The sequence below is a fragment of the Mesoplodon mirus genome (assembly GCF_964341445.2).
Source record: "Mesoplodon mirus genome assembly, chromosome: 6".
NCBI classification, from domain to species: Eukaryota; Metazoa; Chordata; class Mammalia; order Artiodactyla; family Ziphiidae; genus Mesoplodon; species Mesoplodon mirus.
Window position 1 is genome coordinate 147,446,199 of NC_138982.1, and position 144,179 is coordinate 147,590,377.

A 144,179-nucleotide genomic window follows, 5' to 3' on the forward strand; every position below is an offset into this window, starting at 1 on the left:
AGTAATTTAAAATGTACAGAAGAGTTGCAATAATGTCAAAAAGTACTCACATTTGCCACTTGACACAAAATGCTCAGTGTGTTTTGCCCAAGGCACCAGCACATAACCCCTAAATGAAGAAATCCTGATGTCCACATTATAATTTAATACTCAGCCCCACTTCAACCTTCACCTACTGTCCGAACGGTATGAAAATGTCTTTTTCCATCCTGATCCAGTTTTCTTTTTCTGGAACCATGACCGAGTTTCTCCCTCATTTGGACAACCTTGATGGATTTGAAGCAGACAAGATAAGATGAGCATGGGATCTAGAGGGCCTTTTCTGTATGGCTTTTTTCACTAAGAATGTTTTTAACGTTCATTTTTGTAACAAATATCAGCGCTACACTTTTTTTTTCATTGTCATTAAAAATACAAAACACGACTTTAGCATTTAATTCACTTTATGTATACAGTTTTGTGGTATTAACTACCTTCATTTAGTTGCACAAACAAGTTAACTAACGTGTACCTCCTGTGTGCATGGCAGATACCCAGGAAATTGAGTAACACCCTGAAACGGCCCAAGACATCACCTTAAATACCGTATTCATCTGAAAGGGAAAAAAAGGAAGGCTATAGTTGTTTCTGTCTACATTTATTTGATCGTATATGGTTTCCAATTGATGTTGTATAACTAGTTGTGGAGAAGTCATGGGATAGGTGGCTTTATTTCAGTTTGAATTTCCAAATTTAGTGGATTCTGCAGGCTTGTTACAAGGTTTACAAACTTCATATTGGATCAGGACATCCCCTGGTGTAACTGGTATTCACGGTTTGTTCAACAGTTAAAGGTCTGTGTGATATGAGTTCATCCGGGAGTAATCCAGGTTAGTTTCTGTTATACATTTGTCCCAGGATGAAAGGACAAGAGAACTAAGACCTAATTTATAAAAGTGCCTTTAAACTAATTGATACTGAAGTATAGTTAACCTACAATGTTGTGTTAATTTCTGCTGCACAGCAAAGTGATTCATACATACGTACATACATATATACATATTTTTCATATTCTTTTCCATTATGGTTCATTACAGGGTATTGAATACAGTTCCCTGTGCTGTACAGGAAGACCTTATGTATCCATCCTATATCTAATAATTTGCATCTAGTAATACCTAACTCCCAATCCATCCCTCTCCCCTGTCTTCCCCTTGACAACCACAAGTCTGTTTTCTATATTTGTGAGTCTGTTTTTGTTCTGTAGATAGGTTCATTTGGGTCTCATTTTATAATCCACATATAAGTGATATCATATGGTATTTGTTGTTCTCTGTCTGACTTACTTCACTTTGTATGATAATCTCTAGGTCCATCCATGTAGCTGCAAATGGCATTATTTCATTCTGTTTTATGGCTGAGTAATATTCCGTTGTATATATGTACCACATCTTCTATATCCATTCCTCTGCTGAGGGACATTCAGGTTGCTTCCATGTCTTGGCTATTGTGAATAGTGCTGCTGTGAATGCTGGGGTGCATGTATCTTTTCGAATTATAGTTCTGTCTGGATATGTGCCCAGGAGTGGGATTGCTGGGTCATATGGTAATTCTAGTTTTAGTTTTTGAGGACCCTGCATACTGTTTTCCACAGTGGCTGCATCAATTTACATTCCCACCAGTAGTGTAGTAGGGTTCCCTTTTCTCCACACCCCTTCCAGCATTTCTTTCTAGACATTCTAATGATGGCCATTCTGACCACTATGAGGTGATAACTCACTGTAGTTTTGATTTGCGTTCTCTAATTAGCGATGTGGAGCATCTTTTCATGTGCCTGTTGGCTATCTGTATGTCTTTGGAGAAATGTCTGTTTAGACCTTCTGCTTATTTTTTGATTTTTTTTTCTTTTTTGAGCTGTATGAGCCGTTTGTATATTTTAGAATTAAGACCTTGTTGGTCGCATCATTTGCAGGTATTTTCTCCCAAACGGTTAGCACAGGTAGTGGAACAACTGGATACCCACATGCAGAAGAGTAAAGTTGGACCCTACCTCCCCCCACCCCACATACAAAATCAACACAAGATGGACCAAAGGCCTAGGCGCAAGAGGCAAAATTATAAAACTCGTAGAAGAAAACATGAGAGTAGATCTTCATGACCTTGGATTTGGTCATGATATCTTAGATCTACCGAAAGCACAAGCAACAAAAGACAAAATAGATGAATTAGACTTCCTCAAAATGAAAAGGAGTTGTGTATGAAAGGAGCAAGGAATAAGATAATCCACCATCCAAAATGGCGCAGGATGTTTGCAAACCGTGTATCTGATAAAGGACTGTATGTAGCCCACCGGCCAAGCCCCCGGTGGTCCAGTGGAGTGTCTGTGCGGCCCCTCCCGTCCTCGGTGATCAGGGAATTTCAGGCCCCACGGCGCCCGAGGGGTGGTCACTGGTCATCCTCGGCACCCTCAAGGAGTGAGTGAGTGCTGGATGGTTTTGAGCCCCGATGCACTCCCATTACTGCCCTCAAAGGCTGAAGCCTTCAGCATGCCTCCAGAAGGACACAGAGTATTTGCAAGTCTTTGAGAGCCAAGAGAACAGTCTTCACTTTTCTGAAAAGGGCATCTTACTATCTCACAGCATGACCATTTTCAATCTGGCTCTCGGGGTGCCCTCCCACCTTCTTTATTTCTCTGAGAGTGGCCATGGTGGTTTGGCTGTCCCCAGTCCCCACACCAGGTGACAAGGCCAGTGGGGCCAGATCCTGGTGGTCCTTAGCTTCGTTGGAGATTAACCCAGACCCTCGGCCTGCGATTGAACGGGGATGCCCCTGCTTCTCCCCATCACCAATTCTCATCTCCTCCTCTATCTCTTTTCCTCTTGCTTTTCAGTCTCAGATTTACCTGATGGTCACCACTCACAGCTCCCGCAGAGCCCAGAGATTTCTCCTTGAAGGAAAGGTTCTGGAAAATCAGAGGGATAAATAAAGGATGCAGCTGATTCCCGCCTTGTGCTGACGCCCAAGAGGGTGAGGAGTGTGAGTGTTTTCTCATTAGAATTTTAAATCCTGCAAGTAATAGATCATTGGGGGTGGGGGGCACCCAGTGTTTTCCTGCTCATTCTAATAATGTCATTCCTGAATTTTTATGTGGTAAATAATTTATATTATTTATCAGTAATTTGATTATTGATATAATCAAATTATTATCAAATTATCCTGAGGGGGATATCCATTTAAAAAATGTTAGAGGTAACTCCAAGGGATTTACAACAAACAAGGACACAGAACCCGTTCTCCAGACACTGGCTGAGAGGTTCCTACCCTGAGCCGCAGTCCCCTGGAGGGCGGAGTGGCCATGACTCTCCTCCCACAGGTGAGCCTACACAGGCCCATCCCACGTGGGACCACTGCATCGCAGAATCTTAGAGTGGCCAATGGCAGGCAGCTGGCCAGAGATGCGGACAAGAGAAAACTGCCCAGCAGCCTGGGACAACCCCGGGGTGAGGCCTTAGGAAGGGCCAGTGTCAGAGCCTCAGAGATAACTTGAAGAGAGTTCAGGCTGTTAAGGACATCGTCAGAGATGCACTTAGGGACATATTCAGGGCCTTAGTTATGGACAGGATCAGGGCATTATTTAGTGACAGCTTAGACAATAAGGGACAGCATCAGGGCCTGTACTGTCCCTAACAAAGTCCCTAACACTATGCCTGACTCAGGCCCTGACAGTGTACCTAACAGAAGGCCCTAACGCCAGTTCTAACCAAGACCCTGACACTGTGCCTAACAAAGCCTCTGATGGTCGTCCTAACAAAGGCTGTGACACTGTCCCTAAGTAGGGAAACTACGGCTAACTCAGTCTGTGACACGATACCTAACCAAGGCTCTGATGCTAGTCCTAACTAAGGCCCTGACACTGTCCCAAATTATGCCCTGACACTGCACTTAACACAGACCCTGACACTGTTCTAAGAGAGGCACTGATTCCACTCCTAACTCAGGCCCTGAGACTGTCCCTAACTAAGGCCCTGACAGTGTACCTATGTAAGGGCCTGAATCTCCTCCTAACTCTGGCCCTGCCATTATACATAAAAAAGGCTCTGGCGCTCATCCTAACCAAGGCCCTGACACTACTTCTAACTCAGGCCCTGATATTATAGCTAACTAAGGCTGTGATGGTAACCCTAATTAAGGCCCTGACACTGACACTAACTAAGTCCTTGACACTATTCCTAAGGGCCTAGTCCTAGCCCTAGTCCTCGCCCTAGCCCCAGCCCCAGCCCCAGCCTCAGCCCCTACACCAAACCCAGACCCAGACCCAGCCACAGCCACAGCCCCTGATGCTGATCCTACAGAGGCCCTTATGCTCCTCCTAGGCCTTGCCCTGACACTGTTCTTAACTAAGGCCTTGACACGACTAATAACTCAGGCCATAATATTGTCCCTAACTAAGGCCCTGACAGTGTTCCTAACTAAGGGCCTGACTCTCCTCCGAACTCTGGCTCTGCAATTTTACATAAAAAAGGCTCTGATGCTCATCCTAACAAGGCCCTCACACTGTCCCTCACCAAGGCCCTGACACTACTTCTAACTCAGGCCCTGTCATTATACCTAACGAAGGCTCCGATACTAACGCTAATTAACGCCCTGAAAGTGACCCTAACTAAGGCCTTGACACTTTTCCTAACTAAGGGCCTAGTCCTAGCCCTATTCCTAGCCCCAGCACTAGCCCCAGCCCCAGCCGCAGCCTCAGCCCCAGCCTCAGCCCCAATCCCAGCCCCAGCCCCAGCCCCAGCCCCAGCCCCTGATGCTGATCCTACAGAGGCCCTTTGGCTCCTCCTAGGCCTTGCTCTGACAGTGTCTTTAACTAAGGCCTTGACACTACTACTAACTGAGGCCGTGACATTATACCTAACGAAGGCCGTGATGCTAACCCTAATTTAGGCCCTGATACTGACACTAACTAAGGCCTTGAAACTATCCCTAAGGGCCTAGTCCTAGCCCTCGTCCTAGCCCTAGCCCCAGGCCCAGCCACAGCCAGAGGCCCAGCATTAGCCGCAGATCCAGACCCAGTCCCAGCCCTAGCCCTAGCACAAGCCACAGCCCCAGCCCCAGCCCCAGCCCCTGATGCTGATCCTACAGAGGCCCTTATGCTCCTCCTAGGCCTTGCCCTGTCACTGTCCATAACTAAGGCCTTGACACTACTATTAACTCAGGCTGTAATATTGTACCTAACTAAGGCCTTGACAGTGTCCCTAACTAAGGGTCTGACTCTCCTCCTAACTCTGGCTCTGCCATTTCACATAAAAGAGGCTCTGACGCTCGTCCTAACCAAGGCCCTCACAGTGTCTTACACTAAGGCCCTGACACTACTTCTAACTCAGGCCCTGACATTATACCTAACGAAGGCTCTGATGCTAACCCTAAATAAGGCCCTGACAGTGACCCTAAGTAAGGCCTTGAGACTATTCCAAACTAAAGGCCTAGCCCCAGCCCCAGCCTTAGCCCTAGCCCCAACCCGAGCACCAGCCCCAACCCGAGCCCCAGTCCTAGCCCCAACCCGAGTCCCAGCCCAAGCCACAGCCACAGCCCCAGCCCCAGCCCCTGATGCTGATCCTACAGAGGCCCTTATGCTCCTCGTAGGCCTTGCCCTGACACTGTCATTAACTAAGGCCTTGACAGTACTACTAACTCAGGCTGTGATACTGTACCTAAATAAGGCCCTCACACTGTCCCTCACTAAGGCCCTGACACTACTTCTAACTCAGGCCCTGACATTATACCTAACGAAGGCTGTGATGCTAACCCTAATTAAGGCCCTCACACTGACACAAACTACGGCCTTGACACTATTCCTAAGGGCCTAGTCCTAGCCCTAGCCCTAGCCCTAGCCCCAGCCCCAGCCCCAGCCCCAGCCCTAGCCCCTGATGCTGATCCTATAGAGGCCCTTATGATCCTCCTAGGCCTTCCCCTGACAATGTGGTAACTAAGGCCTTGACACTATTTCTAACTAAGGCCCCAGGTCCAGCCCCAGCCGCAAACCCAGCCCCTGATGCTGATCCTATAGAGGCCTTTATGCTCCTCCTAGGCCTTGCCCTGACACTGTCCTTAAGTAAGGCCTTGACCCTATTCCTAACTAAGGGCCTAGCCCTAAACCTAGCCCCAGCCCCAGCCCCAGCCCCAGCCCTAGCCCCAGTCCCAGCCCCAACCCCAGCCCCAGCCCTAGCACCAGCCCCAGGCCCAACCCCAGCCCCTGATGCTGATCCTACAGAGGCCCTTATGCTCCTCCTAGGCCTTGCCCTGACAATGTCCTTAAGTAAGGCCTTGACAATACTACTAACTCAGGCCGTGATACTGTCCCTAACTAAGGCCCTGGCAGTGTCCCTGTCTAAGGGACTGAATGTCCTCCTAACTCTGGCCCTGCCATAATACATAAAAAAAGCTCTGACGCTTGTGCTAACCGAGGCCCTGTGTCTGTCCCTCACTAAGGCCCTGACACTACTTCTAACTGAGGCCCTGTCATTATACCTAATGAAAGCTCTGATGCTAACCCTTACTAAGGCCCTGACAGTAACACTAACTAAGGCCTTGACACTATTCCTAACTAAGGGCCTAGCCCTAGCCCTAGCCCCAGCCCCAGCCCTAGCCCCAGCCGCAGCCCCAGCCCCAGCCCCAGCGGCAGCCGCAGTCCCAGCCCTAGCCCCAACCGCAGCCCCAGCCCTAGCCCCAACCGCAGCCCCAGCCCTAGCCCCAACCGCAAACCCAGCCTCAGTCCCATCCCTAGCCCCTGATCCTGATCTTATAGAGGCCCTTATGATCCTCCTAGGCCTTCCCCTGACAATGTGGTAACTAAGGCCTTGACACTATTTCTAACTAAGGCCCCAGGTCAAGCCCCAGCCGCAGCCCCAGCCCCTGATGCTGATCGTATAGAGGCCTTTATGCTCCTCCTAGGCCTTGCCCTGACACTGTCCTTAAGTAAGGACTTGACCCTATTCCTAAATAAGGGCCTAGCCCTAAACCTAGCCCCAGCCCCAGCCCTAGCCCCAGCCCTAGCCCCAGTCCCAGCCCCAGCCCCAGCCCCAGCCCCAGCCCTAGCCCTAGCCCTAGCCCCAGACCCAGCCCTAGCCTTACCCTCAACCCTAGCTCCAGTCCCAGCCCCAGCCCTAGCCCCAGCCCCAGCCCCAACCCCACCCCCAGCCCCAGCCTCTGATGCTTATCCTACAAAGGCCCTTATGCTACTCCTAGGTCTTGCCCTGACACTGTCCTTAAGTAAGGCCTTGACAATACTACTAACTCAGGCTGTGATACTGTCCCTAACTAAGGCCCTGGCAGTGTCCCTGTGTGAGGGACTGAATGTCCTCCTAAGTCTGGCCCTGCCATTATACATAAACAAGGCTCTGACGCTCGTCCTAATCGAGGGCCTGACACTGTCCCTCACTAAGGCCTTGACACGACTTCTAACTCAGGGCCACATTATACCTAACGAAGGCTCTGATGCTAACCCTAACTATGGCCCTGACAGTGACCCTAACTAAGGCCTTGACACTATTCCTAACTAAGGGCCTAGCCCTAGCCCAGCCCCAGCCCAGCCCCAGCCCTAGCCCCAGCCCCAGCCCCAGCCTCTGATGCTTATCCTACAAAGGCCCTTATGCTACTCCTAGGCCTTGCCCTGACACTGTCCTTAACTGAGACCTTGACACTACTACTAACTCAGGCCGTCATACTGTCCCTAACTAAGGCCCTAACAGTGTCCCTGTCTAAGGGACTAAATGTCCTCCTAACTCTGGCCCTGCCATTCTACATAAAAACAGCTCTGAAGCTCGTCCTAACCGAGGCCCCGACACTGTCCCTCACTAAGGCCCTGACACTTCTTCTAACTCAGGCCCTGTCATTATACCTAACGAAAGCTCTGATGCTAACCCTAACTAAGGCCCTGACAGTGACACTAACTAAGGCCTTTACACTATTCCTAACTAAGGGCCTAGCCCTAGCCCTAGCCCCAGCCCCAGCCCCAGCCCCTACCCCAGCCTGAGCCGCAGCCTCTGATGCTTATCCTACAAAGGCCCTTATGCTACTCCTAGGCCTTGCCCTGACACTGTCCTTAAGTAAGGCCTTGACAATACTGCTAACTCAGTCCGTGGTAGTGTCCCTAACTAAGGCCCTGACAGTGTCCCTAAGGGTCTGACTCTCCTCCTAACTCTTTCCCTGCCATTATACATAAACAAGCCTCTGACGCTCATCCTAATCGAGGGCCTGACACTGTCCCTCACTAAGGCCCTGACACTATTTCTAACTCAGTGCCACATTATACCTAACGAACGCTCTGATGCTAACCCTAACTATGGCCCTGACAGTGACCCTAACTAAGGCCTTGACACTATTCCTAACTAAGGGCCTAGCCCTAGCCCTAGCCCCAGCGCAGCCCCAGCCCCAGGCCCAGCCCCAGCCCTAGCCCCAGCCCTAGCTCCAGTCCCAGCCCCAGCCCTAGCCCCAGCCCCAGCCCCAACCCCACCCCCAGCCCCAGCCTCTGATGCTTATCCTACAAAGGCCCTTATGCTCCTCCTAGGCCTTGCCCTGACACTGTCCTTAACTCAGGCCTTGACACTACTACTAACTCAGGCCGTGATACTGTCCCTAACTAAGGCCCTGACAGTGTCCCTGTCTAAGGGCCTGACTATCCTCCCAACTCTGGCCCTGCCATTATAAATAAAAAAGGCTCTGACGCTCGTCCTATCCATGGCCCTGACACTGTCCCTCACTAAGGCCCTGACATTGTACCTAACGTAGGCTCTGATGCTAAGCCTAACTAAGGCCCTGACAGTGACCCTATCTAAGTCCTTGACACTATTCCTAACTAAGGGCCTAGTCCTAGCCCCAGCCCCAGCCCCAGCCCCAGCCCCATCCACATCCCCAGACCCAACCCCAGCCCCAGCTTCTGATGCTGATCCTACAGAGGCCCTTATGGTCCTCCTAGGCCTTGCCCTGACACTGTCCTTAACTAGAGCCTTGACACTACTACTAACTCAGGCTGTAATTTTTTCCCTAACTAAGGCCCTGACAGTGTCCCTTACTAAGGGCCTGACTCTCCTCTTATCGCTGGCTCTGCCATTTTACATAAAAAAGGCTCGGACGCTGCTCCTAACAAAGCCCTCACACTGTCCGTCACTAAGGCCCTGGCACTACTTCTAACTCAGGCCCTGACATTATACCTAACGAAGGCTCTGATGCTAACCCTAATTAAGGCCCTGACTCTGACACTAAGGCGTTGACACTATTCCTAACTTAAGGCCTAGTCATAGTCCTAGCCCTAGCCGCAGCTGCAGCCCCAGCCCCAGCCGCAGCCCCAGCATCAGCCCCAGCCCCAGCCCCAGCCGCAGCCCCAGTTCCAGCCCCTGCTCCAGCCCCAGCCCAAGCCCTAGCCCCAGCCCCTGCCGCAGCCCCAGCCCCAGCCCTAGCCCCCGCCCCAGGCCCAGCCCCAGCCCTAGCCCTAGCCCTAACCCCAGCCCTAGCCTCATCACTACCCCCAGCCCCAGCCCCAGCCCTAGCCCTAGCCACATCACTATCACCAGCCCCAGCCCTAGCCACAACCCCAGCCTTAGCCCCAGAGCCAGCCCATGCCCCTACCCTGGATGCTGGTCCTACCGAGGCCCTTATGCTCCTCCTAGGTATTGCCGTGACACTGTTCTTAACTCAGGCCTTGACACTACTACTAACTTAGGCCGTGATACTGTCCGTAACTAAGGCCCTGACAGTATCCCTAAGTAAGGGCCTGACTATCCTCCTAACTCTGGATCTGCCATTATACCTAACAAAGGCTCTGATGCTCCTCCTAAGCAAGGCCCTGACACTGTCCCTCACTAAGGCCCTGACACTACTTCTAACTCAGACCCTGACATTATACCTAACGAAGGCTCTGATACCAACCCTAACTAAGGCCCTGACAGTGACGCTAACTAAGGCCTTGACACTATTCCTAACTATGGCCCTAGCCCTAGCCCCACTCCCAGCCCCATCCCCAGCCCCAGCCCTAGCTGCAGCCCCTTCCCGAGCCCCAGCCCCAGCTACTTCCCCAGCCCCAGTTCAAGCCCTAGCCCCAGCCACAACCCCAGCCCCAGCCCCAGCCCCAGCCCCAGCCCCTGATGCTGTTCCTCCAGAGGCCCTTATGCTCCTCCTATGCCTTGCCCTGACAGTGTCTTTAACTAAGGCCTTGACAGTACTACTAACTTAGGCCATGATACTGTCCCTAACTAAGACCCTGAAAGTGTCCCTAACTAAGGGCCTGGCTCTCCTCCTAACACTTTCCCTGCCATTATACATAAAAAAGGCTCTGACGCTCATCCTGACCAAGGCCCTGACAGTGTCCCTCACTAAGGCCCTGACATTATACCTAAGGAAGGCTCTGATACCTTGACACTATTCCTAAATATGGCCCTAGACCTATACCTAGCCCTAGCCCCAGCCCCAGCCCTAGCCCAGCCCCAGCCCCAGCCCCAGTCCCAGCTCTAGCCCCAGCCCCAGCCTCAGTCCCAGCCCCAGCCCTAGCCCCATCACTTTCCCTAGCCCCAGCCCTAGCCCCAGCCCCATCCGTAGCCCCAGAGCCAGCCACTACCCCTGCCCCGGATGCTGATGCTACGGAGGCCCTTATGCTCCTCCTAGGTATTGCCGTGATACTGTTCTTAACTAACACCTTGACACTACTACTAACTCAGGCCTTGATACTGTCCGTAACTAAGGCCCTGACAGTGTCCCTAACTAAGGGCCTGCCTCTCCTCCCAACTCTGGCCCTGCCATTATACATAAAATAGGCTCTGACGCTCGTCCTAACCAAGGCCCTGAGACTGTTCCTCACTAAGGCCCTGACACTATTTCTAACTCAGGCACTGACATTGTACCTAACGTAGGCTCTGAAGCGAACCCTAATTAAGGCCCTGACAGTGACCCTAACTAAGGCCTTGAGACTATTCCTAACTAAGGCCCTAGACCCAGCCCCAGCCTTAGCCCTAGCCCCAACCGGAGCCCCAGCCCCAGCCCCAACCCGAGCACCGGCCTCAGCCCCAGCCCCAGCCCCAGCCCCAGCCCCAGGCCCAGCCCCAGCCCCAGCCGTAGCCCCAGAGCCAGCCCCTGCCCCTGCCCCGGATGCTGATCCTACAGAGGCCCTTATGCTTCTCCTAGGTATTGCCGTGACACTGTCCTTAACTAAGGCCTTGACACTACTACTAACTCAGGCCGTGATACTGTCCCTAACTAAGGCCCTGACAGTGTCCCTAACTAAGGTCCTGACTCTCCTAACTCTGGCCCTGCCATTATACATAAAGAAGGCTATGACGCTCGTCCTAACCAAGGCCCAGACACTGTCCCTCACTATGGCCCTGACACTACTTCTAACTCAGGCCGTGACATTATACCTAACGAAGGCTCTGATGCTAACTCTAACTAAGGCCCTGACAGTGACCCATACTAAGGCCTTTACACTATACCTAACTATTGCCCTAGCGCTAGCCCTAACCCCAGCCCTAACCCCAGCCTCAGCCCCAGCCCCAGCCCCAGCCCCAGCTCCGGCCCCAGCTCCTACAGAGGCCCTTATGCTCCTCCTAGGCCTGCCCTGACACTGTCCTTAGCTAAGGCCTTTACACCACTACTAACTCAGGCCGTGATACTGTCCCTAACTAAGTCCCTGACAGTGTCCCTAACTAAGGGCCTGACTCTCCTCCTAACTCTGGCCCTGACATTATATGTAACAAACGCTCTGATGCTAGTCCTATCCAAGGCCCTGAGACTGTCCCTCACTAAGGCCCTGACACTGCTCATAACTCAGGCCCTGACATTACACCCAACGAAGGCTCTGATGCTAACCCTAACTAAGGCCGTGACAGTAACCCTAACTAAGGCCGTGACAGTGACCCTGACTAAGATCTTGACACTATTCCTAACTAGGCCCTGAAGCTACACTTAACTCAGGCCCTGACACTGTCCCTAAATAAGGCCCTGATACTACACCTACTACAGGCCCTGACACTGTTCCTAACAGAGGCACTGATGCTAGTCCTAACTGAGGCCCTGAGAGTGTCCGTAACAAACGCCCTGCTGCTGTCAATATCTAAAGTTTTGACAGTATCCTTAGCATATATCCTGTCCCATCTCTTACTAAGGTCCTGAAACTGTCCCTAAGTGAGCCTTGACGCTGTCCCTAAGTGAGACCCTGAGCCTGTCCTTAAGTGAGGCCCTGAGAATGTCTTTAACCAAGACCCTGATGCTGATCCTACAGAGGCCCTCATACTCCTCCTAGGCCTTGCCCTGACACTGTCCCTACCGAAGGCTGTGACGCTGGTCCTAAAGAAGGCCCAGGTGCTCTCAGTAACTAAGGCCTTCAAACTGTCCCTCGCTACGTTCCTGACTTTATCCCTAGCCCGTAACGTGACTCAGTCCGTAGTTAATGTCCTGCCTCTTACCCTACCTGAAGCCCTAATGCTGTCCCTAACTAAGTTCCTGACTAGTCGTCAGTAAGGCCCTGACACTGTTTGTAAGTAAGGCCTGGAAGCTGTCTCTAATGCAGGCCCTGCTGCTGGCAATAACTAAAGGCCTGACACTATCCTGAGCTAATATACTGACCCATCTCTAACCGAGGTCCTGACACTATCCCTAAGTCAGCCCTGATGCTGGCCCTAAATCCCTGAGGCTGTCCCTAAGACAGGCCGTGAAGCTATCCCTAACTGAGGCCTTGACGCTCCGCCTAACTCAGGCCCTGACCATGTCTTTTTTTTTTTTTTTTTTTTTGCGGTACACCGACCTCTCACTGTTGTGGCCTCTCCCATTGTGGAGCACAGGCTCCGGACGCGCAGGCTCAGCGGCTATGGCTCACGGGCCCAGCCGCTCCACGGCATGTGGGATCTTCCCGGACTGGGGCACGAACCCGTGTCCCCTGCATCAGCAGGCGGACTCTCAACCACTGCACCACCAGGGAAGCCCCCATGTCTTTAACTAAGACCGTAATGCTGATCCTACAGAGGCCCTGATGCTTCTCCTGAGTCATGACCTGACAGTGTCCCCAGCTAAGGGACTGATGCTAGGCCTCACTCAGGCCCTGTCGCTCTCCCTACGTCAGGCTCTGACGCTTTCCCTACCTGAAGCCCTGACACTGGTTCTAAACAAGGCCCTGATATTCTCAGTAACTAAGGTGTTGACACTATACCTGGGTCATTTCCTGACACTATACCTAGATCATAATTTAACCCTGTCTTTAGGTAAAGTCAGGCCTCTTATGGCAACTAAAGCACTGATGCTGTCCCTAACTCAGACCCTGAATTCAGCCCGAAGGCTGTGACACTGTCCCTAACTAAGGCCTTGATGCTCTAAGTCAGCTCCTGATACTGTCCTTAACTAAGGCCGTAATACTATTCCTAATTCAAGCCCTGACAGTGTACCTAACAGAAGGCTCTGACACTAGTCCCAACCAAGGTCCTGACAGTGTCCGTAACAAAGGCTCTGTTGCTCCTAACCAATGCCCGGACACTGTCCCTAAGTAGAGCCTGAGACTATGGCTAACTCAGGCCGTGACACGATACCGAACAGAGGTTCTGATGCTGGTCCTAACTCAGGCCCTCACACTATTCCTAAGAAAGGCTCTGGTGCTTCTCCTAACTAAGGCCCTGAGACTACTCCTAACTCACGCCCTGACACTCTCCCTAAATAACGCCCTGACATTACTCCTAGCTCAACCCGTGAATGTGTCCCCAACTAAGGCCCTTGTTGTACTCCTAATATAGGCCTTGCCACGATACCTAACAAAGGCTCTGATGCTAGTCCTAACTAAGGTCCTGACACTGTCCGAACTTAGGCCCTGACACTGTCCATAACTAAGGCCCTGACACTATTCCTAACTTAGGCCCAGACACGATACCTAACGAAGGCTCTGATGCTAATCCTAACTAAGGCCCTGACACTGACCCTAGCTCAGTCCCTGACACTGTCCCTAACTCAGGCCCTGACACTGTCCCTAACAAAGGCCCTGCTGCCATCAATATCTGAAGTTTTGACACTATCCTGAGCATATATCCTGTCACATCTCTTACTAAGGTCGTGAAACTGTCCCTACCTGAGCCTTGACGCTGTCCCTAAGTGAGGCCCTGAGAATGTCTTTAACCAAGACCCTGATGCTGATTCTACAGAGGCCCTTATGCTCCTCCTAGGCCTTGCCCTGGCACTGTCCCTACCGAAGGCCATGACGCTGGTCGTAAAGAAGGCCCAGGTTCTCTCAGTAACTAAGGCCTTCAAACTGTCCCTCGGTCCTTTCCTGACCTTATTCCTAGCCCCTAACCTGACTCAGTCCATAGTTAATATCCTGCCTCTCATCCTACGTAAAGCCCTAATGCTGTCCCTAACTAAGGCCCTGAATAGTCCTGTTAAGGCCCTGACGCTGTCTGTAAGTAAGGTCCGGAAGCTGTCCCTAATGTAGGCCCTGCTGATAGTAATAACTAAAGGCCTGACACTATACTTAGCTAATATACTGACCCATGTCTAACCAAGGTCCTGACACTATTCCTAAGTCAGCCCTGACGCTGTCCCCAAATAAAGCCGTGAGGTTGTCGCTAACATAGGCCCTGAAGCTACCCGTAACTGAGGCCCTGACGCTCTCCCTAACTCAGTCTCTGATCATGTCTTAAGACCGTAATGCTGATTCTACAGAGGCCCTGATGCTGCTCCTGAGTCCTGACAGTGTCCCTAGCTAAGGGCCTGACACTAGGCCTCAGTCATGCTCTGACCGTCTCTCTGTCAGGCTCTGATGCTGTCCCTACCTGAAGCCCTGACACTCATTCTGAACAAGGCTCTGATCCTCTCAGTAACTAAAATTTGACACTATCCATAGGTTATTTCCTGATACTATACCTAGACTTTAACCTAATAGTTTCTTTAGCTAAAGTTGAGCTTCTTATGCCAACTAAAGCCCTGATGCTGTGCCTAACTGAGGCCCTGACTTCAGTCCCAAGGCCGTGACACTGTCCCTAGCTAAGGCCTAGATACTCATCCTAAGTCAGGGCCTCATACTGTCCCTACCTAGGGCCCTGACACTATTCCTAACTGAGGCCCTGACACGATCCCTAACAGAGTCCTTGACACTACTGCTAACTTAGGCCCTGACAGTGTCCCTAAATAATGCCCTGATACTACTCCTAACTCAGGCCATGACATTGTTCCTAACTAAGGCTCTGATACTACTCTTAACTCAGGTCCTGATATGATACCTAACAAAGACTCTAGTCCTAACCAAGGCCCTGACACACACTGTCCCTATCTAAGGCCTTGACATTGCTCCTAACTCAGGCCCTCACACGATTACTAACAAAGGCTCTGTTGCTACTCCTAACTAAGGACCTGACACTGTCCCCAACTAAGGCCCTGACACTACTCCTAACTCAGGCCTTGACATGATACCTAACAAAGGCTGTGATGCTAGTCCGAACTAAGGCCCAACACTGTCCCTAACTAAAGCCTTGACACTACTCCTAAGTCAAGAGCCTTAGTTAGGTCCTGTTTCAGCACCTTAGTTAGGAATAGCATCAGAACCTTTGTTAGGTGTCGTGTCAGGGACTAAGTTAGGAGTACTGTCAGGGCCTTAGTTAGGTACAGTGTCAGGGGCTGAGTTAGGAGTACGGTGAAGGCCTTGGTGAGGACAGTGTCAGGGCCTTAGTTAGGACTATTCAGGTCCTTAGTGAGGGACAGAGTTAGGGCTTCAGGTAGGCTAATTATTACTTACTTAATAAGTAAGCTTTGTTAGGTATCGGGTCAGGGCCTAAGTTAGGAGTACTGTCAGGTTCTTAGGGACAGTGTGAGGGCCTTGGTTAGGACTAGCATCTGAGCCTTTGTTAGGGACAGTGTCAGGGTCTTAGTTAGGACTAACGTCAGGACCTTCTGTTAGGTACACTATCAGGGCCTGAGTTAGGATTAGTGTTAGGGCCTTTGTTAGGGACAGTATCAGGCCCTGATGTTGGACCAGCATCTAGGCCTTAGTTAGGGACAGTGTCAAGGCCTTGGGACTAAGTCAGGGCCTGAGTTACGCACAGCATCAGGCCTTTAGTTGGCATAAGAGGCTCGACTTTAGCTAAAGACAGGGTTACGTTAAGGTATAGGTATAGTGTCAGGAAATGACCTGGGGATAGTGTGAATACCACAGTTACTGAGAGTATCAGGTCCTTGTTTAGAATCAGAGTCAGGGGTTCAGGTAGGGATCGCCTGAGAGCCTGTCTTAGTGAGAGTGACAGGGCCTGAGTGAGGCCTAGCATCAGGCCCTTAGCTAGGGACACTCTCAGGGCATGACTTAGGAGCAACATCGGGGCCTTTGTAGGATGAGCAGTAGGGTCTTAGTTAAAGACATGATCAGGGCCTGAGTTAGGAGTACCTTCAGGGCCTTAGGTAGGGAGAGTGTCAGGGCCTTAGTTAAGACTAGCATCAGAGCCTTTGTTAGGTATTGTATCAGGGCCTGAGTTATGAGTAGTGTCAGGGCCTTAGTTAGGGACAGTGTCAGGACCTGAGATTGGAGTAGTGTGAAGGCTTTAGTTAGGGCCAGTGTCAGGGCCTGATTTAGCAGTAGTCAGGGCCTTAGTTAGGGACAGCATTAGGACTTCAGGTAGGGTAAGTGGCAGGACATTAGCTACGGACTGAGTCAGGTTACAGGCTAGGCATGATGTCAGGAAAGAGCGAGGGATAGTTTGAAGGCCTTAGTTATTCAGATCATCAGGACCTTATTTAGGACCTGTGTCAGGGCCTTATCTAGGGACAGTGTCCACACAAGGCTGAGGAGTAGCACCAGTACTTCTGTAAGATCAGCATCAGGGTCTTTGTTAAAGACATTGTCAGGACCTCTGTTAGGGACAGCCTCGGGGCCTCTCTTAGTGACAGTATCAAGGCCTCACTTAGGGACAGTTTCAGGAACTCAGTAAGAGATTGGTCAGGATATAAGCTTAGGATAGTGTCAGAACTTTAGATATTGACAGCAGCAGGGCCTTTATTAGGGACAGTGTCAGGGCCTGATTTAGAACTAGCATCAGTGCCTCTGTTAGGAACAGTGTCAGGGCCTGTTTTAGGTGTAGTATCAGGGCCTTATTTAGGGACAGTGTCAGGGCCTGAGTTAGGAATAGTGTCAAGGCCTTAGGGTTACCATCAGTGCCTTCGTTAGGTATCATGTCAGGGCCTCAGTTAGGGACAGTGTCAGGGCCTGAGTCATTAGTAGTGTCAAGGCCTTCATTAAGGACAGTGTCAGGGCCTGAGTTATGTGTAGCATCAGGACCTGAGTTAGGAGTAGTGTCAAGCGCTTAGTTAGGGTTAGTGTCAGGGCCTTAGTTAGGATTAGCATCAGAGCCTTTGTTAGGTACCGTGTCAGGGCCTGAGTTAGGAGTAGTGTCAGCGCCTTTGTTTCGGACAGTGTCAGGGCCTTGGTTAGAACTAGCGTCAGAGCCTTTGTTAGTTATAATGTCAGGGCAGAGTTAGGAGTAGTGTCAGGGCCTTAGTTAGGGACACTGTCATGGCCTGAGGTAGGTGTAGTGTCAGGGCCTTAGGTAGAGACAGTATCAGGGCCTGAGTTAGTGGTAGTGTCCAGGCCTTAGTTAAGGACAGTGTCAGAGCCTTAGGTACGATTAGCATCAGAGCCTTTGTTAGGTATCGTGTTAGGGCCTGAATTAGGAGTCGCACAAGGCCCTTCATTGTGGACAGTGTTAGGGCCTGAGTTAGGAGTGGCATCAGTGCCTTTATTAGGAACAGTGTCAGGGCCTTAGTTAGGACTAGCATCAGAGCCTTTTTTAGGAATCGTTTGAGGGCCTGAGTTAGGAGTAGTGTCAGGGCCTTAGTTAGGGACAGTGTCAGTGCCTTATTTAGGAACAGCATCAGAGCCTTTTTTAGGTATCATGTCATGGCCTGAGTTATTAGTAATCTCAAGCCTTACTTAGGGACAGTGTCATTGCCTTGGTTAGGACTAGCATCAGAACCTTTGTTAGGGACAGTGTCAGGGTCTTACTTAGGACTGGGGTCAGGGCCTTCTGTTAGGTAGTGTCAGGGACTGAGTTAGCCATAGTGCTAGGTCCTTAGATAGGGACAGTATCAGGTCCTGACTTTGGACCAGCATCTAGGCCTTAGTTTGGGACAGTGTCAGGGCCTTGGTTAGGAGTAGCATCAGAGCCTTCTGTTAGGTACAGTGTCAGGGCCTGAGTTAGGAATAGTGTTAGGGCCTTTGTTAGGGACAGTATCAGGCCCTGACGTTGGACCAGCATCTAGGCCTTAGTTAGGGACAGTGTCATGGCCTTGGGGCTAAATTCACGGCCTGATTCAGGCACAGCATCAGGGCTTTAGTCGGCATAAGAGGCTCGACTTTAGCTAAAGATAGAGTTAGGTTAATATCTAGGTATAGTGTCAGGAAATGACCTGGAGATAGTGTCAATACCATAGTTACTGAGAGTACCAGGGGCCTTGTTTAGAACCAGTGTTAGGGCTTCAGGTAGGGACAGCGTCAGAGCCTGACGTAAGGAGAGCGACGGCCTGAGTGAGGCCTAGCATCAGGCCCTTAGCTAGGGACATTCTCAGGGCATGACTTAGGAGCAGCATTAGGGCCTTTGTAGGATGAGCATTAGGGTCTTTGTTAAAGACATGATCAGGGCCTGAGTTAGGAGTAGGTTCAGGGCCTTAGGTAGGGAGAGTGTCCGGGCCTTAGTTAAGACTAGCATCAGAGCCTTTGTTAGGCATCATGTCAGGGCCTGTGTTATGAGTAGTGTCAGGGTATTTGTTAGGGACAGTGTCTGACCTGAGTTAGGAGTAGTTTGAAGGCTTTAGTTAGGGCCAGTGTCAGGGCCTGAGTTAGGAGTAGTCAGTGACTTAGTTAGGGACAGCATTAGGGCTTCAGGTAGGATAAGAGGCAGGACATTATCTACAGATCGAGTCAGGTTATGGGCTACGGAAAATGTTAGGAAATGAGCGAGGGATAGTTTGAAGGCCTTAGTTATTCAGAGCGTCAGAGCCTGAGTTAGGAGTAGTGTCAGGGCCTTATCTAGGGCCAGTGTCCGGGAAAGGCTTAGTCGCACCACAATTGCCTCTGAAGGATCAGCATCAGGGTGTTGGTTAAAGATATTGTCGGGGTGTCTGTTACGGACAGCCTCGGGGCCTCACTTAGAGACAGCGTCAAGGTTCACTTAGGGAGAGTTTCAGGACTTCAGTAAGAGATGGGTCAGGATATAAGCTCAGGACTGTGTCAGGATATAGATATTGACAGCAGCAAGTCTTTATATAGGGACAGTGTCAGGGCCTGAGATAGGAGTAGCATCGGTGCTTTTGTTAGGTTAGGGTTAGGGTTAGGGTTAGGGTTAGGGTTAGGGTTATGGATAGAGGTTTTGGGTTAGAGGTTTAGGGTTAGGGTTAGGTGTTAGGGTTAGGGTTAGCGTTAGTGTTAGTTATGGGTAGGGTTAGTTAGGGTTAGGGTGGGGTAGGGTTAGGTTTAGGGTTAGGGATTAAGGTTTAGGGTTTAGGGTTAGGTTTAGTGTTTTAGGGTTTTAGGGTTTTAGGCTCTCAGGGTTAGGGTTTAGGGTTAGGGTCAGGGTCAGGGTCCACACTAGGGTTTTGGGGTTAGGGTTTAAGGGTTAGGGTAAGAGGGTAGGCCTAGGGTTAGCATATGGGTTTCGGTACAGGTTAGGGTATGGCTACGGCTTAGGCTTAGTGTATGTGTTAGGGTACAGTTTAAGGTTAGGGCACAGGTTAGTTTTGGGGTATGGGTTAGGGTCTGGGTCAGGGTCGGGTTAGGGTTAGGTTTAGGGTTAGGGGTAGGGTCAGGGTCAGCTTCAGGTTTAGGGTTAGGTTAGGGTTAGGGTATGGGTTAGGTTATGGTTTAGTTTTAGCGTTCGGTTTAGTGTTAGGGTATGGTTTAGGGTATGGTAAGCCTTAGTTTTAGGATTCGGGTATGGGTTAGGGTACGGCTATGGGTTAGTTGTAGGGTATGGGTTAGGGTACAGGTTAGGGTATGGGTTAGGGTATGGGCTAGGGTTAGGGTACAGTTTAGGGTGTGGAGCAAGGGTGTCCTGAAGGGAGTGGCTTGGGGTCAGGAGGCGGTGGAGACTGTTTCGTGGGAGAGTCTTGCACACCTGTGACATTTCATTCTCGGGGTCACCACGGCAGCGCGGATCCACCATCTGCCCATTTTTCTGTTCCTTCATCGCTCACTCATTCCCTTGCTCATTCGTTCATTGACCCTCTCGATCCGTGACTTGAGCAGTTACTAAGGGTATACTGTCTGCAGCAAAACACAGGACGCAGAGTGCCCGAGAGATCTGGCCATTGGTAAGACTAAGGCCTGCTCAGCGCGTCACTCACGGTGAGCCTGGGAGTGAACTTTGCACCAGGGCAGGGTCTCCAGGGGGACGAGAAGACCATGCAACTGGGGTGCTGCCGCTTCCCGCCTCCTCTCCCTCAGGCTCCCTGGCCTGCCCGCGTCCCTGTGGCACAGCTCTGTGTTTGGTCACCCTTTGTGTGGTAGAGGCCTGGAGGAGATGGTCAGTGTCCTCATGGGAGGATCCTGCTGCCCACAGAGCACCTGGGACTCTGAATCCAAGTTCAGCAAGGGGAATACTCTGGAACTTTCTGACCCTCCAGGCACCAGAAGCCTGGGAGCTTGGCTGGGCTCCCATACCCACTTCTTATGCAGTCTCCCTAGATCCCCCATCCCACCACAGTGAGGATCCAGTAGGTGCTTTGTGAGGCCCTTTCCAGTCTGGGTAGCACCAGGGCCCTGGGGCTCTTCCAGGCCCAGAGCATCTCTGAGTATGTTCCAGTGTAGTGAAAAATTGACAGTTTTCACACAGTGTAGAACAAGCCTGGCGGTTATTTATGGTTTGTGTTGTGTGTGATTTTTTATGGTCTTGGAGAGTCCTATCATTTTTTTAATGCATCAGCACATTTTCCCACAGCACGTGCTTGAGTCCACAGGCTCAGGGGGTATTCCTGGGTTCTCTGGTCAGGAAGGCCCAGTCAGACTGGAGGGGAGACTGACCACACCCATGGCCTGGTCCTTGTCAGGCAGAGGGCAGGAGACAGTCCAGTTGAGGTAGGATTGAGGCTCATTCCAGGAGGGTCATCCTGACTGGTCTAAAGAGATGCTGCTGCTTCTGGGAATATTTTTTTCTAGAGGAGAAAAACAGAGATGTTGTATAGAGCATGACTTGGACTAACAGGCAAAGGCAAGTCCGTGCAGGCCTGCGAGAGGGGGATCATGTCTCCCAGATCTTCACGGACTGTAGACCCAGCACCTCCGCAATCAGCCCCAGGTGGAGCAGCATTAAGACATAGAAGAAGTGGACTTGGGTCAGACTGCAGCTTTGTGATTGTGCACAGAGACGGCTGACTGTTTCCCAACTCCAGGGTTCTAGAACTGGGGCCTCTGGAGGGCATAGGCATTCAGGAATATGGTGAAGTGCTTATGGAAGAGTAGATAGCAAAATGTAAGCCTCAGCCCAGAGCAAGATACCATGCAAGATAACACAAGACCTCCAGTCCGGAAGTAGCACAGACATGACCTGCAAGTGACACTCAGACTTGCTTCTCCCACGAGCGGCTGGGACAGCGGAAGGCTCGGCTGAGGCAGCTGAGCAGGCTGGGTCTGTACCCCACGACTGGGCAGGGCAGAGCATGCTTGAGCCTTCAACTAGCCTCAGTGACAGATGCAGGGCCGTGACCATCTTTATTTCCCAGGGACCATCTGCTGTCTCCTCGTTCTTGGGGAGGCTGAAACACAAACAAACTTTGTGAAATTTCCTGAGCTTTTGTGTATGTGTGTGTATTACGTGAGTGTGCGCAAGCATGTGCATGTGTGTGCTGTCTGTGCACAGGTCTGTGTACACCCGAGTGCATGTGAGTGTGTTTATGTGCAGGCAGGCACATGTGTGTATGCACGTGTTTTTGCATGCGCAGCACGTGTGGTTGTGTGCCTGTGTGTGACTGCAGTCCATCTTTTCATGTGTGTGTGTACATGTGTGTGAATGCCGGTATGCTTGGGCATGTACGTGCACATGTGTGTGTACACATGCGTGCTGTGGGGGGATGAGGAAGGCACGGGGTTGTTGCTTTCTGGTGCCGCCTTCCCCCACCCTCCCTTTTGCTGTTGCCTCAGCGCTTTGTGGTGAAGTGTAGAGACTCAGAAGGAGGACCACTACCCGCTACCGTGAGTGATATGCCTGCTCATCCTCATTCATGGTCATCCATCTGTCCAGTAAACACCCCTGAGCCTGTGCCATGTGCTGGGGCCTGGGGTCCACAGTGAAGCAGGCGCATGCTCTCAGCTCTGCTCAGCCCAGCCGGGCGCGGGGCAGAGAAGCTGCAGGCCAGGTGTGTCTGCGGAGGGAGAGGTTACCTCTGGCTGGTGGGTCAGCGGAGGTGGCAGCTGAGCTGAACTGAAGGAGCGGGATGGACGGAGCTCGCTCTAGAGGAGGGTGGGGGCAGGGGGCAGGGGAAGGGGCTGGGTGCCTGGCTCACGGGGAGGACGCATCGTAGAGGGGCTGCAAGGGTGTGCAGACAGCTAGCTTTGACTTCATTTTATAGACAGAGAGAACAGTTTTGGAACCAGAGTGACAGGATTAGGCCCAGATTTTTCCTCTGGTGGCAGCTGAGGGGTTTGATGGTAGAAGAGAGAAGCTGGGCCGAGGAACGGGTGACGGTAGGGTCTGTGCCTCTGCCAGGCTTCCAGCCTCTTTGTGGTGGTCCCTTGGGTCCACAAGGTTAGCACACACCTTGTGTGAGGCCGGAATGGGGCTTCCTCTTCATTCCCTCTTTCCCAGAAGTAAACACAACACAGTTTGGAGTTGGTGAGACTGAGGGGGCCATCTTGCAGGAAAGGCAAGTGTCAGCGTTGGCTGGGGTGCCTACCCGGGGTCAAGGGGGAACCCTTAGCCAGACCCGCAGACCCCAGGGAAGGACACGGTGTGCTCAGAGAGGCAGGGATAGTCAGGAGAGCCAGGTGTGCAGAGAAGGCTCGGCCAAGGGGACCCTGGGGGCTCAGGGAGTGAGGGGAGGGGTGGCCAGACAGCCGTGAATGAGGCCCAGGGGTCGACGGGGTCGTGCTGTGTGCAGGGTGGACACACAGGGCCCCAGGCTGTTCTGTAGGGAACGTCTCCCGGCTGCAGTGGGCTCTGGAAATTGTCTGCGGGTTGCCATGCCTCCTGGGGCTCTCCGGCCCAGTCCCTAGCCGGGAGCTGCCTGTCCAGCCTACCCCGGCTCCACCTCCAGACTGCGCAAGGCTGGGCGGGTGGGACGGGCTCCTCGTGCCTCGGTTGCCATGACCTGTGACGTTTCCTTTCCAGTTGCCAGGTTCATTATAAGGATACATGTACAGTTTGTTGCGTTGTTTTGCGCCACCCGTCGGCTTAGGGAAGAACTGCCCTGGTAGGTCGGCCTGCAAGGTGTGCTGCTTCAGAGCCTCCATCTGACATACTCTTCCCTGCCCGAAATGCAAACAGCACACACTCCCTGCCTGGTTTGGGAATGATGACACCTCACCTCTCGCCCCTCCTACCCTGTCCTGCCCACACTCCAACCTCAAGGACACTTCGGTTCCCCATCTGACTCCCGACCCCTCCAGCTGGCTGGGGACAGGCAGCCTCATGACACAGTGTGCACAAAGGTTTCTGGCCGGGCTGTGAGGATGGGGACCAGGTCCCACCTGTGCCGATGAAGCAGGCGTCTCACCTGGATTTGTCTCCGGGCTCTTGAAGGTGGACTGAAGGTCAGACAGTCCAGAGGCCAAGGGCCCCAGAGGAGGGGGGTGTGGGCGCAGGTAGACCAGGAGCAGCTGCCCATCTGGTCAGGAGAGTCCAACAACCCAGGGCTTTCTGGTTCCTGGGGGGAGGAGAGGGCAGAGGCAATGGTGGCCCAAAGACAGGTCCTGCTTCACCTCTGGATGGAGCCACTCAGCTGAGCCCAGGTTTTGAGGAATTACAGTTAAAGGATGCAGGCTAGAGGGTCAGGTTAGATGGTCTGAGTCATAGGGTAAGGGTTAGGAGTTTACAGGTCAAGGTCAAGTATCTAGGGGCTAGGGGTTAGGAGCCTTAGGGTTTAGGATTAGAGATTAGGAGGTTAGGGTTAGGGAGTGAACAGTAGAGATTTGGGCGTTAGGGTTAGTGGGTTAGTGTTAAGCACAACTGGCCCACGGCCCCCCTAACCCCACACCTCTGAGTCCTGTAGGATGGACAGGACTTGCCCGGGGTCACTCACGAGTGGGGGTTCACCTGGGCCGCTGGTTATCTACTCCCGTCCTGGAACCTGAGAGCAGAAGAACAAAATGTCTGCTCGGGTCACTGACTGTTTCAAATCTACCTCAACCTCAGTCAACGGCTGTTAGGACCTCAGAAGCCCACAGGGTTTCCTCCTACCATCTGAACTGGAGAGAGTAGTGCTGGCCCCACTTGGCCTGGGCAGCCCAGGTCCAGCAGAGGCCTGACTGAGCTCACTCCATGGTCATGTTATGAATTTACAGAGAACTTGGTGCAGCGACCTACCAGCCCCCAGGTGCTGCCTCCTGAGGGCTGCTGGGGCCCTCCTGGGACTGCAGGCATCCTTTGTCCCATCTGAGTGGGCATCAATAGACATCAAGTCTCAGGACAGCCCTTGACCTCTGACCATCCAGGCAGTCATCTGTGGTCCTCCAGCTCAAGCCAGTCTGGTCCCTGTCAAGCCCCTGTGGCCAATTACTGAGCTGACCTTGCTGCTGGGCAATTGAACAGCTACCTGGGTAGCACAGACAGCCCTTTGGGATGTTTCAGTTACTAACATGCATGTGGTTGAGAGAAGGGCCTCCCCCTCACAGGCTCATAGCCTGCCAAGCGAGGTGATAACCGTCTAAACATTTGAGTGTGTCCCTGACACAACAACCATACGGCAGACCATGGCCTTGCAATCCTTTGGGCTTCCCAGCTGTAACAAACTTTTGATATTCATACTCATTAAGAGTCAGAGATACGGGAGCAACTGGGCCACCCAGTAGACAGTTTCACACTGAGGCTGCATGGTCTTGGAGAGCCACGTGCACCCATGTGGTCTCTGAAAGCTGCCAATGATGGATTCCATGATACGGCATAATCCTTGAGCCTCCCACTGCTTCATTGAGCAAGAATTTCCTAACCACCATAGCATTTAGTCTCTGCTCTTTGTAAAGGAGGGAGGAGACTGGATAAATGAGCAGTATTGTTCTTGGGGGATGGGTGAGTCACGTGACCAGGGGGCAGGTGTGACTCCTGGGCTCCCGCCACCAGAGACATCAAGGAGGGCTGTGCCTTTTGCAAGATGAAGAGGTTCTTGCTGTTGTGGACGGACAGCAAGAGCACTGGATGGGTGGCTGCAGCCCCTGACCCTAAATCAGCCCCTTCCTTCCTTGGCCTTCAGATCCCACAGCTGTGCAGTGGGCCGTCAGTGGTGTGGAATCTGCCGCTTTCCCCAATCCAGCATCTGTTCTCATGCCAAAGTCCAGAACCTCAGCTTTCCTTTGGGAACTTCTTACCTGTTTCCAGTCCAAACAGTTCCAGAGGGCTGATGCTACATTCCACCCACCTTGAAGATGGGCATATGATCCACATTTAGCCAATCCCATGTTCCATCCTGTGGGTGCTCTGATGGGTTCAAGGATGATGCTATGATCCAAACCAGGCCAATGACGTTTATTTTATTTTATTTTTTGGCCATACTGTGCACGCGGGATTTTAGTTCCCTGACCAAGGATCGAACCTGTGCCCCTTACATTGGGAGCTCAGAGTCTTAACCACTGGACCACCAGGGAAGTCCCATCCCCTCATTTTCAAAACTGCTATGGATTTAAAGCACATAAGATGGTTGTGATATGAGTGGCCTTTTCAGTATGACTTCTTTGACTTAGAATGTTTTCAATGTTTATCCATGTTGTAACATGTATTATCAGTGTTTCATTCATTTTTTTAATTGTGGTTAAAAATACATAACATGGGGATGGGGGGCAAGTGGAGGGAACGGCCCAGATGCACACCATTCACGGACCCTCTGGACTGGAAGGACTCGTGAGAGCCGGAGCCCAGAAATCCGGGGATGGATAAGATGCAGCATCCCCTCCAATTCCCGTGAGCGCCCCTTGCTCCATCCTGCACCCAAATACCTCAGCTAGGCCCTCTCCCCACTCTTGACACTCCAGACTCAGCCGGGACAGACCTCCGCAGCCGCTGCTCCCCACCCTGCAGGAGAAGCTCAGAGGTCCTGTCCCCCTTTCCTCTGAGGGACTCTTTTTGGTGACCACAAAAGGATTTGGTCGCTCAGGACAAAGCTGGTAGAGGATAGCGGGATGGCTGCGCCCGGCGCGCCACGCTTCCTCCTGACCTTCGACTTGGACGAGACTATCGTGGACGAAAACAGCGACGACTCCGTCGTGCGCGTGCCGCGGCGGGCCAGCGGCTGCCTGAGAGCCTGTGTGCCACCTAGCGCGAGGGCTTCTACAACGAGTACATGCAGCACGTCTTCCAGTACCTGGGCGAGCAGGGCGTGCGGCCGCGGGACTTGCGCGCCATCTACGAGGCCATCCCCCTGTCGCCCGGCACGGGCGAGCTGCTGCAGTTTGTGGCCAAGCAGGGCGCCTGCTTTGAGGTTATTCTCCTCTCAGACGCCAACACCTTTGGCGTGGAGAGTGCGCTGTGCGCCGTCGGCCACCACGGCCTGTTCTGCCGCATCTTCAGCAACCCGTCGGGGCCCGACCCTTGGGGGCTGCTGGCGCTGCGGCCCTTCCACGCGCACAGCTGCGCTCGCTGCCCTGCCAACATGTGCCAGCACAAGGTGCTCAGCGACTATCTGCGCGAGCAGGCCGACGACGGCGTGGCCTTCGAGCACCTTTTCTACGTGAGCGACGGCGCCAACGACTTCTGCCCCATGGGGCTGCTGGCAGGCGGCGACGTGGCCTTCCCGCGCCACCACTACCCCATGCACCGCCTTATGCAGGAGGCGCAGAAGGCCGAGTCCAGCTCCTTCCGCGCCAGGGTGGTGCCCTGGGAAACCTCCACCGAAGTGCGCCTACACCTGCATCAGGTGCTGAGGACGTGGCCTGCAGGGGCCACCCGGGCGGGGAGGGGGTGGGGCGGTGGGGGTCGGGAAAGAGAAAGCTAGTTTCATTACTCCCTTTCCCTTTCGTTTCGGTATATCCCTCCAGGATTTCCCGGAATCCCCGGTTGGTCCATTTGGGGACTGGAGGAGGGAGTTGGGAGCTGTCCCCATCTGTGCAGTTAACCGAGCTTAGCTGCCTCCCCCAGTTCCACTGCAAGCGAATTCTGGAGTCTGGCCGCAGCAGCGTGGCACGCATATCTGAGCAGGCAGCAGTGTTTCCACAAACCTTGTCCTCTCCGTTGGGAGGACGGGGTTCCCTGTCAGGGTCGAGAAGGAACATGTCCCGCCGCGTTGTGGTTAACTGTTGCCTTGGGCTGCGTGGCCTCCCTCCTCCAGTCTTCTGTCCAGGGGACCCAGGCCCCGAAATGTACCCCCCCCACCTCCCCCGCACTTGACTCCCCACAGAGAGAGGTGGTGCTCCCTGCCGAAGGTCCCAGGCCTAGATCTTGCTTTACCTACTGTGACTCTACACTACACTCCTTGCCCCCCGCCCCCCCCACCCTGTTAGCATCCCCACAGGATAAAAAGCTCGAGGGAACAGTCACCTCCTGTTGGTGGAAAGAGGTAGCACACTGTTCCGGGGCTCGGGTCTGGCCAGCCAGGGACCTCACAGAGCCCGAAGATGTCTCCTTGCATCACAGCCTCGTCTATGCAGCAAGAAAGCAGGGACTTAACCAAAGTCGCCCCACTGACTGGGCCCTTTTGAGCCCCCCTCCTCCCGTATGGAAGAGAAAGCCATGATGCTTGAAAGCAGAGCCAGTGGAAACCCAAGGCCCACCTCCCTCTTCTGGGGTTTCAGAGCTGTGAAGGAGGTGAAGGGGCGGAGGTGAGCGAGGTGTCTCACGCTGCTGTCTGGGGGATGAGGGCGAGGTGAGCTCTGCTCTCAGCCCCACCTAAGTGAGGGAGCTGGTCCCCACTCTTGGAGGAGTGCCCAGCCTGGGGAACCAAGACTGAATACACAACAAAGCAGGCAACAGGCAAAAGAGCAGGGTGCGGCCCACCTTTGCAGAGGGGCACAGGGGTCTAGTGTGGAGGGCTCAGTGAGCACCGAGGAGATGGGAGATACTGCTTAGGGCAGGCAGAGGAGGCTCAATGAGCAGGAGCCTTACAGGTGGGTTGCCTTTCAGTCCCTCGGCCCGCTAGCCCTGCAGGGCAATCATCAGGAGGTCATCAGAATTTTATTCAAAGTTGGCACTTGCAGCTGGAGACCCTGTCTTGCATGGCGTAAGGGTCCCCTGTGGATAAGGTCACCAAGCTCCTTGGCTTCCAGTTCTTTCCTGTCTCCAGCAGGCCTCTGGGTGCCTCCTCTGTCTTTACCCGGACGCCTTCCCACTGCAGTGGGGGAAAGGAAGAGACACAGCTCACAGCCCAGGAGGCGTGCCGGTCTGGTCCATTCTTGACTGGAGCAGGCTTTGGTGTGGGACTCAAGAGGCTCACTCAAGGCGGTGCTTGGGTCAGCATCCCAAAGATCCCAGGTTGTCAGCAGCTGGGCTGCACATAGTTCCCGGGGAAGAATCCAGACCCCTCTGAGCCGATGCCCTCACAGCAGCCATCGGAGTAGTGGCGGGTGATGCAGATAATGGTGCCCTCAGAGAAGGAGAGTTCATTGTCCTTCTGGCGGGTGTATGGGTACAGTGTCATTACTGCAGGGTGGGAGGAGAGGGGTGCCATGAGACGTGCCTCCTGCCCCGCCACAGGGATGCTTGTGCCCACATACTGGACTCTAGGGGGCAATGTGGGGAGTGGGGCAGGAGATGCCTTCTTCAAAGCCCCAGGACTCCTCCCCAGCTGAGCTAATATTCAGTATCAGGCCAGCTGCTTCCCTCCTCTGTGGGGGTGCAGTGGGGTGGAATAAAAGGCTCCACAAGGGTGACACAAGCCATCCCCTCCACTCCAAGAAACTTCAGTGTTTGAGAGCAGGGCCCCAGGATCTACCCATGTTTTGTAATCTGCTTTCAGCCCCCGTTCATCCTGGTCTTTCCACAATGTCTCTGGCAGGTGCTGGAGGTATTGCTCAGTAGGTGCTCTAGTAGGTGCTCAGTAAATACAGCAACATTGAACAGTGTAGACTTGGCCGAGTGAGCCTTGGGCAAGTCACTTAGTTTAACCTCTCAGGCTCAGCTTCGTCTGCTAAATTGGAGTGTGAAGATCCTAGGAGGTTAAGTAAAAGTGAGAAAATGGATGAGAAGCTTCGACTCTGGGGTCTGGTATAAAGCAGGGGCTAAATTATGTTAAAACCCCCCACATAACATTTACCATTTAAATCATTTTAAGCATACAGTTCTATGGCATTAATTACATTCACGTTGTTGTACAAATATTCTCAGCATCCACCTCCGGAAGTTATTCATTTTCCCTATGGAAAATTCTGTATCAGTTTCTCTAAATTTTTGCCAACATTTGTTATTTTTAGCTTTCTTGATTGTAGGCCTTCTAGTGTGTGGAGGGGTCGGCGTTGTGGTGTTAACTTGCATTTCATCACGACTAATGACGATTAACATCTCTTCATGTGCTTGCTGACCATTTGTATGTCTTATCTGGAGAAGGGTCTTTTGAAGCCCTTTTTCCATTTAAAACATTGGGTTGTTTGCCGAGTCCCGCCAAGCGCTCCTCCTGGCGGCGTTAGTGTCGGTGAGTCCAGCCTGGAGCGGTCTCCGCGCCGCAGGGGCCCGCGCCCCGGGGCATCGCTAGCTGCCTCTCAGGAGAGGAGACCCCCGCCCTCCGGCTCCCGTGCCTGGAGCGCCGAGATCGTGCGGCGCCGCGCGGACGCGGCGCCGGCGGGGCGGGTCTTGCTAGGCATTGGGTGCGGGTCACCTGAGCGCGGCGGCGGTCTGCGCGCCTCTCCCGGAGGAGAATGTCCTGCAAGTGGGCGTTCCGGCGCCCGTGCCTGGAGCGCCGTGATTGTGCTGCGCCGCGCGGACGCGGCGCCGGCGGGGCGGGTCTTGCTCGGCATTGGCTGTGGGTCACCTGAGCGCGGCGGCGGTCTGCGCGCCTCTCCCGGAGGAGCGTGTCCCGGAAGTGGGCGTCCCGGCCAGAGCGCATCTGGCGCGGGGCGTCCTTGGGGCTTAGCTGTTAGTGCCACACGAGCTTGCGGGGGTCTAGGAAGCCAGCGCTCGGCGGCTGGGAATGACCCGTCCCGTGGGTCCCAGGCACCCTAGCGGCATCCGAGCGCGGAGAGGAGGGAGTCTAGGGAGCCAGCGCTCGGCGGCTGGGAACGACCCGTCCCGTGGGTCCCTGGCACCCCAGCGGCATCCGAGCGCGGAGCGGAGGGAGTCTAGGGAGCCAGCGCCCGGCGGCTGGGAACGACCCGTCCCTTGGGTCCCTGGCACCCCAGCGGCATCCGAGCGTGGAGCGGAGGGCTGCGGACCGCAGGTAAGGGGACGGGGGTTGGTGGGGGTGGGTGGAGGAAGGAACGAGGAATTACACCAGAGCTGTTTGGTACAGGGGCAGAAACAGAAAACTCAGACGTAGCACTGCAGAGGCCATGGGAGTTAAGTTGTGAATGCTGCTGGCTTTCAGTAGCCTGCAGCCATTCTCTTCTGTAGCTGATGGGATACAAAAGCTCTACTGGGTTGTTCTTTGCATGGGATAGTCTTGTTTTGCAGAAATTCAGCTCAGAGCCATCCTTGATGTGTAAGTGTAAGGTCGGATCTTAACAAACGGCATCGCGAAACAGAGGAACGCTTCAAGTGAGCTTTATTAGGGGGCGCTCCCGGCCGAGGTTCACTGGTCCGAGAGAAAGGGACCAGAGAAGTCGCCCCCGGGCGAGGGCTGGGCAAGATTTTATAGGGGAAGAAGGGAAAGGGGTGTGGTGAATCTGGGAGGGCGCAGGGAATTCCTTATCTGGTGGTCTCTTCGGGTGTCGTGGCACTATCTGGTGCCGGTTACGTCAGTCTTGGGACCGCTAGTCCCGTCCCTCGAAAGGCGGGAAGGCTGGGCCGGGTGGAAAGCCCCCAGGTCAGTTCCTGGAACTGGGTGGTCCGGAATGTCTCCAGGTCAGTTTCTGGAACTGGGTGGTCCGGAGAGTTTCGGTCTGATGCAACCTGTGAATCTGATTGCGTTCCCCTGCCTCGGGCCAGTTGGCCTTACATCCCGACATCTTTGGTGTAATGGGGCGGCGTTCCGATCTCTGGCTACTTCATGCTGAATGGGGGCGTCGAAAGGGGAGTCGGGCGACCAGAGGTCCGAGGCTTAGGGGAGACCAGTGGGGGTTTCTGTAGGAAGCAAGGTGTAAGGACTGAGGAACACTTGGTTTGTGGCCACCCGAGAGACTTCCTCCATGCGCCGGCGAAGGAACCTAAGAAAACGGGGGGCAAACATGAGCAAGATACAGATGAGAATTAAGGGGCCTCAGATTGGTGTTAGCCAGGTATAGAGGGTGGATCGCCCCCAATCGGGAATTGGGGAGGCGGACTGTTGGTGTTTGCGTTGGAGTTCTTCTCTTAAGCGATGGAGGGCGTTTACAGCAGCATTCCTCCTGTAGGAAGAGGCAGGTACCTCCTTTGTCGGCCGTCAGGAGGTCCAGGGCTCATCGATTCTGGAGAGCGACTCGGGCTATGGAGGTGATTTGGCACTGGAGAGAGGAGATGGAGGCGGCGGAGCCTTCAATGGCTAGCTGGAGTTTATGTTCTAAGTCGCGGGATGTTGAAACACTATGTGTTAGAGCTCCCCCCCGCCCCCCGAGGCCTGCAGCGACCAGGGAGGAGGCGAGAGAGATGCCTGCGACCAGAGGAAGAAAGATAGCTCTTTTCCATCGGGTAAAGGGCGGCGTGATTAGCGAGGAAAATGCGTCTTGGCTATACAGTGTGAGTTGTGGGACGAGAGTAACGGGGATACATGGGAAGGGGGAGGAAGAATTGATCTCTTTTGTGAGGGAACCATTGCACCACAAAAACATGCCTGGTGGTGCTTCAATTGATGTGTTTACCGTGAGGGATGTGTTGCAAAGAAACCCAGTATCAGGTAGATTTGGGCGGCTGCCGTAACAGATGGTGAGATTTTTTTGAATCAAGGAATATGGGGACTTTTAACGGGGAAAAAGGTGGGTTTTGGGTTGTGTAGGAAGTAGAATTGAAGGGCTGGTCGAGTGGGACAGCAGCCAAGGGTGGCCGGCCAAGCGAGGCACATAGAAAGCAGTCGGAGATGTTACCTATTCCTGTGTGGTTGAGTATCTGTAGTGTTTGTTGGTCAGTTCGGCTGCTGCTGCTAGGGCCCGAAGGCATGGTTGCCATCCCCGAATGGTTGGGTCTAGCTGTTTGGAGAGGTAAGCCACGGGGCGGTAGGAAGGCTCTACAGGCTGGGCAAGGAGTCCAGTGGCTATTCCGGCCTGTTCATCCACAAAAAGGTGAAAAGGTCGGTTTGGGTTGGGCAGAGAAAGGGGAGGAGAAGATATCAGAGCGTTACGGAGGGTGAGAAAGGCCTGTTGAACGGCGGAAGGAGAGGTGAGGGGTCCTTGAGGGGTTTCCTTAGCGGCTAGATATAAGGGTTTAGCGAGAAGAGCAAAGTTAGGGATCCAGTGTAGGAAAAATCCTATAAGGCCCCAAAAGGAGAGAATTTGTTCCGCTGTTTCCGGAGGCTGGAGTTCACGGATAATCCGGGTGCGATCGGCTGTTAGATCTTTTGTGGTAGGGGTAAGATGGAGCCCCAGGTAGGTTACAGAAGATACAGATAACTGAGCCTTGGCTGGGGAGACCCGATAACCGCGAGAGCCAAGGTAATTGAGGAGATCTGCAGTATGTTGACTTGAGAGGCTGAGAGATGGGCTACAAAGGAGGAGGTCATCTACATATTGAAGGAGTGTGCTGGGGGTACGGGAGCAGGAAGTGAGGTCCTGTGCCAGCGCCTGACCGAAGAGGTGAGGAGTGTCGCGGAAGCCCTGGGGAAGAACTGTCCAGGTGAGCTGACCGGAAGTATGAGTATCCGGATCCGTCCAGGTAAAGGTGAAGAGGAAATAGGAGTCGGGATGTAGGGGGATAGTGAAAAAGGCATCTTTGAGATCCAGAACCGTAATGTGGGTTGTGGATGGGGGGATATGGGAGAGCAAGGTGTATGGGTTTGGTACTACTGGGTGGAGAGGGATTATGGCTTCATTGATTAGTAGGAGGTCCTGGACCAGGCGATAATCCCCAGAGGCCTTGCGGACAGGCAGGATGGGGGTGTTTCAGGGAGAGTCAGTGGGGATAAGGAGTCCCTGGTTTAGGAGTCCTGTGATAATAGGTTGTAGGCCCCTAAGGTGAGTCTCAGAGATGGGAAACTGGGGCCTTGATGGAAATTTGGAGGGGTCCTTTAGGCGGATGAGAACGGGGGAATGGTGTGTTGCTATTATGGGCTTAGAAGCATCCCAGACATGGGGATTGATTGGGTTCCGTGTGATTGGAAGAGGGGGATAGGAGGGGGAGGGTTCTAGAGACAGGCCGAGAAGAGGAAGCAGGAGTTGGGAGGAGGGGACCTTAGGGTCAAGTCTATCCAGCTGGAGGGAGGCCCCTAAGTGGAAAAGGACATCTCGGCCTAGCAAGGGAACTGGGCAGGATGGTATGACTAAGAAGGAATGAGTAAAAGGGAGTCCTTTGTTATGACATGGGAGTCGACCGGTCTGGAGTGGGAAGGATGGTTTGCCATCAATACCCATGACCGAGATCTGGGAAGGAGAAACTGGCTCGGAATAAGTAGGCAGGACCGAAGAGGCAGCCCCCGTGTCCACCAGAAATGAAATGGACTTATCCGCTACCTGTAGCATTACCCTGGGCTCGGTGAGGGTGATGGGGGTCTTCGAGTCCGGGTGCCGTCAGTCGTCAGCCAATCCCAGCAGTTCGAGTGGTAATGCCATTGGGTCGGCCCGCCCCCCACGTGGAGACGCTGAGGGAGGGCCAGTCGTAGGGCAGTCACTCTTCCAGTGGCCCGTTAACCCGCAGCTGGGACAGGGCTTAGAAGGAGGTCGGGGATTGGGACATTGGCGAGCCCAGTGGCCTTCTTTTCTGCATTTGAAGCAGGCCCCTGGCGGGGTTGCCTTTTGCGGACCCCATGGATGCTGTGATACATGGGAGATGGCCGGCCTTAGGGCGGCTACAAGAGGTTGGGTTTGGAGGGCCACCTTCTGGTGCATCCGAGCCTGTCAGCTGGATCCTGCTAAATCCTCAGGGCCATTGTAGACTTTAAAGGCCATCTTTACCAGATCTCGAATAGGGGTTTGAGGGCCGTCTTCTGCCCGTTTTAATTTCTTTCGGACGTCTGGGGCTGATTGGGTGATAAAATGGGTGGCTAGGACCGCTGCCCCTGCCAGGGTGTCGGGATCCAGTTGGGTGTAGAAAGTTAAGGCCGCTGTAAGGCGATTGAGAAAGATAGCTGGATTTTCGTTAGGTTCTTGGATTATCTCTTTTAGTTTTTCAAAATGGACTACCTTATGAGCAGCAGCCTGCATGCCAGCCAGGAGGCACTGGATCATGAGGTCGTGTTTATGACGGCTATCTTGGCCATCCTGATAAGTCCAGCCTGGATTGGTACCAGGTACAGCAGTCACTCCGACAGGCATGGAGTTGTCGGTAAGGTGAACCTGATCTGCATGGTTTCGGGCAGCAGTTTGAATTCTTTCCCTCTCGTCAGGGGTCAGAGTAGAAGATAGAATCACAGAGATATCATACCAGGTTAGATCGTAAGCTTGAGAGAGGTAGCGAAATTATTTGATGTACCGGGAAGAGTCCGCCGAAAAGGAGCCTAATCGCGTTTCTATTTGAGAGAGAACTTGGAGGGAAAAGGGAACATGAACTCTAACTAATCCTTCCGCTCCTTCTACCTCCCTCAGAGGGCAGAGGAGATTTGGATCTTGGGAGTCGTGAGAGAGTGTATGTGCACTAATTTGCAAAGCAAGGGGCGAGGGAGGAGAAACCGTTGAGGGAGGCGGGAGAGCGGTTGGATGGGCCGGGGCGGCTGCGGGATGAGGAGGGACCGCTTCAGGGTTGGGTGGAGGCTGGAGAGGAGCTCTGGAAGGGGGAGAGGCGAGAGATTCGGGTGGGTCTCCTAGTGGAGAGGAGTCATCATCAAAGGAAATTAGGGGCTTGGATGTAGGAGATGTCTGTTTGGCAAGAAAGATCTGGGAAGTGGAACAATCGACGTAGAGGGAGGGGCGGGAGCGTAAATACCAGAAGTCCTGAACATAGGGGACCTCGGATCATTTGCCCATCCTGCGGCAGTAATTATCTAGATCACAGAGGATGTTAAAATTGAAAGTCCCTTCAGGAGGCCATTTGGATTGATTGTCTAGAGGATATTGTGGCCTGGCCACAGTGGAATAGAAATTAAGCCGTCGGCAACGGAGAACTTGGGAGAAACCGAGGGCTGGAAAATTGGCTAGGAGACACCCCAGGGGTGTCTTAGAATCTGGTTTCGATTCTGAGGTTCCCATGACCCCCAGTCTGTCCCTGAGTGAATGGAGAAGGAGAGAGGCGTGCCTGGTCTCAGTCTCCAATTCACGGCAGGTCGGAGGGCAGTCAGGTGATTGGGACGTCTCCACAGTTCCATAGACCTCACTTGCTATATGGTCGGTCTTTTGATATATGTATTTAATAGGTATTTGTCCACGTATGGTAACCCTAATCTTAATTTTTCCATTCACCCCACCTATCCTTTTAGATAAGCATACTTCTAAGTCTGTGAGTGTCTTTCTCTGTGGAAATATGTTCATTTGTGTTAGTTATTAGTTAACACCTATAAGTGATACCATAGGATATAGGTTTTTGCTTTCTGACTTACCTCATGTTCTGTGATTATCTCCAAGCTCATCTATGGTGCCTCAAATAGCAGTGTTTCATTGTTTTCCATGGCTAATATTCTGTTGTATAAATAGACCACTTCTTCTTTATCTGTTCATCTGTTGATGGACCTTTGGTTGCTTCACTGTCTTGGCTATTGTGAATAAGGCTGCAGTGCAGATTTTGCAGCCCGGGTCTTCTCGATTCAGGTCTCAGGTGAGAGGCCCAGTGGTGTGACTGCTGGATTGAATGGTACCTCAATTTTTATTTTAATTGTAGCTCCCTTCTGTTCTCATTATTGGCTGTTACCACTTTACATCTCACCAGAAGCTAGAGGGTACAGTGTTCTCTAAAACCCCTTTAATATTTATTGTTTGTAGTCTTTTTGCTGATGGCCAGTTGACTGGTGTGAGTTGAAACCTTTTTGTAGAGTAGATTTGCACGAGTCTAATAATTACCGAGGTTGAGCTTTTATCCATTTTCCTTTTTTTAAAAGAGAGTGAGCCAAATTAACCTCTTCATATTATTTTCTTGAAAAATTTGCAGTTTTGAATTTTTTTGGCCATTCCCTGCCTCCGCACAGTTGTTTAGGGCAGGTGTCCTTTACAGCCCTGAGTCCTTGTGAATGTTAAGTGACCATTAGCTGTGGGTTTAAAGCCGCTCTTGTGGGAAACGGCCACAAGGTGGCAGCATTTCTACATTTCCAACTCTGGGTTTTTGGGTAACAGAGCTTTCCTGGAAATTGTGTTAGTAAGCAGCAAATTAGAGTGGAATGTGCCAGCGCAAAGCCCCAAGAGCATATATATCCTAAATTGTTTGCTTTTTAAATTTAATTTTTTTTAATTATCAGAGCAAATTTGATAAAAATGTAGATTCTCCTAGGTGTACAGTCTCTGGTTCATCCTATCAATGTATCTGTCTATTCCTCTTTGGATCCTTTCCCGTGTATGTTATTATAGAGTGTTGAGTAGACCTCTCTTCGTATCCCATAGGTACTTGGTGATTATATATTTCATATGTATTAGTACATGTCTGTTAACCCCCATATCCTAATTCATACATTCCTTACACCTTTCCATTTGGTTAAACATAATTTGGTTTTCTGAATCTATGTGTGTTCTCTTGGAAATTATTTCATGGGTATCAATTTTTAGGTAACACCTATAAGTGATGTCATAGGATGTCTGTCTTTCGGTTTCTATCTTACTTCATGTTGGGTGATTATCTGTAGATCCTTCTATAGTGGTGCCAACGGCACTGTTCCATGCTTTTTCATGGCTAATATTCCATTGTGTACATGGACGACTTCTTCTTGGTGCATTTTTCTGTTGATAGACATTTTGGTTTCTTCCAGGTCTTGGCTCTGGTACATGTTGCTGCAGTGCAGGATTGTCAGCCTGCGTCTTTTTGATTCTGGTCTACTCATGTGATAGGCCCATTAGTGGGCCTACCAGATCACATGGTAGCTCCATTTTTACCCCTAAACGCACCTCCAATCTGTTCTCACTACTGGCTGTTACCAGGTTTCATCCCACCAGCAGCTAAAGGGTACACAGTTCTCTAAAACCCCTTCAGCATTTATTCTTTTAGACTTTTTTTTGCTGATAATCATTCTGACGGCTGTGAGGTGAACGTTTTCGTACAGTGGACTTGCATGGCTTTATTAATTCCTGATGTTCAGCCTTTTTCCATTCCCATTTTTTTAACAAAAAAAGAAAGGAAAAGAAACAGAAGCCAAATATGCATAAATTATGCCTCTTGAAACTGTCGTTTTGAAATATGGACGTCTTTTGAATTTTTTGGTCGATATATGACCCCAGGATTTGTTTTCAGGGCAGGTGTCATTTACAGGCCTGCAATTATTTGGAATATCAACTGACCATTAGCGCTGGGATTAAAGCTGCTGTTGTGTGAAACGGCCACAAGGTGGCAGCAGTTCTCCCTTACCAAATCTGGTTACTAGGGCAACAGAGCCTCAATGGAAGTCGCGTTCTATATTGGAATTTAGAATGGAATGTGCCAGGAGAAAGCCCCTCAAGTTTGTCTCACTATTTCCTGTTCTTTTTTTAATTTAATTTTTTATTTTTTATTACTGCAAGTTTGATTACAACGTTTGGCTTGTTCTAGGTGTGCAAGATGTGGTTCTTTTACACATATACATATGTCTGTTCTTCCTGGGATCATTTTCCCATGTATGTTATGACAGAATGTTGAATAGTCTTCTCTTGGTATTCCGTAGGTCTTTGGTGATTATATATTTCACCTGTGTTTGTATACGTCTGTTAACCCCAATATCCTAATGTATCCAATCCTCACACCTTTCCATTGGTGAACCATAAATTTGTTTAATGAATCTCTGATAGCCCTTCTCTGTGGGAATATCTTCACTGGTATCAATTTTTAAGTAACACCTATAAGTGATATTATACGATATGTGTCTTTCTCTTTCTGACTTACTCCAGGTTGTGTGATTACATCTAGAATCATCTACGGTGCTGCACAGGGCAATGTGTCCTTTTTTTCCTTGGCTAATATTTTGTCTGTACTGGTACCAGTTCTTCTTTGTCCACTCATCTGTTGCTGGACTTTTTGGTTACTTCCACGGAAACAGACCTTCCTGCCAGTGGTGTTCCTCGGTTATAAATTAGAGAGGAATGTGCCCAGATAAACCCCCAAATGCTTACGTCTCCTTACTTATGTTTGTTTTTAAATTTAATTTAAACTTTTTATTGGAGTAATATTCCATTGTGTACATGGACCACTGCTTCTTGGTGCACTCCTCTGTTGATGGACATTTTCGTTGCTTCCAAGTGTTGGCTATGGTAAGTATTGCTGGAGTGCAGAATTGCCAGTCTGTGAGGTTTTGATTCTCATTTTCTCAGGTGACAGGTCCAGCAGTGGGTATGACTGATTGCCTGGTAGCGCAATGTTTCCCTTTTCAAAGCACCTCCATTGTGTTTTCATTAGTGGCCCTTACCACATCCCCCTTAGAACGGAGGGTACGCACTTCTCCACAATCGCTTCAGCATTTATTGCTTGCAGCATTTTTGCTAATGGCCATTCTGACTGCTGTGAGCTGATAGGTTTTTGTAATTTGGGTTTGCATGTCTTTACAAATACCCAAAATTCATCATTTTTCCAAGCCGTTTTTGTTTCTGTTTAAAAAAAAGGAGAACAAAGTGTGCATACAATATACCTCTTGAAATTGTCTTCTTGGAAGGTTGCCCTCTTTTGAATTTCTTATTCGGTTTTCGATCCCAGGAATTTTTTGGTGGACAGGTGCCATTACAGAACTGCACGTTTGGTGAATAGTTAGTGACCATTAGCAGTGGGTTTAAAGCTGCTGTTGTGTGAAACGGTCACAAGGAGGCAGCATTTCTCCATTCCCCAATCTGGGTAGTAGGGCAGGAGAGCCTTTCTGGAAGTCGTGTTCCTAGGTTGTAAATTAGAATGGAATGTGCCAGGAGAAACCCCCATACGTTTATGTCTCATTACTTCTTGTTGGTTGTCTTAATTTTTGTAATCGGGGTAATGATTACAATATTGTTTGCCCTAGCTGTACACAATCTGGCTCATTTCTACATTATATATATCTATTCATATACAGATCCTCTTCCCATGCAAAATATTACACAGTGTTCTGTAGACCTCCCTTGCTATATGGTCGGTCTTTGTGACACATGTATATAATATGTATTGGTATATGTAACACTGACCTTAATTTATCCATTACTCCCACCTTTCCTTTTAGATAAGTATAGTTTTTTCCTACATCTGTGAGTGTCTTTCTCTGTGGAAATATTTTCCTGTGGGTCAGTTATTAGATAACACCTATAAGTAATATCATAGGATATAGGGCTTTTGATTTCCAACTTACCTCATGTTCCATGATTATCTCTAGGCTCATCTGTGGTGCCTCAAAGAGCAGTAATTCATTGTTCTCCATGGTGAATATTCCATTGTGTACATGGACCTCCTCTTCTTTATCCATTCACCTGTTGATGGACATTTGGGTTGCTTCACCATCTTGGCTATTGTGAATAAGGCCACAGTGCAACTGATACAGCCTGTGTCTTCCCGATTCTGGACTTCTCAGGTGAGAGGCCTAGCGGTGGGCCTGCTGCATCGAATGGAAAACGTAGGGAGTAACCAGGCAAGGTCAGTTACCATGGCAGCCCTGGGAAAAACATTACCAAGTGACACGAACACTCCCAGGAGCCTACATTTGTTTCCACAATAAGTAAACATTTCTCATTTCTAAAGTACTATACTGTGAAATATGCATCTTAGTCACAACTAGAGGTTACTCAGTGTCTGCTGTGAGTGGGAGGAAAACAGAAGGGCCTTACACAGTACCTAAAGCAATGACAAGAAGAAACTAGGGTCCATGGGCAGAGACAGACAGGCTCAGTCAGGCTCCTATCACTATGACATGCTGAGGAGATCACGTTGTAAGGGCTCGAGCACGAGAAAGCAGCCACTAACCAGCTACCCTGTCTCAAATATGTAGAGAAAGTCAATGTAAATGCTTACCTATGTATTATTCTTTTCTGATCATTCTTTCAATGTAGACCTTCTGGCTTTGTGCAAAGCGATTCTTCGTTTTGTACCTGAAAAATGAGTGGCACATGTAAATGGATGAAACATGTCACAGCAGACATCCAACGAGCACTTCAGCTAACGAACGAGGAGCTCCGAGTTCTGGGAAAGAATCGTAAAAGTAGTGTAGAATCACAATATCTTAGAGCATCCTTTATATCAACTCCCCTCTATCATATCACCAATCAGTGGTCATCAGCCTATACATGAACTTTGCAGTGACAGAAAACCCAGCACTCTCTAGACAGATCTAGGCATTTCTAGTTGCTACAGCAGTCTATATCAAATTCAGAATCTGACTCCCTGTCACGCATCAGTCCCAGTCTGCCTTCTGCAATGGTACACCCCATGGCACACCTCATCTCTTTTCCACCTGGCACATTTCCCAAACACATGAGGACAATTTTGTTCTGCCTAAAGCTCTCTTCTCCCACGTCACCCTCCTAAATCACTCCTTCCTTCCTGTGTTTAGGACTTTGAGGAGCCCCCAAGGTTTTCTCATCCCAAGGCCATGACAAGCAATGGCATCAGTGTGCCTGCTACAGATTCTGGGAAAGGGGCAGGGCCACACAGGAGTCTGGCAAATGTGACTGACTACCTGAAGGGAGAGTACATGTGAGAACCTCAGCCTCTATCCAAGGTTTCTCCATAGCATGCTATTGACATTTTGGGCCAGATAATTCTTTGGGGGTGGTGGGGAGGGCTGTCCTATGCCTTGTACGATATGTAGTAGCATCCTGACCTCTACCCACTAGATGCCTGCAGCACCACCATCCCCACACCCCGGATGTGACAATAAAAATTGTCTCCAGCCATTGTCAAACGTCCTGGAGGACGGGTGATGGCAAAATCACCCTCACTCAGGAGCCACTGCTCTTTCCAATGACTCTGTTCACCCATGAGTACTCAAAACTCTCTCCTCCGCTGGCTTAACAGGTAACTCTCCAGAAAGTTGATCGAGTATCAAAATGCTATTTGAAATTTGATAGTATTTATCTCTATAACGGTATCTGATGAAAGTAAAACTCTCTCCAGATGTTAATAACCTCCCAGGTGATTAATCCACGTTTACCTTATCTCCTACCCGAGACACTGGAAATTACAGAAATGATCGGACACCCATTTTCGGGAATCGTTCAGGAAGCACCTGTTGTCTAAGGCTTTTTGGCAACCTGAACAACTGAATTAAAGTAAAATATTCTGCCTGACCGTGGCTTTGTGAGACAAGACACAAACCTGTAGCAGGACCCTCCTCTCTGCTGTTTACGGAATTGAGGTATCTGACTGGAAAGCCGTTGGAGGTGAACTACCCAAGAAAGCAGTGGGTTCAGGATGAGAATTTGGAAAGGGTGACAAGGGAGGGGAGAATGAACCTCAGCTGAAAAGAAAGGGGAAAAGTACCAAGAGATGAGTTCTCTTGACTGAAGAGAAGATACGCTGAAAGCCATCAGCTTGCCCTCGGGGCCCTCAGCTCTCTGGGGAGCTCTAAGGGAAGGGTGAGCCTGGACCTACGACTCCGGACTCCTGGTCTCGGCCCCCCGGCCTGACCCATTCACTCAGACTCTCAATAAATACTTGTATTCAAAGACCTTACACGGGGACCACATCTGGGAAAACATCGCCGCACCCTCATCATAAGTCACAGGGGGAGACCCGAACTGGCCAAGCCATGACAGGAGCTGTGAGGGCGACAAAAGAGCACGGCAGGGATCGGACATCGGATCGCCAGAAGCCCTCCGCCCTCCTGGTTCGTAATGCCAGGGCCCCATCGCCGCGTATCGCCGGACCCCGGTCCTGCCTCTGTCGCGCACCCTTCCCCAAGGTTGGCGGGGGTCTGGAGTCACCATCCCCGGTTCGGACCTACAGACCTCGCCGCTGCTGAGCTCTACAGATCCCGCTCCTTCCACACAGTTCGCCGAGTCCGCGGGCCTTACTGAGCCGCGCCGGCCACCGTCCGCGAGGCCTTGGCGCGCCTGTGACGTCACTGTCGTGCGCCTCTCCCGCAGCAAGCGGAGTATGGCTCTCGCACGGCGGCTGCGGCTGTTGTCGCTCGCGGCTCGGTTGCTTCTGGCGCCTTGCCGGGACCTGACGGTCCACGGTCCCAACGAGCCGCTGCCCGTGGTGCGCATCCCGCGGGCTCTACAGCGGCAGCAGGAAGAGTGGCATAGCGGCCAGCGTAGCCCCCCTGCGGCCGGTGCTGGCGCGTCCTGGGCTGACGCTGATGTCAGTGCGGCGACCCGACTTGAACCAGCCGGCTCACCTCACGCTGGGCTCTTGGAACCCGCGCCACTCTCTTCGTGCGGCTGGAGGAATCGGTGCACCCACGCGTACCATTTCTCCATCGAGTGCGCGCAACATGAGGCTCCAGCGCTGCGGAACCTTTCGCCCAAGGGCAGCTGCACTGAAGTGTGTCTGGAGCTCCCCGGTCTGAGCGCGCTACAGGAGGCTGCTCCCGAAGTTGTTCGGCCCACAACCGTGCAGTCAAGTACCATTCCCCCACTTCTTCGCGGCCGCCACATTCTCTGCGCCGCAGAAACCGGCAGTGGCAAAACTCTCAGCTACATGCTACCTCTCCTTCAACGGCTGTTGGGCCAGCCAAGCCTGGACCCCTGTCGTATCCCTGCTCCTCGAGGCCTGGTTCTTGTGCCTTCTCGAGAATTAGCCGAACTGGTGCGTGCCGTGGCCCAGGCCTTGGGCAGGTCCTTGGACCTCCAGGTGCTGGAGTTAGGGGGAGGCCATGGCATGAGGAGGATCAGGCTGCAACTGTCCAAACAGCCTCCAGCAGATATTCTGGTGGCCACTCCGGGGGCTCTGTGGAAGGCCCTGAAAACTCAACTGATCAGCCTGGAGCAGCTCTCCTTCTTGGTGTTGGATGATGCAGACACGCTGTTGGATGAAATCTTCCTGGAACTGGTGGATTACATCTTGGAGGGGAGCCATATAGCAGAAGGCTCAGCTGACATAAAAGACCCCTTCAATCTCAAAGCTCAGTTAGTGCTGGTGGGGGCCACATTTCCCGAAGGTGGAGGCCAGCTGCTGAGTAAAGTTGCCAGCTTACCCTCTCTCTAACCCCCGTTACCAGTGACAAGCTCCACTGCATCATGCCTCATGTCAGACAGACATTCATGAGGCCGAAGGGAACAGAGAAGGTGACTGGGTTGGTACAGATCCTTAGGCAGCATGACAGAGCATAAAGACTGGCGCCGCAGGAACTGTTCTGGTGTTCTGTAATTGCTACAGCGCTGTGAACTGGCTGGGGTATATATTCTGGATGACCACAAAATCCAACACTTAAGACTGCAGGGACAAATGCCAGCCTCAATGAGCAGGCATCTTCCAGTCCTTCCAGAAGGGCTCCCGAGACATTCTTCTCTGCACAGACATCGCCTCTCAGGGCCTGGACAGCACCCAGGTGGAGCTAGTCATCAATTATGATTTCCCTCTCACCCTGCAAGACTACATCCACAGAGCAGGGAGGGTGGGCCGGGTGGGGGGCGAGGTGCCAGGCACCGTCGTCAGCTTTGTGACCCATCCCTGGGACGTGAGCCTGGCTCGGAAGATTGAACTGGCAGCTCGCTGGAGGAGAAGCCTTCCGGGACTGGGGTCCTCAGTGAGAGAGCCTTTGCACCAGCAAACCTTATTGCAGCAGGCTTATATATGATGCCGTAACAGGGACCTTTCCCTCTGTGCTGGACGGGTGAGCACACTTGTCAGTGGGGTGCTCTGGGCTGCCTAGTCACCTTCTGAAGACCCGGGCTGCTGTCTGGCTTCAAAAGGTAAGTTGCTGGCCAACACTGGAGGGTGAACTACTGAGCTCGGCTCTCTGTAGTCTTTCACGTGAAGAATAATGTCGATCTTGGCTCTGTATTATGACATGGTTTCTAACAATAAGCGATGTTTCTATGGGTGCCCCTTAATAACAGTTTCCACTGGGGCAGAATTCAGTAGACCCTGAGAAGATTCACACTCCAAACTACCACACTTAGGACGAAGGCTCTTTCAATTGATGTTTTAGTTTAAATTTTGTTTCCTGCCCCCAAACATCCATTAAGCCTCCAGGAGAAGGAAAAGGGGATGTGACTAGCAATAAAGAGAAATTTTCTTCACAGCAACGGCCATGGCAAGCTTAGGCACTTTTGGTGAAATCTCTCTGGGAAGTACTGGCAGAGGAATAAAAGGCAAACTGACACAGAAATATTGCTTGGTGTGCATTTCCAGGCTCTGCCTTCTTTCTCATCTCTTGGTGGCAGGTGGAGGAAGAGAAGAAAAGGTTAAACTTTTTTATAAACCAGCAGAATAAGCTTAAAACATCCTCTCACTATCTCTGCATAGGTTCTAGTCTCTGCAGCATTATATAAGCTTTGCCCAAAGTAATGAATTGTTGAAAGTCAAATGTAATACTTCACCAAACAACTTAAAAATGCTTGTGCACTGGAAAGGGTTAAGTTGCAGAGAACACAAATGGACCCAGAGCAACCTTTGCCGAAAGAGAATATTGTGCTAAATGTACAGTCATAGCTCTTTTCCATATGAAGAAACAGTCAGAAGGATAAAAGAACTTGGTCAAAATCACACAAGTCAGTAGGAAAGAATCTGGTTTGTCTGTCCTCAGGGTTGTGTTCTTTAACCACCAGGCTAGCTTTTCTCAAATCTGATTCATGCATAGAATAACTACACACCTCTGCTTGCCTTGAATATTCCCTGTTTATACATATGCCTGCTGCAGTTTTTAATATTGACCACTTTGACTCCCAAAAGCAACCGAGAATACACAATAATTTGGTCTCTCTATCCATGGACCACTGTGGTGGGACTGCCCAGGAAGCTTATTAAAAGTGCAGCTTCCTGAGCCCTACTCCAGATCTAGATAAGTTTTCTGAGGGTTGGCTCAAGAATCCAGGTACAAGGCTTTTTAAGTGGTTTGGTGGAACCCCCCAGGTGATTCTCTCGCTCTCTTAAGTTAATAAACCGTTTATTCTGCCTCCCCCAGATGCCCAGCCAGGTCCTGTTAAGGTAGGAGTCCCCACACCACATCAGAGGGATGCTCCCAGCTAAGTAATCTCCAGAGCCTTGGATAGTCTGAATGGTCTCATGCTGGCCCACCTGCCATGACAAACCTCCGCCAGAGCATTCCCCTTCACATTTACCTTCTACCACTCCCAAAGGCAGTCTGCTCCAATGAGGCCTGACTTCGTCCTAACGGGCACCCACTGATTCAAGCAGTTTAGGGATAGAAGGTGCTGTGGTTCTCAACCAGGGTGGCCCAACCTCTAAAAGGGTAGTCCAAGCAGTCTCTACCTCCTGGGCACATCCCCTCTGCAACAGCCCCAGTAAACGAAGGTCCCATCTTTGCTTTTTCAAGGTCGGCAACAGGGAGTCCCCTCCTAAAGAAGGTTCTCTCTCATTGCCACACTATCAAAAACTGCCCCAAATGTGGTTCCTTCCTGTGGGCCTGATCAGGCTAAGGACAGAGTTGTCTCTTTCCTTCTCTGAGTCGGACCAAGTTGTCTTACTAACCCCTCTTCACAGTGTTGACCATGATTTTCACGGGGGCTGCTGCTGAGCCTTTATCTCATCCTTTCATGGTGGAGAGAGAGAGGATTATAATGATTTTTACTTCTAGGGGAGAGGGGAGTGTAATGATTATGTTGTCATTTTGTATTATGTCCTTTTGTCATGAATTTGTTTTGAATTTCATATTAAAATGGGCCCACCATTCCCACTTTGTGAGGTCATTCAGCACCCTCATTTTGCACCTTTAACGTCTCTCAGTATCACTTGGAAATGTTTGAAACGGCATGAGCTCGTCCTCACATTCCTATCAGCTGTAAATCCGGAGCCCCGACATGAACGTAACCATTGAGCAGAACCCCTCTCCACTACCTGTGTAACACTGGGTAGGCCCCTTAACATCTTGGTTTTCTTAAGCCCTCAGGTGTAAAAATGTGAGGGTTCTATGAATTTATATTTGGGGCAGGACAAGGTCGAGAAGTGTGTGTCTTTGCTTGTATTCTTCCAAACTGGAATGTCTTCCCTCTCTTCCCCATGGGTCCAAATCTCACTTGCCCTTCAGGCCCACTGCCAAGGAGCCTTCCCTGATTCCCCAGTCCACACAATTCTCTGCTTCTTAGGGTCAGTGCCATACAACCTAGCTGTCTCTTATCATTAATCTTGCCTCTCAAGCCAATTTCAGAATGTGGGTCTCTCTTGCCCTCCTGTACCAGCCCACCTGCACGCCCCACATGGGGTGTCTACTAGACTACAACATGGGTGAGGAAGCCCAGGTGTGAGGGACCAGGCAGAGTACCTCTGCCTCCACCCTGCTCTCCTCCACAAAACTGCCCCTCCTCCTGAAACCTGACCGCAAGTCACAGGTTCCTTATTATGACCTCACTGGGTAGTGATGACCTCACAGGCCTTCTCACAATTTCCATGGCAGCATAACTATGGAAACGTGCTGCCCTCAGAGAAACTTCCCTACCAGATCTCCACCAGATACCAATCTCTTTGGTTGTCTGAGAGAGAATGTCTGACCGGATCGTCTATATTTACTCAAACCTGTGCTCTGTTCCCTGGCTGGGCAGTGCAGCAGGTACACCGAGACCGGGCATCTGTAGAAGAGGCATGGTGTACACACAACCTCACCTGGCTGCCACATGTTCCTGTGGGGCTTGCCCACTACGTAAACCTCAGCACTTTCCCAGCTGTAAGTAATACCAGTGACCTGGGACACCAGGGTCCCACAGTGCTCACTGCTGAGGACAAGTGAAAGGTCATCCCTGAAGTACTGTGCAGGAAGCTTCTGATCTTTATAAATATAGCCTTCCACTTTGGGCTACAGGATGCTTCCATTCAGACCCTTTCCTGATTGGCCTCTTAGCAAAAGACAAGCACATTTTTGTTGGCAGATGGTAAACGGAGCAGTTTGAGGAAGAGGGCCACTCTTTTTTTTTTTCTTTTTGCGGTATGCGGGCCTCTCACTGCCGCGGCCTCTCCCGTTGCGGAGCACAGGCTCCGGACGCGCAGGCCCAGCGGCCATGGCTCACGGGCCCAGCCGCTCCGCGGCATATGGGATCCTCCCAGACCGGGGCACGAACCCGTATCCCCTGCATCGGCAGGCGGACCCTCAACCACTGCGCCACCAGGGAGGCCCCAAGAGGGCCACTCTTGAACCGCACCTTCAAACCCAGGCACCTCTGTGCTGTCATGTACACATCTATATCGGTCCCCTCAGACACATCCCATACTGAGCTGCTGAGTACTAGGGGAGAGGGTGGTGCCTTATTCATGGGAAGACCGGAAGAACCAAGGGGGGTGATGAAGTGCTAGTGAGACTGGAGGGCTGAGCAGATGGTGTCCCAGGAGGCTGGGTGGATGTGAGCCTACACTTGGTACCCAGAACCCGGTCTGAGTCTCCTGATCACTCTGCCTCAGTATTTGGCCTTGATCTAATCTAGATAAAAGTATCAGAGGGCTAGAGTTCAGTGTGGTTGTAACAGGCATTATAAATGGGGCCCAAGAGGGGTTGCCAAGGTGGGAGGGGTCCTTAACCAATTTATATTAGATTATCTTTTTCCAAAACTTGAAAGACGTTTCCATTAAAGCCTCAGAAGTGACACACTGCAAGAAATGTTTTCTCTGTTGTGGAAGGGAGAGATGGAGAGGATCATGATTGCAATTACTTTCGGGTTCTACTGTTTTCCCCGGAAACGGTGAAGAGACTACCTCACCTGATGCAACCGTAGGCTCTAGGAATTGCTTTTGTAGCCATTGTCCCTTCTCTAGGGACTCATAGAGGTGATGGGCCAAGGCTGTGTTTGGGATGTCAAGTAGATTAAAGGTCTTGAGCCAGAAACTGGGAGAGACATGAGAGAGGGAAATTCTGGCAGGAGACTGTGTACAGCAGAAGTGACTGATCAGTTCTGATTTTCTTTGCAGCAGCCGTGGCTCCCCTTTGTCCTCCTACACCTGGTCACTACCATGTCCTCAACCGAGGGTGTGGAGAAACGCAGGTGGGCCAGCATGGGGAGACATACTGCCTGGTTGGTGGCTACCGGGCCTACGGGGATGCTCCTTTGGCCACGCCAGCAAAGGCGGAAGCCGAGAAGCCAGTCCCCAGATGTGCTCCCGAGAGAAAGCACACTCCGGAAGAGTCGGACGAAGATCTCGGTTGCTCCAGACCCAAAATCCGGCGATTGTAGCATGGTGCCAGGAGGCGGACTCCACAGAATCTTGCTGGCTGAACCATTCTGAAGACAGGGCAATGGTTTAACTGCCTAAGACAGCAAATGCCTCTTCCTGCAGTGACCCCTCCGGCCGCCCCCCCCCCACTGCCCCGTGACCCCTCCGGCCCCCCCCCTGCTCAATAAAATGCTTTTCTGTAACAGATTTCTAGGGTCGCCAGTGCTCAGACTTAGGTCACTACCCCTGTGCTAGGCACTCCTGCCACCCGGCAAAGATTCCAAAGGTGGAACAGCTCCAGGGGGTGCCAGGGATCAGAGCAAAAACTTGAGAGGCTGGGGATGCAGGAGTTTGGGCACAGTCCCTAAATCATCTCAGTGGTTGAGCTTCTGTGAGAAGGCACATCCCCAGTGTGTGTGGGGGGGGAGGGGGTCCCTAGAGGAGGCAGCTAGTGGGAGGGCCTGAGGCTGGAAATGGAGAATGGCGTGCGGCCTCTGAGCAAGCACAGGCACTTAGCCCTTGAGGTTTCTGGGAAAGCTAGAGCCACAAGGGCCATGAGACAAGGCAAGTGTAGCAGCAGAACCCAGGTGCCAGGTCTTTCTTCATAACCTACACTTCTCCACGAGGCCGGGCCTTCCAAGCTGAGGTAGGAGGGATCCTGGCCAGAAGGTCAGCCAGCAGCTCTGGGACGAAGGTTGCTGCGGTGGGGACTCTGCTGCCACGGAAATGACTTCATTTCCTTCCACTCAAACAGCCTGCTGACTGGGTTCCTGCTCTGTTGAGTTAAAGGGTCGTTGACTCTCCCCAGAAGGTTGTTCAGTTCACCTCCCAAAAGTCCCTCTATTCAGGCCCTTGGGAGGTGTAGCAGCTCCTGAGGGCGCTCTCCTGAGGCTGGCTGACAGAAGTGGGGGAGGTTCCTGATAGTTCCCAGGCGCTGGTTCAAGTCCCCAGAGAATGGTCATGCAGGTTGGGGAGTCAAGTAGGAGGAGAGAGAAGGTCGGGGGCAGAAGGCCCCTTCCTGAATCCACAGCTCACAAGGTTACCCCACCCCATTTCCAGAAACTATCTCTTCCCCCACAAAAGCCCCCATGGCCCAGTACCGGGAAACCGGGAGCCCAGAGCACTTGTGGCCACAGAGACCCTCGCATGCAGCCCTCGGGGTGGGCGGGGCCAGCTGCAGGCAGATGGGGACGAGGTGTGCTCCCGGGAGGCCACGGGCTGCAGGTGGCCCTCTGAGAGAAGCACCCCAGCTTGGACAGGAAGGTTAGAGGCGGGGTGAGCAACCTAGGGCGCCCCCTCGGAGCAGTGGGAGTGGGAAGAGGGGCGGGGGCGGAGGGAACCCGCGATGGGAGGCGAGTGGGCTCTCAGCAGAGGCCAGCTTAGCCCGCGGGAGGTGCCTCTGAGTAGGGGGCGGGAGGGCAGTGCCGCCCTGTGGCTGCCGGGCTTCCCGGATCCGGATCGCAGCTCTCCGCACACGACTCGCAGGGTCCTGTGACTCTGTATCCCCTCCCTCACCCCGTCCCCCTCGCGAGGCCGCGCCGCTGGGTGGCCTGTTTCGACGGGCAGAACCCCATAGCCCGCCCCTCTCAGACCCGCCTCGGCCCGCCTGCCTTGCCCTGCGCCGCTTGCGCCCCAGGGGCCTCGAAGGTCCCCGTGCACGCAGCCATGGCCTCTGCTGTGCCTGCTGCTCCTGCTGGGTCTGCTGCTGTGATCGGTAACCCGCGTGCAGACCACGCTGGGCACCTCCAGCACCCCAAGTCCGCGGGAGCGCACGCGGGCCCTGATGCGGGACTTCCCGCTTGTGGAAGGGTGGCTGCAGTGTGTGCGGGCTGCTGGGGGCCGGTGGGGGTCTAGCCTGGCCCTGGGCAGGGGAGGAGGTCCGGAGCATGTAGCGCTAGTGGGGAGGCTCCCTCACACCACCCCTGGATGTCCTCTCCATCATCTATGGATGCCCTTCCCCTTCTCTATCATCCCCTCCCTGGCGAGAACCCCTCAGCCCAGGCCTCAGCTGCTCCTAGTATAGTCTGTGTGACAGTGTGAGGTGGGGGACCCCCAGGCTGGCCCAGGCCAGGCAATGTGTCCTGCCCGATCCCAAGACCTAAGGAGCCCACCCATTTGCCTTGACCTCCCTCCAGCCACAACAACATGCCCCTGGTCCTGAGGCAGTTTTACCACAATGGGCTACAGCATGTTAATCTGCGCAATTTCAGCCATGGCTAGACCAGCTTGGACAGGGTGAAAGACGGTCTCGTGGGTGGCCAGGTACCAAAGGGACACACAAGGTGCCACCATGGCTGCTGGGGAATGTGGGGCAGTTTGGGGGCCTCAGAGACCACAGGTTAGTCACATTGGAACGAAGTTACCATAGTGACCTAGAAAGTGCCATGCCATGGATGCTGGGGGCTACAGGGGTCACAGTGAGCCCACCTGATGGGCTTCCAAGTACCACAGAAAAAGCAACGCATTACATGTGACTTCTGGGCACAGTGAGTGCTGTGCCAGCTGAGGAGGCTATGAGAAGCCCAAGGAGTTTCAAAGCACAAACTAAGCCCTGGCCTTCCCTCAGTTCTGGTCAGCCTACGTCCCATGCCAGACCCAGAAACGGGATGCTGTGTGCCTCACCATGGAACAAATTGACCTCATCGCCTCATGTGTGCCTCCTATTCGGAGCTGGAGCTTGTGACCTCAGTTAAAGTTAGACGGGGGACTTCCCTGGTAGTCTAGAGGTTAAGACTCCACGCTTCCACTGCAGGGGGGTCGGGTTTGATTCCCGGTGGGGGAACTAAGAGCCCTCATGCTGCGCGGCACGGCCAAAAAAAGAGGTAAACAGACCGGTGGTGGTGGGTGTTAGGGACTTCAGTAAGCTACCCCTGCCTCTGAAAATGATCATCTAACCTACCTGCCCCCAGCTCTCAACAATACCCGGAAGTTGGCTTGCCTCACTGGTGTGGAGGGCGGGCACTCACTGGACAGTAGCCTCTCCATCTTGCGTACCTTCTATGCGCTGGGTGTGCGCTACGTGACACTCGCCCACACCTGCTACACGCCCTGGTGAGCACCTGAATATATTCAGGAAAAAATGCATTTGCCCTTTTTGGCCAACCAAACAAGCGGGCAATGCAAATCAACACTGCAAAGAAGTCTCACTAGGCATTGGTCAAAAGGGCCATGCTGAAAAAGTGTAAAAACCAGAAATGCAGGACAGGTCAAGGAGAAAAGGGAGCTTTTTTACGCTGATGGGTGGGATGTAAATTGCCAACGGCCATTCTGGAGAAGTGTATGGTGTTTCCTAAAACATCTAAAAAACAGAGCTACAGAGCACAAGGCACTTCCACTCATGGGCGTATATCTTGGGAAAACCAGAAATCGACAGGACACAGGCACCCCAAATTTTAGGGCTGCTCTGTTCACAAAATCCTCGACTCGGGTACACCTTAAGTATCTCACGAAAGAGAAAAATGGATAAACAAGTTGTGGTACTTATGTACAATGGAATATCACTCAGCCATGAAATCAATGTCCTAAGGCTAGTAGCAGCATAATGAGTGGATTTAGGTACGATGATTCTAAGAGAAATATGTCACACAGATAAAGAAACCTATAAGATATCAGTTATAGACGGAATGTAAAAATCGCTACATGAACTAAATTACAAAACAGAACAGAGTCACACATTTAGAAAACACACTTATGGCTGCTTAAGGGGAAAGGTGAGGTGGGGTGATGCATAAAACAATAGTTTGAAATTAGCACAGATACCGTTCCATCAACCAAATATGTAATAGAGTAGACCTTACTCATTGCTCAGTGAACTGGACTCAACACATCCTATTCACCACAGAAGGATATATCTGCATAGTAAGAATCTTAAAGAGTATTTATTGATATTTCGTGGTAAGTGAATATAGTGGGTGTAAAGGGGCACAAACACAGCATTGAAAATCAGCTAAACCCCATTATAAATATAAATTACCAAAAAAAGCAAAGATAGTGAAAGAGAGAGAAATTCTTACAAAATTCGTTCAGTGGCTGTGATGCAACCTGTATTAACCACATCTAGACCCACAGCTGGAAGAGACATAAGGCTGGACACTCTTGGGGGTGACCGGATTGGTGAGGTTGGGTGAGCAAATGCAGACCCTTTAAAGTAATACTGTGTGCTACCCGTTCCATGGGTCAGAAATCTCCAGGTTCATGGGAATCTTCCTACAGCTAAAACATGCATGGGAAACCCAGAGGATGGTACACCGTATGATCGGGAAAGGTTTCTAAAACGCACCTCATTTTTCATCTCGTGGTGCTCGGGTTCACCATTCCAGCTGCTTTACCAACAATCTCCCCACTTGGAGAATCAGCACCTTTAACCTCCTGTTTCGTACAGTTTGCAATTTGTCCAGAGGTTGAACGGGAACAGGGGGAACCAATGAGAGATCAGCTCTAGGTGTTTGGACAGACACATGTCACTCTAATTTCCAATCAGGAAGAAGAATTAACCAAAGGCTCAGCCTGCCCTCTGGAATCAGAATAGGGTCTGAAGCAATCCTGCGGTTTGGCGGCCAGCTCACAAAAAGGCGAGTTGGAAAATGGATCTCAGGGGCACTAAAATTCACAAACCTGCAGGATTATAAATGATAACTTTCGTACCTTATTGAGGTAAGGCAACGAAGAGGATTTGAAAACAAGGCAGAATTGCAGGAAACCGTTTTCAAGAGGTAGATTGGAGTCGCCTTTAAAGCACGTGAAAACAGCAGAACTTCGACAATGATGCAGTTGGCCAAAAAGGGCGTACGTTTTTTTTTTTTTTTTCCTGAATATATTCAGGAAAAATCATGTAGGCCCTTTTTGGCCGACCAAACAAGTGGGCAATGCAAATCCGCACTACAAAGAAGTCTCACTGCGCATCGTTCAAAAGGGGTTTTACCATGTTTGAAATTCCAATATTTTAGCCTGACACGTTTTTGGATTTTAGAAAAAAATTATTTTAAATGAGACAAAAAATCTTTTTTATGACCCAAAAAGACATCAATAGTTTTATATTTTTATCTATTTCACTTGCACACAAAAGTCTCATGGAGTTATGTAAAGCAGTCCTGTTGGATGCTGTGCATGGTGCACGTATGGATTAAAGCTTTGGAATCTTAAGCTTCACTCACCTGAAACTTTTAAATTAGGATGCAAGCAATCCTTTCCAACATTTGGACAGAGAAAGACACTGTCTTTATTTTATTTGTCAGGTAATTAATCTGTCTTTTGCCCCAAGGAGAGAAACAACTGGCACTTCTATCAATGTGTTGTACAAAAATCTTTGAACACAGAGTGCAAGCAGAGGCTGATACGAGATGTGAAAAAAAAAATGAGAGACCCCTGTGGCATTTTCTCCTAACTTATTGCAATCTCCCATTTAAAATGTGGGAATAATCAATCTTATGAGGAAAAAGGCCCAAGGAAGCTTTTTGCTTTTGTGGAATAATGCGATGCCTAAAGATTTCACGAGGCAAGAAGAATTAATGAGAATGACCATGAGAAATCAAACAAAGTCAGATCCATGGATGAAGTGATGTTTACCTCTGTGAATCAGTGAGAAATAGGAGCAAATGAAAAGAAAGCTGAATACAACATTTTCTGAATAAATGTAACTGTTCAGCTGTCATAGACAAATTAATACTCACTATGATACAACCTATTTAATTTAGAAAGTTAACTTAAATTTAAAGCTTAATAATTAGATTTATTGAAGAAACGAAAACATATTTGTGGTTTAAAATATATGTGTTCTGCTACAGATAAGAAGACTACATAAATAAATAGAAATAAGACTAAATAAATAGAGGAAAATAACAAATTAGATGTTATTAACATTAAACACTGACACTCATCTAATGAAAGAGAGACAGAAAGAGAGAAGAACTCATATCAAGCATATATTTAAAACTCCTAAATAAGAAGTCTTCAGATGTTAAAAAAAAAGTCTTTAATAAGAAGATAATGTAACAGCAAAGATGGGAAAAATATACCAAAAGATATTTCAAGAAAGAGAGTACAGAATGTTTAGTAAACATATCAAAAGATGCTTGGCTTCTTAGTAGTCAATTAAATGCAAAAAAGTGACACCTGGAATTATCACTCACCAACCAGAAAGTTCAAATGAAAATGACAGGTATTATCAAGTTTGACAAGAATGTGTATAATCCTTGAATCTCATTCACTGCTGCTGATTATCAAAAATCATACAAATGTTTTGAAAATATTTAGAAATATCTAAAAAGATAAACAGATGAAAGCTATGACTCAAAAATTTTACTACTACATGTATATTGAACAATAATTTATACACATACCACCAAAGCTCAAGTTCTAGTATTTATATACCAGTGCTATTCTCAATAGACCCAAACTGAAAATCACTCATATTGTAATACACTTTGGAAAAAATTAATTAATAGTTAAATATTTACACTGTGGAATCCTATGCAACAGTGGCAATGCATGACAACAACAGGCAACCATATAGGCATATTCAAAAACAACATGAAATAAAAAAGCCCAATCCAAAAGTGATTTTACTGTGCCATTACATTTATATTTATATAAAATTATATATTATATATATTATATAAATATAATATATATATTATATTTATATAAAATTTATATTTATATAAAATTTATTTATATGTATATAAAATACAGGTAAAGTGATCTTTTTGTTAGATACCAGAACATTATTAAACCTTAAGGGTAGTCACTAGAATTGGACAAGGGGTCTCTGAGTATCTGGCAGTCTTCTGTGTCTGTATCTAGAAGCTATGTATCGAGTGTATTCAGATTCTGAATTTTCTGAAATTTGTCATTTCCTTACAAACCATGCATGTTTTTAGTTGTTTTTTATACGTAACAAAAAGTAAAAATGATAGACTAGGGAAGGTAATTATATTAGCACTTTAATATCCATGCTTTTCAAGGTGGAAGTGAAAGGTATTAAATACTTGACATTGTGATTACTTCTTAAAAGTAAGGTGAAAATTTCAGATGAATAAATAAGACATACTTCTTCATATATAATCCTCAAAGAGGAGGGGTAGAAAGGAATATTATTATTATTTTATTTAATATAGAATAGTTAAGATAGAAAATAATGAAAACAGACTAGGTTTAAAATAGAGCACACTGGACTTCCCTGGTGGCACAGTGGGTAAGAATTTGCCTGCCAATGCAGGGGACAGGGGTTCAATCCCTGGTCTGGGAAGATCCCACATGCTGCAGAGCAACTAAGCCCGTGTGCCACAACTACTTGGCCTGCGCTCTAGAGACTGCAAGCAACAACTACTGAGCCTGTGTGACACAACTACTGAAGCCCATGCACCTAGAGCCCATACTCCACAAGAAGAAAAACCACCATAAGGAGAAACCCGTGTACCACAACGATGAGTAGCCCCTGCTCGACACAAGTAGAGAAACCCTGTGCAGCATCCAAGACCCAACACAACCAAAAATAAATAAAATTAAGTATTGTGAATTGTGAGATGACAGACTCATGTGGCTGTAGGTAAGAGGCCTCAGCTCCTTGCCACATGAATCTCTCCTTAGGGCTGCTTGAGTGTCCTCATGATATGGCAGCTGGCTTACCCCAGGATGAGTGATCTAGCAGAAACCAAAGCAGAAGCTCCAATATCTTTTATACCTTTGGAAGCTGCACTTTGTCATTTCTGCAATGTCTTATTAGTTAAAACGTCAGCCCTTTTCAAGTGTGAGGAGGCACACAGGTGCATGACGACTGGGAAATAATTAGGGGATGATTAGGGCCATCTTGGAGGCAGGCTACCAAAGTGGCTGACTCACTGAACACTGAATTTTGTTTTCTTCGCTGACAGAGAGAAAATGGTGAGTGAATCTCATTGGTGTTCTTTGAGATGTACCAAAGCTAGCTCTTGCTCTCACCCCCAGCTGTGTGGCTGAGAGGGTCTTGGTGCTCCGGCAGGATGTCAGGCCTGAGTCTCTGAGTTGGGAGAGCCGAGTTCAGGACATTGGTCTACCAGAGACCTCCGGCTCCTTGTAATATCAAAACGGTGAAAGCCTCCCGGAGATATCCACCTCAACGCTAAGACCCAGCTCCACTCAAAGACTAGTAAGAACCAGTGCTGGACATCCCATGCCAAACAACTAGCAAGACAGGAATGCAGGCCCACCCATTATCAGAGAGGCTGCCTAAAATCATAATAAGGTCACACACACACCAAAACACACCACTGGATGCAGACTGGCCCACCAGAAAGACAAGATCCAGACACACCCACCAGAACACAGCCACCAGTCCTCTCCACCAGAAAGCCTACACAACCCACTGAACCAACCTTAGCCACTGGGGGCAGACACCAAAAACAACGGGAAATACAAATCTGCAGCCTGCAAATAGGAGACCCCAAACACTGTCCCCAAAGCCAAATGAGAAGACAGAGAAACACACAGCAGATGAAGGAAAAAGGTAAAAACCCACGAGACCAAAAAAATGTAGAGGAAATAGGCAGTCTACCTGAAAAAGAATTCAGAGTAATGATACTAAATATTATCCCAAATCTTGGAACTGGAATGGAGAATATACAAGACATGTTTAACAAGGACCTAGAAGAACTAAAGAGCAAACAAACAATGATGAACACAGTAAATGGAATTAAAAATTCTCTAGAAGGCAACAATAGCAGAATAACTGACGCAAAAGAATGGATAAATGACCTGGAAGATAAAATAGTGGAAATAACTACCACAAAGCAGAATAAAGAAAAAAGAATGAAAAGAATTGAGGACAATCTGAGACACTTCTGGGACAACATTAAACACACCAACATTCGAATATAGGGGTCACAGAAGTAGAAGAGAAAAAGAAAGAGACAGAGAAAATATTTGAAGAGATAATAGTTGAAAACTTCGCTAATATGTGAAAGGAAATCGTTAATCAAGTCCAGGAAGCACAGAGAGTCCCATACAAGATAAACCCAAGAAGAAACATGCCCAAACATATATTAATCAAACTATCAAAAATTAAATACAAAGAAAAAATATTAAAAGTGGCAAGGGAAAAACAACAAATAACATACAAGGGAATCCCCATAAGGTTAACAGCTGACCTTTCAGCAGAAACTCTGCAAGCCAGGAAGGGACAGGCAAGACATATTTAAAGTGATGAAAGGGGAAAAGCTACAACCAAGATTACTCTACCCAGCAAGGATCTCATTCAGATCCGACAGAGAAATTAAAACCTTTACAGACGAGCAAAAGCTAAGAGAATGCAGCACAACCAAACCAGCTTTACAACAAATGCTAAAGGAACTTCTCTAGGCAGGAAACACAAGAGAAGGAAAAGACGTACAATGACAAACCCAAAACAATCAAGAAAATGGTAATAAGAACATACATATCAATAATTACCTTAAATGTAAATGGAATAAATGCTCCAACCAAAAGACACAGACTGGCTGAATGGATCTGAAAACACGACCGGTATATATGCGGTCTACAAGAGACCCACTTCAGACCTAGGGACACATACAGACTGAAAGTGAGGGGATGGAATAAAATATTCCATGCAAATGGAAATCAGAAGAAAGCTAGAGTAGCAATTCTCATATCAGATAAAAGAGAGTTTAAGATAAAGAATATTACACGAGACAAAGAAGGACACTACATAATCAACAAGGGATCAACCTAAGAAGAAGATATAACAATTGTACATATTTATGCACCCAATATAGGAGCACCTCAATACATAAGGAAAAGGCTAACAGCCATAAAAGGGGAAATGAACAGTAACACAATCATAGTAGGGGACTTTAACACCCCTCTTTCACCAATGGACAGATCATCCAAAATGAAAATAAATAAGGAAACACAAGCTTTAAATGATACATTAAACAAGATGGAATTAATGGATATTTATAGGACATTCCATCCAAAAACAACAGAATACACATTTTTCTCAAGTTCTCGAGGAACATTCTGCAGGATAGATCATATCTTGAGTCACAAATCAAGCCTTGGTAAATTTAAGAAAATTAAAATTGTATCATGTATCTTTTCCGACAACAATGCTATCAGACTAGATATCAATTACAGGAAAAAATTTGTAAAAGAATACAAACACATGGACGCTAAACAATACACTACTTAATGACCAAGAGATCACTGAAGAAATCAAAGAGGAAATTTAAAAATACCTAGAAACAAATGACAATGAAAACATGACGACCCCAAACCTATAGGATGCAGGAAAAGCAGTTCTAAGAGGGAAGTTTATAGCAATACAATCCTGCCTCAAGAAACAAGAAACATCTCAAATAAAAAAGCTAAACTTACACCTAAAGCAATTAGAGAAAGAAAAAAAAAACCAAAGTCAGCAGAGGAAAGAAATCATAAAGGTCAGATCAGAAATAAATGAAAAAGAAGTGAAGGAAACAACAGCAAAGATCAAAAAAACTAAAAGCTGGTTCTTTGAGAAGATAAACAAAATTGATAAAACCATTAGCCAGACTCATCAAGAAAAAATGGACGAAGACTCAAATCAATAGAATTACGAACGAAAAAGGAGAAGTAACAACTGACACTGCAGAAATACAAAGGATTATGAGAGGTTACTGCAAGCAACTATATGCCAATAAAATGGACAACCTGGAAGAAATGGACAAATTCTTAGAAAAGCACAACCTTCCAAGACTGAACCAGGAAGAAATAGAAACTATAAACAAACCAATCCCAAGCACTGAAATTGAGACTGTCATTAAAATCTTCCAACAAACAGAAGCCCAGGACCAGATGGCTTCAAAGGCAAATTCTATCAAATAGAAGAGTTAACACCTAACCTTCTCAAACTCTTCCAAAATATAGCAGAGGGAGGAACTCTCCCAAACTTATTCTATGAGACTACCATCTCCCTGATACCAAAATCAGACAAAGATGTCACAAAGAATGAAAACTACAGGCCAATATCACTGATGAACATACATGCAAAAATCCTCAGCAAAATACTAGCAAAAAGAATCCAACAGCACCTTCAAAGGATCATACACCATAATCAAGTTGGGTTTATCCCAGGGATGCAAGGATTCTTCAATACATGCAAATCAATGTGATACACCATATTAAAAAACCTGAAGGATAAAAACCATATGATCACCTCAACACACGCAGAAAATGCTTTTGACAATATTAAACACCCATTTATGATAACCCTCTAGAAAGTAGGCATAGAGGGAAATTTCCTCAACATAATAAAGGCCATATATGACAAACCCACAGCCAACATTGTTCTCAATGGTGAAAAAGTGAAACCATTTCCACTAAGATCAGGCAAAAGAAAAGGTTGCCCACTCACACCACTATTATTCAACACACTTTTGGAATTTTTACCTATAACAATCAGATAAGAAAAAGAAATAAAAGGAATCTAAATCGGAAAAGAAGTTAAGCTGTCACTGTTTGCCACCAGATGACATGATACTATATATAGAGAATCCTAAAGGTGCTACCAGAAACCTACTAGAGTTAATCAATGAATTTTGTAAGGCTGCAGGATACAAAATTAATGTACAGATATCTCTTTCATTCCCATACACTAAAGATGAAAAATCTGAAAGGGAAATTAAGGAAACATTCCCATTTACTCATGCAACAAAAAGAATAAAATATCTAGGAATAAACCTACCTAAGGAGACAAAAGACTTACTCAGAAAACTATAAGACACTGATGAAAGAAATCAAAGATGACACAAACAGGTGGAGAGATATACCATGTTCTTGGATTGGAAGAATCAACATTGTGAAATGACTATACTACACAAAGCAATCTACAGATTCAATGCAATCCCTATCAAACTACCAATGGCATTTTTCAGAAAACTACAACAAAATATTTCCCAATTTGTATGGAAACACAAAAGACCCCGAACAGCAAAAGCAATCTTGAGAAGAAAAACAGAGCTGGAGTAATCAGGATCCCTGACTTCAGACTATACTACAAAGCTACAGTAATCAACACAGTATGGTACTGGCACAAAAACAGAAATATAGATCGATGGATCAGGAGAGAAAGCCCAGTGATAAACCCAGACACAAATGGTCACCTTATTTTTGATAAAGGAGGCAAGAATTTACAATGGAGAAATCACAGTCTCTTCAATAAGTGGTGCTGGGAAAACTGGAGAGCTACAGGTAAAAGAATGAAATTAGAAGACTCCCTAACACCATACACAAAAATAAACTCAAAATGGATTAAAGACTCAATGTAAACCAGACACTATAAAATTCTTAGAGGAAAACATAGAACACTCTATGACACCAATCACAGCAAGATGCTTTTTGACCCACCTCCTAGAGAAATGGAAATAAAAACAAAAATAAAAACATAGGACCTAATGAGACTTCAAAGCTTTTGCACAGCAAAGGAAAACATAAACAAGATGAAAAGACAACCCCCAGAATGGGATAAAATATTTGCCAATGAAGCAACTGACAAAGGATTAATCTCCAAACTTTACAAGCAGCCCATGCAGCTCAATATCAAAGAAACAAACAACCCAATCCATCAATGGGCAGAAGACCTATTAGACATTTCTCCAAAGAAGATATACAGATTGCCAGGAAACACATGAAAGAATGCTCAACATCACTGATCATTAGAGAAATGCAAATCAAAATTACAATGAGGTATCATCCCACACAGGTAAGAATGGCCATCATTCAAAGAATCTACAAACAATAAATGCTGCAGAGGTGTGGAGAAAAGGGAACCCTCTTGCACAGTTGGTGGGAATGTAAATTGATACACAGCCACTATGGAGAACAGTACGGAGGTTCCTTAAAAAACTAAAAGTAGAACTACCATATGACACAGCAATCCCACTACTGGGCATATACCTGGAGAAAACCATAATTCAAAAAGAGTCATGTTCCACAATGTTCATTGCAACTCTATTTGCAATAGCCAGGACATGGAAGCGACCTAAGTGTCCATCAACTGATGAATGGATAAAAAAGATTTTGCACATCTTCAATATAAAATGGAACATTATCAGCCATAAAAAGAAATTAAATTGAGTTATTTATAGTGAGGCAGATGGACCTAGAGTCTGTCATACAGAGTGCAGTAAGTCAGAAAGACAAAAACAAATACTCTATGCTAACACATATACATGGAATCTAAAAAAAAGAGGAAAAAAATGGTTGGGAAGAAACTACGGGCAGGACAGGAATATAGACGCAGACGTAGAGAATGGACTTGAGGACATGGGGAGGGGGAAGCGTAAGCTGCGATGAAGTGAGAGAGTGGCATGGACTTATATATACTACCAAATGTAAAATAGATAGCTAGTAGAAACAGCTGCATAGCACGGGGAGATCAGCTCAGTGCTTTGTGACCACTTAGAGGGGTGGGATAGGGAGGGTGGGAGGGAGATGCAAGAGGGAGGAGAAGTCGGGATATATGTATATGTATAGCTGATTCACTTTGTTATACAGCAGAAACTAACACACCATTGTAAAGCAATTATAGTCCAATAAAGATGCTATAAATAAATAAATAATTTACACCTCCCCAAAATTAAATCTTTTTAAAAATAAATAAATAAAATAGAGTACTCAATAACATGGTAACTCTAAACCTAAATATATTCAATACTACAGCAAATGTAAATGGATTAATGTCTCCTATTAAAGTGTAATTTTTTATATTATGTGCAACTAAAATTTTTTCCCAATATATAGGTAAAATAAAAGAATTACATTAGAAAGGAGAAAACATTCCATGTATTTAAAAACAGTAAAATGATAAGCATATAATATGCATCTTAGATAAAGTAGTGTTTAAGTTCAGAACAATTTGTCATTATTGTAACTAATATTATTATCCCAATTTCTTAAAAATATTTAAATATTTTTTCTATTTGAAAAAATATTTTAATATTTTTTTCTTTGCTATTTTGTGGTCTAATACATGGTAAGTATTTAGCTGCTAACATAACTTAAAAATATATGCTGTTTTTTACAGCCAAACAAAACTGAATCAAGAAGAAATAGATAACTTGAACAGACTGATCACTACAAGCAAAATAGAATCTGTAATTTACAAAAACTCCCCACCAACAAAAATCCAGGATCAGGTGGTTTCACAGTCAAATTCTACCAAATATACAAAGCAAAACTTACACTGATTCTTCTCAAACTCTTCGAAAAGATTGAAGAGTAAGGAATACATCCAATGACATTCTATGAAGCCACCATCACCCTGATATCAAAAACAGATGGGGGGGGACTTCCCTGGTGGCACAGTGGTTAAGAATCCGTCTACCAATGCAGGGGACATAGGTTCAAGCCCTGATCTGGGAAGATCCCACATGCCGTGGAGCAACTAAGCCTGTGTGCCACAACTACTGAGCCTGTGCTCTAAAGCCCACGAGCCACAACTACTGAGCCTGATAGCCACAACTACTGAAGCCAACGCACCTAGAGCCCATGCTCTGCAAAAAAGAAGCCAGTGCAGTGAACAGCCCGCACACCCCACGCGCCACAACTAGAGAGAGCCCGTGCACAGCAACGAACACCCAATACATCCAAAAATAAAGAAAGAAATTTACTGGAAAAAAAACACAGATGGGGACTTTTCTGGTGGTCCTGCAGTTAAGATTTCGCCTTGCAGTGCAGGGGGTGTGGGTTCAATCCCTAGTGGTGGAGCTAAGATCCCACATGCCTCACAAATAAGAAACCAAAACGTAAAACAGAAGCAATAATGTAACAAATTCAATAAAGACTAAAAAAAAAAAAAACCACAGAGAAAGACACTACCAAAAAAGAAAATTGCAGGCCAATATCTCTGATAAATATGGATGCAAAAATTCTCAACTGAATATTAGAAAACTACACATAAGAGGATCATACACCATGATCCAACTTGATTCACCCCCGTGTCACAAAGTTCTTCCAACATATGCCAATCAATCAACATGATACACTCCATCAACAAAGGAAAACACAAAACAAATGATCATCTCAATAGATGCCGAAAAAGCATTTGAGAAACTTCAACATCCATTCATGATAATAACGCTTACCAAAATGGGTATAAAGGAAACATATCTCAACATAATAAAAGCTATTTATGACAAACCCACAGCCAATATAATACTCAATGTTCATGACAAAATATCAAAGAAGCACGGAAAAGTGATGGAGGAGATGGAGAAACTTCTCAGTGTGCAGGTGCAGGATCAACATCAGCGCTGAATCCTGCTCAGCTTAATGGTGACTCAATAGAAAGCGAAAAGCCTTTATGAAGACTTGAAGAAGAAGCACGGGAAAGAATCAGAGGGCATATTTTTTAATGCCAGCCATGGCTGTTTTCATCGGTTCAAGGGTAGAGCCAACCTCAACAAGGTAAAAGTAAGTGGACAGGCAGCAGGTGCAGATAGGGTAGCTGTCCAGGAACTTCCTGAAACACTTTGAGAAATTATTGATAATGGTGTGCATTTACCCAACCAGGTGTTTAATATGGATGAGACACAACTGTACTGGAAGAGGATGCCAGACCGAAGTTACATCAGTAAGAAGGAAAAGTTGATGCCGGGCTGTAAAGCAGCAACAGATAGGCTAACTGTTGTTTGGTGGCAAATCTTCCAGTGATATGAAGCTGAAGCCTCTCTTAGTTCATCATTCAGAGAACCCAAGAACCCTTAAAAACACAGCCAATGACTCTCTTCCTATTGTGTGGAAGCGTAATCCCAAATCCTGGATTACACAGGCCACATTCCAGGACTGGTTTTGCCACCACTTTATCCCAGATGTAGAGAAATATTGCTCAGAGAAGGACGTCCAAAAAAAACATTCTTTTGCTGCTCGACAATGCTCTGGGCCACCCCCCATTCATGGATGACTTTTCCCAACGTCAAAGTAGTGTATCTGTCACCGAATACTGCATTGCTCATCCATCCTATGGACCAGGGAGTTATAGCGACTTTCAAGAAATATTATTTATGTCACACTTTTTGTCAGGCAGTAAAGGTAAGTGACAAATCAGGAAGAACCTAGGGACAATTTTGGAAGGACTATAACATCTACAAGGCCATAAAAAAAATTGACTTTGCATGGTGTGAGTGTATGGTGGTCCCCATGAATGGGGTTTGGAAGAACCTTTGCCCACAGTTTGTTCATGATGTTTGTGGATTTGAGAAGGCAGATCAGAAGTCTGAAGAGGTCTTCAGCAACGTAGTGACCCTCAGCAAGAAGCTGGAGCTAGATCTGCAAGAGGACGATTTCACTGAACTCCTTGTTGTGCAACATGAGGAGCTTACTGATGGAATTGGAGGCGCAGAGAAAGGATGAAGAGGGACAGGAGGAAGAAGAAGTAACTGAAGAACTGAAGAGATTCACGACACAGAAAATGCCAAGGGCATCTTCTAAATTTGAGGAGGCACTGTTAGTTTCTGAGGCACAGGGCTCGAACCTACAATGGTACCCAAAGGTGGCAGCAGCCATTCAGAACGCAAACCAGTGCTACCATGTCATCATCTATGATGAGAAGAAACGAGCTACAACCCAGACATCAATGGAGCATTTTTTCAAGAGGGTAGATAGAATTAAATCCAGCAAGGAACCAGAACCTGTGTCATCAATGTCAGGTATGAGTGAAATTGGAGCTTGCCCCCTGTCTCCCACTGCTGATAATCCTTCACCTCTACCACCTCCCACCTCCTCTCCCTGATTGGAGGACAATCAGTAACTCTTCTCGCCTGTTCCCTCGATGCCAGCCCCAGTATCCCAGCTGTTGTACTGTATTACTGTACTTTTCAAGTTACTGTACTGTAAGACTAAAAATGTCTTCTTTGTTTTTGTGTTTGCTTCTTATGTATTGTTTCTGTGAAAAGTATTATAAACCTATTACGGTACAATACCTTATAGCTGACTGTGTAACCTGGGTACCTCGGCTAACTTTGTTGGACTTACAAACAAATTGGACTTACAAACGCACTCTTGGAACAGAACTTGTTCATATGCAGGGGACTTACAGTAAAAGCAAAAAAGAAACAGGAACTCATCAAACTTATAAGCTTTTGCACAGCAAAGGAAACCATAATCAAAATGAAAATACAACCTATGGGCTGGGAGAAAATATTAGTAAATGATGAGACTGACAATGGCTTAATTTACAAACTATACAAACAGCTCATACAACTCAATAACAATATAACAAATAACTCAATGGAAAAATGGGTAGAAGAACTAAATAAACATTTCTCTAAAGAAGACATACAGATAGCCAATAGGCACATGAAAAGATGCTCATCATCACTAATTATTAGAGAAATGCAAATCCAAATTACAATGAGGTATCACTTCACACTGATCAGAATGGCCATCATTAAAAAAAATCTACAATTAACAAATGCTGGATGGGGTATAGAGAAAAGGGAACCCTTCTGCACTGTTGGTGGCCATGTAAGTTGGTGCAGTCACTATGGAAAACAGTATGGAGGTTCCTCAAAAAAACTATAAAGAGAGTTGCCATATGATCTAGCAATCCCACCTGTGGACATATATCTAGACAAAACTATAATTCAAAAAAATACATAAAACCCTATGTTCATAGCAGCACTATTTATAATAGCCAAGACATGGAAACAACCTAAATGTTCATTGAAAAATGAATGTATAAAGAAAGTGTGGTATACGTATACAATAGATATTACTCAGACATAAAAAAGAATGAAGTAATATCATTTGCAGCAACATGGATGGACATAGAGATAATGATACAAAGTGAGGTAAGTCAGAAAGAGAAAGACAAATACCATATAATATCACTTACATGTGGAATCGAAAACAGGACACAAATGAACATGGCAGCAAAACAGAAACAAACACACAGATATAGAAAACAGAGTTGTGGTTGCCAAGGAGAGAGTGATGGAAAGATTCGGAGTTTTGGAATAGCAGAAGCAAACTATTCTACATAGGATGGACAAGCCACAGAGACCTACTGTACAGCAGAGGAATCTATATTCAGTATCCTGTGATAAACCATAATGGAAACGAATATATATATATATATATATGACTGAATCACTTTGCTGCACAGCAGAAATTAATACAGTAATATATAAAGTCTGCAGAGGGTGTGGAGAAAAGGGAACCCTCCTGCACTGTTGGTGGGAAAGTAAACTGATACAGCCACTATGGAGAACAATATGGAGGTTCCTTAAAAGCTAAAAATAGAACTACCATATGACCCAGCAATCCCACTACTGGGCATATACCCGGAGAAAACCATAATTCAAAAAGAGTCATGTACCAAAATGTTCACTGTAGCACTATTTACAATAGCCAGGACATAGAACCAACCTAAGTGTCCATCGACAGATGAATACAGAAAGAAGATGTGGCACATATATACAATGGAGTATTAACTCAGCCATAAAAAGGAACAAAATTCAGTTATCTGTAGTGAGGTGGTTGGACCTAGAGTCTGTCATACAGAGTGAAGTACGTCAGAAAGAGAAAAACAAATACCGTACGTGAACACATATATATGGAATTCAGAAAAATGGTACTGACGAACCTAGTGACAGGGCAGGAATAAAGACACAGATGTAGAGAACGGACTTCAGGACACAGGGCTGAAGGGGACACAGGGACGTGGTGAGAGAGTAGCACTGACATATATACACGACCAAATGTAAAAGAGCTAGTGGTAAGCTGCCGCATAGCACAGGGAGATCAGCTCGGTGCTTTATGTCCCCCACAGGGGTGGGATAGGGAGTCTGGGAGGGAGCCTCAAGACGGGGGGATATGGGGATATATGTATACATACAGGTGATTCACTTTGTTGTAAAGCAGAAACTAATACAGTGTTATAAAGCAATTATACTCTAATAAACATGTATTTTAAAATACCACAACGTTGTAAATCAACTACACTAGAAAATATTTCTTACGTGAAAAAGATTTTCTGAATGTAAGTTTTATTGTGTGTGTGTACCACAGGTTCAATATATATGAATTATGTCCAATTGATTACATTGTTTTTCAAAATAAAGAATTTTTGATATTCTACATCAGCTGCATAATATAAATGCAGAAAAATTATATTATTCTTTTCTAAAGTTAAGAAATACCCATTTTGCTCAATCGGTATACTATAAACCACTAACTGTTAAAAAGGGATTCGTGACCTCTTCCTTCCAAAGAAATATTTCTGCACTCACACAAGTTTAATAGAATGTTCCGCCATGAACTGGCTTCCCACCTTAGAAACACGAGATTTGCATCCTGAAATCTTTCTTGCAAAAATGTCCAATTAACATCCTAGCATTACAGAAAGAAATGCTTTTTTCCAGATCTCAAATTACATACAACTTTATCAAGATATCATGTATGTTTTCTTTCTTCCACACACACAGACTGCATTTTATTTTTACAAGAGAAAAATCAACTGACACCAAGCATTGTAAATGGATGACCACAGCAAAAGCAACAATGATTGTAATTCCCAAACACGAAACACACTCACACTATTGTCATAATATTGACATTCAGTCCAGGAATCCTCCACTGTAACAGCTCCTTTATTTTGCAGTGAAAGACATCATGTTATTTTTGTTTTGTTTTGTTTTTGTTTTTGTTTTTTTTGTGGTACGCGGGCCTATCACTGTTGTGGCCTCTCCCGTTGCGGAGCACAGGCTCCGGACGTGCAGGCTCAGCGGCCATGGCTCACGGGCCTAGCCGCTTCACGGCATGTGGGATCTTCCCGGACCGGGGCACGAACCCATGTCCCCTACATCGGCAGGCGGACTCTCAAACACTGCACCACCAGGGAAGCCCGACATCATATATATTGATATTATCAGCACTCACCTGAGATCTTCAAAAATCAACAAAAACATAATTTTGTGCTCTCTTTCATTTATTCTGGTTCTAAATGGTCATTTCTAAATGAAAGTATTTAAGTATGTTAACGTCATCTTATAACATCATATTTCAAATGACTACCGTCTCTCCAAAGATGCAATATGAGGAACTCATAAGTAGGCTCTCCAAAGTTTTACTCTCTGAATCTGCATTACGCTTCTGTTGAAATTCACAATGTTCATTATTCTCTGAGAATATTCTTTTTCTTGTATGTCCATCTCACATACTCTTTCATTTCATGAAGTTTTTTCCTACAATTTTATGCCTAGTTTATTTCTGAGAAAATGCATTATTCCACATTGATATTTATAGACACAAAGACTTCTATATAATTCCCTGAGAGTTTCAAGAACTCCTTATTGTTTTTTTTAAATACCTAGCTTTTGAAGCTCTCCACAAAGCATTATTAAAATTGTATTTACATAAGTATCTACATATTAATCACACATTAATGCGTTTACAATTGTATTATGCTTTATTGATAATTTTGGAGCATAAACGTAGCTGTCTTATTTACCACCCTCTTGGAAATCACTTTAATATTTGCACTTAGGACTTGAAAGAGAATGGATAAATAAAAACCTGAAGAATATGCAAATACAATTTATATATTTCTCATAAAATTAGGTGATTATCTAACCTTTATCCAGAAAAAAGAAGAGCCCACATACTCTGCAGTCATGATACTCGAGAACGTGTGGTCTTCCAGCAGGAAAACATGCAGCAATCCACGTGGCAGAGTTTACCTGTGACCAGCTGGGGTTAGTGTCCTATGCATTCCTTACATGCAACATATCGGCAGTGGCCAAAGGGAATTTGTCAGTTGTGGCAATAAGTATAATGAAGATTTGTAGCAGGTCATGCTCATATATTCAGCACAGGTACAATCAACATCTTGCTCAATTCTGGTAGATCTAAATCTGTATCTGTTACCTTGTCTTTAACGAGGAAATGTCAGAACTGACTTACAGAAAAAAGTGTTTTGTTTGTTTGTTTGTTTTAATTACAGTCACGGTGAGTAAGACATAGCTCAGAACAGCTAATGTGACTTAGTGATTCTCTCATCAGGAAATACAATTTCTACTTCCCTGTTAATTCTCCACATTCTGTAGTAAGTTAAGTTTCAGTGAAAGATAAATCTACAGGGCAAAAAGAAAAGAAAACTTACATGTGTTGATAGGATCATTCTGACAGGTTTTACCACGTATGTCAGTGTTTCTGGTGATGGACACAAGCTAGAGCTCCCTACTCTGACATTTTCACTGATGTCATTCCCCTTGATCCTCAATTTGAAAGTGGATAAAAATGTTTTCTATGTTTTCTTCTTTAAGAAATTAAATAAAGAATGCTGTCTAGACATGATCCTCTAATGACTTTCAGTCAGTGGTCATCAAGAGAAGAAAAGCACAGAATCTCATCCCCACAGAAGGGTGACATTCAGTCAGGTAAGAAAATTCTCCCCAAAATCAGAGCTTCATCTTTAACATTCAATCAAAGGCTTTCACAGGTTCTTCATACTCTGCACTCAGCCTTACCATATGGGATTGGCTCTGAGAACCTCACACCAGATGACTAACAAACATGTCATAGTACACTGATCTGGGACCAGATCCTGCCTCTCTTAATGATCTCCCTCAGGGACATTGCAATATTCTGGGATATTTCCTGGAGCCCTCTACTCTATACAGGTACACTTCCAAGTAGAAACAGAAGCTTTGATTCTCACTGGGACCCCTGCTCTGTCCAACCAACCTCTCTAGAAATATGATGTTCTAATCTCTCCTGATTAGAACATTGCACGGTCTCTCCCTGTGCTAATTTAGTAAAGGTAAAAGAGAAACAAGAAAGGGCAAACTATGCAGGGAGCAATATATAAGGTTCCTTTACTTAATGTATTTATCTGATATACACAAACATTGAGAAATATAGGTTCATTTCATAACGGTCAAGAAAAGAGGAGGAGGAACCTCCATGCCAACAGTATATATAAAGTGGAATCAATCTTGCATAAGCTCCAGCTAAAGCTTAGCTACGAGGTACTAACTATTCTCATAAAAAAGCAATAGTTCTCCATCATTTGAAACACACTGAGGATTCAGACAGCTGGACACTGAGGGTGTAGTCTCCTCACTTGAATTCTGTACCTGCATCACAGAACAATGAAATATTCCCAAAGAATTATTAAGGATGAGGTGGGGAGCCGAAATAAAAAAGGTGAATCCATAGTCTGCCCTACCATTCGTTCTGCTGGATGTTACTACCATCTTGGCCCAGTATGACCTTCCCACTTTTCTCTGGGCCTCCCTACTTCCCACTTCCATCCTCTCATTATATCTTACCTACACTTGGAAACGACTCTAGTTTTTCCACTGATCTTCATCAACAAGCAATCCAAATAGCAACTGTGTATATAACTCCTTAGAAACCTCAGGTCTGACTCAGTAATACATGACCTTCGAAGTCAAAAGTTTTCCTAATTCCCTTTATTATTATTTTTTCCAATTTCCATGTACTTACACTCTCAGGACCTCCACTGTTCTCAGGTTCGTCTTCCCTGCAAAATCTGTCAACCTAGACATAGACTTAAGTACCACCCTCTAATTATCTCCTAGGAAATCCAGTTTTTAAAAAAGCCTCAGCAAGCCTTATGGACTTTAGTAAAGACTCTTAAAGATAACCCATGGGAGATAGCAGTACACCCACAGATATCTATTTAATACACCCTCAGAGTAATTTTTTTTCTTTTTTATAAAGTCTCTTCTGTCCAATGAAGACTCTCAGCTCTTCTTCTTCAACATATGCAGTGTCTCACCCTTCTGATTACTCTCTGCTGTATCCCAGGGCCACTCCCTTTCCTGATATTACATTCTTTCCCAATTTTGTATGTTGGTAAAATCAAATACCATAAAATATAACATGTTAATTATTATAAAGTGCACCGTTCAGTGATATTAAATACATTCATATTATTGGGCGATCAACATCGCCATTTATCTTTCTAATTCTTTTCTACGTTTTAAAACTGTAACTCTATATCCTTTAAACATAACTTTCCTTTTTGTTCCATAACCACCTGAAAAGCATCATTACCCTCCCAATTTCTATGGTTTTGACTACACTAAATACCCCATATAATTGAAATAAGTAGTTGCATTGTTATGACTCACTAAAAGTCACAAAAATGGCATATTTGGTAGCTAAATTTCCTCAGGATTCATCCATGTTGTAGCATATTCCTAGATCTTTTCCTTCTTAACACTGAATAATATTGTATTATATGGGTATACCACACTTTGCTTATCCAGGAACTAGTGGATAAACACTTAGGTTGCTTTCATATTTTAGCTACTGTGATTATTACTGCTCTAAACACTGGAGTACAAATATTACTTTAAGACCCTGATTTCAATTCCTTTGGGTATACCTCATAGTACAATTCCTGGATCATGTAGTAAGTCTATTTTTCAATATCTGAAAAATTGCCATACTCTTTTGCAAAGCAGCTATATCATTCTACACTCGCACTGACAGAGCACAATGCTTCCAACTCCCTCACATCCTCACCAATACTTGTTTTCTGCTTGTGTATGTGTGTGTGTGCTTGTGTGTGTATGCATGCACACAAATATATAAACATGCATTTAGTGATATGGAGCATCTATTCAAGCACTTAATCATTTGTACATCTTTTTGAAGAACCATCTATTCAACTCTTTTATCCATTTTTGAATCAGGGTGTTTGCTTCTTGTTGAGTTGTAGGAATTCTCTGTATATTCTGAATAGGAATCTCTTGTCAGATAGATGGCTTTCAAATATTTTCTCCCATCTTGTGGGTTGCCATTTTATTCTGTTTACATTTCTTTGATACACATTTTTTAAAATTATGTACTGCAAATTGTTTATTTTTTTGTTAGCTGTACCTTTTTTGTTCCTTCATTTCATATTGAGGAAAACTGCCAAATCCAATGTCATGAAGCTCTTGTCCTGTGTCCTCTGCTAAGACTTTTAATTTTATTAGGCCTTATATTTAGTTTCTTGATACGTTTTCATTAATTTTTGCATATGATGTTAGGAAAGGGTCCATCTTCCTTCTTTTGCATGTTGACAACAAGACTTCTCAGCACCATTTGTTAAAAATACTGTCCTTTCTACTTTGAAAAGTCTTGGCAACTTGTCAAAAATCATTTGGCCATATATCAGGGTTTATTTCTGGTTATTCTATTCTATTCTATTGGTCTTGAATAAGGGAGAAAATAGTATAAACTATCCAGGTTGCTGAAGAGCATAAAGAAAGACCAGGACTGAGAATAAGGAGGGCAATATAAAACAGCAGGGAGTAAAAGACAGTGTGAGAGACGATCTTGTATTTGTGAGTTCATGGAAATATGATCAGGCTAAAACCACTAAATGCCTGACTTTGAACAATACGGTAAATGTCCTAGCAAGAAACATAACACGCATCTCTGGGAAATATAATATGGGCATAAAGATAAGCTACACACAAATATATTAAAAAGGGAAGGGTTTTCATGGTGTGAGAATACTGTGGGATTTGAAATACAATTTACTTCTGTTCTACCATTCTCTCTAAAATTTATCAAAGTGTATATACAAGCAATCCCAATTCTTGTAATGTGCTTGACAGGTTTAATATGAACTTCAGCAGACCAGTAAATGTACATTCATAGTAGGACTCTACCCTAATCCAAAAAACAAAACACAAAATCTGGAAACACTACAGTTCACTTTGTCAACACACATACAGATGCAGTGATGGTTAACAGTCTAAAAACAGAAGGTGAGCATGGGTGCAAGAGGTTAATCCCCAGGCTGGGGTGGGGTGCAGAGTTTGAGAGTAACACAGGTAGAAAAGGCTTTTGTCCTATCCTTGATTTTTGAGGTATGGAAGTTCACAGGTCACTACCTTCATTTCAAAATGAATGAATGCACTATACAATTTTTAAAAACAGGTGAAGTAAACATGAGTGATAATAAATTTCACACTATCACTAATCAAATAAGATACTAAGAAAAATTGAATAATATAATTTAAGAATGAAGCAGAGAGATTGTCCAAAATGGTAGCATTCAAAAACCCAGAGCTTGATGCCTCTCATGGGCACACCAAAGTCACAACTCTTTACAGAACAGCAATTCATGAAAAAGGCCGGGACCTACCATAAAAGATGTTTTAGAGCTAAAGATATAAGGAGGGCACCTCGGCAAGACAGGGAGGAAGGGCAAAATCTCAACAGAGCCAAGACCCAAACCCCCAGGTGGGTGGCCCACAAATGGGAGAATAATTACAATTTCTGAGGTGCTCCCAGGTAGCAAGGGGTATGAACCCATCATCAGGCTCCCAAGCCCAGGGACCCTGTGCTGGAAAGAAGAGTTCCCAGAAAGTTGGGCTTTGAAGACCAGTGGTGCTTATTTTCCAGAGAGCCAGAGGGTTGTGGGAAATAGAGATTCCACTCTTAAAAGGTGCTCACAAAATCCCACATGATCCGAGAATCAGAAGAGAAGCAGTCATTTGAACGGATCCTGGGTCACACCTACCTCCTGATCTTGGAGAGTCTCCCAGAGAGTCCAGAGGCAACTACAGCACAGCCTCGGGGACATAGACACTGGCAGAAGCCATCTGGGGGAGCTCCTTCTACCTCGTGGCCACTGGTACCAGCAAGCATAATTTCAGAATCCTCCCTCTATCTTTTTAGCCTCAGGACCTGGCCCTACCCATTTCCACCAGACTATAGATACAAGTACTAGGATGCTGCAGGCCAAGAAACTAACTGAGAAGGGGCATAGCCCCATCCACCAGCAAACAGGCTGCCTTCAGACCCTCTCAATGCACAGCTGCCCCTGGACATGGGCCCAGCCATCAAAAGCCCCAGGACCAGCCTCCACACCTCAGTGGACAGGCACCAGCCCCAGAGTCCCTGGCCCCTCTGACAAGTGAGCCTGTTCTGGCCTTGGAATCAGCCTCACCGTCAGCAGCTGATCACTGCACAGGGACTCGATGGAGCTTGGACCTACCCAACAGAAAACCTGCTCTAGCAGTGGGATCAGCCTCATACACCAACAGGCACACAACAGCTCCAGGAATACCACAACCCAGCAGCCTGTGTGACCAGAACACTTACTTGCAGGCCAGAAACAGCCATGGACTCAGCTAGGCACTGACCCTGCCCATCAGAATGCAAACACAAGATTAGGGGTACCCCAGATCCTGCAGATAGCTGTGTCAGGAACAGTGATCCAACACCAACTCTGCGACTCCTGGGCCCTGCAGCCAGAACTCAGGACCTGTGTCTTCCTCCCAGTAGCCAGCATCGCCCCAAGACCAGTGACTGGGCACTAGCCTTGATATCACCTGGACTGCAATTCTACCCATAAGTGAACCAGCACTAGATTTGGTGTCCCCCAGAGTTGTGCAGCCAGCTGCCTTTTGATTTAGCCTCACCAAGAAGCACAGACAGCTTCCATACCAGGCAGAGTCTGGCAAACAAGCACTCTGGGGGCAGCCAAGATTACCTGACCACCAACAGTAGTCAGCCCACCAAGCAGCCCACATAGGGGGTACACTTAGAACATATAGCTCTGGTGACCAGGGGACAGTGGGCTGCTGGGACACATAGGACCTCTCCTACAAAAGGCCACTTCTCCAAGGTTCAGGAAATGTAACAAACCTACTACATACATAACAATAAAAACAGCAAGTTAAGAAAAATGAGGTGACACAGAAACACGATCCAAATGAAGGAACAAGATAAGAACTCAGAAGAAGATCTAAGTGAAGTGGAGGTAGCCAATCTGCCCAACAAAGAGTTCAAGGTAATGACTGTAAAGATGATCAAAGAACTCAGGAGAAGAATGGACGACCAGAGCAAGAAGTTAGAATGTTTGAAAAAAGAGTTAGACAATTAAAGAACAACAAAACAGAGATGAGGACTACAATAACGGAAATGAAAAATACACTAAAAGGAAACTACTGTAGACTAAATGATACAGAGGAATGAATCAGAAAACTGAAGGAGAGAGTACTGGCAATCACTGAAGATGAACTGTAAAACAATAGATTAAAATGAAATGAGGAAAGTTGAACAGACTTGTGAAACAACATCAAGTGTACTAATATTTGCATTATACTGGTCCCAGAAGCAAAAAGGAAAGAGAAAGCAGTGTAGAACATACCTGAAGACATAAGAGCTGAAAACTTCCATAACTTGGGAAAGAAAACAGACATCCAAGTCCAGTAAACACAGCAAGGCCAAAACGGGATCAACCCAAAGAAGACCACACCAAGACCCATTGTAATTAAAATGGCAAAAAAATAAAGATAAAAAGACACTATTAAAAGGAGCAAAGGAAAAGCAACAAGTTACAAACATGGGAACTTGCATTAAGTTATCAGCTGGCTTTTCAGGATAACATCTGCATTCCAGAAGGGAGTGGCATGGTATATTTAAAGTCACGAAAGGGAAAAGCCTATAACCAAAAATACTCTACCCAGCAAGGCTCTCCTTCAGATTTGATGGTGAGATCTAAAGTTTTACAGAGAAGCAAAACTAAAAGAGCTCAGCATCGCCAAACCAGCTTTATGAGGAATCTTAAAGGGGCTTTTCTCAGTGAAAAAGAAAAGGCCACGACTGAAACATAAAAATTAGAAAAGGAAACTTACTAAAGGAAAAACCTCATTGGATAAGGCAAATATTCAACAAAGGCAGTAAATCAACCATGTACACAGCTAATAGGAAGGACGAAAGAAAACAGTAATAAAATCATCTATATTCACAATAAGAAGTTAAGGGACACACAAAACAAGTAGATGTAAAATACAAGGTCAAATTCAGTAACTGTGGGGGAGCAGAGTAACAATGCAGGGTTGTTAGTGTCCACGTGAAACTAAGAGCTCAGCAACTGAAATAATCACACACACACACACACACACATACACACACACACACACACCTGAAAGAAATCCAAACATCATATTAAAGATAGTCCTCACATCACAGACGAATAAAAGGGGAAGAAAGGAACAGTGAAGAAATTAAAGAGGGATTCTAAAAATACCCAAGAGAAATGAAAATGAACACACAGTGATCCAAAATCTATGGGACACAGCCAACGCAGTTCACAGGGGGAAGTTATAGTGATACAAGCTTATTCTTAGGAAACAAGAAAAATATCAAATAAACAACCTAACATTACACCTGAAGGAATTAGAAAAAGAAGAAAAAAACAAAACTCAAAGCTGTCAGAAAGAAAAAAATTAAGAAAACAATACCATATGCAATCACACCAAAAAGAATAAGATACCTAGGAACAAATACACCTAAGCAGGTAAAAGACATGTACTCAGAAATGTATCAGCCATTGGTGAAACAAGTTGAAGGCAACAGAAAAAGATGAGAAAATATAGCAGGTGCATGGACTGGAAGAATTAATACTGTTAAAATAACCATACTGCCAAAGACAATCTACAGATTTAATGCAATCCCTATCAGAATACCAAAGCATTTTCATAGAGCTTGAAAAAGTAATTTTAAAATTTGTATAGAAACACAAAGACCCCAAATAGCCAAACAATCTTGAGAAAGAACAGAGCTGGAGGCATCAGGCACCTTTACTTCAGATTATACTGCAAAGCAACAGTAATCAAAGAGCATCGGACTGGAGCAAAAACAGACACAAAGATCACTGGAATAGAATAGAGATCCCAAAAATAAGCCCACACGCGTATATTTAATTGATTTATGACAAAGCAGGCAATATGGAGAAAGAACTGTCTCTTCAATAAGTGGTACTAGGAAAACTGGTCAGCTACATGGAAAAGAATAAAATTAGAGTATTTTAGCACACGGTATATAAAATTAACGCAAAACTGAATAAAAACCTAAATGTAGGACCATAAAACCCAGAGAGGAAAATACAGAACATTCTTCAACATAAATGATAGCAACAGTTTTGCGTTCAGTCTACTAAGGCAAATGAAACAAAAGCAAAAATAAACAAATGGGACTTCACTAAACTTAAAAGATTTTGCACAGCAAAGGAAACCAAAGACAAAATGAAAAGACAACCTGCTGAAGGAGAGACAATATTTGCACATGATAAGAGGTTAACACCAAAAAGATGACCAAGCAAGGGTTCATATCTAAACTACAGAAACAGCACATACAACTCAATATCAGAACTGCACCCAAAATATTTTTTTAAAAAATGAGAAGACCTAAATAGACATTTTTCCAAGGAAAAAATACAGATAGACAGCCAGAATGCACAAAGATGCTAAACATAGCTAATCGGCAATAAAATGCAAATCAAAACTATGAGATATATCACCTCAGTCTTGTCAGAATGGCTGTCATCAAAAAGGTCACAAATAACAAAGGTTAGTGAGGATGTGGAGAAAGGGAAACTCTTGTAAACTCTTGATGTGAATGTGAAGTAGTGCAGCTACTGTGGAAAGAAGAATGGAGGTTCCACCAAAAACTAAAAATAGAACTACCATAATATCCAGCAATTTCCCTCTTGGGTATATCAGAAGAAAACAAAAACACTATTTAAAAAAAAAAATAACTGCACACCAATGTTCATAACAGTGTTATTTGCCATAGCCAAGATATAGAGTCAAACTGAGTGTTCATCAATAGGTTAGGGGATAAAAAATGATATTTATGATGACTTCAGCAAAAAATGAAATGTTGCTATTTGCAAGAACATGGATGGACTTGGAGGGTATTATGCTTAGTAAAATAAGCCGCAGAGGAAACAAGCCTGGTAGGTTATCACTTACACGTGCATCTAAAACATTGAATACAACAACAACAATGAAACAGACTCACAGATTAAAGAACAGACTAGTGGTTACCAGCAGCGAGAGGCAGGGCGGAGCAGCAAAATAGTGGTAGGAGGTTCTGAGGAAGAATCCACTATGTGTAAAATCAATCATCTACAGTGATGTTCTGCATAGCCTGGGGAATAGAGCCACTCTTTTATAATAAGTATAAATGGAGAAGAACCTAAACATTTATGAGTCACCATGTTGTACCTCTGAAACTAATATAATAATGTAAATTAACTATAGATCAATAAAATATAAAGTAAGAAACAATAAAGGGGAGGCAGATTATTAGATAGAAATCAATTAAATAAACACAAGTTTCGGAAATCAAGGAATTAAAAAACAACATGTAAGACAACATTGGCCTTTAAAGTGTACGATCTATTCATTTAAAAGAAATCATTTAAGTGGTGAAAAATGGTACCCATTCTCACAATTTTGTATATCTAGGATAAATTATTATCTACAAAAATATGTTACAAATATTCACTCAAAAAGAAAGAAAATTTGGATTAACCTATTTTAGTATACAAATTTAATATCAAAGTCTCTATGTGACATTGATGTGAATAAGTTCTGTTAACCACTTCTAGTTTCTTTGTGATGTAAAATCTTTTAAAGCATAAAAATCAGCCTTTCTACATCATTCCATTAGACATACATAGAAGTTAAAAGAAATGAGAAGACAGAAAAATCAACCAGGAAGGTGAATTTACTGAGAAACAGCCATTCGTTCTCCCTCCTCCTTTGCTTTTCCTCCTTTTCCAGGTCTCTTTCGGTTCCAATCAAGAGAAGTCTTGAGAATTCTGAGAATATTTCTTCGAGGGCTTCAAACCACCATACCTATGTCCTCTGCCACAACTACACACACGGGAACAAAAATAAACCTCTGCTATCTACTCATGTAGGAGAGATTCATGCAAAATAAACTCCTACATGGAGACCAACAGGTGAGTTTTCTACCTGTTCTTTATAATGTCCTTCCATTATAGTAAATCCCACACATTATGAGGCAGAAGGGGTTATGTGAGCTCTTCCTTGAAGTCAAAAACCTTGCATTCATTTCAAGTACCTGGTGATCATAGGGTACAGCCAGGGAAGGTGCCATCACCCTCGGGGGGTGGGGGGGTGGGCGGTGAATGGGCTTCCGCAACCATGCACCTCCTGATGAACAGATTCTGAAGAAACAAAGGGCGGTCACACCGCAGCCAGCCTGTCAGACTGTCGGGCCACTGGGCAACCCCACCAGTCTGGAAGTGCCCCATAAGTTGCTCAAAGCAAAACTCTGCCCCCCCGTGAAGCCAGGCAATTTGGGCCAGAGAGTCAGAGGAGACCGGTAATCAACTCCTCCTCTCTGCTCACCTCCTTGGGGTTACAGCAACCCCACCTCCAAACCCAACTCTGATCCTGGAGTGCCAAGGTGGGAGCGCAGGTGGGTTCTGCCGGTGCTTCAGCGCCTTCTGGGAAGCCCCCTAGTTTGAATATGATTTGAGTTTGATCCTGAGAAACCATCAGAACTTCCCACCAGAGATAAATGAGGAGATTCTGGCCTTTATTAGTACGCACGGTGAACCCGGTTGTCCTGGCTGTACTTGCCAACCCTCCTATTTTACGCACCTATGTTTATCCACCTTCCTCCTTGTGAGTACCTTTGACTAACCCTGAGCTCAGACTCCTGACCTATTACAGTGACTTTTTCAGTCTTTCTTTAAAAATGTACAGGTAGGGCTTCTCTGGTGGCGCAGTGGTTGAGAGTCCGCCTGCAATGCGGGGGACACAGGTTCATGCCCCAGTACGGGAGGATCCCACATGCCGCGGAGCGGCTAGGCCTATGAGCCATGGCCGCTGAGCCTGTGCGTCCGGAGCCTGTGCTCCAGGATGAGAGAAACCACAACAGTGAGCGGCCCGCGTACCGCAAAAAAAAAAAAAAAAAAAAAAGACAGGTAATAAAATGAATTTAACCTAGAAGCAGCAGCTCAGTAAGGGAAATAAAATCATCAGAAGTTATCTAATCACAGCCACAGCCATCCAGGGCCCTGTCTTATCTGCTGGGGCATAAGAATGGGACCTTCCTAAACCTGAAGGGCATCCAATCAAATAAGTTGATTATGCTCACCTCTGGCTCTTGGAGGGATTGCTAGGCAGTCTACCCAGGGTATACTGACTGCAAAACACGGTCATGGTTTTGAAACACCTATGCTCCAGGAAAGATTTTTGCGGTGCATGGGGAAGGTTTCTTTTTGACATCAAGCAAAAAATAAGTCACCAAGCCCTTTGAGCACAGGGCTTCTTAAGAGGGAAGTAGAAGGAAGGAATGGGCAGAAAACATGATCTCCTCGGAAGTGCAGGGCGTTTTTCCAAAAGAGTAGGATTTAGTCTCAGTTTAAGGAGAACACCTTTAAATAGCTGGGACAGCTCCAAACTGCAGTTTAGGGAACGAGTGCTCCAAAAGAACAGTGCTTTACAAGTCCTGGCCAGGCAGCAAGAGGATGAAGAGTTGGTTTTGCATAGTTTTGAACGCAGGAGTAAAGAAACCGAGGCATCTCTGACTAAAAGGGCCTGAGATCCTATGGCATCAGTGGGTCAGTCAGTTGCAGGGGGCAGGGGGTGTGGGGGGCGATATTTCTCTCTCAACATCTCCCAGGGCAGCCACCCCTCCCAACCCCACCCCCCTACTCCCTTCACCCTTCCTCCCTCCACTGTTGGGTCCCCAGGGACAGCACTTCTTAAGCTGGAGCGCTCAAGCACCATCTCTGCAGTCTGGATTCTTCCTGGAGCCCGGCAAGTTCTGGGACAGGAAGCCAGGTCTGCAAGGCCGCTGGGGTGCAGTCAGCCCTGGAGGTCTGGAGGGGAAATGGAGCCCTGAAGCCCACCCACGTCCTTGAAGCCGAGGGAGGAACACATCCTTCTAACAGTACTTCTCAGGGGTCAGCATGCTCCCCACCCGACGGTGATCCATACTCACTTGAGGCAACAAGGACTGCCTCTAACCGGCCCCCTCGATTGCGCCTTAAGGGTCCTCGCACATGTGTGATAGTGCAGGCCCTGGATCTCTTTAGTCAGCCTAGGCCAGTGCTGCCGGGGTCCCTCCAGTCCCATCCCCCAGCCCCTCCCTCTGGGACTGTATCTAATAGAAGAAAGAGCACAGAGGAATTGGCTAAATCAAGGGACCGGGGAGCCTGGGTATGAGTTTGAAGACCGAGAACCTAAGGCACAATTACATATTATTGGAGACTCTTGTGGGGTGTGTGGGGTGAGGTTAGGAGGCTGAGAGGCTGAGTCGACCTGGTGAGTCCAGCCCCAGGACACCACACAGCCCCATCCCCCCTTCCCTGCCATCAGACAAGGGGTGCCGCAACTCCAGCCGGGACTCTGCACTTCCCCCTCCCTGATTCTCCTCCAGAAGAGCAGGTGGCCCCGCTCTGAGGGCAGCGGCAAGACAACGGACCAAGTCCCCCCGCGCTAAGGCACTCCTGGAAGCTCTTCCTGCACAGCAGTGCCGGCTTGGAGCAAACCCGAGCAGCGCCAAGTTGGTCTCGTCCTGCAGCGGAGGGACGCAGGGTTTAAGTCAGCTGCCCTGGCTTTAAAGCAATCAGCACCCCCTTTAGGTCAGGTGACCCGACTTTAAATCACTGTGTGCCCCTCGAGCCTGCAACTTCAAAAGTTGGGAACTTCACTTTGATCCCAGCACCTCACATAGCTGAAGGCACACTAGTCACCCCCAAGCCTGGCTTAGAGGCAGGATATAAGGTAAGGGGATGGGCGTGCACTCATGGTGATGAGGGTGCACTTCATGTACCAGAAGGGTCCAGGCACCCTGGGGTACAGCTACCAGTGCACGGTACAGCAGCTCCCTGGCAAAGCTGGCGAGGCCCAGGGAGAGCAGGCACACCCATGCGTGCAGAGGTTCCAGGACGGGAGCTGGGGCACAGCCAGCCGGGAGGGTGTGAAAGTGGAGGATCTGAGCCTTTTGTGAAAGGCAGACACAGAGGATGGATGAGAAACAAAGACCAGATGAAATATGGATTTGAAAAACACACCCTGCTCTTGAAATTGGGGTGGGGGGCACCCCAGACTTGAGACTTCTTACTCCCCAGTACCTAGTGCTTTGGCCTTTGCCCAATTACTTATAAAATTTACTGATACTATCTAACCCATAGAATACCGCATTTGTAGTGGTATTGCATGTTAATGTTTCTATAGTGGAAAAATCTGTTCTACAAGAAACATGTGCACTATCTGAAATCAATTAAAACCCCTCTTTATAAAGTACTATATTGGACTTCCCCGGTGGCGCAGTGGTTAAGAATATGCCTGCCAACGCAGGGGACATGGGTTCGAGCCCTGGTCAGGGAAGATCTCACATGCTGCGGAGCAGCTATGCCCATGCGCCACAACTAGTGAACCTGCAGGCCACAACTACTGAAGCCCGTGTGCCTAGAGCCGGTGTTCCACAACAAGCGCAGCAAGAGAAGCCACTGCAATGAGAAGCCCGCGCACCACAACAAAGAGTAGCCCCCGCTTGCCGCAACTGGAGAAAGCCCACGCACAGCAACGAAGACCCAACACAGCCAAAAATTAATTAATTAATTAATTAATTTTTAAAAGTACTATATCCTTCTGTACAACTTCTCTGGGAAGCACAGAGATGGCGTGGGAGAGTGAGAAAGACCAATATTTACTGCACATCTCTCATGCAGGTGCTCTGCTGGCTCAGATACATTTATCCCCACTTTACAAAGGAGGAAATAAGCTCAGAGAGGTTTAGTAATTTTCCCAAAGCCAAACAGCTATTGAGTGGCAGAACCAAGATCTGAACCAAGTCTGTTACCTCCAAAGCCTAAGTCCTCATCACAACAAAACTCAATTAATATTTACATTTATCGAATTACATTGCAGCCTGGGAGTTCTTGGCACAATCCTGAATAAGAGTGAGAAAGAAAGAAATAGCATTGTTCCTACAGTCAACCAAAATTTTTGGAGCAGCGGCTAGATGCCTGGTCCTTTTTGGGGTTCAGCAGTGATCACGACAGGAAAAGTCGTGCTTTCATGAACCATGTAGTGGGGAGGAGAGACGGGTGCAACTTGGGTGAGGGATTTCACCTTGCTGGGCCTCTGTTTTCTCATCTGGAAAATGGGATGGGTGTTCCTCATTTTCTGGGATTGTCCGGCTGGACATTCTCTGATTCCATAAGAAGCATTTGTTTTCCTGTTTCTTTAAAATTCATTCAAGCCATGAGCCGTGATGCATGTTGTTAGCTGCTCCCCAAATCACTCTTCCCCACCCTTTTCCTGTGATCAGGTCTTTCCCGAAACATGACTCACAATCAGTCAAGTCACAGAACCTAAGGGGCACCCAGCAGAAAAATTCCAACCCTTGCTTCTCAGGAGCTCTGCGGTCTACCTGCCAGGTAAACTTAACTCACCTGGGACAAGGTGGCCATCCCTGGTTTCACATCAACATGATCTCAGGCACAAACCTCCTTTTTTTCCATTTGGTCTTTAAGTTACTTGTTGAAACAACTGTACAAATATGACAAAGGTATAAAATCAGGCATCTTCTGCCCCCAGCGCCTACTAATACATGATGTTCTGCCACTTTAATGATAAAGATAGAACATTTCAACATTCTGCTGCCCTCATCATTTGTCATTTTTGTTGATATTTCTGTTGAATACATCTTTCAATATTTTAACAATGGAACATTTATTTAGGTTGCTCCAGACCCAGCCTTTAGTGGTAAGGGATTTGTTGTCATATTTCTATTATGTTTCCTTTAAAGACCATGATCCTATTTAAATGGATTAAGTCAGTTCTATAGGCATGTATCTTATGATATTCATGAAGTTAATCCATAGAGGGCAGTGGTACAATTGATCACACTTGAGAACCTCCAGTAGCACAGTTAAGTGTACATATTACCTACGTGTAAACCGAAGTACATGCCGAGTGAGATTCTCCTACCCTTTTCACTCTGTGCCCCTCAAGCCTGTGAGAAATGGAGTATTTCTTGCCATCTCAGTAAACAAAGGATATCACAGTCATCAGCCCTTGCAGCCCTCCAGTGTGAGCCGCGAGCCCTGAGGATCTCAGGATATGCAAATACAGAATGCAGGCCCCAGAGCGCTGAGGTGCATATGAAAGGAAGGAATTCAGGGAGCCCAGCCTCTGGCATCTCCGCAAACAAAGAAAAGCGCTGCATTCCTCACGTTGGGAGAGCCGGTTTGCCTTAGTTAACAATCACCTGCTGATGGTCCCCATTACCTGCGCCAGTGCCCTGCCCTGTCCCCTCCCCCCGGTCCTTTAGCTCAGGGAGGAAGGAGGGCAGAGGGACTCCGCTGAATAAGGGGCCTGCGAGCCTCGGGAGGAGTTTTTAGCCGCCTTCCCCGCAGTCGGGGGGAGGCGCGCTGACGCTGCAGCCGGGCCCTGCGCCTCCCTTGTCCCGTTTCCCCTCAGGACACTCAGGCCGACCCCCTCCCCACGCCCCCCAGGCCCCGCGAGCCAGGCCGAGGGCAGGGGCGAGAGGAGGGACCGAAGTTCCCCGGAACCAAACGCTGGGGGCCGCCCTTTCTGCACAGCAGCGGCGGGTGGCAGCGAACCCCTGCCCCTCAGAAGCTGGTCTTGCCCTGCCGCCCGGGCACCTGACCAGGCGGAGGGTCGGCGCCCGCTTACCCGGCCCGCCGTCCGCACGACTGTCGCGGCTTCGGCCTCCGGGGCCCCTCCAGAGCCGGCAGCGTCAGTGAGGCCGCCCTCGCCGCGGGCTCCGGGGCAGTTCCGTGAAGGCGGAAGGAAGAGATCCCGAGCCGGGAGCTCCAGCTCTGTGGAAACGCGGGCTCCGTTCTGGGCGCAGCGGGTGGGACCGCTCTGCCCCGAGGCCTTCTGGGAGGGACGGAGGCGCCGGGGGAGGGAGCCGCCAGGAGCGCAGGGCCCCGTCGGGGGTCCTGGAGGGGCGGCCCGGCCTGAGGGCCCCGCCCACTGTGACCGCAGCCCAGGCATTTTTCCTGGAGTCCTACACTACAAAGTTAGAAAGATACACGGTCTATAGTAAATATTCACAAATGATTGTTGCTGCTGTGCTTACTATCCTATTAAAGGTGTAAAATCCATAAAACACTTTAAGTTCAAAATTAAATATGAATTTTTACCTTTCTAATTATGTCTCTGCTATTCACAATTGTCGTTAATGAATCAGAGACTGTGGCATCACTAGTTAAAAGTGAGCTTGTTAAAAAAATAGAACTCAGGCCCACCGGACCTACTGAATCACAATCTGAACTTTTACAATCTCCCCAGTGTCCTTGTGTACCCATGAATAGTTGAAAGGTACATTTCTACCTCGACACGTCTTTTCTGTCTGAGAAATACACACATTTTATCCAATTTGATATAAATAAAACACTCAAAAATGCATATGCCTGTATTGAAACCATCATTTTATCATTTCTTTTCCAGATAAGTATAGTCTCTATACTGGTTTTGTGGATCACATGCCACACTCTTTTCTTGTAGTTAGAAATAAGATAGAGAAACTTACATTGTAAAAAAAAAAAAAAATATATATATATATATATATATATATATATATATTAGTGAGTAATTGAAGACACTCTTCTAAATTAAAACCAGTTCTCTTAACTTGCTCTTTTCTTCTTGGGTCACATTATGAACTCTTCCCGTGGCCACACGGTATGTGTACTTTTAATTTCAGGGACCGCTGACATTCCAGGATATGGCCATAGTTTTCTCTCAAGAGGACAGGCAATGCCTGGACCAAGATCAGTGGGAACTGTCCAGGTATGTGATGTTAGACAAGTATAGGAACCTGCTCTCCTCGGGTGAGGATACCTTCCTTCCAGAATTCCTTATCCAACCACAGGGTTTAGAGTCCTTCATTTGTAGAATGTCTCCTGGAATCTTCTGCTTCCTACAATAGGGTTCCAGATTGCAACGTTTCAGGAAAGATTGGGAGTTTGTGGGTATAATTTATCTTATTCTTTTAACATTGCAGCCTCCCTCAGCCACATAGCACAGGGAGACTAGCTCGGTGCTTTGTGACCACCTAGAGGGGTCGGATAGGGAGGGTGGGAGGCAGGGAGATGCAAGAGGGAAGAAATATGGGAACATATGCTTATGTATAACTGACTCACTTTGTTATAAAGCAGAAAATAACATATCACTGTAAAGGAATTATACTCCAATAAAGATGTTAAAAAATAATAAAAATAATAAAATAAAATTGCAGCCTCCCTTTTAATATACTTTGTAACTGCTTGGGCTGTGTCTATATGAACTGTGTACTATATGCTTCTGTTACAGTCCTTACAATATTTTATTGTCTTATTTTCTGTAACAATTCTCCATGGATTCTTTGGGCTTAAAGTATACTAAAAGGGAGACTACGATTCTGGGACTTCCCTGGTGATGAAGTGGTTAAGAATTCGCCTGCCAATGCAGGGGACACGGGTTCGATCTCTGGTCTGGGAAGATCCCACTTGCCACAGAGCAACTAAGCCAGTGGGCTACAACTACTGAGCCTGTGTGCCACAACTACTGAAGCTGGTGCGCCTTGGGCCCGTGTGTCATTTATTTTTTGGAGAAGCAACCACCTCTGAGTGATCAAAATTTAGACCAACTAGTCAAAATGCTTTATCACCTGTTCTAAAACACTGATCAACAGAACAAGTTTTACTAGGGATAACAGTGTAATTGTATTCTGGAGTTCATAGCGGCAATATGGTTTATGACCTTGATGCTGGATCATGACATTTCAATGGTATAACTGCTTTTAATTGTTCAACGATTAAAGTCTCACGTGGGGCTTCCCTGGTGGCGCAGTGGTTGAGAATCTGCCTGCTAATGCAGGGGACACGGGTTCGAGCCCTGGGCTGGGAGGATCCCACATGCCGCGGAGCAACTAGACCCGTGAGCCACAACTGCTGAGCCTGCGCGTCCGGAGCCTGTGCTCCGCAACGAGAGGCCGCGATAGTGAAAGGCCCGCGCACTGCGATGAAGAGTGGCCCCTGCTTGCCACAGCTAGAGAAAGCCCTCGCACAGAAACGAAGACCCAACACAGCAAAAATAAATAAATTAATAAACTCCTACTCCCAACATCTAAAAAAAAAAAAAAAAAAAATCTATTAAAGTCTCACGTGATCTGAGTTCAGACTGGAGTCATCCTGGTTGCTTTCTGTCTATTGCAGATTTCTTCCAGTAGGAAAGGACAAGAGCATTACGGCTTACTTTACAAAATGTCTGGAAACTAAATGATGATATAATCTACATTCAGTTAATTTATACATACCCTACTGTAGAACCATGTTTGTTAAGGTGGCAGAGCCCGGTAATTACGTACAACTGAAACCTTTATCTGCACTGGTTCAAGTCCTCTTCCTAAGAATATGTTTATAATCAACATTCTTTCACAAATGACCCAATTTAATTCACCATAGCATTCCTCATATTAATTAAATGGAAAATCCTAGGCTATATACAAATCCAGAAAGGGCCAACAATCCTCAGCCCCCATGGATGATTACAAACCATTGCTGAGGCATACAAATTACTTATTAAAGAACCACTATGTCCATCAACATCATCAATTTATATATTATTGCCCCAATGCTAACCTTAACCCTGGCTCTCACAACATGAATTCCTCTTCCCGTATCTTTTCCACTAATTAATATAAATGTTGGCCTATTATTTATATTAGCCATATCACACCTAGCCATTTATTCCATCCTCAGATCTGGATGAGCTTCACATTCAAAATACTCACTCACTGGAGCCCTAGGGACAGTAGCACACACAATCCCATATGAAGTAATGTAGCAGTTATTCTATTCTCAGTCTTACTGATAAATGGATCATTTACACTTTCAACAGTAATTATTACACGAGAACGCCTATGACTAGTTTTCTCCTGACCCCTACCCAGAATTTGATTATCTCCGCGGTAGCAGAAATCCAATGAAGCCCCTCTTGATTTAACAGAAGTAGAATCAAAACCTGTATATGTCTTCAATGTAGAAAATGTAGCAGGCCCATTCACCCCGTCCTTCCTAGAGAATATGTTAATTTCCTTATAATAAACATTTCCACAACAATCTATTTTTAGGAGCATTCGACAATCCTTAGGTGCCAGAATTATAGATTCTTTCATCTTTTGAATATAGTTTTTTTAAAAAAATAATTTTTTATAGTTTTACTGCCTTTAAACAAAATGTACTCCATTGCTGTGGAATATTCCTTCATAGGAGCGTGCATGGTTCATTTCTGCATCTGCTTGTGATGGTCTTCAGGTTCTTTCAGGTTTGGCTCCTGTGGCTGCAGAGTCCATGTCCGTGTGTCCTGGTGCAGGGCTGGGGTGGTTGTGTTCGCTCTCTGAGGCCCGATTGTTTCAGAAGTGGTTGCACCCCCCGCTGCGCACCAGGCTTTCCATTGCTCCACATCCTGCTGATATTTGATACTGTGCCTTCATGTCTGCCATTCTGGTAGGTGTGTGCACAGTAGTTTTCTTATGGTTTTAATCCCTCCGTTGTTAGTGAAGTTGTGCATCTTGTGTTATTCACGCACTACTTCCTGTTGTTTTTTTTAAAGTTTTAAAAATTGTGGTCCAATACACAAAACATAAACTTTACTATCTTAACCATTTTTAAGTGCACATTTCAGGGTCCAGAAGTAATTCGCACTGTTGTGCAAACCTGACCGCCATCGTCCTCCAGAATTTTTTCATCCTGCAAAATTGAAACAGTCCCCATTAAACACTCAGTCGCCATTGTCCCTCCCTCAGCCCCTGGCACTCACCATCCTACTTTCTGTCTCTATGTTTCCGACTGCTCTAGGGGCCTTGTATGAATGGATCAAGCACTGTTTGTTTGTTTGTGTCTAGCTTACATCACTGAGCATTAATGCCCTCAAGGTTCATCCCTGCTGCAGCCTGTGTCAGAATTGCCTTCCCTTTTAGGCTGAATAACATTCCCTTGTATTGATGGACCATGTTTTTCTTCTCCATTCATCCATTAGTGGACACATGTACTATCTACATTTATTTCTCCTATCATAATATTTGTGGAATAACGTCAGAAAGTCCTATGAATCAAAAGTCATTTGCCATTAACTTTTTCCTTAAACTTTTTGTTGTGAAAAACATCAAAGCTAAGAAAAGGGAAAAATACATGTCAGCTTCACTTGTGTTCAGGACTTAATGCTTTACGGACTCACTTTATGGATTCACTTTATTCCCTGTGTGTGTGCTATGTACATGCGTGTGCATGTGCCTGTTTGCATACCTATGCTGTGCATGTGCATAGGTATGTGCACTTGCACACGTTCGTTAGTGTGCACTTGCTCACGTTAGTGTGTGCATGGGCATATGCGTGCATGTGTGTTCATATGCTAGTGTGTGAATATATTTGTGCTGTGCACCTACATATGTTTGTGTGTGTGCTGTGCCCGCCTGTGTGCACAACTGTGTGTTTGCTGGAACCACTTGCAGATATATCCACACGCAGATGCTCTAACAATCCTGCATAGCCACGTAAAGGTCACAGATCTCAGGGATTTAAATGGATGGAGCAGGATGTCCTGACACAGAGTCTGTCTTCCAATGACTGTCACAGTCTCAGTAACATCCTTCACACCTTCCTTAAGCCCCATTCAGGGTCCAGTTTAGACCCCCATTACATTCAGTCACCTGCCCCAGGTCCCCTAAAGCTACAATGTCACAGTTGGAGAGGCCGGCCAAGGCTGGGGATGCCCCTCCTGTTGGCCTGGCCTCCAGGCCCTGCACTTGGCTCCTGTGTTCCCATCTCTCAGCCAGGCCCCGACTTGGATGGGGCCGCCACCTCTTTCCTCACAGTGTCCCATCGCCCAGTCAAGGGGGTTCATTCTCCCAAAGTCAGCATCAGGAGTGGGGGCGTGACAGTCCCCACTGGGTCTCCTTCATGTGAGACCTTGTCCTTTTGAAAGAGCAGGGGCCCTGCCCTCGGGGGTGGGGGCTGGGGGGTGACATGCGGCCCACGATGGGCAGGCGGGTCACCAGGTGGGGCGAGCCAGTGTGCAAGGAGCTCCGCGGTGGGTTCTCCTCTCCAACAGCTTCTGTGCCCCTATCTCTCCCCATGACTCCCCTCGAAGACAGCGCGGTGCCCGGGACGGGAGCCATGGGAGCCGTCAGCCACCGCCCCCTCTACACACACCCACACACACACGCACACGCACATGCACATGCACACGCTGCAGGGAAGCAGGACCTGAGTGCAGGGCTCTCAGCGGCCCTGAGCGCCCCGCCCGGAATTGGCCAGTGGAATGGACAGACCGGATCTCCCGGCCCGGACCATTCAGGACTGTCCTGCCTGGGTTCCAGTGCGGCCGCCTCCTTCTGGAAGCCTGGGAGGCTGGAATCAGGCCACTTCTTGTCTGTCCTGGCAGCAGACGGGGCTGCACTCTCAGAAGTTCATGGCTCACCCATGGATCCTGACCATCAGGTGGCCAGAGAAACTGGTAACATTTCTGTTTTGCCTGTTGAAATGTTTAATGACAAAGATTTTGTTCAGTTTCCTGATGTGGGTGTCCAAAGACGAGAGACCCATGTGTGTGATCTGTACCTCCTATGAGATCAGCCCTAAGCTAGTTTAAACATGGTCAAGTTCTGTCTACACGGTAGATTTAAACCTCTGCATGTCCTTTCTACTGATTATGTTCAGAGCTGACCATGTGTTGTCTATAAGAAGAAGATTTAGGCCTGACCATGTTCTGTGTACGCTAGGACTATGGGAACCTGGGTAGAAACCCGGCCTGGCCTCAGGACTGGGAAGATCCGTGCCTGCATCTGAAGGTGAGTGCTTAAATGTCTGGGGTCTGGAGCTGAGGTGGGTTTGTCTGAGTAACAGCCTCTCTTCTGAGTGTGGTTACCTGGTCCTCCCAAGGGTCAGTGCTATGGTCGGGGCCTTAGTCTTAATCCCTGTAAGGTTCACCTTCCCTAAGGCTCATGGAGAATCCGCAGGAGGGCTACCGGGCAATAATTCCAATTCACCAGCACGTGCATGGTGCGTAGGGAGGCAGGTTTAGCTGGTGAATTGATTGCAGAGCACGCAGATCGGGCAAAAGGCCGATGGGTAACAGCTGAGGCTGCTGCTGAGCTCTCCTTCCATTCTACCGTCCCTACTCAGAAGCATCCAGAGCTGCCCCTCTGCTTTCAGCCCTGCTGTCCTGTGAGTTATCTCAACAAGCATGTGAGACAAGAAAGGACTGAGCCTGCCAGAACCAAGTAGTGTGTTCAACTTTAGCATGAAAGCTTTAAAAACAGGTAAAATCAACAGAATCAAACTGAAAAGAGGAGGACTTCTCTGGTACAAGTGTGGGGAGAGGAGACCCACCTGCCACATTCTCCCATCCCAGGAGGCCCCAGGAACACAGCTTGTTTCCACATGAGGGGAGCCACCAGCAGAGCCATGGTGTCCTGACCAAGGGGACATGTCACCTCAGGTGCAGGGTCTGGGGAGGTGAGGTCACCCTGGAGACTGTGCACATGTGGCCCCAGTTGGGGGAGTCTGGGGAGGGCGGTTCACCCTGGGACTGTGGACACGGGACTCAGGTGGAGAGGTCTGGGTAGGAGGGGTCACCTGTTGAGAGAGAACGTGTGACTTTAGGTGCAGGGTCTGGGGAGGTGGGGTCACCGTGGTGAGTGTGGACGTGCGACCCCAGGTAAAGGGTGTGGGAACTGTGTGGCTCTCACCACATCTGCATGGGTCAGGATCACATGTACGGGGAGAGCCCATATGTGCTCTTTGCCTGCAGTGTGTCTTTTCCCCTTTGAGATTTCCAACCTCTGCATTAAGGGTGTTGACCTGATTAACCTGTGGTACCTTTTCTTCTCTTAGTCTTCTCACATTCATGTGAGGTCAGGCATGTTTGAGTGGGTTGCTGCTCTGTGTTCTGGTGAGTGACAATGCTTGGTGGTATCGTATTAATAACATATCATATCATATGTCTAATCTATGGGGGTCACCACTGCCTGGGTCCCCCTGGACAGAGGTCAGGTGAGCACAGACTAGCCCCCCCTAAGAATGGTCTCCCATGTGCCATGTGAGGGTACCGTGATGGCCCCTAAGGTAGTGGACTGTGTCTGGGCCTCCGACATCTGTGATGAAGGGGAGTCGAGATGGAATCACAGTGAACAAGACATTATTTCAAGAATTTATTTTAAGTGAAATAAAACACATGTCACATACCCTTTACCATCTTCACCATTTTAAGTGCACGTTTCTGAGGCATCAGATCTATTCACTTTCTCGTGGAGCCATCACCACCATTCCTAGGACTTTTCATCTTGCAAAACCAAAATTCCACAACCACGAACGTCTCACTCCCCATTCTCTCCCACTGCCCCTGGCACCGATATCCACTTCAGTCCCTGAGTTGTAGACTCCAGGGCACCCACTGGAGTGGAATCCTGCAGTGTTTGCTGAGGGGTCACTTTGGAAGAGCTGACTTTAAGCCTGAAGCTCTGCCTGTTTGCATGTGAAGAATCTGCATTTAAGGAGAGGGTGTATGAGGAAGGGGCTGTATGAGGGACAAAGGTGTCTGGGGTACAGATGAGCCAGGACCTGACCAGCTGCCTGTTGGGTCCTCTGGATCCATCTCTTGGTCTGTGCCTCATCTGCATCATCACTGTTCCCGCTGGCACCCCTGGGGTGTTGTCTGAGTGAGATTCCCCTGGTGCCCCTGCTCTCCTCCCCTCCTCCTGCTGGTTGGGGAGGAAACTGCTTGCTGTGTGGTCTGTACTCCTGAGGCACGAAGGACCCTGCAGCGTGGACCTGCAGAGTGTGGGTGTGGTCCCAACAGCATGGGACCCACATAGGACACAGCATTGGGGCGTGACAAGTGCTAGGGCTGCCTCATCACTGACAGGGAATGTTGCCAAGATCCTGCTCGGGAGGGCGTGGTGGGTGGCCTGGGACCCCAGAGGCCCCATTCCTATCCTGGAGCTTGGAGGGTGCATCCCCATGGGCTCCAGATTCACCCCATATCTCAGCCATATCCCTCTGTCCTGTCTTTGACCTCAGGAAAACGAGCTCTCTTGTCCACAACATAGGCCTGGTCCTGTCTGTATTAGGATTCTTTAATTTAGGCGTCCTGGGATAGCAGCTCTTTTTAGGCCTGAGAAGGAACAGCTCAGGAGTGTACAACAATTTCAGATGAAACTAATCTTCAATGACTATCTCTATAGTGCTAAGTTGTTGACTTCTATTAATCACTATTCTCCTGGTTTTAGCTCTGATGTGGGGATTACAGAGCAGTCAACATTTAAATCTTCATAATCTGTGTATTTGTAGCATCAGTATCATTACTGACCCATAGTTTTTATGCTTTGGGAAGAGTTATTGATTTCATGTATCATGTAAAGGATTCACAATGATGATAGAGCAGCTAAGATTATAATAATGGCTGGTAAAATGTTCAAATTTTCTCTACCTGTGCATCTATTGTACATATATGAGTTAGTTTAGTTGTCAATATTAGTGAAATAATATAGAGGACTAGAGAACTTCTTTTAAAAATCACTATTAATGTGTGTGATGAAAATGTAAAAGTTCTTCCATAATCGGTGATGTTGTATCTTGAGAGCTTAGATGAAATTGATATGCCTTCGTGATATACACTATTTTAGCCTATGATTTCACTTTGAAAATTTTACATCACTTTTTACTTTTATCTCATTTATTGAGAAAGACATAATTGTTATGCTGTTGGCTTCAAACTGCTTGAAAAGGACTTGAGTCTTACCTTATTTTACATTTACATAGGTAGGACTTCAAATATAGGATATGGTGGAGGGCATCCGTGCAACCATTCTAGGTTAGGAGCAGCAGTTTCCACTGCTGAGACTTCTCGTTTGGACACAAATGGTTTTCACAGTATGAAGATTATTAGCATTACTGCTGCTACTGAGACGAATGAGCCTAAAGACAAAATATTTCATGTTGTGTGTGCCTCAGAGGAATGTAGTAACCTCCCTGAGAGGCCAAGAAAGTGCAGCAGGAAGTCATATTTACTACTACAAATATACCTGTGAAGTGAGTTTTGCTACTGCTGAGTTAACTGTGTAACCTGAGAATAGTGGGAATCAGTGTAGGAAGCCTCCTATAATAGTGAAGACTGCTCCCATGGACACTACGTCATGGAAGCGTGCTACTACATAGTATGTATCCTGGAGGACAATGTCTGGGGATGAGTTGGCTAAGATGATTCCTGTCAAACCACCTACTGTAAAAAGGAAAATAAAGCCTAAAACTCATAATAGAGTGGGATCTCATATAATATTACCTCCGTGAAGAGTTGCTAATCAGGGACTTCCCTGGTGATGCAGTGGTAAAGAATTGGCCTGCCAATACAGGTGAGACGGGTTTGATCCCCGGTCCAGGAAGATTCCACATGCCGCGGAGCAAAAAGCCCGTGCACCACAACTACTGAGCCTGCCCTCTAGAGCCCGTGAGCCACAACTACTGAAGGCCACATGCCTAGAGCCTGTGCTCTGCAACAAGAGAAGCCACCGCCATGAGGAGCCTGCGCATGGCGACGAAGAGTAGCTCCTGCTCACCGCAACGAGAGAAAGCCGGTGCGCAGCAATGAAGACCCAACGCAGCCAAAAATAAAAAAATAAAAAAATTAAATAAAGAGTTTCTAATCGGCTAGATACTTTTACTCCTGTAGGGATAGAAGTAATTATGGTAGCTGATGCAAAGTATGCTACTGAGTCGACAGCTATCCTTATGGTAAATATAAGATGGGCCCACAAGAGAAATCCTAAAAGGCCAGTGGACATGACTCATAATATTCCCAAATAGCTGAAAGGCAGTTTTTGTCCTAAATCGTATGTAATGATATGTGAAATTATAACAAACCCTGGTAGGCCATGAATACACACTTCAGGGTGACCAAAGAATCAAACTAGGTGTTGCTATAGGATTCGGTTTCCTCCTGCAGGGTCAAAGAATGTAGTGTTGAGATTTCTATCTCTTAACAGTCTGGCAATTCTGGCTGCTTGGACTGAGAGTGGTAATTATAGTAATATGGCTATAGTTAGGGAAGAGGAAACAAATAATGGTGTTTGGTATTGGGATTTGACTGCTGGTTTTGGATTAAAGACTATAGTAATACAAGAAATAGCACGAAGAATTGAAGAGACACCTGCTAAAGGTAAGGAGGAAATGGTTAGGTCGACAGAGGCTCCTGCGTGGGCCAGATTGCAGGCTAGAGCTGAATATACAGTTCCACTTTTACCAGAACCAGCTTCTACTATTGGTAATATGAGTAGGAGTAAGAATGACGGGGGAAGTAGTCAAAAGTTTACACGATTTATTTGGGGAAATGCTACCTCAGGTGTCCCAGTTATTAGTGGCCCAAGTCAGTTTCTGAACCCTGCAGTGTAATGGGTTCAACTACAAAGAGAATTATTACAAGTGCAGGGACTGTTACGACTACGTTAAAGACTTGGGCATCTCCAAGCAGCGCTCCAGGTTAGCATAGCTCAGCCAGGATTAATATCCTCAAGGCGCTGCCTGCTACTCCAGCTCAAGCACCAAATAGTAAATATAAAACACCGATATCTTTGTGATTTGTTGAACATAATCAGCAGTGTATGAACAGAGGTAAAATGACTTGAGCTCGCATTAGACTGTAAACGTAAAGACAGAGATGGAGCCCTCTGCTCTTGTCCCGTTTAGCTGTGGATCTAGATGGGGTCAATGCAGGTTTCATCACAGCCCCTGAACGAATTTTGTAACAGTTTCTCCTTGGTTTTTTTTTTTTTTTTTGTAATTTATTTTTATAATGGGGTATAGCTGATTTTCAATGCTGTCTTTCTTGCTGCTGCACATCCACTTGATTCACTTACAGAGAGACATCCATAAATTCTTTTTCAGATACTTACCAGTCATATATATTCTTTTATGGTGACTAGAGTGTGCCCAGTTTAGTTTTTTGAGCTATAGAGTAGGTCTTGTCAATTACCTATTTGGTCTTTGGAACCCTATCTGTGCTCATTTCAACCCTCTGGTTTATGCCTCGCCCCACCCCACCTTTCCCCTTTAGCAGCCTTAAGTTTGTTTTCTAAATGTGTGACTCTCTTTTGTAATTTAGTTCATGTGTAGCCATTTTTAGATTCCACCTATAAGTGATATCTTATGCTAAGTGTCTTTTTGTGTCTGACTTATGCCACTTAGAATGATTGTACCTAAGTTCACCTGAGTTGCTGCAACTGGCCTTATTTCATAGATCTCATGGCTGAGTAATATTCCATTGTACATAAGTACCATATCTTCTTTATCCATTTTTTCCTTCCAAGGACATTTATATTGTTTCTAAGTCGAGGCTCCTGCAAAGGGCTGCACTAACAGTTGAAGTGCCTGTGTCCTATGGATTCATGGTTCTCCCGAGATGTACACCCCAGAGTGGAAGTGCTGTGTGCTCTGTAGCTCTATTGTTTTTAATTAATTAAGTTTTTTGGCCTGTGTTGGGTCTTTGTTATTGCACGTGGGCTTTCTGTAGTTGCAGCAAGTTGGGGCTACTCTTCGTTGAAGTGCATGGGCTTCTCATTTCAGTGGCTTCTCTTCTTGCAGAGCATGGGCTCTAGGCTTCGGGCTTCAGTAGTTGTGGCTCACGGGCTCTACAGCACAGGCTCAGTAGTTGTGGTGCACGGGCTTAGTTGCTCCGCAGCATGTGTTATCTTTCTGGACCAGGGCTCGAACCCATGTCCTCTGCATTGGCAGTTGGATTCTTAACCACCGCGCCCCCAGGCAAGTCCCTATAGCTCTGTCTGTATTTCTGGCATGGTATGACATGGCTGTTTTGATAAGTACTTTATTTTCTAGTAAATTTCAAGTGTATAAAAAACTTTAAATAGCAGTATAAAGTTTTCCACATTTACAAAATACTCCAGTTTGTTTTACCCTGTGAGAGTAGGAGGGCCACTCTCCCAGGGAATGAGCACATAACCCCAAAATGAGGAAGAATTATGGTTTCCACATTATAATCCTATCTACAGACCTGCTTCAACTTTCACCAGCTGCCCCAGCTTTGTGGAAATGTATTTTTCTATTCGAATCCAGTTTTCTTTTCTTGGAACCATCACTGGGGCTTTTCCTCACTTAAAAAACCTTGCTGGGTTTAAAGTGTACAAGATGAGCATGATCTGGGTGGTTTTTCTGTATGGCTTCTTTCACTTAGGATGTTTTCAGTGTTTATCCACATTGTAACATTGATCATTATTTCATTCATTTTTTCCATTGTGATTAAAAACACATAACATTTACCATTTAAATCATTTTTTAAAAACTTTTTTAAAAATTATTTTATTTTATTTTCTATTTTTTGGCTGTGTCGGGTCTTTGTTGCTGCACGCAGGCTTTCTCTAGTTGCGGCGAGCGGGGCTACTCTTCGTTGCTGTGTTCAGGCTTCTCATTGCGGTGGCTTCTCTTGTTACGGAGCACGGGCTCTAGGCGCACAGGTTTCAGTAGTTGTGGCACAAGGGCTCAGTAGCTGTGGGTCACGGGCTTAGTTGCTCTGTGGCATGTGGGATCTTCCAGGACCAGTGCTTGAACTTGTGTCCCCTGCATTGGCAGGCAGATTCTTAACCACTGTGCCATGGGGAAAGCCCCATTTAAACCATTTGTAAGTACACAGTTCTGTGGCATTAACTACATTCACATTGTTGTAAAAATATCCTCACCATCCATCTCCAGAGCTTTATTTTCCCCATGTGAAATAGTAACCATTAAACACGAACTCATCTCAACCCCTGGCAACCTTATTCTACTTTGTCTTTGAGTTTGACTTATCTGGATACCTCATACTAGTGGAATCATAGAACATTTGTCCTTTTTGTGTCTGGCTGGTTTCACTTAGCATAATGACTTCAAGGTTCATCCACATTGTAGCATGTGTGAGAATTACCTTAGTTTTAAAGGTTGAATCATATTCCATTGTGTATATACTACACTGTACTTATCCATTGATCTGTTGAAGGATGTGTTGTGTTGCTTCCACCTTTTGGCTATTGTGAATAATGTTGCTATGAATATGGGGTACAAATGTCTGTTCCAGCCCTTGCTTTCTAATATTCTGGGTGTACACCCTGGAGTAGAATCAAGGGACCACATCCATGTTTTTTAGGAGCCACCATACAGTTTTCCACAGCGGCTGCATAATTTTACTTTATTCCTTTATATGACAGGATAATGTAGCTTATGAATCTACCTTATTTTGCTTATCCGTTTACCTGCTGATGGACATTTAAATCTTTTCTACCCTGGGCTATTGTGAACAGTGCTGCTATGAATAATTGGTGTACAAGTTTTTGTTTGAATGCCTGTTTTCCATTTTTTTGGTATATATCTAGGAGTGGAGTTGTTGAACCACATGGTAATTATATTTTATATTTTTAAGTAAATGGTAAAGGTTTGTACGCATAGACTGCACCATTGTGCACCATTGTGCATCTCCACAAGTAACTTTTTTTAAAAATTTTTATTTATTTATTTATTTATTCATTCATTCATTCATTCATTTATTCATGGCTGTGTTGGGTCTTCGTTTCTGTGCGTGGGCTTTCTCCAGTTGTGGCGAGCGGGGGCCACTCTTCATCGCGGTGCGCGGGCCTCTCACTATCGCGGCCTCTCTTGTTGCGGAGCACAAGCTTCAGACGCGCAGGCTCAGTAGTTGTGGCGCACGGGCCTAGTTGCTCCACGGCATGTGGGATCTTCCCAGACCAGGGCTCGAACCCGTGTCCCCTGCATTGGCAGGCAGACTCTCAACCACTGCGCCACCAGGGAAGCCCCACAAGTAACTTTTAAGGGTTCCAATTTCTCTGCATTGCTGCCAACATTTGTTATTTTTATTTATATATTTTAAAATTGATTTTAAAGTTTATTTTTATTCTAGTGTGTGTGAAGGGGCATCACACTGTGGCTTTCATTTGCATTTTCATCATGACTACTGACGTTTGACATCTTTCCATGTCCTTGTTGACCATTTGTATGTCTTGCCTGGAGAGCAGTCCATGCAGCCATTTGTCTGTTTCAAAAATGTTATTGTCTTTTTGTTGATGAGTTGGAAAAGTCCTGGGTATATTCTAGGTAAAGAGTCTTATCAGATATAGAATGTGCCAATATTGTCTTCCATTCTGTGGGCTGTCTTCTTCCTTTCTGGATAGCCTCTTTTGATGCACAAAGGTTTGTCATTTTGAGGAAATCCAATTTATCTATTTTTTTCTTTCATTTCTTATGCTTTACTGTCAAATCTAAGAAACCATTGCTAAATTCATGGTCAGGAAGATTTAATTCCTTGGTTTATTTGAGAGTTCATACAGTCATCCCTCGGTACCCACTAGGCCAGGCTTTAGGCCTAGGTTTGAGTCAGTGTGAGGGTTCAGGGGTCACGGTTTAGGGTTAGGGGCCATTGTTGGAGCGTCCTGGTAGAGGGCTGTGGCTAAAGGGTCGGGGGTTAGAGTTTAGGGGTCAGGGCAAGGGTCTAGGGGTCTGGAGCTAGGGTTGTTAGGGGGTTACGGTTAGAGGTTAGGGTTATTAGGGTAAAGGTTAGAGTTAGGTTTAAGCACAATTGGCCCTCATTGCCCTCCCCTCTCTTTCTCTCTGAAGCCTCCAGAATGGATAGGACTTGCCCAGGGTCAAACAGGAGTCAGGGAGCTGAGGTCAATAACTGTTTTTCTGGCCTCCCTTCCCCCAGTCCTGGGCTCTGAGAGAAGAATGAAATGTCTCTTCTTGTCTCGGACTGTTTCTTATCCAACTCAACCTCTGTCAAGGATTGGGGAGGGTGTCAGAAGTCATGTATGGTTTCCTTCTGCCCTCCTACCTGGGAAGGGTGATGCTGGCCCTACTCTGCCTGGGCAGCCCCAGGTTCCAGCAGAGCCAAGACAGGAGGGCACTCAGCGGACACGTGTGGATTTATACAGGACTGGGGGTAGTGACCTGCCAGCCCCCAGATGCCGCCTTCTTAAGGGCTGGTGGGGCCCTCCTGGCCCTGGAGGCATCCTTTGTTCCATCTGAGTGGGCATGAATAGATGATCAAGTCTCAGGCAGGACAGCCTTTGACCTCTGACTATCCAGGCAGGCATCTGTGGTCCTCTAGCTCAGTCCAGCCTGGGCATTGTCAGGCCCTCATGTACAGTTACGGAGCTGACCATGATGCTGGGCAATTCAAGAGCTACCTGGGCAGTGTAGACATTTCTTTGAGAAGTTTCAACTACTAACATGCATGTGGCTGAGAAAAAGGCTTCCCGCTCACAGCCTCATAGGCTGCCAAGAGAAGTAATAATCCTCTAAACATTGGAGTGTGTCCCTGACACAACACCCATACAGTAGACCATGGCCCTGCAATCCTTTGTCCTTTCAGTTGTTAGAAACTTTTGACATGCATATTCATTAAGAATCAAAGATATGGGAGCACCTGGACCTCCCAGTGGGAGGTTTACACTGACACTGCCATTGTCTTGGAGAGCCATATGCATCCATGTGGCCTCTGGAAGCCTGCCAATTATGGGTTCCATGGCATGGAATAATTCTTGAGCCTCCCGTTACTTCATTGCACAAGAGTTTCCTTACCAACCTAGCATTTGGTTTCTTCCCTTAGAAAAGGAGAGAGAAGAAACTGGAAAAGGAGCAGTATTGTTTTTCAGGGATGGGTAGTTAATATGGCCAGGGAGATGGCTTAACTCACGGGCTCCCACATCTCAGGGGCAGGAATGAGGTCTGTGGGTCTTCCGAGGGCACATGGGCTGTTCTGGGCCAGCCTCTGAGATGTGAGGACCTGATGCCCAAGGAAAGAGACTTGAGTTTACCACCACCAATGATCCTGACTTTTCAGCAAGTGAAAGAACTTCTTGCAGTCTTGGGAGGGACAGTAAGAGCACTGGATACATAGCTGCAGCCCCTGACCCTAAGTGAACCCCTTTCTTCCTTTTGTGTCAGATTCTGTGCTGTGCAGTGAGCTGTCATTGACTTAGAATCTGTTGCTTTCTCCCAGCCAGCATCTGTTCTCAGGCCCAAGTGCCTCAGTTTTCCTTTGGGAATTACATCTCACCTGCTTCCAGTCCAAACAGTTGCAGAAGGATGACCCCATGTTCCACCCAGCTCGAAGAAGGGTTTACAACCCACATCTAGCCAGTCCCATTTTCCATCTTCTGGTGTTGGGTCAATGATGAGAATGCAACCCACGCCAGATCAAAGGCATTTAAAACCATGACTTTTTGGAATCCAAGAAAAGGAGAAACTCTTTCTCGGAAAATGGATGGTGAGTGGTTGTCAGCCTAGAACTGCTGTTGGCCCAAGGGCAGTGAGAGAGCCTGTGCCTGTGAATGGGGTCCCCCAAAGGCACTGAGCGGGACAAAGATTTGGAGAGAAGCAAGATCACACTGAGACAGAGTGAGCCGCTGGACCTGCCAGGTCCAAACCCATTCTTCAACTTGTCACTTGCAAGTATTAATGTATTTCTACCCTTACAATAAATACTAATTTATTTTACTTCCGTAAGTGTGTCCAGTCGCTGGGAAAAGAAAAAGTCCTGGTTGATACATCTGAGTCAATAATCCCTGATCCTTCCTCAGGTGTCCTCACTGGGTAGGCGTGGCTGGGGGAGGTGAAGACACTGGGTGGGGTCATATACTAGGGTAGCTGCCAGACATCTCTGTCCCTGCTCCTTCCCTGTCCCAGGAGAGGGAAACCCTGGAAGAGTGATAGGATAACCAGTAGAGGAAGAGGTTCCTCAGTGATTAATTGGCCTTTTTGTGTTTTCCTTAATTTAGGGACCATTTTGGTAATGTGTTTTTACAAAGAAATCCCCCTTTTCCTCTAGGTTTCCAGTTTGTTACAGTAGGTTTCTCTTATTTGATGTTTACTTTTTCCTGTCTAATTTTCTACAGAATCATGACAAATAATGAACAAATACTGATACTTTACTATTAACTGAAGTCCTTATTCACGTTCCTTTGTTATACCTTTCCTTGTTCCAGGGTCTCAAAGGACATGGGGTCATCATGTCTGTTTAGTCTCTTCTGGGCTCTGACAGTTGCTCAGACTCTCCTTGTTTCCATGACCTTGACAGTGTGGAGGAGGACTGGTCAGGTATTTTATAGACTGCCGGGCACTGGGATTTGCTTGGTGTTTTTGTCGTGGTTAGACTTGGCTTTGAAAAAGCAGATCACAGAGGTGAAGTGCTTCCTCTTCACTATATATCAAGAGGACAGGCTCTTAAGGAAACTTCTCACTTATATTCTTAACTTTGGTCACCTAGCTGAAGTAGTGTTTGTCAAGTTTTCCCACAGGTTAATTTTTTCCCGTGTCCATCCTGTGTGTCTTATTTAGGAGGAAGTCATAATGCAGAAGCCACACTTGAGGAGAGAGGGGTTAGCTTCACATCCTTGATGGACAGCTGAGTGTCTATATGAATTGTTTAGAAGCTTTGTGCATAGGAGATTTCTATTTAACACCATTCATCGAAAACTATGTAATTTATTTTTACCAGTTTGGACACGTGAATGATTATTGTAAACTTTTGTTTATAATCCAGCACTACATTATTAGACTGCTTAGTTCATTCTTGCTTTGGCTGTTGAGAGCTTTTTCCATTTGCTCCTGTTTTCATTTTACATAATTTTCCTTTTGTGGGTTTTTAAAATTTTGGGTACTTCTTTACTTTCTGATATTTTAAGATTACGCTGCTTCATATATTTACTGTCTCAGTCCTAGCATCAGCCCTTTCTTCAAAGAGCCCTTGTTCCTTTTATTAGAGAATGGTATTAAAAACTTACATGTGGGAGCTCAATATGCTCAGCTGACAGTACATAGAAATACATGCATGTATCCCAGCCGATGCATATACACATAATTATAAAGATATCCATATGGAACTATGTGTAGGCTAAAGATAGTTTATACCGATGTCTCCAACCGGATCTGTTATGACATGGATATCGTAACCTTTTCCCTTTGTTTGACTGTAACATCCCACTCCAGTGGTAAGAAACCTGGCTTCCACCATTTGTCATTTATTAAATTCAGTGCTTGTTCCATTCAATTACTGATATAGTAGTTTCAGTACTCTTAGCTACTACCCCTCATGGGAAAGAACTTAGAGTCCACTGTGTATGTATGGCACATTTTGTCTTTGGCCTACAGATTCTGTACATTTCCAAAGTTAACTTAAGTCAGCCCATTTGTTCCACTACCAACAGTGAGTTTTTCCATATATTTCTGAAACAGTTAGATTCTTTGTTACATTCTGTATTCCAGTCTTTGACACTCCCATATCTTAAGTAGCTAAGTTTGAGTAGATTGTAAATTACTTGTTGGGTTGTAAAAATCTGTGGGTGTAGACAAATGCATAGTGACAGGTATTCACCACTAAAGTATCATATGGACTATTTCTACCACATATTCCTTAAACTGTTTACCAGTGTCAGTTTTACCTTTTCTAGAATGTCATATAAATGAGGTCATACAGTGTGTAGCACTTCAGACTGGATTCTTTCACTTAGCAATGTACGTGTTAGTTGCATCTATATCTATCTATATATATTTGCATGGGTTGATGATCTATTCCTTTATATCTCTGAATACTATTGCACTGCATGTATATGAGAGGAAAAATAATTTTCCCTCTACACTTCTATGTTCTTTATTGAGATCTCCCTTGTAATGAAAAAGAGACGAACTGGAGAAAACAATCAGAAGTTTAATATATACCATGCGTACCTCCTGTATACTTGAAAGATACCCAGGAAAACTGAGTCACTCCCTGAAATGGCCCAAGCCATTACCTTAAATGCTATCTTCTGCTGAGAACAAAAGAAAGATGTTAGGGAATGGAGGAAGCCATTTAAGGGATGTTATTAGTCAAAGCCCAGTAAACAAGGGTATGGTTGTTACACAGATTTACATCCAGGCCTATTTCATTGACAAGCTTTTTTTTTTTTTTTTTTTAAACATTTATTTGTTTGGCTGCACTGGGTCTTAGTTGCAGCCTGTGTAATCTTTAGTGGCGGCATGCGGTTCCTTAAATGCAGCATGTGGGATCTAGTTCCCTGACCAGGGATTGAACCCTGGTCCCCTGCATTGGGAGTGTGGAGTCTTAACCACTGGACCAGCAGGGAAGTCCCAACAAACTTTTCTTGATATTTAGTCATCTTTCAATTCCTGGTCCAAAGAGGGACATACCCTTACAAATGGAGATATCCTTAATAAATGGAAATTTACCTCCTAAAAGGGCAGATTCTACTTTATTTATTTATTTGTTTTTTTGCGGTACATGGGCCTCTCACTGTTGTGGCCTCTCCCGTTGCGGAGCACAGGCTCTGGACGTGCAGGCTCAGCGGCCATGGCTCATGGGCCCAACCACTCCGCGGCATGTGGGATCTTCCCACACTAGGGCACGAACCCGTGTCCCCTGCATCGGCAGGCAGACTCTCAACCACTGTGCCACCAGGGAAGCCATCTACTTGGTTTTGAAAGATTCTCCTGGGTCTGCTGTTTCTTAAGTTAATCAGTCCAAAATAATCCCTTTGTCAAATGGGCATATTTTGGGGTGGTGTATTCTGCTCCCCTTGACATGTATGTGCCCTAATTTGCTTATGAATTCATCTACAGAAGGACATCCTGATATCTTAAGTTTTTAGCCATTATGAATAGAGCTGCTGTGCATTACTTGATGCTAGTTTTGGTTTGAACACAGTTTTTCAAAGCAGTTGTCTAAATACAAGAGGTACACTTCTTGGATCCTAAGGTGAGACTTTTTAGATTTGGAAAAAACTGTCAAACTGTCTTCCAAAGTTGGTTGTACATGCATTCCACCAGCATCTTGAGTATATTCTTGTATGCTTATTTACTGCCTGTTTATCTTCCTGGGCTAGGTGTGTGTTTCAATCTTTACTAAATTTTAATGGCACTGTTGACATAATTTGAGTACAAATCCTTTAACAGATATGTGTTTTGGAAATAGTTTCTTGCAGTTTGTGGTTTGTCTTCCTGTTTTCTGAATAAGGTCACCAGACCCAAAGTCATGTAGATTATCTTTTTTTGTCTAGGATTTTTATAGTTTGGTAATTTAAATTTCTCTATGGGCAATTTTGAGTGAATTTTGGTTTAAGTTGTAATGTTTGTGTCTACATTCATTTCATTACATATGGTTTGTAATTAATTGCTCCTTAACCAATTTTAGAGAAGATACAGTGAGACACTTGGCTCCATTTCAGTTTGGATTTCCAAACTTAGTATATACAGCAGAACTGCCTTCCGGATGAGGCCTCTGGGTTTGTGAGTGCGGCACTCCCGGCACTTTTCTCACGTCCCACAGGGGGCGCCAAACCAACCTGTCTGACCCTGGGGGCACAGGTGCACCCTGCTCACAGACTTTGCTCTGTGACAAGCAGACGGGAGCTTTGTCTCCTGTCAGGGCTTAGGTTTCTGGAACATGAGGCATTGTCCACACTGACAGGAGCTGGGTTTTCTCAGGAGCCACTGGTGAGGAGACTCCACAAGAGGAAAAAATGAGCAAGTGTGGAGAATCTTCCTGTGCAACTGACTGCTGGCTGGGTGGGGTGCATCTTCAGGGGACTCAGGAGAGAAAGAGTTTAATGTGGAATACTGTGTGCTTTTAGTTAGCTTTATATGCAGTGTAGATGGTGACCACTGTCGTTCTTTGGAGTCCGGTGTCTAGTTTTCCAGGCACTGGTTGTTGATGGCTTCAGGTAGAATAAACATTTTTTTACAACTTTATTGGAGTATAACTGCTTTACAATGGTGTGTTAGTTTCTGCTTTATAACAAAGTGAATCGGTAAAACATATACATATGTTCCCATATCTCTTCCCTCTTGCGTCTCCCTCCCTCCCACCCTCCCTATCCCACCCCTCTAGGTGGTCACAAAGCACCAAGCTGATCTCCCTGTGCTATGCGGCTGCTTCCCACTAGCTATCTATTTTACGTTTGGTAGTGTATATATGTCCAAGCCACTCTCTCACTTTGTCACAGCTTACCCTTCCCCCTCCCCATATCCTCAAGTCCATTCTCTAGTAGGTCTGTGTCTTTATTCCTGTCTTAACCCTAGGTTCTTCATGACATTTTTTTCCCTTAAATTCCATATATATGTGTCAGCATACGGTATTTGTCTTTCTCTTTCTGACTGACTTCACTCTGTATGACAGACTCTAGTTCCATCCACCTCATTACAAATAGCTCAATTTCATTTCTTTTTGTGGCTGAGTAATATTCCACTGTATATATGAGCCCCATCTTCTTTATCCATTCATCTGATGATGGACACTTAGGTTGATTCCATCTCCGGGCTATTGTAAATAGAGCTGCAGTGAACATTTTGGTACATGACTCTTTTTGAATTATGGTTTTCTCAGGGTATATGCCCAGTAGTTGGATTGCTGGGTCATATGGTAGTTCTATTTGTAGTTATTTAAGGAACCTCCATACTGCTCGCCATAGTGGCTGTGCCAATTCACATTCCCACCAGCAGTGCAAGAGTGTTCATTTTTCTCCACATCCTCTCCAACATTTATTGTTTCTAGATTTTTTGATGATGGCCATTCTGACTGGTGTGAGATGATATCTCATTCTAGTTTTGATTTGCATTTCTCTAATCATTAATGATGTTGAGCATTTTTTCATGTGTTTGTTGGCAGTCTGTATATCTTCTTTGGTGAAATGTCTAGGTCTTCTGCCCATTTTTGGATTGGGTTGTTTGTTTTTTTGTTATTGAGCTGCATGAGCTACTTGTAAATTATGGAGATTAATCCTTTGTCAGTTGCTTCATTTGCAAATATTTTCTCCCATTCTGAGGGTTTATGGTTGTTTATGGTTTCCTTTGCTGTGCAAAAGCTTTGAAGTTTCATTAGGTCCCATGTGTTTATTTTTGTTTTTATTTCCATTTCTCTAGGAGGTGGGTCAGATAGGATCTTGATGTGATTTATGTCATAGAGTGTTCTGCCTATGTTTTTCCCCTAAGAGTTTGATAGTGTCTGGCCTTACCTTTAGGTCTTTAGTCCATTTTGAGCTTATTTTTGTGTATGGTGTTAGGGAGTGATCTAAATAATCTCCTACTTTTACACGTACCTGTCCAGTTTTCCCAGCACCACTTATTGAAGAGGCTGTCCTTTCTCCACTGTACATTCCTGCCACTTTATCAAAGATAAGGTGACCATATGTGCGTGGGTCTGTTATTATAGGTCTTTTCCTTCTCTTGTGTTTCTTGCCTAGAGAAGATCCTTTAGCATTTGTTGTAAAGCTGGTTTGGTGGTGCTGAACTCTCTCAGCTTTTGCTTGTCTGTGAAGGTTTTAATTTCTCCATCCAATCTGAATGAGATCCTTGCTGGGTAGAGTAATCTTGGCTGTAGGTTGTTCTCCTTCATCACTTTAAATATGTCCTGCCAGTCCCTTCTGGCTTGCAGAGTTTCTGCTGAAAGATCAGCTGTTAACCTTATGGGGATTCCCTTGTGTGTTATTTGTTGTTTTTCCCTTGCTGCTTTTAATATGTTTTCTTTGCATTTAATTTTTGACAGTTTGATTAATATGTGTCTTGGCATGTTTCTCCTTGGATTTATCCTGTATGGTACTCTCTGTGCTTCCTGGACTTGATTAACTATTTCCTTTCCCATATTAGGGAAGTTTTCAACTATAATCTCTTCAAATATTTTCTCAGTCCCTTTCCTTTTCTCTTCTTCTTCTGGAACCCCTATAATTCAAATGTTGGTGCGTTTAATGTTGTCCCAGAGGTCTCTGAGACTGTCCTCAGTTCTTTTCATTCTTTTTTCTCTATTCTGCTCTGCAGTAGTTATTTCCACTATTTTATCTTCCAGGTCACTTATCCGTTCTTCTGCCTCAGTTATTCTGCTATTGATCCCTTCTAGAGTATTTTTTTTTTTTTTTTTTTTGCGGTACACGGCCCTCTAACTGTTGTGGCCTCTCCCGTTGCGGAGCACAGGCTCCGGACGCGCAGGCTCAGTGGCCATGGCTCACAGGCCCAGCCGCTCCTCGGCATGTGGGATCTTCCCGGACTGGGGCACGAACCTGTGTCCCCTGCATCGGCAGGCGGACTCTCAAGCACTGCGCCACCAGGGAAGCCCTCTTCTAGAGTATTTTTAATTTCTTTTATTGTGTTGTTCATCATTGCTTGTTTCATCTTTAGTGCTTCTAGGTCCTTGTTAAATGTTTCTTGCATTTTCTCTATTCCATTTCCAAGATTTTGGATCATCTTTACTATCATTATTCTGAATTCTTTTTCAGGGAGACTGCCTATTTTCTCTTCATTTGTTAGGTCTGGTGGGTTTTCATCTTGCTCCTTCATCTGCTGTGTGTTTTTCTGTCTTCTCCTTTTGCTTCTCTTACTGTGTTTGGGGGTCTCCTTTTTGCAGGCTGCAGGTTCGTAGTTCCCGTCGTTTTTGGTGTCTGTCCCCAGTGGCTAAAGTTGGTTCAGTGGGTTGTGTAGGCTTCCTGGTGGAGGGTGCCTGTGTTCTGGTGGATGAGGCTGGATCTTGTCTTTCTGGTGGGCAGGTCCACGTCTGGTGGTGTGTTTTGGGGTGTCTTGGACTTATTATGATTTTAGGCAGCCTCTCTGCTAATGGGTGGGGTTGTGTTCCTGTCTTGCTAGTTGTTTGGCATAGGGAGTCCAGCACTGTAGCTTGCTGGTCATTGAGATAAGCTGGGTGTTGGTGTTGAGATGGAGATCTCTGGGAGATTTTCGCCGTTGGATATTACGTGGAGCTCGGAGGTCTCTTTTGGAACAGTGTCCTGAAGTTGGCTCTCCCACCTCAGAGGCACAGCACTGACTCCTGGCTGCAGCACCAAGAGCCTTTCATCCACACGGCTCAGAATAAAAGGGAGAAAAAGCAGAAAGAAAGAAAGAAAGAAAGAAAGAGGATAAAAGAAAATAAAGTAAGGTCAAATAAAATAAAGTTATTAAAATAAAGAATTATTAAGAAAAAATTTTTTAAGTAAGAAAAACAAAACCCCCCAAAAACGGGCGGATAGAACCCTAGGACATATGGTGAAAGCAAAGGTCTACAGACAAAATCTCACACAGAAGCATACACGTACACACTCACAAAAAGAGGGAAAGGGGAAAAAAATCATAAATCTTGCTCTCAAAGTCCACCTCCTCAATTTGGGATGATTCGTTGTCTATTCAGGTATTCCACAGACGCAGGGTACATCAAGTTGATTGCGGAGCTTTAATCCGCTGCTTCTGAGGCTGCTGGAAGAGATTCCCCTTTGTCTTCTTTGTTCGCACAGCTCCCGGGGCTCAGCTTTGGATTCGGCCCCGCCTCTGCGTGTAGGTCGCCGGAGGACGTCTGTTCTTCGCTCAGACAGGACGGGGTTAAAGGAGCCGCTGATTCGGGCGCTCTGGCTCCCTCAGGCCGCGGGGGAGGGAGGGGCACGGAGGCGGGGCGAGCGTGCGTCGGCGGAGGCCGGCGTGACGTTGCGTCAGCACGAGGCGCGCCCGTGCGTTCTCCCGGGGAAGTTGTCTGTGGAGCCCGGGACCGTGGCGGTGGTGGGCAGCACAGGCTCCCGGGAGGGGAGGTGTGGAGAGTGACCTGCGCTCGCACACAGGCTTCTTGGTGGCGGCAGCAGCAGCCCCAGCGTCCCACGCCCGTCTCTGGGGTCCGCGCTTTCAGCCGCGCCTCGCGCCCGTCTCTGGAGCCTCCTTTCGGCAGCGCTCTGAATCCCCTCTCCTCACGCACCAGGAAACAAAGAGGGAAGGAAAAGTCTCTTGCCTCTTCGGCAGCTCCAGACTGTTCCCCGGACTCCCTCCCGGCCGGCCGTGGCGCACTAACTCCCTTCAGGCTGTGTTCACGCCGCCAGTGCGCTCTGACTGAAGCCCGAGCCTCAGCTCCCAGCCCCGCCCGCCCCGGCGGGTGAGGAGAACAAGCCTCTCGGGCTGGTGAGTGGCGGTCGGCACCGGTCCTCTGTGCGGGAATCTCTCTGCTTTGCCCTCCGTACCCTTGTGGCTGCGGTCTCCTCCGCGGCTCCGAAGCTTTCCCCCTCCGCCACCCGCAGTCTCCGCCCGCGAAGGGGCTCCTAGTGTGTGGAAACCGTTTCTCCTTCACGGCTCCCTCCCACTGGTGCAGGTCCCGGCCCTATCCTTTTGTCTCTGTTTATTCTGTTTTCTTTTGCCCTACCCAGGTACGTGGGGAGTTTCTTTTCTTTTCTTTTTTTTTTTCTTTCGGTACACGGGCCTCTCACTGTTGTGGCCTCTCCCGTTGCGGAGCACAGGCTCTGGACGCGCAGGCTCAGCGGCCATGGCTCACGGGCCTAGCCGCTCCGCGGCATGTGGGATCTTCCCGGCCCGGGGCACGAACCCGTGTCCCCTGCATCGGCAGGCGGACTCTGAACCACTGCGCCACCAGGGAAGCCCCGTGGGGAGTTTCTTGCCCTTTGGGAGGTCTGAGGTCTTCGGCCAGCGTTCAGTAGGTGTTCTGTAGGGGTGGTTCCCCGTGTAGCTGTATTTCGGATGTATCTGTGGAGAGGAAGGTGATCTGCGTGTCGTACTCTTCCGCCATCTTCCCCCTCTCCCAAACATTTTAATAATAGTAATTTTTCTGACGCATGAGCATGGAATATTGTTTCCTATTGTGTCTTCAGTTTCTTTACGAGTGCTTTATAGTTTTCTGAGTATAGGTCTTTCGTGTCCTTGGTTAAATTTATTGCTAAATAGTTCGTTCTTTTGGATGGAATTGTAAATGGGATTGTTTTCTTAATGGTGGTTCATTATTAGTGCATAGAAACGAAACTGATTTGTATACATTGAGTGCATATTTTGCAACTTTACTGAATTTATTTTTAAACATATTTTTTGAAGTCATGTGAAAAATTGCAAGACTAAAATCTCACCGTTTCTACTGCCCCCCAGGTGATCCACAGGACCCACGACATGGTAGCTACTAATACACTCTTCCCACGGTGCCTCTTAATACCGTGCGGACTCCTACAAGGGAAATAAGTATCACAACTTTGGTTGAACGTGGTCTGGGTAAGTCTTGGCCTCTATAAGAAAAATTTGATGTCTGTCTTCTCTGATTTTCTGGCATGATCCTGACATGGTTGTCTAGAAAAGTAATTTACTTTCCAGTCATTTAAAATGTACAGAAAAGTTGCAATAATGTCAAAAAGTACTCACATTTGCCACTTGACACAAAATGCTCAGTGTGTTTTGCCCAAGGCACCAGCACATAACCCCTAAATGAAGAAATCCTGATGTCCACATTATAATTTAATACACAGCCCCACTTCAACCTTCACCTACTGTCCGAACGGTATGAAAATGTCTTTTTCCATCCTGATCCCGTTTTCTTTTTCTGGAACCATGACTGAGTTTCTCCCTCATTTGGACAACCTTGATGGATTTGAAGCAGACAAGATAAGATGAGTATGGGATCTAGGGGGCCTTTTCTGTATGGCTTTTTTCACTAAGAATGTTTTTAACGTTCATTTTTGTAACAAATATCAGTGCTACAGTTTTTTTTTCATTGTCATTAAAAATACAAAACACGACTTTAGCATTTAATTCACTTTATGTATACAGTTTTGTGGTATTAACTACCTTCATTTAGTTGCACAAACAAGTTAACTAACATGTGTACCTCCTGTGTGCATGGCAGATACCCAGGAAATGGAGTAACACCCTGAAACGGCCCAAGACATCACCTTAAATACCGTATTCATCTGAAAGGGAAAAAAAGGAAGGCTATAGTTGTTTCTGTCTACATTCATTTGATTGTATATGGTTTCCAATTGATGTTGTATAACTAGTTGTGGAGAAGTCATGGGATAGGTGGCTTCATTTCAGTTTGAATTTCCAAATTTAGTGGATTCTGCAGGCTTGTTACAAGGTTTACAAGCTTCATATTGGATCAGGACATCCCCTGGTGTAACTGGTATTCACGGTTTGTTCAACAGTTAAAGGTCTGTGTGATATGAGTTCATCCGGGAGTAATCCAGGTTAGTTTCTGTTATACATTTGTCCCAGGATGAAAGGAGAAGAGAGCTAAGACCTAATTTATAAAAGTGCCTTCAAACTAATTGATACTGAAGTATAGTTAACCTACAATGTTGTGTTAATTTCTGCTGCACAGCAAAGTGATTCATATATACGTACATACATATGTACATATTTTTCATATTCTTTTCCATTATGGTTCATTACAGGGTATTGAATACAGTTCCCTGTGCTGTACAGGAAGACCTTATGTATCCATCCTATATCTAATAATTTGCATCTACTAATACCAAACTCCCAATCCGTCCCTCTCCCCTGTCTTCCCCTTGACAACCACAAGTCTGTTTTCTATATTTGTGAGTCTGTTTTTGTTCTGTAGATAGGTTCATTTGGGTCTCACTTTATAATCCACATATAAGTGATATCATATGGTATTTGTTGTTCTCTGTCTGACTTACTTCACTTTGTATGATAATCTCTAGGTCCATCCATGTAGCTGCAAGTGGCATTATTTCATTCTGTTTTATGGCTGAGTAATATTCCGTTGTATATATGTACCACATCTTCTATATCCATTCATCTGCTGAGGGACATTCAGGTTGCTTCCATGTCTTGGCTATTGTGAATAGTGCTTCTGTGAATGCTGGGGTGCATGTATCTTTTCGAATTATAGTTCTGTCTGGATATGTGCCCAGGAGTGGGATTGCTGGGTCATATGGTAATTCTAGTTTTAGTTTTTGAGGAGCCTCCGTACTGTTTTCCATAGTGGCTGCATCAGTTTACATTCCCACCAGTAGTGTAGTAGGGTTCCCTTTTCTCCACACCCCTTCCAGCATTTCTTTCTAGACATTCTAATGATGGCCATTCTGACCACTATGAGGTGATAACTCACTGTAGCTTTCATTTGCGTTCTCTAATAATTAGCGATGTGGAGCATCTCCTCATGTGCCTATTGGCTATCTGTATGTCTTTGGAGAAATGTCTGTTTAGACCTTCTGCTTATTTTTTGATTTTTTTTTCTTTTTTGAGCTGTATGAGCCGTTTGTATATTTTAGAATTAAGACCTTGTTGGTCGCATCATTTGCAGGTATTTTCTCCCAAACGGTTAGCACAGGTAGTGGAACAACTGGATACCCACATGCAGAAGAGTAAAGTTGGACCCTACCTCCCCCCACCCCACATACAAAATCAACACAAGATGGACCAAAGGCCTAGGTGCAAGAGCCAAAATTATAAAACTCGTAGAAGAAAACATGAGAGTAGATCTTCATGACCTTGGATTTGGTCATGATATCTTAGATCTACCGAAAGCACAAGCAACAAAAGACAAAATAGATGAATTAGACTTCCTCAAAATGAAAAGGAGTTGTGTATGAAAGGAGCAAGGAATAAGATAATCCACCATCCAAAATGGCACAGGATGTTTGCAAACCATGTATCTGATAAAAGACTGTATGTAGCCCACCGGCCAAGCCCCCGGTGGTCCAGTGGAGTGTCTGTGCGGCCCCTCCTGTCCTCGGTGATCAGGGAATTTCAGGCCCCACGGCACCCGAGGGGTGGTCACTGGTCATCCTCGGCACCCTCAAGGAGTGAGTGAGTGCTGGATGGTTTTGAGCCCCGATGCACTCCCATTACTGCCCTCAAAGGCTGAAGCCTTCAGCATGCCTCCAGAAGGACACAGAGTATTTGCAAGTCTTTGAGAGCCAAGAGAACAGTCTTCACTTTTCTGAAAAGGGCATCTTACTATCTCACAGCATGACCATTTTCAATCTGGCTCTCGGGGTGCCCTCCCACCTTCTTTATTTCTCTGAGAGTGGCCATGGTGGTTTCGCTGTCCCCAGTCCCCACACCAGGTGACAAGGCCAGTGGGGCCAGATCCTGGTGGTCCTTAGCTTCGTTGGAGATTAACCCAGACCCTCGGCCTGCGATTGAACGGGGATGCCCCTGCTTCTCCCCATCACCAATTCTCATCTCCTCCTCTATCTCTTTTCCTCTTGCTTTTCAGTCTCAGATTTACCTGATGGTCACCACTCACAGCTCCCGCAGAGCCCAGAGATTTCTCCTTGAAGGAAAGGTTCTGGAAAATCAGAGGGATAAATAAAGGATGCAGCTGATTCCCACCTTGTGCTGACACCCAAGAGGGTGAGGAGAGTGAGTGTTTTCTCATTAGAATTTTAAATCCTGCAAGTAATAGATCATTGGGGGTGGGGGGCATCTGGTGTTTTCCTGCTCATTCTAATAATGTCATTCCTGAATTTTTATGTGGTAAGTAATTTATATTATTTATCAGTAATTTGATTATTGATATAATCAAATTATTATCAAATTATCCTGAGGGGGATATCCATTTAAAAAATGTTAGAGGTAACTCCAAGGGATTTACAACAAACAAGGACACAGAACCCGTTCTCCAGACACTGGCTGAGAAATTCCTACCCTGAGCCGCAGTCCCCTGGAGGGCGGAGTGGCCATGACTCTCCTCCCACAGGTGAGCCTACACAGGCACATCCCACGTGGGACCACTGCATCGCAGAATCTTAGAGTGGCCAATGGCAGGCAGCTGGCCAGAGATGCGGACAAGAGAAAACTGCCCAGCAGCCTGGGACAACCCCGGGGTGAGGCCTTAGGAAGGGCCAGTGTCAGAGCCTCAGAGGTAACTTGAAGAGAGTTCAGGCTGTTAAGGACATCGTCAGAGATGCACTTAGGGACATATTCAGGGCCTTAGTTGTGGACAGGATCAGGGCATTATTTAGTGACAGCTGAGACTATAGGGGACAGCATCAGGGCCTAAGTTAGGGACAGTGTCAGTGCTTCAGTTAGAGAGAACGTGAGAGCCTTAGCTAGACACAGTTTGGGCTGTTACTTAGGGGTATCTTCAGGGCCTTAGAGCCAGCATCGTGGCCATAATTAGAACCAGTGTGAGGGCGTTAGGTAGGGCCAAAACTGTGGTGTTAGTTAGGGAAAGAGGTCATTAGTTACAGTGTCAGGGTTGTAGGTGGGGACAGCGGCAAGTCCTTAGTTAAGAAGAGTGTCAGGGCCTCACTTAGGGGCAGCGTCAGGATGTTAGGGAGAGTCGGGACATTAGAATTTCAGATTCTGAGGTAGAGACAGCATCCGGGCCTTAGTTAGGAAGAGGGTCTGGGCCTTGGTGAGGGACAGGGTCAGGACAACGGTGAGGGACATCTAAGACTATTAGGGACATCGTCAAGGCCTTAGATTGGGCCAGCATCAGGGCTGTGGTGTCGACCAGTGTCAGGGCATTAATGAGGGACAAAATGAGGGTGTTAGTTAGGAAAAGAGTCAGGTCATTAGTTACAGACAGTTTTAGGGCCTCAGGTAGAATGGGCATCAAGGCCTTAGTTAGGAAGAGCAACAGGGCCTCAGTTAGGTTCTGCATCAGGACGTTAGTTAGGGCCAGCAATGGGGCCTTAGTTAGGGACAGTGTTGTCAGGCCCTCAGAGATCACTTGAGGGCCTTCGTAAGAGACAGTTCAGGCCGTTAGTTAGGGACACTTCAGAGACTTTCTTGGGGATATATTCAGGGCCTTAGTAATAGAATCAGGGTGTTATTTTGTCACCGCTTAGGCACTAAAGGACAGCATCAAAGCCTCAGGGAGGGTGTCAGCGTCCTGGGGATAGTGTTAGGGACTTTGTAAGTTATAGCTTAGGCCATTAGCTAGGGACAGTGTCAGGGGCTTATTAAGGGCAGTGTCAGAGACTTCATGAGGGACATCTTCAGGGCCTTAGTTATGGACAGGATCAGGTCCATACTTGGGACCAGTGTCAGGCCGTTATTTAGGGGCAGTGTCAGGGCCTTCTGTAGAAACAGCGTCATACAGGTGTGAATGTCCATGTTGCCTTGCAAAGATACTTTCTAGGAATTGAAAGCAATGAGGAATGAACAAGTAGCAACAAGGTGCAGGATTTTGCCAAAGAATCATTTTTTTTTAACATCTTTATTGGAGTCTAATTGCTTTACAATGGTGTGTTAGTTTCTGCTTTATAACAGAGTGAATCAGTTATACATATACATATGTCCCCATATCTCTTCCCTCTTGCGTCTCCCTCCCTCCCACCCTCCATATCCCACCCCTCTAGGTGGTCACAAAGCACCAAGCTGATCTCCCTGTGCTACGCGGCTGCTTCCCACTAGCTATCTATTTTACGTTTGGTAGTGTATACATGTCCATGCCACTCTCTCACTTTGTCACAGCTTACCCTTCCCCCTCCCCATATCCTCAAGTCCATTCTCTAGTAGGTCTGTGTCTTTATTCCTGTCTTAACCCTAGGTTCTTCATGACATTTTTTTCCCTTAAATTCCATATATATGTGTCAGCATACGGTATGTGTCTTTCTCTTTCTGACTGACTTCACTCTGTATGACATACTCTAGCTCCATCCACCTCATTACAAATAGCTCAATTTCGTTTCTTTTTGTGGCTGAGTAATATTCCATTGTATATATGTGCCACGTCTTCTTTATCCATTCATCCGATGATGGACACTTAGGTTGTTTCCATCTCCGGGCTATTGTAAATAGAGCTGCAGTGAACATTTTGGTACATGACTCTTTTTGAATTATGGTTTTCTCAGGGTATATGCCCAGTAGTTGGATTGCTGGGTCAGGTGGTAGTTCTGTTTGTAGTTATTTAAGGAACCTCCATACTGCTCGCCATAGTGGCTGTGCCGATTCACATTCCCACCAGCAGTGCAAGAGTGTTCCCTTTTCTCCACATCCTCTGCAGCATTTACTGTGTCTAGATTTTTTGATGATGGCCATTCTGACTGGTGTGAGGTGATACCTCATTCTAGTTTTGATTTGCATTTCTCTAATCATTAATGATGTTGAGCATTCTTTCGTGTGTTTGTTGGCAGTCTGTATATCTTCTTTGGAGAAATGTCTATTTAGGTCTTCTGCCCATTTTTGGATTGGGTTGTTTGTTTTTTTGTTATTGAGCTGCATGAGCTGCTTGTAAATTTTGGAGATTAATCCTTTGTCAGTTGCTTCATTTGCAAATATTTTCTCCCATTCTGAGGGTTGTCTTTTCATCTTGTTTATGGTTTCCTTTGCTGTGCAAAAGCTTTGAAGTTTCATTAGGTCCCATTTGTTTGTTTTTGTTTTTATTTCCATTTCTCTAGGCGGTGGGTCAGAAAGGATCTTGATGTGATTTATGTCATAGAGTGTTCTGCCTATGTTTTTCCCCTAAGAGTTTGATAGTTTCTGGCCTTACCTTTAGGTCTTTAGTCCATTTTGAGCTTATTTTTGTGTATGGTGTTAGGGAGTGATCTAATCTCCTACTTTTACACGTACCTGTCCAGTTTTCCCAGCACCACTTATTGAAGAGGCTGTCCTTTCTCCACTGTACATTCCTGCCACTTTATCAAAGATAAGGTGACCATATGTGCGTGGGTCTGTTATTATAGGTCTTTTCCTTCTCTTGTGTTTCTTGCCTAGAGAAGATCCTTTAGCATTTGTTGTAAAGCTGGTTTGGTGGTGCTGAACTCTCTCAGCTTTTGCTTGTCTGTGAAGGTTTTAATTTCTCCATCCAATCTGAATGAGATCCTTGCTGGGTAGAGTAATCTTGGCTGTAGGTTGTTCTCCTTCATCACTTTAAATATGTCCTGCCAGTCCCTTCTGGCTTGCAGAGTTTCTGCTGAAAGATCAGCTGTTAACCTTATGGGGATTCCCTTGTGTGTTATTTGTTGTTTTTCCCTTGCTGCTTTTAATATGTTTTCTTTGCATTTAATTTTTGACAGTTTGATTAATATGTGTCTTGGCATGTTTCTCCTTGGATTTATCCTGTATGGTACTCTCTGTGCTTCCTGGACTTGATTAACTATTTCCTTTCCCATATTAGGGAAGTTTTCAACTATAATCTCTTCAAATATTTTCTCAGTCCCTTTCCTTTTCTCTTCTTCTTCTGGAACCCCTATAATTCAAATGTTGGTGCGTTTAATGTTGTCCCAGAGGTCTCTGAGACTGTCCTCAGTTCTTTTCATTCTTTTTTCTCTATTCTGCTCTGCAGTAGTTATTTCCACTATTTTATCTTCCAGGTCACTTATCCGTTCTTCTGCCTCAGTTATTCTGCTATTGATCCCTTCTAGAGTATTTTTAATTTCATTTATTGTGTTGTTCATCGTTGCTTGTTTCATCTTTAGTTCTTCTAGGTCCTTGTTAAATGTTTCTTGCATTTTCTCTATTCCATTTCCAAGATTTTGGATCATCTTTACTATCATTATTCTGAATTCTTTTACAGGGAGACTGCCTATTTCCTCTTCATTTGTTAGGTCTGGTGGGTTTTCATCTTGCTCCTTCATCTGCTGTGTGTTTTTCTGTCTTCTCATTTTGCTTCTCTTACTGTGCTTGGGGGTCTCCTTTTCGCAGGCTGCAGGTTCGTAGTTCCCGTCGTTTTTGGTGTCTGTCCCCAGTGGCTAAAGTTGGTTCAGTGGGTTGTGTAGGCTTCCTGGTGGAGGGTGCCTGTGTTCTGGTGGATGAGGCTGGATCTTGTCTTTCTGGTGGGCAGGTCCACGTCTGGTGGTGTGTTTTGGGGTGTCTTGGACTTATTATGATTTTAGGCAGCCTCTCTGCTAATGGGTGGGGTTGTGTTCCTGTCTTGCTAGTTGTTTGGCATAGGGAGTCCAGCACTGTAGCTTGCTGGTCATTGAGATAAGCTGGGTGTTGGTGTTGAGATGGAGATCTCTGGGAGATTTTCGCCGTTGGATATTACGTGGAGCTCGGAGGTCTCTTTTGGACCCGTGTCCTGAAGTTGGCTCTCCCACCTCAGAGGCACAGCACTGACTCCTGGCTGCAGCACCAAGAGCCTTTCATCCACACGGCTCAGAATAAAAGGGAGAAAAAGTAGAAAGAAAGAAAGAAAGAAAGAAAGAAAGAAAGAAAGAAAGAGGATAAAAGAAAATAAAGTAAGGTCAAATAAAATAAAGTTATTAAAATAAAGAGTTATTAAGAAAAAATTTTTTAAGTAAGAAAAACAAAACCCCCCCAAAACGGGCGGATAGAACCCTAGGACAAATGGTGAAAGCAAAGGTCTACAGACAAAATCTCACACAGAAGCATACACGTACACACTCACAAAAAGAGGGAAAGGGGAAAAAAATCATAAATCTTGCTCTCAAAGTCCACCTCCTCAATTTGGGATGATTCGTTGTCTATTCAGGTATTCCACAGACGCAGGGTACATCAAGTTGATTGCGGAGCTTTAATCCGCTGCTTCTGAGGCTGCTGGAAGAGATTCCCCTTTGTCTTCTTTGTTCGCACAGCTCCCGGGGCTCAGCTTTGGATTCGGCCCCGCCTCTGCGTGTAGGTCGCAGGAGGACGTCTGTTCTTCGCTCAGACAGGACGGGGTTAAAGGAGCCGCTGATTCGGGCGCTCTGGCTCCCTCAGGCCGCGGGGGGAGGGAGGGGCACGGAGGCGGGGCGAGCGTGCGTCGGCGGAGGCCGGCGTGACGTTGCGTCAGCACGAGGCGCGCCCGTGCGTTCTCCCGGGGAAGTTGTCTGTGGAGCCCGGGACCGTGGCGGTGGTGGGCAGCACAGGCTCCCGGGAGGGGAGGTGTGGAGAGTGACCTGCGCTCGCACACGGGCTTCTTGGTGGCGGCAGCAGCAGCCCCAGCGTCCCACGCCCGTCTCTGGGGTCCGCGCTTTCAGGCGCGCCTCGCGCCCGTCTCTGGAGCTCCTCCTTTCAGCGGCGCTCTGAATCCCCTCTCCTCACGCACCAGGAAACAAAGAGGGAAGGAAAAGTCTCCTGCCTCTTCGGCAGCTCCAGACTGTTCCCCGGACTCCCTCCCGGCCAGCCGTGGCGCACTAACCCCCTTCAGGCTGTGTTCACGCCGCCAGTGCGCTCTGACTGAAGCCCGAGCCTCAGCTCCCAGCCCCGCCCGCCCTGGCGGGTGAGCAGACAAGCCTCTCGGGCTGGTGGGTGGCGGTCGGCACCGGTCCTCTGTGCGGGAATCTCTCTGCTTTGCCCTCCGTACCCCTGTGGCTGCGGTCTCCTCCGCGGCTCCGAAGCTTTCCCCCTCCGCCACCCGCAGTCTCCGCCCGCGAAGGGGCTCCTAGTGTGTGGAAACCGTTTCTCCTTCACGGCTCCCTCCCGCTGGTGCAGGTCCCGGCCCTATCCCTTTTGTCTCTGTTTATTGTTTTCTTTTGCCCTACCCAGGTACGTGGGGAGTTTCTTTTCTTTCTTTCTTTTTTTTTTTTTTCGGTACACGGGCCTCTCACTGTTGTGGCCTCTCCCGTTGCGGAGCACAGGCTCCGGACGCGCAGGCTCAGCGGCCATGGCTCACGGGCCCAGCCGTTCCGTGGCACGTGGGATCTTCCCGGCCCGGGGCACGAACCCGTGTCCCCTGCATCGGCAGGCGGACTCTGAACCACTGCGCCACCAGGGAAGCCCCGTGGGGAGTTTCTTGCCTTTTGGGAGGTCTGAGGTCTTCTGCCAGCGTTCAGTAGGTGTTCTGTAGGGGTGGTTCCACGTGTAGCTGTATTTCTGATGTATCTGTGGAGAGGAAGGTATTAACTACCTTCATTTAGTTGCACAAACAAGTTAACTAACATGTGTACCTCCTGTGTGCATGGCAGATACCCAGGAAATTGAGTAACACCCTGAAACGGCCCAAGACATCACCTTAAATACCGTATTCATCTGAAAGGGAAAAAAAGGAAGGCTATAGTTGTTTCCGTCTACATTCATTTGATTGTGTATGGTTTCCAATTGATGTTGTATAACTAGTTGTGGAGAAGTCATGGGATAGGTGGCTTCATTTCAGTTTGAATTTCCAAATTTAGTGGATTCTGCAGGCTTGTTACAAGGTTTACAAGCTTCATATTGGATCAGGACATCCCCTGGTGTAACTGGTATTCACGGTTTGTTCAACAGTTAAAGGTCTGTGTGATATGAGTTCATCCGGGAGTAATCCAGGTTAGTTTCTGTTATACATTTGTCCCAGGATGAAAGGACAAGAGAACTAAGACCTAATTTATAAAAGCGCCTTCAAACTAATTGATACTGAAGTATAGTTAACCTACAATGTTGTGTTAATTTCTGCTGCACAGCAAAGTGATTCATATATACGTACATACATATGTACATATTTTTCATATTCTTTTCCATTATGGTTCATTACAGGGTATTGAATACAGTTCCCTGTGCTGTACAGGAAGACCTTATGTATCCATCCTATATCTAATAATTTGCATCTACTAACACCAAACTCCCAATCCATCCCACTCCCCTGTCTTCCCCTTGACAACCACAAGTCTGTTTTCTATATTTGTGAGTCTGTTTTTGTTCTGTAGATAGGTTCATTTGGGTCTCACTTTATAATCCACATATAAGTGATATCATATGGTATTTGTTGTTCTCTGTCTGACTTACTTCACTTTGTATGATAATCTCTAGGTCCATCCATGTAGCTGCAAGTGGCATTATTTCATTCTGTTTTATGGCTGAGTAATATTCCGTTGTATATATGTACCACATCTTCTATATCCATTCATCTGCTGAGGGACATTCAGGTTGCTTCCATGTCTTGGCTATTGTGAATAGTGCTTCTGTGAATGCTGGGGTGCATGTATCTTTTCGAATTATAGTTCTGTCTGGATATGTGCCCAGGAGTGGGATTGCGGGGTCATATGGTAATTCTAGTTTTAGTTTTTGAGGACCCTCCATACTGTTTTCCACAGTGGCTGCATCAATTTACATTCCCACCAGTAGTGTAGTAGGGTTCCCTTTTCTCCACACCCCTTCCAGCATTTCTTTCTAGACATTTTAATGATGGCCATTCTGACCACTGTGAGGTGATAACTCACTGTAGTTTTGATTTGCGTTCTCTAATAATTAGCGATGTGGAGCATCTTTTCATGTGCCTATTGGCTATCTGTATGTCTTTGGAGAAATGTCTGTTTAGACCTTCTGCTTATTTTTTGATTTTTTTTTCTTTTTTGAGCTGTATGAGCCGTTTGTATATTTTAGAATTAAGACCTTGTTGGTCGCATCATTTGCAGGTATTTTCTCCCAAACGGTTAGCACAGGTAGTGGAACAACTGGATACCCACATGCAGAAGAGTAAAGTTGGACCCTACCTCCCCCCACCCCACATACAAAATCAACACAAGATGGACCAAAGGCCTAGGTGCAAGAGCCAAAATTATAAAACTCGTAGAAGAAAACATGAGAGTAGATCTTCATGACCTTGGATTTGGTCATGATATCTTAGATCTACCGAAAGCACAAGCAACAAAAGACAAAATAGATGAATTAGACTTCCTCAAAATGAAAAGGAGTTGTGTATGAAAGGAGCAAGGAATAAGATAATCCACCATCCAAAATGGCACAGGATGTTTGCAAACCATGTATCTGATAAAGGACTGTATGTAGCCCACCGGCCAAGCCCCCGGTGGTCCAGTGGAGTGTCTGTGCGGCCCCTCCTGTCCTCGGTGATCAGGGAATTTCAGGCCCCACGGCACCCGAGGGGTGGTCACTGGTCATCCTCGGCACCCTCAAGGAGTGAGTGAGTGCTGGATGGTTTTGAGCCCCGATGCACTCCCATTACTGCCCTCAAAGGCTGAAGCCTTCAGCATGCCTCCAGAAGGACACAGAGTATTTGCAAGTCTTTGAGAGCCAAGAGAACAGTCTTCACTTTTCTGAAAAGGGCATCTTACTATCTCACAGCATGACCATTTTCAATCTGGCTCTCGGGGTGCCCTCCCACCTTCTTTATTTCTCTGAGAGTGGCCATGGTGGTTTCGCTGTCCCCAGTCCCCACACCAGGTGACAAGGCCAGTGGGGCCAGATCCTGGTGGTCCTTAGCTTCGTTGGAGATTAACCCAGACCCTCGGCCTGCGATTGAACGGGGATGCCCCTGCTTCTCCCCATCACCGATTCTCATCTCCTCCTCTATCTCTTTTCCTCTTGCTTTTCAGTCCCAGATTTACCTGATGGTCACCACTCACAGCTCCCGCAGAGCCCAGAGATTTCTCCTTGAAGGAAAGGTTCTGGAAAATCAGAGGGATAAATAAAGGATGCAGCTGATTCCCACCTTGTGCTGACACCCAAGAGGGTGAGGAGTGTGAGTGTTTTCTCATTAGAATTTTAAATCCTGCAAGTAATAGATCATTGGGGGTGGGGGGCATCTGGTGTTTTCCTGCTCATTCTAATAATGTCATTCCTGAATTTTTATGTGGTAAGTAATTTATATTATTTATCAGTAATTTGATTATTGATATAATCAAATTATTATCAAATTATCCTGAGGGGGATATCCATTTAAAAAATGTTAGAGGTAACTCCAAGGGATTTACAACAAACAAGGACACAGAACCCGTTCTCCAGACACTGGCTGAGAAATTCCTACCCTGAGCCGCAGTCCCCTGGAGGGCGGAGTGGCCATGACTCTCCTCCCACAGGTGAGCCTACACAGGCACATCCCACGTGGGACCACTGCATCGCAGAATCTTAGAGTGGCCAATGGCAGGCAGCTGGCCAGAGATGCGGACAAGAGAAAACTGCCCAGCAGCCTGGGACAACCCCGGGGTGAGGCCTTAGGAAGGGCCAGTGTCAGAGCCTCAGAGGTAACTTGAAGAGAGTTCAGGCTGTTAAGGACATCGTCAGAGATGCACTTAGGGACATATTCAGGGCCTTAGTTGTGGACAGGATCAGGGCATTATTTAGTGACAGCTGAGACTATAGGGGACAGCATCAGGGCCTAAGTTAGGGACAGTGTCAGTGCTTCAGTTAGAGAGAACGTGAGAGCCTTAGCTAGACACAGTTTGGGCTGTTACTTAGGGGTATCTTCAGGGCCTTAGAGCCAGCATCGTGGCCATAATTAGAACCAGTGTGAGGGCGTTAGGTAGGGCCAAAACTGTGGTGTTAGTTAGGGAAAGAGGTCATTAGTTACAGTGTCAGGGTTGTAGGTGGGGACAGCGGCAAGTCCTTAGTTAAGAAGAGTGTCAGGGCCTCACTTAGGGGCAGCGTCAGGATGTTAGGGAGAGTCGGGACATTAGAATTTCAGATTCTGAGGTAGAGACAGCATCCGGGCCTTAGTTAGGAAGAGGGTCTGGGCCTTGGTGAGGGACAGGGTCAGGACAACGGTGAGGGACATCTAAGACTATTAGGGACATCGTCAAGGCCTTAGATTGGGCCAGCATCAGGGCTGTGGTGTCGACCAGTGTCAGGGCATTAATGAGGGACAAAATGAGGGTGTTAGTTAGGAAAAGAGTCAGGTCATTAGTTACAGACAGTTTTAGGGCCTCAGGTAGAATGGGCATCAAGGCCTTAGTTAGGAAGAGCAACAGGGCCTCAGTTAGGTTCTGCATCAGGACGTTAGTTAGGGCCAGCAATGGGGCCTTAGTTAGGGACAGTGTTGTCAGGCCCTCAGAGATCACTTGAGGGCCTTCGTAAGAGACAGTTCAGGCCGTTAGTTAGGGACACTTCAGAGACTTTCTTGGGGATATATTCAGGGCCTTAGTAATAGAATCAGGGTGTTATTTTGTCACCGCTTAGGCACTAAAGGACAGCATCAAAGCCTCAGGGAGGGTGTCAGCGTCCTGGGGATAGTGTTAGGGACTTTGTAAGTTATAGCTTAGGCCATTAGCTAGGGACAGTGTCAGGGGCTTATTAAGGGCAGTGTCAGAGACTTCATGAGGGACATCTTCAGGGCCTTAGTTATGGACAGGATCAGGTCCATACTTGGGACCAGTGTCAGGCCGTTATTTAGGGGCAGTGTCAGGGCCTTCTGTAGAAACAGCGTCATACAGGTGTGAATGTCCATGTTGCCTTGCAAAGATACTTTCTAGGAATTGAAAGCAATGAGGAATGAACAAGTAGCAACAAGGTGCAGGATTTTGCCAAAGAATCATTTTTTTTTAACATCTTTATTGGAGTCTAATTGCTTTACAATGGTGTGTTAGTTTCTGCTTTATAACAGAGTGAATCAGTTATACATATACATATGTCCCCATATCTCTTCCCTCTTGCGTCTCCCTCCCTCCCACCCTCCATATCCCACCCCTCTAGGTGGTCACAAAGCACCAAGCTGATCTCCCTGTGCTACGCGGCTGCTTCCCACTAGCTATCTATTTTACGTTTGGTAGTGTATACATGTCCATGCCACTCTCTCACTTTGTCACAGCTTACCCTTCCCCCTCCCCATATCCTCAAGTCCATTCTCTAGTAGGTCTGTGTCTTTATTCCTGTCTTAACCCTAGGTTCTTCATGACATTTTTTTCCCTTAAATTCCATATATATGTGTCAGCATACGGTATGTGTCTTTCTCTTTCTGACTGACTTCACTCTGTATGACATACTCTAGCTCCATCCACCTCATTACAAATAGCTCAATTTCGTTTCTTTTTGTGGCTGAGTAATATTCCATTGTATATATGTGCCACGTCTTCTTTATCCATTCATCCGATGATGGACACTTAGGTTGTTTCCATCTCCGGGCTATTGTAAATAGAGCTGCAGTGAACATTTTGGTACATGACTCTTTTTGAATTATGGTTTTCTCAGGGTATATGCCCAGTAGTTGGATTGCTGGGTCAGGTGGTAGTTCTGTTTGTAGTTATTTAAGGAACCTCCATACTGCTCGCCATAGTGGCTGTGCCGATTCACATTCCCACCAGCAGTGCAAGAGTGTTCCCTTTTCTCCACATCCTCTGCAGCATTTACTGTGTCTAGATTTTTTGATGATGGCCATTCTGACTGGTGTGAGGTGATACCTCATTCTAGTTTTGATTTGCATTTCTCTAATCATTAATGATGTTGAGCATTCTTTCGTGTGTTTGTTGGCAGTCTGTATATCTTCTTTGGAGAAATGTCTATTTAGGTCTTCTGCCCATTTTTGGATTGGGTTGTTTGTTTTTTTGTTATTGAGCTGCATGAGCTGCTTGTAAATTTTGGAGATTAATCCTTTGTCAGTTGCTTCATTTGCAAATATTTTCTCCCATTCTGAGGGTTGTCTTTTCATCTTGTTTATGGTTTCCTTTGCTGTGCAAAAGCTTTGAAGTTTCATTAGGTCCCATTTGTTTGTTTTTGTTTTTATTTCCATTTCTCTAGGCGGTGGGTCAGAAAGGATCTTGATGTGATTTATGTCATAGAGTGTTCTGCCTATGTTTTTCCCCTAAGAGTTTGATAGTTTCTGGCCTTACCTTTAGGTCTTTAGTCCATTTTGAGCTTATTTTTGTGTATGGTGTTAGGGAGTGATCTAATCTCCTACTTTTACACGTACCTGTCCAGTTTTCCCAGCACCACTTATTGAAGAGGCTGTCCTTTCTCCACTGTACATTCCTGCCACTTTATCAAAGATAAGGTGACCATATGTGCGTGGGTCTGTTATTATAGGTCTTTTCCTTCTCTTGTGTTTCTTGCCTAGAGAAGATCCTTTAGCATTTGTTGTAAAGCTGGTTTGGTGGTGCTGAACTCTCTCAGCTTTTGCTTGTCTGTGAAGGTTTTAATTTCTCCATCCAATCTGAATGAGATCCTTGCTGGGTAGAGTAATCTTGGCTGTAGGTTGTTCTCCTTCATCACTTTAAATATGTCCTGCCAGTCCCTTCTGGCTTGCAGAGTTTCTGCTGAAAGATCAGCTGTTAACCTTATGGGGATTCCCTTGTGTGTTATTTGTTGTTTTTCCCTTGCTGCTTTTAATATGTTTTCTTTGCATTTAATTTTTGACAGTTTGATTAATATGTGTCTTGGCATGTTTCTCCTTGGATTTATCCTGTATGGTACTCTCTGTGCTTCCTGGACTTGATTAACTATTTCCTTTCCCATATTAGGGAAGTTTTCAACTATAATCTCTTCAAATATTTTCTCAGTCCCTTTCCTTTTCTCTTCTTCTTCTGGAACCCCTATAATTCAAATGTTGGTGCGTTTAATGTTGTCCCAGAGGTCTCTGAGACTGTCCTCAGTTCTTTTCATTCTTTTTTCTCTATTCTGCTCTGCAGTAGTTATTTCCACTATTTTATCTTCCAGGTCACTTATCCGTTCTTCTGCCTCAGTTATTCTGCTATTGATCCCTTCTAGAGTATTTTTAATTTCATTTATTGTGTTGTTCATCGTTGCTTGTTTCATCTTTAGTTCTTCTAGGTCCTTGTTAAATGTTTCTTGCATTTTCTCTATTCCATTTCCAAGATTTTGGATCATCTTTACTATCATTATTCTGAATTCTTTTACAGGGAGACTGCCTATTTCCTCTTCATTTGTTAGGTCTGGTGGGTTTTCATCTTGCTCCTTCATCTGCTGTGTGTTTTTCTGTCTTCTCATTTTGCTTCTCTTACTGTGCTTGGGGGTCTCCTTTTCGCAGGCTGCAGGTTCGTAGTTCCCGTCGTTTTTGGTGTCTGTCCCCAGTGGCTAAAGTTGGTTCAGTGGGTTGTGTAGGCTTCCTGGTGGAGGGTGCCTGTGTTCTGGTGGATGAGGCTGGATCTTGTCTTTCTGGTGGGCAGGTCCACGTCTGGTGGTGTGTTTTGGGGTGTCTTGGACTTATTATGATTTTAGGCAGCCTCTCTGCTAATGGGTGGGGTTGTGTTCCTGTCTTGCTAGTTGTTTGGCATAGGGAGTCCAGCACTGTAGCTTGCTGGTCATTGAGATAAGCTGGGTGTTGGTGTTGAGATGGAGATCTCTGGGAGATTTTCGCCGTTGGATATTACGTGGAGCTCGGAGGTCTCTTTTGGACCCGTGTCCTGAAGTTGGCTCTCCCACCTCAGAGGCACAGCACTGACTCCTGGCTGCAGCACCAAGAGCCTTTCATCCACACGGCTCAGAATAAAAGGGAGAAAAAGTAGAAAGAAAGAAAGAAAGAAAGAAAGAAAGAAAGAAAGAAAGAAAGAGGATAAAAGAAAATAAAGTAAGGTCAAATAAAATAAAGTTATTAAAATAAAGAGTTATTAAGAAAAAATTTTTTAAGTAAGAAAAACAAAACCCCCCCAAAACGGGCGGATAGAACCCTAGGACAAATGGTGAAAGCAAAGGTCTACAGACAAAATCTCACACAGAAGCATACACGTACACACTCACAAAAAGAGGGAAAGGGGAAAAAAATCATAAATCTTGCTCTCAAAGTCCACCTCCTCAATTTGGGATGATTCGTTGTCTATTCAGGTATTCCACAGACGCAGGGTACATCAAGTTGATTGCGGAGCTTTAATCCGCTGCTTCTGAGGCTGCTGGAAGAGATTCCCCTTTGTCTTCTTTGTTCGCACAGCTCCCGGGGCTCAGCTTTGGATTCGGCCCCGCCTCTGCGTGTAGGTCGCAGGAGGACGTCTGTTCTTCGCTCAGACAGGACGGGGTTAAAGGAGCCGCTGATTCGGGCGCTCTGGCTCCCTCAGGCCGCGGGGGGAGGGAGGGGCACGGAGGCGGGGCGAGCGTGCGTCGGCGGAGGCCGGCGTGACGTTGCGTCAGCACGAGGCGCGCCCGTGCGTTCTCCCGGGGAAGTTGTCTGTGGAGCCCGGGACCGTGGCGGTGGTGGGCAGCACAGGCTCCCGGGAGGGGAGGTGTGGAGAGTGACCTGCGCTCGCACACGGGCTTCTTGGTGGCGGCAGCAGCAGCCCCAGCGTCCCACGCCCGTCTCTGGGGTCCGCGCTTTCAGGCGCGCCTCGCGCCCGTCTCTGGAGCTCCTCCTTTCAGCGGCGCTCTGAATCCCCTCTCCTCACGCACCAGGAAACAAAGAGGGAAGGAAAAGTCTCCTGCCTCTTCGGCAGCTCCAGACTGTTCCCCGGACTCCCTCCCGGCCAGCCGTGGCGCACTAACCCCCTTCAGGCTGTGTTCACGCCGCCAGTGCGCTCTGACTGAAGCCCGAGCCTCAGCTCCCAGCCCCGCCCGCCCTGGCGGGTGAGCAGACAAGCCTCTCGGGCTGGTGGGTGGCGGTCGGCACCGGTCCTCTGTGCGGGAATCTCTCTGCTTTGCCCTCCGTACCCCTGTGGCTGCGGTCTCCTCCGCGGCTCCGAAGCTTTCCCCCTCCGCCACCCGCAGTCTCCGCCCGCGAAGGGGCTCCTAGTGTGTGGAAACCGTTTCTCCTTCACGGCTCCCTCCCGCTGGTGCAGGTCCCGGCCCTATCCCTTTTGTCTCTGTTTATTGTTTTCTTTTGCCCTACCCAGGTACGTGGGGAGTTTCTTTTCTTTCTTTCTTTTTTTTTTTTTTCGGTACACGGGCCTCTCACTGTTGTGGCCTCTCCCGTTGCGGAGCACAGGCTCCGGACGCGCAGGCTCAGCGGCCATGGCTCACGGGCCCAGCCGTTCCGTGGCACGTGGGATCTTCCCGGCCCGGGGCACGAACCCGTGTCCCCTGCATCGGCAGGCGGACTCTGAACCACTGCGCCACCAGGGAAGCCCCGTGGGGAGTTTCTTGCCTTTTGGGAGGTCTGAGGTCTTCTGCCAGCGTTCAGTAGGTGTTCTGTAGGGGTGGTTCCACGTGTAGCTGTATTTCTGATGTATCTGTGGAGAGGAAGGTATTAACTACCTTCATTTAGTTGCACAAACAAGTTAACTAACATGTGTACCTCCTGTGTGCATGGCAGATACCCAGGAAATTGAGTAACACCCTGAAACGGCCCAAGACATCACCTTAAATACCGTATTCATCTGAAAGGGAAAAAAAGGAAGGCTATAGTTGTTTCCGTCTACATTCATTTGATTGTGTATGGTTTCCAATTGATGTTGTATAACTAGTTGTGGAGAAGTCATGGGATAGGTGGCTTCATTTCAGTTTGAATTTCCAAATTTAGTGGATTCTGCAGGCTTGTTACAAGGTTTACAAGCTTCATATTGGATCAGGACATCCCCTGGTGTAACTGGTATTCACGGTTTGTTCAACAGTTAAAGGTCTGTGTGATATGAGTTCATCCGGGAGTAATCCAGGTTAGTTTCTGTTATACATTTGTCCCAGGATGAAAGGACAAGAGAACTAAGACCTAATTTATAAAAGCGCCTTCAAACTAATTGATACTGAAGTATAGTTAAGCTACAATGTTGTGTTAATTTCTGCTGCACAGCAAAGTGATTCATATATACGTACATACATATGTACATATTTTTCATATTCTTTTCCATTATGGTTCATTACAGGGTATTGAATACAGTTCCCTGTGCTGTACAGGAAGACCTTATGTATCCATCCTATATCTAATAATTTGCATCTACTAACACCAAACTCCCAATCCATCCCACTCCCCTGTCTTCCCCTTGACAACCACAAGTCTGTTTTCTATATTTGTGAGTCTGTTTTTGTTCTGTAGATAGGTTCATTTGGGTCTCACTTTATAATCCACATATAAGTGATATCATATGGTATTTGTTGTTCTCTGTCTGACTTACTTCACTTTGTATGATAATCTCTAGGTCCATCCATGTAGCTGCAAGTGGCATTATTTCATTCTGTTTTATGGCTGAGTAATATTCCGTTGTATATATGTACCACATCTTCTATATCCATTCATCTGCTGAGGGACATTCAGGTTGCTTCCATGTCTTGGCTATTGTGAATAGTGCTGCTGTGAATGCTGGGGTGCATGTATCTTTTCGAATTATAGTTCTGTCTGGATATGTGCCCAGGAGTGGGATTGCTGGGTCATATGGTAATTCTAGTTTTAGTTTTTGAGGACCCTCCATACTGTTTTCCACAGTGGCTGCATCAATTTACATTCCCACCAGTAGTGTAGTAGGGTTCCCTTTTCTCCACACCCCTTCCAGCATTTCTTTCTAGACATTTTAATGATGGCCATTCTGACCACTGTGAGGTGATAACTCACTGTAGTTTTGATTTGCGTTCTCTAATAATTAGCGATGTGGAGCATCTTTTCATGTGCCTATTGGCTATCTGTATGTCTTTGGAGAAATGTCTGTTTAGACCTTCTGCTTATTTTTTGATTTTTTTTTCTTTTTTGAGCTGTATGAGCCGTTTGTATATTTTAGAATTAAGACCTTGTTGGTCGCATCATTTGCAGGTATTTTCTCCCAAACGGTTAGCACAGGTAGTGGAACAACTGGATACCCACATGCAGAAGAGTAAAGTTGGACCCTACCTCCCCCCACCCCACATACAAAATCAACACAAGATGGACCAAAGGCCTAGGTGCAAGAGCCAAAATTATAAAACTCGTAGAAGAAAACATGAGAGTAGATCTTCATGACCTTGGATTTGGTCATGATATCTTAGATCTACCGAAAGCACAAGCAACAAAAGACAAAATAGATGAATTAGACTTCCTCAAAATGAAAAGGAGTTGTGTATGAAAGGAGCAAGGAATAAGATAATCCACCATCCAAAATGGCACAGGATGTTTGCAAACCATGTATCTGATAAAGGACTGTATGTAGCCCACCGGCCAAGCCCCCGGTGGTCCAGTGGAGTGTCTGTGCGGCCCCTCCTGTCCTCGGTGATCAGGGAATTTCAGGCCCCACGGCACCCGAGGGGTGGTCACTGGTCATCCTCGGCACCCTCAAGGAGTGAGTGAGTGCTGGATGGTTTTGAGCCCCGATGCACTCCCATTACTGCCCTCAAAGGCTGAAGCCTTCAGCATGCCTCCAGAAGGACACAGAGTATTTGCAAGTCTTTGAGAGCCAAGAGAACAGTCTTCACTTTTCTGAAAAGGGCATCTTACTATCTCACAGCATGACCATTTTCAATCTGGCTCTCGGGGTGCCCTCCCACCTTCTTTATTTCTCTGAGAGTGGCCATGGTGGTTTCGCTGTCCCCAGTCCCCACACCAGGTGACAAGGCCAGTGGGGCCAGATCCTGGTGGTCCTTAGCTTCGTTGGAGATTAACCCAGACCCTCGGCCTGCGATTGAACGGGGATGCCCCTGCTTCTCCCCATCACCGATTCTCATCTCCTCCTCTATCTCTTTTCCTCTTGCTTTTCAGTCCCAGATTTACCTGATGGTCACCACTCACAGCTCCCGCAGAGCCCAGAGATTTCTCCTTGAAGGAAAGGTTCTGGAAAATCAGAGGGATAAATAAAGGATGCAGCTGATTCCCACCTTGTGGTGACACCCAAGAGGGTGAGGAGTGTGAGTGTTTTCTCATTAGAATTTTAAATCCTGCAAGTAATAGATCATTGGGGGTGGGGGGCATCTGGTGTTTTCCTGCTCATTCTAATAATGTCATTCCTGAATTTTTATGTGGTAAGTAATTTATATTATTTATCAGTAATTTGATTATTGATATAATCAAATTATTATCAAATTATCCTGAGGGGGATATCCATTTAAAAAATGTTAGAGGTAACTCCAAGGGATTTACAACAATCAAGGACACAGAACCCGTTCTCCAGACACTGGCTGAGAAATTCCTACCCTGAGCCGCAGTCCCCTGGAGGGCGGAGTGGCCATGACTCTCCTCCCACAGGTGAGCCTACACAGGCACATCCCACGTGGGACCACTGCATCGCAGAATCTTAGAGTGGCCAATGGCAGGCAGCTGGCCAGAGATGCGGACAAGAGAAAACTGCCCAGCAGCCTGGGACAACCCCGGGGTGAGGCCTTAGGAAGGGCCAGTGTCAGAGCCTCAGAGGTAACCTGAAGAGAGTTCAGGCTGTTAAGGACATCGTCAGAGATGCACTTAGGGACATATTCAGGGCCTTAGTTGTGGACAGGATCAGGGCATTATTTAGTGATAGCTGAGACTATAGGGGACAGCATCAGGGCCTGATACTGTCCCTAACAAAGTCCCTAACCCTATGCCTGACTCAGGCCCTGACAGTGTACCTAACAGAAGGCCCGGACGCCAGTCCTAACCAAGACCCTGACACTGTGCCTAACAAAGGCTCTGATGGTAGTGCTAACCAAGGCCCTGACACAGTCCCAAAGTTGGGCCTGAGACTACGGCTGACTCAGGCCATGACACGATACCTAACCAAGGCTCTGATGCTAGTCCTAACTAAGGCCCTGACACTGTCCTAATTTATGCCCTGACACTACACTGAACGCAGACCCTGACACTGTTCCTAAGAGAGGCAATGATTCTATTCCTAACTCAGTCCCTGACACTACTCCAAGCTCAGGCCCTGACACGATACCTAATGAAGGCTCTGATGCCAAACCTAACTAAGTCTCTGACACTAATCCTAAATAAGGCCTTGACAGTACTCCTAACTAAGCCCCTGACACTGACCCTAACTAAGGCCTTGACACTACTCGTAAATCAGACCCCGACACGATAATGAAGAAAGGCTCTGATGCTCGTTGAAAATAAGGTCCTGACACTGTCCGTAACTAAGGCCTTGACACTATTCCTAACTAAGGGCCTAGCCCTAGCCCCAGCCCCAGCCCCAGCCCCAGCCCCAGGCCCAGCCCTAGCCCTAGCACTATCCCAAGCCACAGCCCCAGTCCTAACCCCGGCTTCAGGCCCAACCCCAGCCCCTGATGCTGATCCTACAGAGGCCCTTATGCTCCTCCTAGGCCTTGCCCTGACACTGTCCTTAACTCAGGCCTTGACACTACTACTAACTCAGGCCCTGTCATTATACCTAACGAAAGCTCTGATGATAAACCTAACTAAGGCCCTGACAGTGACACTAACTAAGTCCTTGACACCATTCCTAACTAAGGTCCCAGTCCTAGCCAGACCCCTAGCCCCAGCTCCAGCCCTAGCCCAAGCCCCAGCCCCAGGCCTAGCCCCAGCCGAAGCCGCAGTCCCAGCCCTAGCCCCAACCCCAGCCCTAGCCTCAGCCCCAGCCCTAGCCCCTGATGCTGATCCTATAGAGGCCCTTATGATCCTCCTAGACCTTCCCCTGACAATGTGGTAATTAAGGCCTTGAAACTATTTCTAACTAAGGCCCCAGGTCCAGCCCCAGCCGCAGCCCCAGCCCCTGATGCTGATCCTATAGAGGCCTTTATGCTCCTCCTAGGCCTTGCCCTGACACTGTCCTTAAGTAAGGCCTTGACCCTATTCCTAACTAAGGGCCTAGCCCTAAACCTAGCCCCAGCCCCAGCCCCAGCCCTAGCCCCAGCCCTAGGCCCAGTCCCAGTCCCAGCCTCAGCCCCAGCCCCAGCCCCAGCCCTAGCCTTAGCCCCAACCCCAGCCCCAGCCCCAGCCCCAGCCCTAGCCCCAGCCCCAGGCCCAACCCTAGCCTCTGATGCTGATCCTACAGAGGCCCTTATGTTCCTCCTAGGCCTTGCCCTGACACTGTCCTTAACTCAGGCCTTGACACTACTACTAACTCAGGCCGTGATACTGTCCCTAACTAAGGCCCTGACAGTGTCCCTGTCTAAGGGACTGAATGTCCTCCTAACTCTGGCCCTGCCATTTATTCATAAAAAACGCTCTGACGCTCGTCCTAACCGAGCCCCTGAGACTGTCCCTTACTAAGGCCCTGACACTACTTCTACCTTAGGCCCTGTCATTATACCTAATGAAAGCTCTGATGCTAACCCTAACTAAGGCCCTGACAGTGACACTAACTAAGGCCTAGACACTCTTCCTAACTAAGGGCCTAACCCTAGCCCCAGCCCCAGCACCAGCCCCAGCCCCAGTCCCAGACCCAACCCCAGACCGAGCCCCAGCCTCTGATGCTTATCCTACAAAGGCCCTTATGCTCCTCCTAGGCCTTGCCCTGACACTGTCCTTAACTCAGGCCTTGACACTACTACTAACTCAGGCCGTGATACTGTCCCTAACTAAGGCCCTGACAGTGTCCCTATGTAAGGGCCTGAATCTCCTCCTAACTCTGGCCCTGCCATTATACATAAAAAAAGCTCTGACGCTCGTCCTAACCGAAGCCCCGACACTGTCCCTCACTAAGGCCCTGACAGTACTTGTAACTCATGCCCTGACATTATACCTAACGAAAGCTCTGATGCTAACCCTAACTAAGGCCTTCACACTCTTCCTAACTAAGGGCGTAGCCCTAGCCCTAGCCCTAGCCGCAGCCCCAGCCCCAGCCCCACCCCCAGGCCCAGCCCCCACCCCTGATCCTACAGAGGCCCTTATGCTCCTCCTAGGCTTTTCCCTGACAGTGTCCTTAACTAAGGCCTTGACACTATTTCTAACTAAGGCCCCAGCCCCAGCGCCAGCCCCAGCGCAGCCCCAGCCCCAGGCCCAGCCCCAGCCCTAGCCCCAGCCCTAGCCCCAGCCCCAGCCCCAGCCCCAACCCCCGCCCCCGCCCCAGCCTCTGATGCTTATCCTCCAAAGGCCATTATGCTACTCCTAGGCCTTGCCCTGACACTGTCCTTTAAGTCAGGCCTTGACACTACTCCTAGCTCAGGCCGTGATACTGTCCCTAAGTATGGCTCTGACAGTGTCCCTAACTAAGGGCCTGATTCTCCTCCTAACTGTGGCCCTGCCATTATACATAAAAAAGGCTCTGACGCTCGTCCTAATCGAGGGCCTGACACTGTCCCTCACTAAGGCCCTGACACTAATTCTAACTCAGGGCCACATTATACCTAACGAAGGCTCTGATGCTAACCCTAAATATGGCCCTGACGGTGACCCTAACTAAGGCCTTGACACTATTCCTAACTAAGGGCCTAGCCCTAGCCCCAGCCCCAGCCCCAGCCCCAGCCCTAGCCCCAGGCCCAGCCCTAGCCCTAGCCCTATCCCCAGCCACAGCCCCAGTCCTAGCCCCGGCTTCAGGCCCAACCCCAGCCCCTGATGCTGATCCTACAGAGGCCCTTATGCTCCTTCTAGGCCTTGCCCTGACACTGTCCTTAACTCAGGCCTTGACACTACTACTAACTCAGGCCGTGATACTGTCCCTAACTAAGGCCCTGACAGTGTCCCTGTCTAAGGGACTGAATGTCCTCCTAACTCTGGCCCTGCCATTTATTCATAAAAAAAGCTCTGACGCTCGTCCTAACCGAGCCCCTGAGACTGTCCCTTACGAAGGCCCTGACGCTACTTCTACCTCAGGCCCTGTCATTATACCTAACGAAAGCTCTGATGCTAACCCTAACTAAGGCCCTGACAGTGACACTAACTAAGGCCTAGACACTCTTCCTAACTAAGGGCCTAACCCTAGCCCCAGCCCCAGCCCAAGCCCCAGTCCAGACCCAACCCCAGACCGAGCCCCAGCCTCTGATGCTTATCCTACAAAGGCCCTTATGCTTCTCCTAGGCCTTGCCCTGACACTGTCCTTAACTCAGGCCTTGACACTACTACTAACTCAGGCCGTGATACTGTCCCTAACTAAGGCCCTGACAGTGTCCCCATGTAAGGGCCTGAATCTCCTCCTAACTCTGGCCCTGCCATTATACATAAAAAAAGCTCTGACGCTCGTCCTAACCGAAGCCCCGACACTGTCCCTCACTAAAGCCCTGACAGTACTTGTAACTCATGCCCTGACATTATACCTAACGTAGGCTCTGATGCTAACCCTAACTAAGGCCTTCACACTCTTCCTAACTAAGGGCGTAGCCCTAGCCCTAGCCCTAGCCGCAGCCCCACCCCCAGGCCCAGCCCCCACCCCTGATCCTACAGAGGCCCTTATGCTCCTCCTAGGCTTTTCCCTGACAGTGTCCTTAACTAAGGCCTTGACACTATTTCTAACTAAGGCCCCAGCCCCAGCGCCAGCCCCAGCGCAGCCCCAGCCCCAGCCCCAGGCCCAGCCCCAGCCCTAGCCCCAGCCCTAGCCCCAGCCCCAGCCCCAGCCCCAGCCCCAACCCCCACCCCAGCCCCAGCCTCTGATGCTTATCCTCCAAAGGCCATTATGCTACTCCTAGGCCTTGCCCTGACACTGTCCTTGAAGTCAGGCCTTGACACTACTCCTAGCTCAGGCCGTGATACTGTCCCTAAGTACGGCTCTGACAGTGTCCCTAACGAAGGGCCTGACTCTCCTCCTAACTGTGGCCCTGCCATTATACATAAAAAAGGCTCTGACGCTCGTCCTAATCGAGGGCCTGACACTGTCCCTCACTAAGGCCCTGACACTAATTCTAATTCAGGGCCACATTATACCTAACGAAGGCTCTGATGCTAACCCTAACTATGGCCCTGACCGTGACCCTAACTAAGGCCTTGACACTATTCCTAACTAAGGGCCTAGCCCTAGCCCCAGCCCCAGCCCCAGCCCCAGCCCTAGCCCTAGGCCAAACCCTAGCCCTAGCCCTATCCCCAGCCACAGCCCCAGTCCTAGCCCCGGCTTCAGGCCCAACCCCAGCCCCTGATGCTGATCCTACAGAGGCCCTTATGCTCCTCCTAGGCCTTGCCCTGACACTGTCCTTAACTCAGGCCTTGACACTACTACTAACTCAGGCCGTGATACTGTCCCTAACTAAGGCTCTGACAGTGTCCCTGTCTAAGGGACTGAATGTCCTCCTAACTCTGGCCCTGCCATTTATTGATAAAAAAAGCTCTGACGCTCGTCCTAACCGAGCCCCTGAGACTGTCCCTTACTAAGGCCCTGACACTACTTCTACCTCAGGCCCTGTCATTATACCTAACGAAAGCTCTGATGCTAACCCTAACTAAGGCCCTGACAGTGACACTAACTAAGGCCTAGACACTCTTCCTAACTGAGGGCCTAACCCTAGCCCCAGCCCCAGCCCCAGCCCCAGCCCCAGCTCCAGTCCCAGACCCAACCCCAGACCGAGCCCCAGCCTCTAATGCTTATCCTACAAAGGCCCTTATGCTCCTCCTAGGCCTTGCCCTGACACTGTCCTTAACTTAGGCCTTGACACTACTACTAACTCAGGCCGTGATACTGTCCCTAACTAAGGCCCTGACAGTGTCCCTATGTAAGGGCCTGAATCTCCTCCTAACTCTGGCCCTGCCATTATACATAAAAAAAGCTCTGACGCTCGTCCTAACCGAAGCCCCGACACTGTCCCTCACTAAGGCCCTGACAGTACTTGTAACTCATGCCCTGACATTATACCTAAAGTAGGCTCTGATGCTAACCCTAACTAAGGCTTTCACACTCTTCCTATCTAAGGGTGTAGCCCTAGCCCTAGCCCTAGCCGCAGCCCCAGCCTCAGCCCCAGGCCCAGCCCCCACCCCTGATCCTACAGAGGCCCTTATGCTCCTCCTAGGCTTTTCCCTGACAGTGTCCTTAACTAAGGCCTTGACACTATTTCTAACTAAGGCCCTAGCCCCAGGCCCAGCCCCAGCCCTAGCCCCAGGCCTACCTCCAGTCCCAGCCCCAGCCCCAGCCCCAGCCCCAGCCCCAGCCCCAGCCTCTGATGCTTATCCTCCAAAGGCCCTTATGCTACTCCTAGGCCTTGCCCTGACACTGTCCTTTAAGTCAGGCCTTGACACTACTCCTAGCTCAGGCCGTGATACTGTCCCTAAGTACGGCTCTGACAGTGTCCCTAACGAAGGGCCTGACTCTCCTCCTAACTGTGGCCCTGCCATTATACATAAAAAAGGCTCTGACGCTCGTCCTAATCGAGGGCCTGACACTGTCCCTCACTAAGGCCCTGACACTAATTCTAACTCAGGGCCACATTATACCTAACGAAGGCTCTGATGCTAACCCTAACTATGGCCCTGACCGTGATCCTAACTAAGGCCTTGACACTATTCCTAACTAAGGGCCTAGCCCTAGCCCCAGCCCCAGCCCCAGCCCCAGCCCTAGCCCCAGGCCCAGCCCTAGCCCTGGCCCTATCCCCAGCCACAGCCCCAGTCCTAGCCCCGGCTTCAGGCCCAACCCCAGCCCCTGATGCTGATCCTACAGAGGCCCTTATGATCCTCCTAGACCTTCCCCTGACAATGTGGTAATTAAGGCCTTGAAACTATTTCTAAGGCCCCAGGTCCAGCCCCAGCCGCAGCCCCAGCCCCTGATGCTGATCCTATAGAGGCCTTCATGCTCCTCCTAGGCCTTGCCCTGACACTGTCCTTAAGTAAGGCCTTGACCCTATTCCTAACTAAGGGCCTAGCCCTAAACCTAGCCCCAGCCCCAGCCCCAGCCCTAGCTCCAGCCCTAGGCCCAGTCCCAGCCCCAGCCCTAGCCCTAGCCCCAGCCAGAGCCCCAGTCCTAGCCCCGGCTTCAGGCCCAACCCCAGCCCCTGATGCTGATCCTACAGAGGCCCTTATGATCCTCCTAGACCTTCCCCTGACAATGTGGTAATTAAGGCCTTGAAACTATTTCTAACTAAGGCCCCAGGTCCAGCCCCAGCCGCAGCCCCAGCCCCTGATGCTGATCCTATAGAGGCCTTTATGCTCCTCCTAGGCCTTGCCCCTATTCCTAACTAAGGGCCTAGCCCTAAACTTAGCCCCAACCCCAGCCCCAGCCCTAGCCCCAGCCCTAGGCCCAGTCCCAGCCCCAGCCCTAGCCCTAGCCCCAGCCAGAGCCCCAGTCCTAGCCCCAGCTTCAGGCCCAACCCCAGCCCCTGATGCTGATCCTACAGAGGCCCTTATGATCCTCCTAGACCTTCCCCTGACAATGTGGTAATTAAGGCCTTGAAACTATTTCTAACTAAGGCCCCAGGTCCAGCCCCAGCCGCAGCCCCAGCCCCTGATGCTGATCCTATAGAGGCCTTCATGCTCCTCCTAGGCCTTGCCCTGACACTGTCCTTAAGTAAGGCCTTGACCCTATTCCTAACTAAGGGCCTAGCCCTAAACCTAGCCCCAGCCCCAGCCCCAGCCCTAGCCCCAGCCCTAGGCCCAGTCTCAGTCCCAGCCTCAGCCCCAGCCCCAGCCCCAGCCCCAACCCTAGCCTCAGCCCCAGCCCTAGCCTTAGCCTCAGTCCCAGGTCCAGCCCCAGCCCCAGCCCCAGCCCCAGCTCCAGCCCTAGCCCTAGCCCCAGCCCCAGCCACAGCCCTAGCCCCAGCCCCAGGCCCAACCCCAGCCTCTGATGCTGATCCTACAGAGGCCCTTATGCTCCTCCTAGGCTTTTCCCTGACAGTGTCCTTAACTAAGGACTTGACACTATTTCTAACTAAGGCCCCAGCCCCAGCGCCAGCCCCAGCGCAGCCCCAGCCCCAGGCCCAGCCCCAGCCCTAGCCCCAGGCCTACCTCCTGTCCCAGCCCCAGCCCCAACCCCCGCCCCAGCCCCAGCCTCTGATGCTTATCCTCCAAAGGCCCTTATGCTACTCCTAGGCCTTGCCCTGACACTGTCCTTTAAGTCAGGCCTTGACACTACTCCTAGCTAAGGCCGTGATACTGTCCCTAAGTACGGCTCTGACAGTGTCCCTAACTAAGGGCCTGACTCTCCTCCTAACTGTGGCCCTGCCATTATACATAAAAAAGGCTCTGACGCTCGTCCTAATCGAGGGCCTGACACTGTCCCTCACTAAGGCTGAGACACTAATTCTAACTCAAGGCCACATTATACCTAACGAAGGCTCTGATGCTAACCCTAACTATGGCCCTGACCGTGACCCTAAGTAAGGCCTTGACACTATTCCTAACTAAGGGCCTAGCCCTAGCCCCAGCCCCAGCCCCAGCCCCAGCCCTAGCCCCAGGCCCAGCCCTAGCCCTAGCCCCAGCCAGAGCCCCAGTCCTAGCCCCGGCTTCAGGCCCAACCCCAGCCCCTGATGCTGATCCTACAGCGGCCCTTATGCTCCTCCTAGGCCTTGCCCTGACACTGTCCTTAACTCAGGCCTTGACACTACTACTAACTCAGGCCGTGATACTGTCCCTAACTAAGGCTCTGACTGTGTCCTTGTCTAAGGGACTGAATGTCCTCCTAACTCTGGCCCTGCCATTTATTCATAAAAAAAGCTCTGACGCTCGTCCTAACCGAGCCCCTGAGACTGTCCCTTACTAAGGCCCTGACGCTACTTCTACCTCAGGCCCTGTCATTATACCTAACGAAAGCTCTGATGCTAACCCTAACTAAGGCCCTGACAGTGACACTAACTAAGGCCTAGACACTCTTCCTAACTAAGGGCCTAACCCTAGCCCCAGCCCCAGTCCCAGACCCAACCCCAGACCGAGCCCCAGCCTCTGATGCTTATCCTACAAAGGCCCTTATGCTCCTCCTAGGCCTTGCCCTGACACTGTCCTTAACTCAGGCCTTGACACTACTCCTAGCTCAGGCCGTGATACTGTCCCTAAGTACGGCTCTGACAGTGTCCCTAACTAAGGGCCTGAGTCTCCTCTTAACTGTGGCCCTGCCATTATACATAAAAAAGGCTCCGACGCTCGTCATAATCGAGAGCCTGACACTGTCCCTCACTAAGACCCTGACGCTAATTCTAACTCAGGGCCACATTATACCTAACGAAGGCTCTGATGCTAACCCTAACTATGGCCCTGACAGTGACCCTAACTAAGGCCTTGACACTATTCCTAACTAAGGGCCTAGCCCTAGCCCCAGCCCCAGCCCCAGCCCCAGCCCCAGCCCTAGCCCCAGGCCCAGCCCTAGCCCTAGCCCCAGCCCCAGCCCCAGTCCTAGCCCTGGCTTCAGGCCCAAACCCAGCCCCTGATGCTGATCCTACAGAGGCCCTTATGCTCCTCCTAGGCCTTGCCCTGACACTGTCCTTAACTCAGGCCTTGACACTACTACTAACTCAGGCCCTGTCATTATACCTAACGAAAGCTCTGATGATAAACCTAACTAAGGCCCTGACAGTGACACTAACTAAGTCGTTGACACCATTCCTAACTAAGGCCCCAGTCCTAGCCAGACCCCTAGCCCCAGCTCCAGCCCTAGCCCAAGCCCCAGCCCCAGGCCTAGCCCCAGCCGCAGCCGCAGTCCCAGCCCTAGCCCCAACCCCAGCCCTAGCCCCAGCCCCAGCCCTAGCCCCTGATGCTGATCCTATAGAGGCCCTTATGATCCTCCTAGACCTTCCCCTGACAATGTGGTAATTAAGGCCTTGAAACTGTTTCTAACTAAGGCCCCAGGTCCAGCCCCAGCTGCAGCCCCAGCCCCTGATGCTGATCCTATAGAGGCCTTTATGCTCCTTCTAGGCCTTGCCCTGACACTGTCCTTAACTCAGGCCTTGATACTACTACTAACTCAGGCCGTGATACTGTCCCTAACTAAGGCCCTGACAGTGTCCCTGTCTAAGGGACTGAATGTCCTCCTAACTCTGGCCCTGCCATTTATTCATAAAAAAAGCTCTGACGCTCGTCCTAACCGAGCCCCTGAGACTGTCCCTTACTAAGGCCCTGACGCTACTTCTACCTCAGGCCCTGTCCTTATACCTAACGAAAGCTCTGATGCTAACCCTAACTAAGGCCCTGACAGTGACACTAACTAAGGCCTAGACACTCTTCCTAACTAAGGGCCTAACCCTAGCCCCAGCCCCAGCCTCAGCCCCAGCCCCAGTCCAGACCCAACCCCAGACCGAGCCCCAGCCTCTGATGCTTATCCTACAAAGGCCCTTATGCTTCTCCTAGGCCTTGCCCTGACACTGTCCTTAACTCAGGCCTTGACACTACTACTAACTCAGGCCGTGATACTGTCCCTAACTAAGGCCCTGACAGTGTCCCTATGTAAGGGCCTGAATCTCCTCCTAACTCTGGCCCTGCCATTATACATAAAAAAAGCTCTGACGCTCGTCCTAACCGAAGCCCCGACACTGTCCCTCACTAAGGCCCTGACAGTACTTGTAACTCATGCCCTGACATTATACCTAACGTAGGCTCTGATGCTAACCCTAACTAAGGCCTTCACACTCTTCCTAACTAAGGGCGTAGCCCTAGCCCTAGCCCTAGCCGCAGCCCCAGCCCCAGCCCCACCCCCAGGCACAGCCCCCACCCCTGATCCTACAGAGGCCCTTATGCTCCTCCTAGGCTTTTCCCTGACAGTGTCCTTAACTAAGGCCTTGACACTATTTCTAACGAAGTCCCCAGGCCCAGGCCCAGCCCCAGGCCTACCTCCAGTCCCAGGCCTACCTCCAGTCCCAGGCCCAGCCCCAGCCCCAGCCCTAGCCCCAGCCCCAGCCCCAGCCCCAGCCCCAACCCCTTCCCCAGCCCCAGCCTCTGATGCTTATCCTCCAAAGGCCCTTATGCTACTCCTAGGCCTTGCCCTGACACTTCCTTTAAGTCAGGCTTTGACACTACTCCTAGCTCAGGCCGTGATACTGTCCCTAAGTACGGCTCTGACAGTGTCCCTAACTAAGGGCCTGACTCTCCTCCTAACTGTGGCCCTGCCATTATACATAAAAAAGGCTCTGACGCTCGTCCTAATCGAGGGCCTGACACTGTCCCTCACTAAGGCCCTGACACTAATTCTAACTCAGGGCCACATTATACCTAACGAAGGCTCTGATGCTAACCCTAACTATGGCCCTGACAGTAACCCTAACTAAGGCCTTGACACTATTCCCACCTAAGGGCCTAGCCCTAGCCCCAGCCCCAGCCCCAGCCCCAGCCCTAGCCCTAGCCCCAGGCACAGCCCTAGCCCTAGCCCTATCCCCAGCCACAGCCCCAGTCCTAGCCCCGGCTTCAGGCCCAACCCCAGCCCCTGATGCTGATCCTACAGAGGCCCTTATGCTCCTCCTAGGCCTTGCCCTGACACTGTCCTTAACTCAAGCCTTGACACTACTACTAACTCAGGCCCTGTCATTATACCTAACGAAAGCTCTGATGATAAACCTAACTAAGGCCCTGACAGTGACACTAACTAAGTCCTTGACACCATTCCTAACTAAGGTCCCAGTCCTAGCCAGACCCCTAGCCCCAGCTCTAGCCCTAGCCCAAGCCCCAGCCCCAGGCCTAGCCCCAGCCGAAGCCGCAGTCCCAGCCCTAGCCCCAACCCCAGCCCTAGCCCCAGCCCCAGCCCTAGCCCCTGATGCTGATCCTATAGAGGCCCTTATGATCCTCCTAGACCTTCCCCTGAGAATGTGGTAATTAAGGCCTTGAAACTATTTCTAACTAAGGCCCCAGGTCCAGCCCCAGCCGCAGCCCCAGCCCCTGATGCTGATCCTATAGA

At 47.4% G+C, this 144,179-nt stretch overlaps 1 protein-coding gene and 2 pseudogenes across 9 annotated transcripts; 2 read left to right on the forward strand and 1 right to left on the reverse strand.

Annotated features, from left to right (window-relative positions):
• The first annotated feature begins 25,888 nt into the window (after nt 1–25,888).
• Nucleotides 25,889–27,455, forward strand: LOC309806158 (phosphoethanolamine/phosphocholine phosphatase-like; annotated as a pseudogene). Its single transcript has one exon. The product of its transcript is annotated as a phosphoethanolamine/phosphocholine phosphatase-like (transcript).
• Nucleotides 27,456–30,781: 3,326 nt separating this feature from the next.
• Nucleotides 30,782–85,580, reverse strand: LOC309806761 (uncharacterized protein; the record flags this gene model as incomplete). 7 transcript variants are annotated; one of them, XR_014294437.1, is made up of 5 exons in its annotated part: nt 85,088–85,580; nt 83,842–83,938; nt 40,380–40,456; nt 39,724–39,966; nt 30,782–31,399 (listed from the first exon to the last, which is right to left on the reverse strand). XR_014294437.1 is itself a non-coding variant. In XM_082625731.1 (3 exons), the coding sequence occupies exons 1-2, from the start codon at nt 85,409–85,411 to the stop codon at nt 39,952–39,954; spliced, it is 339 nt and encodes a 112-aa protein (XP_082481857.1). In that variant the 5' UTR covers nt 85,412–85,580. The 7 variants fall into 7 exon arrangements, 2 of the variants coding, with proteins under 2 accessions (XP_082481857.1, XP_082481856.1); XR_014294438.1 differs by having other exon boundaries at nt 30,782–31,675; XR_014294439.1 differs by having other exon boundaries at nt 30,782–31,731.
• On the forward strand, nt 42,461–48,833 carry LOC309806760 (putative ATP-dependent RNA helicase DDX28; annotated as a pseudogene). Its single transcript, XR_014296181.1, has 2 exons — nt 42,461–44,221; nt 48,384–48,833. The product of XR_014296181.1 is annotated as a putative ATP-dependent RNA helicase DDX28 (transcript).
• Nucleotides 85,581–144,179: the final 58,599 nt, after the last annotated feature.